General features: G+C 40.8%; 2 protein-coding genes across 2 annotated transcripts; one reads left to right on the plus strand and one right to left on the minus strand.

Moving 5' to 3' along the window:
* The first annotated feature begins 3,950 nt into the window (after nt 1–3,950).
* On the plus strand, nt 3,951–78,923 carry LOC136874400 (general odorant-binding protein 19d). The gene is made up of 5 exons (XM_067148033.2): nt 3,951–4,010; nt 22,753–22,831; nt 52,272–52,324; nt 72,435–72,591; nt 78,374–78,923. Exons 1-5 carry the CDS (start codon nt 3,951–3,953, stop codon nt 78,439–78,441), a joined length of 417 nt encoding a protein of 138 aa, XP_067004134.2. The 3' UTR covers nt 78,442–78,923.
* A 6,853-nt stretch (nt 78,924–85,776) lies between these two features.
* On the minus strand, nt 85,777–137,005 carry LOC136874686 (general odorant-binding protein 19d). Its single transcript, XM_067148326.2, has 5 exons — nt 136,918–137,005; nt 111,521–111,599; nt 104,952–105,004; nt 100,581–100,743; nt 85,777–85,938 (listed from the first exon to the last, which is right to left on the minus strand). The coding sequence occupies exons 1-5, from the start codon at nt 136,975–136,977 to the stop codon at nt 85,859–85,861; spliced, it is 435 nt and encodes a 144-aa protein (XP_067004427.2). The 5' UTR covers nt 136,978–137,005; the 3' UTR covers nt 85,777–85,858.
* Nucleotides 137,006–144,179: the final 7,174 nt, after the last annotated feature.

Genomic DNA, 144,179 nt, shown 5'->3' on the forward strand with positions numbered 1-144,179 from the left:
GAGGTGTCCGCAATCCAGACTATTAATATGATGTCGGAAATCCAGACTATTAATGAGGTGTCCGCAATCCAGATTATTAATGTGGTGTCCACATACCAGACTATTAATGAGGTGTCCGCAATCCAGATTATTAATGAGGTGTCCACAAACCAGACTATTAATCAAGTGTCCTAAATCCAGACTATTAATGAGGTGTCTACAAACGAGACTATTAATGAAGTGTCCTAAATCCAGACTATTAATGAAGTGTCAGCAATCCAGACTATTAATGAGGTGTCCGCAATCCAGACTATTAATGAAGTGTCAGCAATCCAGACTATTAATGAGGTGTCCGCAATCCAGACTATTAATGAAGTGTCCGAAATCCAGACTATTAATGAGGTGTCCGCAGTACAGACTATTAATGAGGTGTCCGCAATCCAGACTATTAATATGATGTCGGAAATCCAGACTGTTAATGAGGTGTCCGCAATCCAGATCATTAATGAGGTGTCCGCAATCCAGACTATTAATGAGGTTGCGCAATCCAGATAATTAATGTGGTGTCCGCAATCCATACCATTAATATGATGTACGCAATACGGACTATTTTGAGATGTACGGCTGTTAGTGAGGTGTCCGTACTTCGGGCTATTAATGAGGTGTCCGCAGTACAGACTATTAATGAGGTGTCCGCAGTCCAGACTATTAATATGATGTCGGAAATCCAGACTGTTAATGAGGTGTCCGCAATCCAGATCATTAATGAGGTGTCCGCAATCCAGATAATTAATGTGGTGTCCGCAATCCATACCATTAATATGATGTACGCAATACGGACTATTTTGAGATGTACGGCTGTTAGTGAGGTGTCCGTACTTCGGGCTATTAATGAGGTGTCCGCAGTACAGACTATTAATGAGGTGTCCGCAGTCCAGACTATTAATATGATGTCGGAAATCTAGACTATTAATGAGGTGTCCGCAATCCAGATCATTAATGAGGTGTCCGCAATCCAGATCATTAATGAGGTGTCCGCAATCCAGACTATTAATGAGGTGTCCGCAATCCAGATCATTAATGAGGTGTCCGCAATCCAGATCATTAATGAGGTGTCCGCAATCCAGATCATTAGTGAGGTGTCCGCAATCCATACCATTAATGAGATGTACGCAATACGGACTATTTTGAGATGTACAGCTGTTAATGAGGTGTCCGCAATCCAGACTATTAATGAGGTGTCCGCAATCCAGACTATTAATGAGGTGTCCGCATTCCAGACTATTAATATGATGTCGGAAATCCAGACTGTTAATGAGGTGTCCGCAATCCAGATCATTAATGAGGTGTCCGCAATCCAGATCATTAATGAGGTGTCCGCAATCCAGACTATTAAAGAGGTGTCCGCAATCCTTACCATTAATGAGATGTACGCAATACGGACTATTTTGAGATGTACAGCTGTTAATGAGGTGTCCGTACTTCGGGCTATTAATGAGGTGTCCGCAATTGACACTGTTTGCATGCAACACACAACCGCAGGCATTGGTGGTTGATGGAGCAAGCTGGAGAAATTTCGCCGAGGCCCTGTGCTCCACCTAGGAATTAAATCAAGTAAGTTGACTAAAAGGTCATGATCACGTAGCTGGGTGCTTGCATTCGGGAGATGGTGGATTGAATCTCACCGTCAGCAGCCCTGAAGATGGTTTTCCATTTTTACTCCCGGTGCAGCAAATCTGTACCTTAATTAAGGCAGCGGCCACTTCCTCCCTTTCCCGTCCCTGCATAGCGAAAAACCATCGACAACAAACCACTATTAAAAGATAAAATAATCTTCAGTTGTCCGGCAACATGAGTTAGTGGTTGGCATCTTGGTATTTGGAGCACCGACCTGGTCGAGTAATTTCAGTTTTAAACGGTTAATTGCCTTGACTCGGGAAGTGGTTGTTTGTGCTGTCCCCAACATTTCAGTATCTCACACAGCACTGCCTTCTAGCAGAGTAAAGCCCCGTTCACAAATCAACCGTAACCGTAAACTTAACGCAAAATTTGTGAAAGAGTACACAACAGTCAAGCAAAACACTGCCATATTATTTAGCACGAAAGTCAGGTTTTAGGCTATCTCGCAGTTTTATATTTTAGTACCTCGATAGAATCAAACAACGTGGTAGCGGAATTCATATTACTCCAAACATGTCTTGTTTCGCTCCTGGGAGCTGTGTACCTGTAAAGACTAACTAAATAACGGTGCAGAAAATGGGTTCATCTCTTAAATCAAAGAAGGTTACCTCACGCTGATTTCGGCAATCTTCTTCTTAATCTATTTACCCTCCACGGTAGTCTTTTCCCTCAGACTCGGCGAGGGATCCCACCTCTACCGCCCCAAGGGCAGTTTCCTGGTGTGTGAGACTCTCGATCGGCGAAACAACTGGAAAGGATGACCAGTACCTCGCCCGGGCGGCCTCACCTGCTATGCTGAACAGGGGCCTTGTGGGAGGATGGAAAGTTTGGAAGGGATAGGCAAGGAAGAGGGAAGAAAGTGGCCGTGGCCATAAGTTAGGTACCACCCCGGCATTTGGCCGGAGGAGAAGTAGGAAACCACGGAAAACCACCTCGAAGATGGCTGAGGAGGGAATCGAACCCCCCTCTACTCAGTTGACCTCACGAGGCTGACTGAACTCCGTTCCAGCCCTCGTACTACTATTTTAATTTCGTGGCAGAGCCGGGAATCGAACCCGGGCCTCTGGGGTTGGCAGCTAATCACACTAACCACTACACCACAGAGGCGGACGATTTAGGCAATCTACTGTAAGAAATGACCATCAGTTCGTTTTGTACAATTTGCGTCCCCTTTTCTGATAAAAAGAAGTGTAAGGTCTCCTTTGCTGGCATCTATGCGCCTAGCTATTCACTCCGTTGAGATGTCTTGGTACAATATCGTCATCGTAAACTAGCAATCTGTCATAATGTTAAGAAATATTCACTGTTTTATTTATGGCGGAGATTATCACTCGCCCTGTCGCCAGCGCTGCGCCATTTACCGTCAGATTTCATTGCTCCAGGTTATTTATTTCCATGTATTCTCTTTCGGTACAGCGACTTTGTAATTCCTATTCCTTTTATCATACATACAAACAAGGATTGTTTTGAAAGAGAATTATAAGTATTTCGTGGAAAGAGATCATTATATCGCGCACAAAATGCGATGTTTACGTCTGCTCTGATTGGCTTAAACCGAACGTGAAATTAACCGCAAGAGCTTGGAGTTCGTAGTCCCTTAATGTTATGGACTCGCAGTTAAGTTTACATCGGCGCATTGTGAATGGTTCCATCAGATAACATGGATAAAACTTCTAAGTTAACGGTAATGTTAAGTTTTACATTGTACGGCCCCGCGGTGTAGTGGGCAACGCGTCCGCCTGTCACCCGGCTGCGCCAGGTTGCATTCCCGGCCGGGTCAGGGGTTTTTAATTGTAAATGATTAATATCCCTGACCTGGGGAATGGGTTTTTGTGTCGTCCTTAACGTTCCTTTCATCATATTCAACACTTTACACTTCCGCCATTTACAGAATACACACAGGTGCAAGTAGGGGCAAAAGGTCGACGCCCCGAAGAAAAAGCATTTTTAAATTAAGAAAATAAGTTGATGTTACGTTACGTTTGCCTTGTGAATGGGCTTACACTCGCAGTTCCCTGTACATGGCAGTCGTTGCCCACCTGCATCAGCGATTCTCCTTAGAAGAGCTGCACCTCATTAGCAGTAATCAAAATAAATAATTATTCTTACCTTGAGTTTTGTGACCGTATATTTTTATTTTGCTTTCGTGGCATGTAGAGAACCTTGAGTCAACAAACAGGTAGGTGAGTTGTATTTTCAGTCTCATAAATTAATACAAAATGGGACTTAGGATATCTACCCACTTACTATAAATAGAAGGTTCCAGATTGTCGCTGTAACAGAACGCCGCTATGAAGTACCTAGCGCTCTTCGTTCTTGTTGTGGTCGTTGGGACTTTCCCCTCTGTTTTGGTAAGTTAAATTATTTTCTAGATTAGACTTGGATTGTCTCGTTTTCAGACTAAAATCCGTATAATAAAGTTAAACATCCTTAAGCCGATCCAATGTAAATAACGTAAAACTGTCTTTTGGAGGTTTTTATATGGTATGATGTATGTATATATATATATAGCTATAGGATGAATGTGCATAGCCACAAGTCCGTACAATGCTATATTCAATCAATCAGTCACTACTGATCTGCATTTAGGGCAGTCGCCCAGGTGGCAGATTCCCTATCTGTTGTTTGCCTAGCCTTTTCTTAAATTATTTCAAACGAATTTGAAACTTATTGAACATCCCCTTTGCTATTTCAATCCCTGACTCCACTTCCTAAAAATGAATATTTGCCGCAATTTGTCCTCTTAAATTCCAGCTTTATCTTCATATTGTGGTCTGTCCTACTATTAAAGACACAACTCAAACTTACTCGTCGACTGATGTCATTCCTCGCCATCACTCCGCTGACAGTTCAGAACGTACCACTTAGTCGAGCAGCTCGTCTCCTTTTCCCCAAGTCTCCTCAGCCCAAACTCTTTTATCGGAAATCACCCAGAACAAATCGAGCTGCTTTTCTTTGGATTTTTTCCGGTTCTTGAATCAAGTAATCCTGGTTAGGCTCACATACAGTGAAACCATACTCTAGTTGGTGTCTTACCAGAGAGTTATATGCCCTATCCTTTACATCCTTACTACAACCCCCAAATAACCTCGCAACCATGTACAGACACCTGTACCCTTTATTTAGAATCATATTTATGTGATTATCCCAATGAAGACCTTTCCTTATAGCCTATTAACACGTAGGTACTTAAATCGATCCCCAAGAGGAACTTTCACCCCATCAGTGCAGTAATTAAAACTGAGACGACTTTCCCTATTTGCTGACTTTTAACCCCGTTTATCATCATACCATGGCCTACTGCCCATCTCACAGCATTATCGAAGTCATTTTGTAGTTGCTCACAATCTTGCAACTTATTTATTACTCTGTGCAGAATGTCATCATCTGCAAAAAGCCTTATCTCTGATTCCACTTCTTTACACATACCTTAGGTCTAGTTTTTTGACCCAATCAACAGCTTCATCCGATGTGCGGTGAAGGTCCATTAGCTTTCCTTTGAAAGCTCGAATTGGGCAGTCAGCGATAATGCGGTGTGTTGACTGAGAAGGGGCACCTCAATCACAATTTGCAGAGCTAGTCCAACTACATTTGCACAATAGATAACCACATCTGCCCTGTCTAATTTCGTATCTGATTGATAATTCTCCACTGTCGCCTTGGAAAATCAAATCCTTGTGCACGTTTAGAAGGGTTCTCAGCTAGATGTTTGTTGACTGCTGCATTATACATCACAATATCCAGCACGACCTACTCTCAAGACGATATTGTGTCGGGGATGAAATCCATTCAACTAAGAGTTATTTGCAGAGAAATTAACTACACCTACGTAAAAAAACAATTTTAAGCTCTTTAGGCGTTCAATCGTGAAATTACCGGCGTTTTGCCCCAGTGTAGCAGTGGGATCTTCAGTAGGATTGCTACACCTTAGCAAGACGCAGGCGGCTAGTGCGCCATTGAGACACCACTACAAGCCTCCTATGACGGACAGTGCAGTGACAGTGCACTAGGGGAAGCATGTGCCTCCACTTGTACAAATACCTGCCTTTGGCCTATATCTAAAATATTTATACACATACCTTTCTTCTTAATGACATTCAGATCTTCCCTTACCAAGCGAGATGGCCGCGCGGTTAGGGTTAGCTTGCATTCGGGAGACAGTCGCTCCAAATCTTACTGTCGGTAGCCCTGAAGATGGTTTTCCATTATTTCCTCATTTTAACACCACTTAAATGATAGGGCTGTACCTTAATTAAGGCCACGGCCGATTCCTTCCCACTCCTAGCCCTTTCCTATCCCGTCGTCACTATACGATCTGAATCGGTGCAGCGTAAAGCAAATTTAGAAAAAAAAAACCCACCTTTATTTCCTTTATTACGAAAATTCGTTCTTACGGTGAAAGAACACTTACTTTGTCATACGCACACTCGTCATAGCTACACTCACTGCTCCCTATTAATAATCTGAATTAGACATTCCCAAGAGCAGTGGAATTAGGTGTTTACAGGGATCTACAATACCTCATTGTAAATATTACCTCAGGTTACTGGTCGTATGGCAGGGGATGCGTTGTTGATATATGACCAAAATTCATGATCGCTGGTCGGGTAAACGGGTGGCAATCTTGAAGGGAATGAATGAACATTGATTTTATCATTCCGTGTCGGATAAAAGAGGTCGGGAATGGGATAGTCATCTGGAGAAGTTTCGCTGTATAAGTTAGTAATAACAATTTCGTGTGGCTATTTCTTGCTAGTGGCTTTACTTCGCACCGACACAGATAGCTCTTATGGCGACGATGGGGTAGGAAAGGCCTAGGACTTGGAAGGAAGCGGCCGTGGTCTTAATTAAAGTACAGCCCCAGCATTTGACTGGTTAGAAAATGGGAAACCACTGTGGCTATTTCTAGTCGGATGCAGTCCTTGTGGCAGACCCTCCGATAAGGGTGGGCGACATCTGCCATGTGTAAGTAACTGCGTGTTATTGTGGTGGAGGATAGTGTTATGTGTGGTGTGTGAATTGCAGGGATGTTGGGGACAGCACAAACTCCCGGTCCCCGAGCCAAGGGAATTAACCATTTAAGGTTAAAATCTCCGACCCGGCCGGCAATCGAACCCGGGGCCCTTTGAACTGAAGAGCACTGCGCTGATCATTCAGCCAAGGAGCCGTGCGCTGTATGCGGTGATAAGCCGTGGGAATAAAAGGAGGAGGCTGAAATAAATATTACTCTGTCACCAAGATGACAATCTAAATAAACTTCAACACATTCTCGTTACAATCTGTAAAAAAATAAGCCCCATTTAGTAGCTGAGATGGTTGAGTACTGGCCGTCTGTGCTCACGTTGGCGTGTTTGATCCCAGCTCAGTCTAGTGGTATTTAAAGGTGCACAAATACACGAGCTTCGTGTTGCTAGATTTAGAAGCACGTAAAAGAGGTCCTGTAGGACAAAATTCCGGCACCTTGACGTCTCCAGGAAGCGTAAAAGTCGTTATGGGTAGTTGTAATTATTCGGTTTAGAATTTAGTAGGAGCGGTCATGGGCTCCATGTAAGGAATCATCCAGCTATATACCTGAATTTGAGTGCCAAATCACGGAGAGCCACTTATAGGATAACCAAGAATTGGATTTTATCCTATTTCTCCTCCCCATGCTGATGTAGTAAGAATGTAGTCCGCCTCTGTGGTGTAATGGTTAGTGCGATTAACTGCCACCCCCGGAGGCCCGGTTCGATTCTCGGCTCTGCCACGAAATTTGAAACGTGGTATGAGGGCTGGAAGAGGGTCCATTCAGCCTCGAGAGGTCATCTGGGTAGAGGGGATTTCGATTCTTACCTCAGCCATCTTCGAAGTGGTTTTCTGTGGTTTCCCAATTCTCCTCCAGGCGAATGCCGGGATGGTACCAAACTTAAGGCCACGGTCGCTTCCTCTCTTCTTCCTTCTCTGTCCCTTCCAACATTAACACCACTTCTCAAGGCAACTGTTCAGAATAGCATGTTAGGCCGCCCGGGCGAGGTACTGGTACTTTTCCCTATTTATACCCCCGACCCAAAGTCTCACGATCCAGGACACTGCCCTTGAGACGGAAGAGGTGGAATCCTTCACTGTGTTCGAAGGCAAAACCAACACTGGAGGGTAAACAGATTAAGAAAGAAAGAAGAATAAGAACGTAGCGCATGTCGGTAGATAAATTTGTCTTGTCACCGTTCTGAGAGGCTTGATAGCCGCTTATCCCCACAAGTACAACTACAGTAGTTACTTAATTTTATTTGTGTGTTCGGTGGATATTATTGTACTTTTGAATTAGAAACTGAATTAGATATGATTTAACTAAGAAGAACGGATGATTGTAGTAGAAGAGTGGGAAGAATTCAAAATTTACCATTCGAAGTACACTCTAATGGAGATAACAGCGAAGGAGAAGAAGAAGACAATGAATTAAATTCAGCCAGGCTGAATAGGTCGGACGGTAGAGCGCTGGACTCCTGACCCCAACTTGTCAGGTTCAGTCCTGGATCAGTCCGGTGGTATCTGAAGGTGCTCAAATACGTCAGCCTCTTGTTGGTAGATTTATAGGCCCGTAAAAGAACTCCTGCTGGACTAAACTCCGACACTTCAGCGTCTCCGAATACCGAAAGAGTAATTAGTGGTACGTAAAGGATCAACTGACAAATATTCGATTGCATTCCAAGAGTTTTCTTTGTCACCGCCTGATAAAATATTATCACGTCATTATTATACTTGCTTGTAATTCTTGTGCATTCTCAAATGTTACTTTAAGTATGTAAATGCATTATTTTAAGCTAATTTTTTGAATTCGAGTATATTAACAAAGATTGTGCTCTAGGATTACTCTGTGAAAACATATCCGCACGTACGAAATACTCGTACGACTAATTCAGGGTTAAACTAGAATAACCGAAATTTCCGTACACTTGATTGTAGCTTTATCTCAATACGCTAAGTAGAAGGTGTGACCTAACATTTTTTAACCTCAAGAATAACCCCTTCTTACGCAATGAAAGACGAACATTGAGTTCAGCATCTTCCCTCCCGGGTCACCGGTAATGACAAGTTACTAAACAAGTCTTCTGATATTATGCAGCAGTTGGAAGATAACCATTTTTACAAACTGAAGTTGCTCATATTTAAAGGTATTTATGACCGTAAATTTTAATTTTGTAATTTCAAAAGCAGACGAAATTTAACATTAAAGGATTGAGCAAAAGGTTGTTCTATTTGAGGGTACGATGTTTCATCGATCTAATTCAAATACCTTTCCAGTAAAGATACTTAGAGTGTTACAGTTTCTGAGATAAAACTAGGAAATTTTACAAGCTACCTGTTTTGCAAATCTAATGCATATTTTTAGGACTTGAGGGAATTTTATTTAAAATGATGTAAATGTTTCAGAGTAAATATTCTTCTTCTTCTTCTTTCTGGCCTCTTCCCACTTTATTGGGGGTGGAAATTTAATATTACGAATTTGTCTCAGTTTTATGACTTGATTCCCTTCCTAACGCCGATGCTACATGGAGAGATATATTTACCATTGTGTGTTTCTGTGATGGCTGGTAGTGCGGAGCGTTGTATTCACATGAAGAGAAGAGAAATAAGACGAACATAAACGCCCACTCCCAAAGCCAGCGGAATTAACCATATGCCGTTAAAATCCCTGATCAGGCCGGGAATCAAACTGAAGACCAGTATTCTGACCATTCAATCAAGAAATGGACAGCAAATAATAATGATAATAATAATAATAATAATAATAATAATAATAATAATAATAATAATAATAATAATAATAATAATAATAATAATAATAATAATAATAATAATACTTTGATAGATAAGACCAAATCAAATTTCAGATAGTTAAATTATTTTATTCAGCATTAAGCTGTTGAAATAAAATTTGTCCATGTGACTAAGGAAAACTTCCAAACTTGCATTTTGAAACCCAGTTTACCCAGACTGTGGAGTCACATAACGCGACTAGTATCCGTGCACCATGATAGATGGATATGATCTAGGTTATTCTGAAGTACGATACTTTAATCTAGTGCAATAGGATTCGTACGGTGATTTTATTCTCTGTAGGTAGAACTGCATGATGTTCTCTAAATGTATGCTCAATTTCCATTTTCAGTGCACCGTTTGATTGCTTCTGTTATAGTAAGTAGTTCAATGAGCAATCTGGAGATAGCAGAGCTGTAACAATTTCAAAGGAAATATTTTGCGCCGTAGCTACACATCTTGTTTTAATTTCCCTACATAAATGATCTGACAACAACGATCTATCTGTGAATGCCGAGTACATATGTATACTAGAGGCACTGGATTATTATTATTATTGTTTCGAGGTATCTGTGGAACAGCAGAGGTGAAAGAAGGTGCGGGGGTGAACAGGTCTCAGGCTACGAAATTAAAGTTAATTTAAAATTTAACAAGGTTATATTTTCTTTTCAAAATAAAGAAATAACAAGCATGGCAGGTACAGAGTAGCAAGGCAACAAGGTACAATTACAGTATTTACAGGATTTGGGCTTCGAGCCCCGAACTCACAATTCTTGAGCAATTAGCCCAGTTTTACCCCAAAACAAGTTTCAACAGAGGGGCAGAAAACCCCATTCATGCCCAGGAGCACTTGCTCCAAATTACACAGCAAAGCCTCCTTGAGACGCGCAGAAAACAAAATTTTCGAGAAAGAGCAACTCGCTCTCAAAATTTAAGCCTGTCAAAGGCCACACCACACTCCACCTTCAAGTTGTCCTCTAAGGACATAAACACAGGGGTAAAAATACCCAACCTACTGAGGCCTATAAAGTAAGGAAAGGTTAATTACGTGGCCTCTAAAATACCAACTTGAGAGGAGGCGATCTGCACTCCTAATACATTTGTTTAAAACCTAATCTGGCTCTAGGCCGCTAATGCAAGGGCTTATCCCATACTAAAGAGGTGATTTTAGAAATAAACAATTTACATTACGTTAAGAAAGAAACGGTTGTGTACCGCCCTTTACAATTATTATTATTATTATTTCATAGAGATGAACAACACTTCAGCGCTCATACCCGGATGTCTTCACCCGACAGTGAACCTCCTAGCAAGTAGGCAGATCTGCATTACACCTTTGGATCTCCAATGCAAAAGCTGTTCTGGCGTCACGCACGGGAGATCAATATCTGCATAGACTCCGACTGCTTGGAACATGAAGAAGAATTAAAATAATAAATAATAAATAGAATTAAAATATAGGCCCAGGGCAGGCATTTATACAAGTGGAGGCATGCTACCCCTGGTGCAGCGTCACTGCACTGTCCTACATAGGAGGCTTGCAGTGGTGTCTCAACGGCGCACTAGCCGCCTGCGTCTTGAAAAGGTGTAGCAACCCAACTAATGAGCCCACTGCTACACTGGGGCGAAACGCTGGTCATTTCACGATTGAAAAAACCTAGACTCAAGGAGTTTAAATGTTTTAAAGAAGAGAATTGTGCATCAATTGGTACACTACCTTCCCCACGAAAATTCATTTCATTGTGGAGTCAATATATTTGCTGTCCGCTGAAGGAGATCTGCAAGGGGTTGAAGAATACCCAGTTATTAGGCCTGTAATGTGAGGAAAGCAATGGAATACTTCTTGTTGTAACCAAGGTTGAAGTTTACAGAACACAACTTTTATTGCTTCACTTTATGATATTTACACAAATAACTGAAATTTATTTTGAAGCAAAAAGGAATATTGAATCTTGAGAAAAGTCTGTCTTTATACAATATGTACAGGTTTGCAGTCTTTATATACACTTCTATCTTGAAAAGATAGTCTTTGTGAATTGACACTTTGATAGTCGAGAACTATCTGGCACACTAACATAAATGTTTATGAAAGTCCTTGTTTGTTGAAGTGCCTGAATTCCTAAAAAGCAAGTTCAATTGATTGAAGAAATTCCACCTAGCGAAACTAAGGGAGCTTGCATATATTAGGGAATGAAAATGGCTTGTAAAAGAATTACGGAACATAGGCAGCGGAAACAGGTAAGGGAGCGGTGACCAGAGGTGAGACCTCGTACTGCCAGAAATTCAGTCCACCTGGTCGAAGCACATTTTCAAGAGGAGTAGCCTCCGTGCTCGACGTAGGGTGTATTCTGGAGCTGGACACCGGGGCGAGTGGGCAAGTGAGCTGGCAGGGAGCTCCTATTTATAGTACACTCGATGGTCAGGCACGCGCACTGAGGGCTGCGCGTCGAAGCTAGCAGAATGATACACAGGCGCGCGTGCAGCTGGCTGGCGGAGCGAGAAGGGAGCGCCGGACATACAACACTTCTCATTATGCCTTGCACGCCACATTGTGGTTCAACCATAGTTTTTAGTGATTTCTCTATAACCACATAAACATTGTTGATACCATTTGAAAATGCAAGTAGCTTCCGTGCTGAAAGGCTTATCACACTGGCGTGTTATATAGGGCTCCTTCAATACTTATGTGTAACCATCAATACCCGTACATTTTTCTGTAGTGTCTAAGTTTATTGGGCGCAGTCGTCGATTACATTAAAGACAGAACCACGATGTACTGGCTAACTTCGAAATTAGTGAAGAAAAGAAGTAGCAACGCAGAAAGGAGTGAGGCAAGGTTGCAGTTTGTCCCCTCTCATTTTCAGTGATTATATACAACGGGCAGTAAAGGCAATGAAAGAGGAATTTGGAAAGGGAATCACAATCCAAGCAGAGGAAATCAAAACTCTGAGATTTGTCGATGAAGGGATACTGAGTCGAATAAATGAGAGGAAAACGGTTTGGTAAAATTTGGCCAGAAGTGAGAGAGAATGATAAAACACATAAGACGCTCAGGATTCGTTCACTACCGGGTGAGTTGGCCGTGCGCGTAGAGGCGCGCGGCTGTGAGCTTGCATCCGGGAGATAGTAGGTTCGAATCCCACTATCGGCAGCCCTGAAAATGGTTTTCCGTGGTTTCCCATTTTCACACCAGGCAAATGCTGGGGCTGTACCTTAATTAACGCCACGGCCGCTTCCTTCCAACTCCTAGGCCTTTCCTATCCCATCGTCGCCATAAGACCTATCTGTGTCAGCGCGACGTAAAGCCCCTAGCAAAAAAAAAGATTCGTTCACTTCGATTATATTAAAGACAACTCGCTAAGTAGCAACACAGAAAGGAGTGCGGCAAGGTTGCAGTTTGTTCCCTCTCGTTTTTAATGATTATATACTGTAGAACAACCAGAAGTATAGGTGGTAAGAATGGTAGGGGTCGACCAAGCCATGGAAATGACAAACATATCAGAGCATATGTAGGGTGTAGTAGTTACGTAAAAATGAAAAGAATAGCAGAAAATAGGGTGTAATGGAGCGCTGCATCAACCCACTGTATGGAATGATGACTCAAACAACAACAACAACAACAACAACAACAAGTTGTCTAAGAAGTTATTGCCATACTCCTTGTTTCCTGTTTGAAACGATGCTACTGGGCGAGTTGGCCGTGCGGTTAGTGTCGCGCGGCTGTGAGCTTGCATCCGGGAGATATTGGGTTCGAATCCCACTGTCGGCAGCCCTGAAGATGGTTTTCCGTGGTTTCCCATTTTCACACCAGGCAAATGCTGGGGCTGTACCTTAATTAAGGCCACGGCCGCTTCCTTCCAACTCCTAGGCCTTTCCTATCCCATAAGACCTGCCTGTGTCGGTGCGACGTAAAGCCACCAGAGAAAAAAAAACACCTAGCAGAAGCCGGCACAATTCCTAATCCTCGCAGCAAGATAGGGGCTTCATTCATTCCATCCCTGACTCGGTCACTAACTGCAAACAGGTTGTAGGTTTTCATTTTCACTATTATATATTTACTACCCTGCATCATATGAATTGTTATTCTCCACTTTGACTCTCCCACGGTACAAAAGAGAGATTTTGGGATGCCTCTGAATCGCAGTATTGCGATGCGAGGGGGAGCTGAACCAAGCGGTAACATTACGTTAGCCAATAGCACACGCGCTTGCAGTCACTTACATCATGGATGACGGTGTCTGGCACCATGGATAAATGGTTACCGTGGATCCAAATCCCCCAGAACGATTCCAACACATTGTAGAGTCGATGGCTCGCCGTATTCCTGCCGTTCTGAGGAGCAACTCGTTATTAACAGTCTTCCTATGACGTTTGGGCACTCAGAGTATTTTGTCTTTATTGCATGAAACTGAGCACATTAACAGTCACCTGACCGACTCGTTGGCTGAATGCTCAGCGTACTGGCCTTCGGTTCAGAGGGTCCCAGGTTCGATTCCCAGCCGGATCGGGGATTTTAACCTTCACTTGTTAATTCCAATGGCTCGGGGGCTGGGTGTTTGTGCTGTCCCCAACATCCCTGCAACTCACACACCACACACAACACTATCCTCCCCCACAATAACACGCAGTTACCTACACATGGCTGATGCCGCCCACCCTCATCGGAGGGTCTGCCTTACAAGGGCTGCACCCGGCTAGAATTAGAAACACGAAATTAAATTAAAACAGTCACCTTTTTTGCTTCATAAACAATTATTTACAGTTCAAATTTTGGGGGAACATTAAAAATCGTCTTCTTATATCCGTTATTTATCTGAAAAATGTCCGACACTGTAGCGTAAGAGTTAGCCCTATTAGTTGCCGTCTGCGGAGGCCCGGGTTCGATTCCCGGTACTGCCAGAGATTTAAGTATTGCAGGAGGGCTGGTATGTGGTTAAAAGGGCTGCACCACCTCGGGATGAGGACACGAGGTTACTTTTCTTTATATGAGAAATATCAGTTCCATATTGCCAAATCTGAAAAATGAAATTTGATGATGATGATGCTTGTTTAATGGGGCCTAACATCTAGGTCATCCGCCCAAAATGAAATTTAAAAACTGGGTTACTTTTACAACAGTCCAATTTTTATCAGTTACTTGTTTTAAAATGTAGTTAGGCTCAGATTTACTTCAACATGAATTTCTTGTTACATTTTAGTTTCAAGTCACAATGACTCTAAGCAGGCGTGTGTATCGAAAGCTATACTTATTTTAAGATGTCTGGCTCCTCGTTGTTCAGCTTGAGTGTCTGGCTGAAGAGCACAGTACACAGTATGATGGTTTTCAGGGATGTAAGGGAGCAGGGACATCAAGTCCTTGTGTTTTTCAGCAGCAATCTTTCTGCCAACAGGATACAAGCACTCCACATTCTGTAAGCGTGAATACGCTGTGATGGGGTTGAAATCTATTGCAGTTCTATGTTTTCAAGGTCATCCTGAACTTTTGTTCAAAACAGGGGTCCCAGGTTCGATTCCCAGCCGGGTGGGGGACTTTAATCGTGTCTGATTAATTCTTCTGACCCGGGGACTGGGTGTTTATGTTTGTCCCGACAGTTTCCTTTTCATATTCAGATAACACACTACACTGCCAACCACCACACAAACACGCAATAGTGATTACATCACTCCATATAGGTTTGGCGTCAGGAAGGGCATTCGGCCGTAAAACAGGGCCAAATCCACTTGTTCGACACAGTTCGCACCCGCGACCTCATCGATGTTGGAAAAGTGGTAGGAGAAAATAATAAGAAGAGTATTTATTTCGAAGTATGTTTGTTTGTTTGTTTGTTTGTTTGTTTGTTTGTTTGTTTGTTTGTTTTGGCTCTAATAGGTATACAAATAAACTAAATGATCTCTCCCCAGTTTCTTGTGATCAGGAACTGGGGGAGGGGAGAATTCTCTTCTAGTAAGCTTGAACCTTCTCTAAATTAAGATATCAGATATTTCGAAAATGTTCATTACATTTCCAAATATTTCACAATGTTTCAAGTACCTAGTCACATTTTATGACAGATACGGTAACATGGTAATGCGTCGCGGTTACTAATTTCACCTTACACTTCTTCTTATTCTTTTCCTACCGCTTTCCACACATATGTGGAGTCGCGGGTGCGAACTGCGTCGCACATGTGGATTTGGCCCTGTTTTACGGCAGAATGCCCTTCCTGACGCCAGCCCTATACGGAGGGATGTAATCACTATTGCGTGTTTCTGTGGTGGTTGGTAGTGTAGTGTGTCGTCTGAATATGAAGAGGAGAGTGTTGAGACGGACACGAACACCCAGTCCCCGAGCCAGAAGTATTAATCTGAAGCGATTAATATCCCCGACCCGTACGGGAATCGATCCCGGCATCCTCTGAACCAAAGGACAGTACGCTGTCCATTCAGCCAACGAGTCGGACTACTCCGAGCTCCAACAGCGGAAGCGCACGCCACTCCATTTGATCTCGAACGAGACTCTCTGGAACTCCTTTTTTTACACGACGGTTTTTAAATTTTTCTATTTTATAACATTTTAAATTTGTTGAAGGAATTCTGGTGTGTTTTTCTTTGGGAAACATACATTTCCACCAAGGGACCCAGCACGGGAACGAAACGGTACACGTACTCTAAGTCAAAAATGGCCAATCGAAGTTCGGTGAGTTACAGACACACAAGCTTAGGATTTCGGGTCCGATGTTCTCCCAGTTGAACAGCATTAACGTAGGTAATTCTTGTTCTGTTGGCTGGAATCTGAGCTACAGTTCGAGCACTGTTCACGGCACATCTGTCAACACTACTGTAGAGTGTGCTAGTCACCTGCTGTGAGCCATTCCAATTGAATATTGATATTGTACTTGAGATACACAGACAAGCGTGCACTCTACAAGGTTCGCAGCCAGTAGTTGTGACATCACCAAGCATAGGCGTGTCACTTGTTTTTATTGCACTACTTATGCCCGGTTGGAGGAAAGCCAATAATAGTTTGATTGGAGTTTGATTGGCAATCATTGTGGGTTTGATTGGCAATCATCTTATGTGAGTTGCAGAAACAGCAATCAGTGTTTGATCGACGATCAATCTCCCATCAATTTTGATGAGCAAATTCATGCTGATCAAGCACTGATTCTCCAATTATTATTGCAGTCTTTAAACTCAAAGATACTTTTCTTTCATTCAAAACATCTGATTAAAGGTTTCAATGATAAATAAATAAGTTCATGCAGCAAGTGCGATTTGAGTGCCGTACTATTTTGTTTTCCGTAGTCATTATTCTCACATATAACCTCACATGGAACGAGTTAATTTAGATTAATCAAATCTTGAAATAATAATTGATAATATTAATATCAATGTAAGCCCAGACTTTTTAGAATTAATAAGCCAACGTGACAAAACTTCAACCTATCCGCAGCATGCTTATTTACTCTTTTGTAATTTTGCCCACACAGCATCTGTTTTTTAATATTTTTAATTACATGCAACTATCCCTCAACTATATTAAGTAAGAGGGCTCTATCATTCAATGAAAAATTAGGCCCTCTCACATTCTTAATGGGGATATCACTCATATTGTCGAAAATTAATTAAATTAAACGAAAGCCTCAAAATCCGTTCTTTTTTCACCTTGCTCAAACACGATCAGGATCAGCTGTTCCTTGATTCACTGTCACTTTCATGTCTTTGCTCGACACCAAAGAGGATAGAATGGACACCATCCTTACCAAATCAACACGGCAGTGCTCACTAATTGCCCAGTTGCGATATTGATTTCCTTCTCGGATCTTCAATCACTAAATTGGAGAAAGTTGATCGGTGTTTAGGTTTTCCGCAACGCACTCTGGAATTTAAGTTAATTGGCAATTTGCTGATCTGCCATTAAGGACTGATTTGATGGACCTTTCTGCAACCGGGCATTAGCCTTGTATAACACAGCATTCTCCACCGGGGTTTAGAGGACAATCCATATCAATATTAAAGATAGATGTTGACACCAAAATTAGGAATGATTGAATATTATTCCCTCAATTTACTCTCTGCTACGTTCTTAACTACTTCTCCATTCTTGCTAGTCTACAGAACATTTGTAAACAATACGTAACCAAGTAGAGGGAACATAGAGCGCAATTGCAGCAATCAGACTGAAGGTCATTTGGAACAAATGAGGTTCTTAATTGTCTGTCAGTAATAATTGCTAATAAACACAGTAATGCAATACGATGAAACTGTCGATAGTAAATGGAGAAGTATTGCGTAAGAAACACGAACATTAATTACTACCTTTCGAATTTAGAGTCAAGTATGGAATACATCCGCCTCCTCCCTTTCGTCTTTTATGATTTCCTTTTTCCTTGCTCTCCGTAATTTAAGTTCTGTCAGTGATATTTGTAAGAAACTGCGGCTACGATTAGAAAGTAAGCAGCCTTCTTCTATATTTGCCAGAACAATCCTTTTTGATTTCAACAGTCATCTTCATTATCTTATCCAGCTCCTTCGCTTAATAGTCAGGGTAGTGACCGTCGGTTCAGAGGGCCCCGGCTTCAGTTCCCAGCCGCCTCGCGGATTTTAATCTTAATTCCCTTGGCTCTGGGAATGGGTACCTATCCAACATTCTTGCAACTCATACACCTCACTCAATACTAACCTCCACCACCATAACGCGCAGATGCCACCCGCCTTCTTCTGGGGTTCTGCATTACAATAGCCTCAAGAAATAATAATAATAATAATAATAATAATAATAATAATAATAATAATAATAATAATAATAATAATAATAATAATAATAATAATAATAATAGCTGATGAGTTAACGATCCTTTCTAGAAACACAGATAACCGAGCTCGATAACTGCAGTGGCTTAAGTGCGGCCAGTATCCAGTATTCGGGTGATAGTAGGTTCGAACCCCACTGTCGGCAGCCCTGAAAATGGTTTTCCGTGGTTTCCAATTTTCACACCAGGCCAATGCTGGGGCTGTACCTTAATTAAGGCCACGGCCGCTTCCTTCCTACTCCTAACCCTTTCCTGTCCCACCGTCGCCATAAGACGTATCTGTGTCGGTGCGACGTAAACACAGACACAGCTGTAGAAGAGATAAATCTTTTGAAACAACAAGCTGAAAAGGCTGGACATAGGATATCCTTTGAAAAACAAAAAGAAAAACAAAGTACTTGACAAATATCCCCACAGATTCCGAACAACTAAAGACAAGGTGTGGTAAGATTGAAGAGTTAATAGCTTCAAATATCTCGGTGAGATTGTGCAGATGGGATCTAATGAAAGAGAGGCTAACAACAGTACACGACGTAGCATGGCGCCTCGCAGAACGCACGACCTGTACAAGGAAAAGGCAATTTCAATGCAAGCTAATCTCAGACATTACAACACGGTGATTAAACCTGAATGTCTCTATGGAAGTGAATACCTCCGAGTTACCGGAAAGGTTGGTCTGAGAGAATCTGAGAAGTTTGAGAGGAAGATCCTTCGAAAAAGAACGGGCCCAAAGTTCGCGGCTGGACAATACAGGTTGCAAGGACGAGAGGAACTTTATCAGAAAACCGAAGGATTGATGGAATCCATGAGTGGTGACGACTCAAGTTCTATGACCACCTATTTAGAATGGAAGGCAATCGGTTGACTAAGAAAATATTTATCGTGCTCGATAGTAGAGCAAGTCCACCTGTGTGGTGTAATTAGCTGCCACCCCCGGAGGCCCAGGTTCGATTCCCGGCTCTGCCACGAAATTTAAAAAGTGGTACGAGGGCTGGAACGGGGTCCACTCAGTGTCGAGAGGCCAACTGAGTAGAGGGGGTTCGATTCCCACCTCAGCCATCCTGGAAGTTGTTTTCCGTGGTTTCTCCACTTCTCCTGCAGGCAAATGCTGGGATCGTACATAACTTAAGTCCACGGCCGCTTCCTTCCCTCTTCCTTGTCTATCCCTTCCAATATTCTCATCCCCACCAAGGCCCCTGTTCAGCATGGCAGGTGAGGCCGCCTGGGCGAGTTACTGGTCATCCTCCCCAGTTGTATCCCGACCCAGAGTCTGAAGCTCCAGGACACTGCCCTTGAGGCGGTAGAGGTGGGATCCCTCGCTGAGTACGAGGGAAAAACCAGCCCTGGAGGGTAAACGCATAAAGAAGAAGAAGATAGTAGACCAAAAACATGTGATAAATGGTTCAGAGAGATCAGGAAGGATCTGAAAAAACTGGACTATGTCATGAAGACATTGTTAACACAACCAAGTATTTATATCAACATCAGATCAATAACTTCAAGGGCTTCCGTGAAGAAGAACAGAAGAACAGCAGGTGGGAAGCAAAACGGAGACAGGCTGTCAAAGAATGCAACGATACTGGGCTGAAAAGAAAGCTTCTAAAAATGTATAAATGTTGCTTATTGTGGTCTCTAATGGCCGTAAACATCTAAAAATAATAATATTATTATTAGTGGTGTGCCCATTGCATTTTCTGACGTGTTCTTTTTTTTTTGCTAGGGGCTTTACGTCGCACCGACACGGATAGGTCTTATGGCGACGATGGGATAGGAAAGGGGTAGGACTTGGAAGGAAACGGCCGTGGCCTTAATTAAGGTACAGCCCCAGCATTTGCCTGGTGTGAAAATGGGAAACCACGGAAAACCATCTTCAGGACTGCCGATAGTGGGGTTCGAACCTACTATTTCCCGGATGCAAGCTCACAGCCGCGCGCCTCTACGCGCACGGCCAACTCGCCCGGGGACGTGTTCTAAAATGGCGTCAGAGTGGAGGTATAGCCCACACAAGTTAGAATTATATAAAGTGAGCTATAATTTAAAAGTTCACAGGAGGCTAAGATCGAGTAAAGAGCGCACAATTTCAAAGGCTGGGAATAGAGAATATAAAAATATCAAGTGGATTGTTTGAAAAGTAACAAGTGAATATTAATATATTATTACACTAACTAATTTACCAAGATACTGGACGGACACGGAAGATTTCAGCTGCGTCAAAAGAGAAAGGTATTAGCCAATTTAAAACGAAATACTCAAATATTACTTGTTTTAAGAAGAAGATACGGCGTAATACACAGTATTCGGCGCAGAAGAAAGGAATTGCGGCGTGAAATAAGGAGATTTGAATTAAATACCCTCATCAACTGGTCAGTCAAGGATCGCAACGAAACGTCGAAGCTTATTTGTGGATAGAGCTCGGAAAACGAAAAATAGCCAAGAGTCATTACCAAGAAAGCAGAATTAAGAGAATATTGTACCTAAAAGAGCGAAATTATTATATAAAATTCTATATAAAAATTAAGACAACGATAAGATTGGAAATACACTGAACCCAGTGTTAAATATTTTGGGAAACGTCAGCTCAATAAGCAAATAAGAGAAGAAGCATTAACACGAACTCGTACTGTTGGGATTATTTTATGTTGACATTGGCGCAAGAGAGAAGATGATTATGACTTGCTTAATTCGTGTTGGACCGACCTGGATGTGAATATGTAACCAACCTGATGAAGGAGAGGACTCCATCTGACCTATAGTATCCAGCCGGCCAAGGACAATAGACGTAACGCTGAGAGCTACAAAGTCGCCATAGCCAGAGAACGACAAGCTAAGTTTACTAAATTATAGTTCTTAATTAAGTTAGAATGTAGAAACCTCAAGAAATTTATAGTAATTTTGAAGTATTTAAGATAACAAGTGACTCAGTGAAGTGCAATGATTGTATTATATATTACAAGGTTAAGTTGTGATAAAATCGATATATCTCGAAGAAGTGATTATACATGTACTGAGTGTATTACGATAACTGATGAATTTATGATTATTTGCGAGAATTAGTGTATATTTCACACATAAAAATGAGAGTATATGCACGTATTGGATTTCTTAAATGGGTTTGGAAACCAAACATGCTTATTAAGCGTCATAATGAAATGGTATGGAAAGGTAGTGTAGGTTATATGAGTTATTCCTTGTCGATATACGTCATGACATGGTATTATGGAATGCTAGATATTGTTCTGCGAGATGAATTATGATCCAACGAAGTGAATATACGTCGTGGGAATTGTGTTATATGTGAAGAGGTTATGATATGAAGGAAAATGGTTATGTAGATATTTATAATTGAATGAATTGAGCGATATGTAGAAGTTAATGGAGTAATGAGAAGGAATTGAAATGAAGTGTTATGAAAATAGATGCAGTTACAATTAACTTTAGTGTTGATGAACTTGTCCTCGGACACTCCCGGCACTAAAAGCCATACGCCATTTCCATTTCATTTTTAGTGTTGATGTTGTGTACAGCCAATTCTTTAATTCGTTCCTTGTACCTGTTATTAAAACAATTCTAAACTTTGTGTTTTTAATGTTTAAAAACAATTAATTATTTTCTAACCAACTTTTTACTTTACGCAGTTGATCGCTGTCTGACGAGAACCAGCTATTTCCTTCAACATAAGTGACTATATCATCTGCAAATATTACAATGTCTGCAGGTTTGTCGTTTGCTAGAGTTGTCTCTAAATCATTAATACATAATAACGCACCTAATAATTCGCCCTGTGGGGCACCATTTATTATATTCATCGGTGCACTTTCAGGTTGGTTAATTTTAATTCTTTATAAACCGGCTTGTGTCCCCATAAAATAAATATTGGATAGATTGTAATGTTATGATACATTAACAGTATAAAATAATCCATATTTTTCCCAGGCCACCTTCTTGGCTGAATTATCAGCGTAGTGACCTTCCGTTCAGAGAGTCTCGGGTACGATATCCGGTTGGACCGTGGATTGCCACTGTGCGTGGCTCGCAAACTGCGTGTTAGTGATTGTCTTGGTATACTTCTCCTCATGTACACGCAACACACCACAGAAACACGCAATAGTGAGTAAATCCATGTTCATAAGGTTGGCGTCAGGGATGGCATTAAGCCGTAAAACTGGACCAAATCCACACCAAGTGCTGGCTCCAATAAACTAGGAAAAGTGTAGGAAGAAGAAGGATATTCCATATATTTCCGCTATATATACTTCATTGCATAGATCTAAAAATATTTTGATTCTCCTCCAATCAAAGCCCGAAACGATCACAGATTCACATACCAGCACAGATATCACAGCCAATACGGACGAAACACACACACAGAGAGAGAGAGAGAGAGAGAGAGAGAGAGAGAGAGAGAGAGAGAGAGAGAGAGAGAGAGGGAGAGAGAGAGAGGGAGAGTTGCAAATCTTCTACATCAAACAAGAGCTGTAACCGACATTTGTTTCTTCATTTCCAGGCTGATTCTGATGCTGAGTTCAAGCAAAGGATCGGCCCAGTGGCGAAAGCGTGTCGAGCTGTTGTTGGAGCAACTGACGGTAAGATGGTAATACCCCTGATCCGTTCAACTGGAGCTATATTTTATGAATGAGTAGGTAGGACTCACAATCTTGAAACTATGACGTGAAGCGACCTTTACGTAGAGCGAAGAGTACCAACTACACATTCTGCCTCTGAGTTGGAACATACTTGTAAATTTACATAATGACTCAGTTTCATAACAAAACGTGGAAAGGATCCGGGTGATATTTAATGAAGTGTGTCTTCTTGATTTTAAAGGATACAACTTCACGTCGTAGTTTCATGGCTATGAACCCGTTACGGACAATCTGAGAAAGAACGTAACGGATTTAGCAGGCTGAATAAAAACCACAGTTCCTGCCCTTCAGGCAATAAATCAATGTTGGAAACACCCTATAAAGTATGAAATATATCCTTCATTTATTCCTAAAATTTACGATACTTTTCTTAGTTATCGTGATCCGGTCAATTAGATTAGCAGTTTGCCTTTTTCTACCACTACGAGCGCTAATGTGAGTCAATGCAGTGTTTCATTTAAGCACCACTACGAGCGCTAATGTGAGTCAATGCAGTGTTTAACTTAAGCCCTTATAACTACATTCGGTGTGGGCATTGTTCAAAAAATCAAAACCGGCCTAGAGTATTGATCCAAGGAACATATTACAGAAAAAATATGTAAATAGGTTAATTTGGCTAAGATCTGAAACATATTACAGAAAAAATATGTAAATAGGTTAATTTGGCTAAGATCTGAATCAAGAAGACGACGAGTAAAGAAACAAGCGAGTTTAGACTGTTTCTCCGGAACTGCATTTAGGCCGGAAGTGATTTTTGAAATTTGCTTTTTAGTTTGATACAACTGTCCAAGACTCACAATTTGAAACCTTTCCTGGCCATTTTTCTCTTCAACTTTCGGCACAATTTAGGAAATTGCTTAATTTTAAGCTTTTCTTAGTGTGGATAATGGCCGCCACCTTGGTTCCAATCAATCAATCAATCAATCAATCAATCAATCAATCAATCAATCAATCAATCAATCAATCAATCAATCAATCAATCAATCAATCAATCAATCAATCAATCAATCAATCAATCAATCAATCAATCAATCAATCAATCAATCAATCAATCAATCAATCAATCAATCAATCAATCAATCAATCAATCAATCAATCAATCAATCAATCAATCAATCAATCAATCAATCAATCAATCAATCAATCAATCAATCAATCAATCAATCAATCAATCAATCAATCAATCAATCAATCAATCAATCAATCAATATTGATTTTCATTTAGGACTGTCGCCCAGGTGGTAGATTCTCTATTAATTGTTTTCCCAGACTCTTCTCAAATTATTTCAAAGATATTGAAAATTTGTCGAACATTTCCCTTGTTAATCTCCGTTTATATGAATACTAGCAATTGTACCCGTGCTTCGCTACGGTATTCCAGATTGTATACGGATATCGAAGTAAATTACTGTACATGAAGTGAATAATAATTTTTTAAATTGCATGTAAATTGGCGTTATCCGAGAAAAAGCATAAAGAGTTCCGCAGACTATGTTTCCAATGTAAAGTGCGAGTTGTGGAGTTGTGATGATAACGACAGGTGCACTTGTCTACCACAATTCATTATGTTTTAGAAACGTTGAATAGGGTGAAATTTGTGTAAGATTTTCACACAGTGCATTACTTTTCAGATACTTATGCGACAGCTTCAAACATAGAATTTGGCTCACATATGGCTACTGGGTGGGCCAATATTCGTGTAGAATTTGATGATCCCATGTTTCCTATAAGTGAATCAAGCCATCAATTGTACGTGTACAAAGTGCAAAATTTAGGTAAATCCAGAAATAGAGAAAAATTTAATGTATAAGAGATGGAGATACGACAAAAGGTCCTAGAACCGAAGTAGTAGTTCACTCTAAATTGAACGGAGATTGTGCCATCCGTTTTGTGATACGACTTACCGTTTAGCCACGAAATACATCGAAAGGAAGGACTGCACCGTCATTAAAATTGCCTCCATATTTCGATATTTTTTCGGGGGTAAAAAATAAAATTTTTAAACATCTCGTAAATTTTCCATCGGTTACATGCTAAAAGCTATAATTTTGCCAAATTTCAATTTTCTAAATTGTCTGGGAGATTGTGCTGCTATCTTGATATGGGTTAAAAATCAGGACCTTAAGGAAGCTTTTAAGCCCATAAAACCTGTAGGTTCTGGATAAATATCACCGACTGTGTTCTTATGCAGGTTTGAAACTCCCAGCATGTACCCCTCAGAGAATTATGAGAATTTGAGATTTTTCTTAGGGATCCTGTAGTCATCAGGTTGTCAGGTACAAAGTTTTAAATTTCTAAGATGCCTAGAATGGTCTCACTAATTTACATCTGGTTTCATTTTTATGCCTTAATTTATGTATAAGTTACATATAGTACAGTATATATAGATCGCGCCAAACAGACTTCCATTTATTAGTGTGGATAATATTTTACCCGCTTCCCTAGTGGTTCTAGGGGCGTCTTACTCCCACAGTACGTTTTCCAGGTAGTAAGTCATACTTGAAAGTCATACTGGAACATACACACGTCCATTATCTCGGTCATTTCTAACAATTTATTTTTTCGCCCTTTCTCACCCGCTATGCCAATGGGGGCTGAAGTTATACTTTAAACATCCGGAATGTTACTATTCATCTCAGCGACTATGTATTTGACACTATTATTTCTATATATCATCATTATTCCTATATATAACTCTCCCAACGCCCCCCACCACGAAGGGGGCTGAACTTGGACTTTAAAAAATTCCGGAGTGTCACTGTTCATCTCAGCGACCCCGAAAAGTATGGATTCGAGACTATTTTCGATGATTTTTATATCTCAGCCCCTCGCCCCCCCCCCTGCCCCTAAGGGTTCCTGGGCTGTCTTACCCCCACGTGGTTTGTCTCCTAATACTAAAAATCCGGAGTGTACAATTCACCTCGGCGACCCCGAAAACTATGTATTCGACACTATTTTCGTTTAATTTTATATATCACTCCCCCTCGCCCCCACCCCAAAGGGGGTTGACCTTGAACTTAAAAAAATTCCGGAGTGTCAATATTCATCTCAGCGACCCCAAAAAGTATGGATTCGACAGTATTTTCGTTAATTTGTTTATCTGACCCCCCTCGCCCCCCCGCCCCTAAGGGTTCCTGGGCTTTCATACCCCCACGTTGTTTGTCTCCTGATACTAAAAATCCAGAGTATACAATTCACTTCGGCGACGCCCGAAAACTATGTATTCGACACTATTTTCGTTTAATTTTATATATCACCCTCCCCCCGCCCCCATGCGAAAGGGAGCTGAACTTCGACATTTGAAAAATGGGGAGTGTCACTGTTCATCTCAGCGACCCCGAAAACTGTGGATTCGGCACTTTTTTCGATTATTTTTATACCTTTTATTTTTATACCTTTTATACCTCGTCTCCAGATAAAAAGTCATAAGTGTACCAAGTTTGGATGAAATTGCTCCAGTGGTTTAGGAGATGCGTCATTTACACACACACACACACACACACACACACACACACACACACACACACACACACACACACACACACACACTCTCTGTACATGCATACATCCATTTTTATATTTAGTAAGAAGAAGAAGAAGATTATGCTTGCTTTATTATTACACAGAGATATTTTATTTTGAACACTGCAGAGATATAAACTTAAACTGCATTTCCTAAGAAATTATTCGAATCCGAGGAATGAATATTACTTCGCTCGCGGCATGCCCAATCATGAGAATGGCTTCAATAATATCAGTCATCAGTTTCAGAGTCGTGTTCATTGCAGAGGGCAGGATTCTTATTCTTAAAAAGGATAATTGGTGCCACAATCGTCCGCTCTAAGATGTTCTAGGGTACTCCAGGTGACTCCAAGTCTTTCGAAGCTCTGCCGTGTAGTCGATAGACTTGTAACTGTGTAGAACATCGGGTAATTCTTATAAAAGTTGCTTGTTGAAAGAAATGAATGGCATGATAGCAAGAATGAAGAGGATGAAACCCGGCGCCGGCACATATGCCCACTCCTCTCGAATAGCTCAAGACTTAACGTCCCGATCCGACGGACGAATCATCATCAACACCGTCATATGCCCTCACACCATATAAGACCAAAAACAGCTTCCTACGTCCTGGACGTAAAATGGCTCCTTGAATATTGTGTTCTCTACCTATCTCTATGTACGTTGCCTAGCGACAGCGACTCGATGCATTTAATCTTGGTGACACCACGTTGGATTGTCATATCCCAATGCACGTTTTCCGATGGTTTTTCGTTCATAACTCACCAACGAAAGCGAAAATGAAAATTCCGGCTTCGAGGTGCATTCGGACCCCTTTCCATCTACCTATGTTCAAAATTTCAGATCTCTACGTGCTGTAGATTTTGCTGGGCATCGCGCACAGACAGACAGACAAACACTTCCTTTTATAATTATAGAGATTTGCCGCAGTTTATCATCTTAAAGTCCAACTTTACCTTCATATCCGTTTTTTTTAAATTGTCAACATAGTATATTACAATACATATAATTCAATACAATATACTTCAAACGAGAAGATTGGTATACAACGAACACACACCTTTTGTGAGTCAATGACTAACTGGAGTATTCTATGCCAGCGAACACAATATACTGCAATAAGTGAATAAAGGAGCGAGAATTTACATCACATACACATTCCCTGCCGACAATCACACACACCAAACCAGCGTCACAGTAATAGGAGCTAACCCATAGCACTCGTGCACCACTGTGTACGTTCGCGTAGGAAAATGACACTCTTGTGACAGAGAGAGAAGTTTTAGTAGTTACACTATTCACACAGTTGCACTGTTAGATGACTGCTACCAGTTTATTAATAAAGTCCCCAATATAGAGCTTCTACTGGGGGGACGCGAGGGCTTTGTATACACTAACACTGATGTCTGCGAAGAGCTCGTGTTTGGCGTAGGGTCTTTTGGCTTGTAACACACAATGTACATAAGTGCCTAAGAGGAGCACTACAGTATTATTTAGCTGAGCCGGTCGCAAGCTAAAGGTAGGTCGAATTGTCCACTCAGAGGCAATATAGATCTTGGACTGATTTATGATATAATGTAGTTTCACTTTAAATTCACTCCACACTTGTTGGGTGACGTCACATTCCGTCAGTCTATGTTGGATTGTATCCCTAGGAGCTCGGCAAAATCCACAGGCGGCGTTGTCCTGCATATGGATGCGATGGAGGTTGCTATTTGTAGGAATGATATCATGAACTATCTTATACCACGTATCACATATTATTTCAGGGAGAATGCGATTTGAGATGTTCCACCAGACTCGGTACCAGTTTATTAACATCGCTGTCCGAACTATTTTCGGGGCTTGATACTGCTGTGTATGCACATACGTATAAAGTTTCTTCGTTGTTATGTCTGGAGATAGGAGGAGACCACGGGGAACGTAGCTCATCTCACATCGCATATACCGTGCATGTGGCGCGTGGTGGTGGATATCGTAAAATGCTGGCGGGTTCTTAATCTCTTCCGGGTTACACATTCCCAATAAAAAATTGCCGGATCTGCGGTTGTCTGCTGCTTGCATCATTCTGAGATTCCGTAACAAGAAGAGCACTTTACTTTTAAGCTGTGTATCAATAAGACCAAGACCTCCTTCAGATTTAGCTAGCATGAATGTAGGTCGTGCGACGCGGAAAAGTGATCCTTGCCAGATATACCAGCCTACTGCTGAAACTATACGGATGCCAACTACTCTTCGCATTGGTAAAATTTGGCTTAAATACCAGATTTTGTTTAGACCATACATATTGACATATTGCACTCGTTGTTGTAACACCACGAATTTATATTTAACTTGGTGCAGTATACTTTTCACCGATGCAAGGGCAAGGGACCAATTTTTTTGAATCATCTGATGTATGCTATTACAGAACCGGATGCCGAGTATCTTAATCTCATCAGTTATCTGCATCCATGGGGGAACATTTTCGGAAGACCTGCTTCGATACCCTATCCGCATAGTTTTATTTTTTTGGAAGTTGAGATGTGACCCGGAATATTGTCCATAAGTGTCGAGCTCGGTGAAAAGACGCTGGTAGTCAGCATTGCGATCCATAATTAATGTGACATCGTCAGCGTAGACAAAGACGTCGATCATACCAGGGGGGAAGGTACGTAATACATTGACAATAAAGGGTTCCAAGGATAACACAAAAAGCATCATCGATAAGGGACAACCTTGCCGTACTCCTCGTGTAATTTTGATAGGGTTTGAAAGGTAACCGTTCACAGTTATTTTAGAAGAGCCGCCAGTCAGCATCTTAGCCATCAGAGTGGTAAAAGGCATAGTGAAACCTAATGCTTTAATCACTTCGATCAAATAACCATGGCTAACTCTATCAAATGCGTGATCAAAGTCCAAGGAGAGCAGCTGTCGCCGTTGCTTCTCTACGAGTGACCTACTAATCATATCGCGAATGGCACAGACAGTGTTCAAAATACTTCTTCCCTGAACAGCTCCTGACTGTTGGCTGGAGGTTACGTCTGCTAAGAAATGGTTGAGCCGTTGTTTCAAGCAGCGAGTAAGTAACTTGTAATCAAAGTTGAGGAGTGTGATAGGTTTAAAGTCGGCTGGGGTCATTGGTTTCACTTTATTTGGAATTAGAACTATTTGACCTTCCTTCATATTTGTAATGTTCCTGTCAAGTTGTAGGGCGTTATTTAGTATCAGCACAAGTTCGGCTTTGATGATTGACCATAGCTGTACATAGAATTCCTTCCCCAGTCCATCTATTCCTGGTGATTTATGGGATACGCTCTGCTTGATTGCTTGATATATTTCGTCTTCCGTTAACTCAGCCGTCAGACTGTCTTGTTCACGGTGCTGAATCCTTCCATGAATTCCATCGAAAAACGTGTGTCGGTGATCAAGATGGGTTACCTCACCTTCTCCATACAAGTCTTGAAAGAAGTTTTCAAGTGTTGCTTGTATCCGTGGGTGGTCTTGAACAATTTGGCCGTCCTGGGTAGTAAGCTGATGAATATATTTCTGTGGCCCCCTTCAACATTCTCGAAGGAAGTGATATATGGAAGGAGCCTCTTCGCTGTTATAATGGTTGTCTCGAGCGAGAATTTTCAAACCTTCTTGGTATCTCCTGTGCAGTGTCAAGAGCTGGGCTCGTACCTGCTTAATGCGCTGGTACGTTCGCGGATTGGTAGGATCTGCAGTATAGAGCTGCCGTAAACATCTGTAATAAAAGTCCGTAGTCTGGTTGAGTAGCCGTCGACGTTGGGAACTGTAGGCCTTCAATAACCGTATTGTTCGAGGTTTAGCATATAACAACCACCAATCTAATATATCTCGATAGTGGTGTATATGTCGTTTCCATCTTTCCCATTCAGTGGAGAAGCGGTCCTGTAACTCCTCTTCACGCAAAATATTGCAGTTTAATTTCCATGTACCCCTTTCACGTGCCGGTCCCATAGCCGGCTGTCTGATCTTACAAATATAAGCACAGTGATTCGAAAATTCCACCGGGCATAAATCAACTTCACGTAGTTGGTCTTGTAAATGGGTACTAATGTAAATGCGGTCCAAGCGAGATGCTCCCGTGTTGTAAAAATATGTGTAGCCAGGGCTGTGGGGTTTCTTCAGTTCCCACGTATCTTTCAATTGTAAACCTTGTATCAGCGCAGCTAATGCAGGGCAGCCCTGAAAGTGACCTGTTTGGTCCTTAGGCGAAAGTACTGCATTAAAATCGCCTCCAAGGATCATGTTACCGTTAAATTGTTGAAGAAGGGGTAAGATTTCTGTCGTAAAAAGGTCCTTCGTTCGAGTCTTGCGTTCGAGTCCGATGGTGCATAAATATTCACTATTAATAGATCGTTAATACGAATACTAATTCCGCGAGAGTTTAGGAGCAGAACTGGATCGGTGTATTGAATGTGGTCTTTGATGTACTGTATATAGCAGTACCACGTTTGTCTTCGTTAACATTTAAGATTTTCTCATATCCAGGTATTGATTGCCAGTCCTCCGTAGCTACTTCTTGAAGAAGGGCAATATCAACATCCTGGTCATGCAGAAGTTGCCGGAACAGAAGTTGCTTATTAGGAGCCTGGATACAGTTTATGGTAAGAGATAATATCGTGTAAGTCAGCAGCTTGATCCTAAGAGGGACCATTGTATGACGTCTTCCTATTAATTATGGGAGAGGAAAGTGGCGAGTATTCGTCGCAGTCTTGTACCGTTGTGTTTATTGTTTACTAGCTGGCGTTCCATTCAATAGTGTTGTCTTCATTGTATAGGTTGACAGCCTCATCATTCGAGGTGACATTTCTGATGGGGCAAAAGAACAGATGGGTGAGCGGGGGGGGGGGATGCGGGTCAGTGGGGGAGGGGGAAACTATCTTCTTTCTGCAACTCTACTCCCGTATAGACGCGGGTCTCTTGTCGTGTAGGGCTTATGGGTTTCTTCCCGCGAGTGTCGTTGTGTTTTTTAATTTTGGTTTGATTTTCGCCGTGGCGGCGTCTTTTAGTGGTGGTTCATCGACCTGTATGCCTGCTGGGGTCCCTGACCCCGTGTCTTGAGTTTCCATAAGCGTAGAGGTATCGTCTTCTATTTCTGCAACCCACTGCATGCTAGTGGTCACTGGATCGGGAGTGGAGTTCTGACTCAGGGGTTGGACATTTATGTCCCCCTCCCCAGCTGTCTCTAGTACCGTAGCAGGTAATGTGGTAGGTGCGCTGCTAGTTCCCTGTTGAATGTTGTTTATAATCGAGCAGTCTGTTCCTACAAGGCTGTCTACCTGTGGCTGAGTAGTGGCAGATGTTTGGTGTTGCTCATGTGTGTCCAGCTTTGAGTGTTGTGTTTGTGGCTGTGTACATATTGCAGTTGGGGAGTCGACCCGGCTGACTGGTGTCTGCGAGACGTGAGGTGAGTCATCCGTGTGTTGTTGTTCTGCAACTTGTGGTTGGACCGGGTTTTCTACGTGTGTGATACTTTAGGCGTTGTATAGGAGTTCGAAGTAATCACGACCGTTGTGTAGCACTAGTTCCCACCGATGTGGAAACCGTTCGATGCCGTTGAGAGCGCCCGCACGGAGCGAGAGACACGCGTGCAAGGTGCGACGGGGCCGCGCACATTTACTTGATAAGACAACGCACAAACAAGACTATCTCAATGCAGAGATTACCAATTCATGAATAAATCCTATAAAGTAAGTACAAAAAGTAAACGAAGTGAATATGCAGAATTAAAACACGTACAGAAAAGCTATGAAAATGTGTGTGTACTTTTTCTGTTCGTATCTTCAGTACGTTAGAAGATAATGTTACGTGCGTGTGCTATATAATGTGTTGAACATCTGAGATTATTATTCATACCGTAAATAGGAGCAAATCCATCTCCTTAACACAATACAATGCAGATTTTTTTGCATACTACCGTGTTTGAGTCAACACAGAATAGGCATACAAAGCCCGTTATTTACTTCAAGATTCTGTGATTGAAATTTTTTTCAAGCTCAGTAGCTATGTGATTGTGTAGTCGAAAGAGATAGGTCCCTTATCTTTTACAGACGAACCTCCGTAGCATTTGCATAGTAACATTGCTAATCATTTTACTGAGGAGACGAATCAATATTGTTGGGTGATCTGTCATACAGTCCTAGTATTTGCTTTTCATTTTGCACCTCGGTATCCGCCAAAATCTGTAAAAGTAGATAGTGGGATACAAAGCTAATAACATTATTGTTATTGAGACGGAACAATACTGTCGGGTGTTGTAACATAGTCCTGGAGCGGTCGGTGGCCTGTGCGAAAGTGGACCCCTCGAAGGGGCTCAGATCAGCCCCAGCGCTTGAACAACTCAGTCACAGCTGCTGCTGCTGCATGCGGCCTTGCATTGTCATGCAGAATGATGGGTGAGTTATTCAGGAAGTGCACAGCAATACTCCGCATTAATAGTGCGTCCTCGGGGAACGGTATGCTTTATTATAACACCATTCTAATAGTAGGCAACGATCACATTGGCTCCGGTGGGTTGACCGTGATGACTCCACCTGTTTGATTGGTGTTTCGGTTGCAGGTCATAAGTTCTGGCCCGGTCTCGCCAGTAATGAAGGCCTCACCGTTCATAGCGCTCCAAGTGTGTACAAGCTGTATCATATCGCAGCCATTTCTCATGTTCAGTCAAACGATGTGGAACCCATTTGGAGGCTATTTTTCGCATTCCCAGCCGCTTCTTCCGGATTTTCAGCACAGTCGAAGGCGCCAGCCCTGTATCGTTCGCCAATTCATGAATTGTGGTGTTCCAATCCTCCAGCACTAACACGTTCACATTCTGCACATCGCCAGGCCGCGGGATGTCTATCTCATTTGAAGGCCTTGACCCACCGTGCTATAGTACAGTAAGGTAATGCACGTTCACCAAGCCTCTTGCAATCCTGCGTAACATCGCCTTGCATTGCATTCAACCAGCTCCTTTGATATTTCTTCGAAGTCATTACAGCTTTACTCCACGAGCGCACGCTCCAAACTGAATTCTTGTAGTAGTCGCTGCACACGTGCGTGGCGTATGGAGGACGCTGGTGGACGGTACCTCAGGTATACATTATATTGTCTCGCTACGTTTCACGACATTATTACAGCATAGTTGCCACTATTAAAAGATCAACCCATATATGTTTATGTACTTCCATATCAACATGGTTGCTTGAAGAGATGCCGCTTTTATCATAGCCTATTTTCTTTTGTAGACGTTTATAAAAAGGTATGTTTTGGTAGAGAAGCGATATGGTAGCGTCATAGTATTCGGTACTGGGATTCATGATCTTTCATGGGAGAGCTCACCGTGAAAAACTCCTAAAATATACATATCTTATTTTGTACTTCATTACTTATGGCAACCTTTAAAGTAATTATTCATTTTCGTGGTCCACGATCATTACAATACACGACGTTCGGCACATTATACGTAAGCGCCGTCTTGAACACATTTAATTATGTATTTCCTTATATGAAAGAATGTATACATGTATTGTAAACAGTACCGTAGTTATGAACTGGTAATATACACCCACTCCAGGCTTGCACTGCCTGATAACGTCCTGGGCTAGCATTCGTAACAGCTGTTCCTCGTGCATGCAGAGTTGTCAGTCAACTCATGACATTGACACGCCTGCACTTGAGTGATATACAACTCGCTCCATACTCGGTTCATATTTTTCGAGCTTGGCAATGACCGAAGTTTGTTTCTCAAAGGCGAGGCAAGCTATGTTCATTCCACCTTGCCCCTTCACAATCGCTCCTTTACGCGCTATCTCAGTCACAGGTAGATGTGTTTGTCACCCTCCGTTCTTGTTTCTACTAGTGCTGAAAGGATGTGTTAGCACATCAACAATTGCCAAAATTAGCACCGATATTAATCAATTCTTGACCTAATTACGTCCCATGTACGCCATCCGACACCTAATTTAACTCTTGTAAAACCTTCAATTTTGATGTTAGTACATTTTAATTATTCTTTATTGAATGCTAATTACGACTATACCTTGTACATATGTATTGTAAATTCGTATAACCTTAACTACATATTATGAATACATCTAATCTAAAAATCTGTGTAGTCGGGAACTTTAGAAAATTCTAATACATATGGAGGTTTCTGGAAACTTACTGTAATGTTTTATTATTTAAATACGTGTGCAAGCTTGAGAAATGTTAGAGATTTATCCGTGAGTTTTTAAAAACTGAAAATCAATCATTCGAGTTTTATCTGCTTCACTCGACTGGCCAGTCGACAGTTGTTCGAACATATCCCATTGTAAAAAAAAATCCAGAAGTCGATATTTCTGGACTGTTTGTAGAGCGGTATATACAGAGTATCCCAATGAAACACTGACAACGCTTAGCATGTTGTGCGGGAAGGAAAATTGATCCGTTTTCAAGAAGGAACCCATATCTAGAAATGCACGGCTTGCATCTTATAGCGCTTCGAAATGTGAGATGGCTGCGCATTCCACATGTCGTCAATAAACCCAACATGAGTAGCACATCGGGATCATTACAGACGGGGCTCGAACTGTGTACCATCTACGTCATTGCAGAGCCTACATCGGCGGTGCTGAGCCTCACGCACATGACCCAATACGTGCGGTTGTCTTTGAAGAATTTCAGTCGCTCCGTGGACTCGAGCAATAAGGTCCTCCACTGACTTTACGGGAGTGTCATAAACCACATTATTGATACTACCTACGTGGAACTGTCAGGCTTTTCTTAGTCGTCTCTCGATGGCCACGAACGTGGAATGATATGGGGTACGTCTGTTTGGAAAACGTTCCGCATACAATCTTGCAGCAGCTCTATCACTGCAATCCGCTTTGTCTTATGCAGGCATCATGTCGGCAGCTGTGTAGTGGTTCATGTCGCACTGCTGTTAACAACGTTACTACAGTACACAAGTAACACAATAGGATGCACATCAAGGACTGTGTGGAGGAATGTAGCGCTTGCTCAGGAATGTTATTAGGCTGAAGTCGTCCATCCGCAGTACATAGGTGACTAAAGGATTGCATACCTAAGGACACTAAATCGGAACAAACTGTCACAACCGCCCTCAGATCTCGACGCTCTCCAGCGCCTAGCCGTGCATTTTCGGACAGAGGCTCCTGCAGTCCGACATCCCACACTACATACTAAGCCTTGTAGGTGTTTTTTCCGGGACATTCTGCATATCGAGCTGACAGGCCGAGAGACCGGAGTGAGGGTTACAGTGAGTTGAGGAGTTGGTAGATATCTGTACTTGTCAGAATCGGCAGTAAATTACTTCAGTGTGTTTCGCTTACTAGTGTTGTTGTAGAGTGTATAATTATGTATCATTGTGTATTCATCAAGCAAACCGCGTGTTGTGAGGAATAGACTCAGTGACAATAAGGATGTTTTACAATAAAGAAGTGGACGTATCTCGTGTGATGTTTATTTACACAAATAAATTCGCATTGAGGACGAAAAATGAAATGGCGTATGGCTTTTAGTGCCTGGAGGGTCCAAGGACATACTTGGCTCGCCAGGTGCAGGTGCTTCGATTTGACTTCCGTAGGCGACCTGCGCGTCTTGGTGAAAGCGAAATTAACCAATAATGATTAAAATTCCAGACCCTGCCGGGAATGAACCCGGGACCCCTGTGAAAAACGGCCAGGACGCTAACCATTTAGCCATGAAGCCGGACATTGAGAACGGTAATTAACATGGATATGCTTCTAGACTGGGATCTATCCACAATTAGCGAGGACAGTTTGTGCGTCGACAATATTCCGACACCTTGGTAAGCATAGCAATCAGTATGCGTCATCTATGTATACTAGGAGAGGAAAAAACATACCGTGTTTCTGTGCTTCTCCGAGTGGCGGAGGAACATAGCAACATTTTTTAATCAGACGCTTGAGTCGCTGGCCTTCTGACCCCAACTTTGCAGGTTCGATCCTGGCTTAGTCCGGTGGTATTTGAAGGTGCTCAAATACGTCAGTCTCCGTGTTGGTAGATTTACTGGCACGTAAAAACTACTGCGGGACTAAATTCCGGCACCTCGACGTCTCCGAAACAGTTAAAGAGTAGTTATTGGGATGAACCACATTGCTTGCAACGTTAGTAAGGCTAGCAAGATCATCCCTCCCTAGTCAGTAACTTTGTTTTGAACATGGCCTTCGAACGAAGTGAAGCAAACTCAGGTATTTTAGGTTCCACGCTACACTCATGCGTAATGGTGGTTGCATATGCAGCAAGGCACTGAAGTATGTAAACCTATGTATTCACTGCTATGCAGCGGGAAGTCACCTTCTGAGGCTGAGTATTCCTGCTGTATGGATTACAGTGCGAACGGACTTACGTCTCCACCTACCTTTAAAAGCTCCACCTAAGCTTATTCTTCCCGCTTAGGCGAGCAGTTCATCTCCTTACTTCATGCCTTCACACACCAACGGTTGCACATTTTGTCGAAAATCATCCAGAACAAATTGACCTGCGTTCCTTTGAATCTTTTCTATTTCTCGAAATAAGTAACCCTGGTATTAACACATAAGTACTTTCAGTGATCACCGTGAGGTATTTTCACCCCCATCAATAGAGTAATTAAAACTGCGAGGCCTTTTCTCTTGGTGAAACTCGGCTCTTTTTAGTGGTAGTAGTAGTGTTTATGATATAGATGTTAATTCCCATAGGGAACCTTAAATATTTGTCTCGAATGAGTATGTTTATAATACCAATATAAAAGGTCCGTTATTGGACATTATACATTTTCCAGCTAACTCATTCCTGGCTGCCAGCGTTTCGCCCCAGTGTGCTAATTTGGGCTCATCAGTTGGTAAATAGCACACCAACCGATGAGTCCAACTTAGCACACCGGGGAGAAACGCTGGCAGCCAGGAATTAGTTAGCTGGAAAATTTACAATGTCAAAAAACGGACGTTTTATATTGGTATTATTAGTAGTATTTATTCACTCATTATGTTGTTTACATATTCACAGGTGTCTTATTCCTATCTACATTACTCTTCTAACAACATTAATACTTGAAACAATAATCTGGTAACTAACTCTTACATATGTTCCAGTAGTAGTAGTATTACCTTATTACTTAAAATAAATTCAACTTGTAATTATACATTTCACACATTATATTATTAATATTGTGACCGTTTGTGGACGCGTATGGTTTGGAAAATGATAATTTTCTTCTGTTGGGCCTCGGCTAGAATTCAGCGGTTCGCGTGAAAATCCACTCAAGGGCATGGCCCTTCGAAGAGTACCGGTCACATCTCACCAAATGTTAATTGAATGTTAATGATTCAACATCCTACCTAGGCTCTTAAATTATCATTCAAGAATAACAACCAATAAGAGTTTGGAAGGATACTAAATTTAATGAAACAATTCTAGGAAAATATAACAATAATAATTTGGATAAGCAACATCACAGATAGATATCTTTATACAAGCCCTATCACACTCTGTTAGTTCTGGAAATCCATCTTGGGAGCATTATTTAATATTATATTCAAATATTTAAATGATTCATAACAGTCTTTCAGTTACTTTCATTATGAAGAAAAAATTATTCACACAAGAAAATCAATTGAAAGTCTTTCGCTTTTCTGTTTGTTTGTTCATTCATTTTTAAAAATCACTTTACCCGTAGCTTGCCTTCCCTGTTCTATCTATGTCATCATTCAAACACTTATCTAGCTAATGAACAACTTGAATTCCCTTAACGGTCATTGCTCTAACATGACACGAAATCATATCTATTGATCAACCAAGACACAAATAATTCCATAAATAAGTATCACGGTGCCGTTACTTCATTTGGATATTCAGCATTGTCTTACCTGGAAAATAACATTTTCTAACAACTGACATAATCAAATAATACAAATGTTGGGAGGTCTGCGCTGTTCCGGCTTCCTCTCCACATTTGCTGAAAATAATTCTAATGCGCAAGCAACTACATAAATCAACATGTCGAATGCAACACATAATATCAGGTGGCGTTGATCCTAAAATACATCTATCTAATGTTCGGGTGTGTCACGAGGATCCTATCTACTCGTCCGCTCGTCCGTTTATTTTATTTGTGCTGTGCCATAATTCACATCATAATAAATCCCATGCGTTCGATACTAATTCTCCGAAATACCTTCAATTCTAGCATCATATACATCGTTTGTCTATCCAATACTCAAAATACGCGGCGAACATTTCATTCAGTAACATCATCCTAACTCACTGACCATCTCGAAAATTTAAATATACTACTATAGCATGCAGTTCAATAAATCTCGCTTACTATCATTACCGCATCAAATCATAACATCTGACTACTCTACGCTCGCCACACTTCATCAAAATGCGCACCACCTCAACATTAACACTCGAATAAACAAGCATAGGCATCGAAGAGCCTTAATTGCACGCATATGAACATCACACAATTCCTACTGAATAACACTTCATCAACGCTCTGCGGAATAAGTCATGTAAGAGGATCGCAACATTAACAATATTACACACACACATTCAGAGAACTTACCTGCGGACACTCGACATTATCTTACCACAATTAACTTCCACAATTAGTCCACCAGTATATGAGCAACGAATGGATTGTAATCGCGCCTAACCCTATTAAACGCTGACGGTAAGCTGAAATCCTACCTTATAAACGGTTAGACCAACAATTCACAAATAATCACAACTGACCCGTTAGGTTATTCAAGCCGTTTCTTAAATGTCACCTGTATGTGACGAAAAAAAAATCTAGCTCTACATTAAGTTGCTACAAATAGGACAAGGAAAGACAATATAGGGGTACTTATCGTTGAAGATACGGTCGTTCATCCCATCCTTCAGGTTATCAGCTTTCTGGACATATGTTTTATGTTATTCCGGTCATTCCAGCAGAGCTCGGATCCATCAGGGATCCAGTTGGCTTTTAGGCACACATCTCCATATTATTGGTATTCTGGATCATAATAAACAGTGATCTTGCTGGCTTCCAACCCTGAAACTCGAACAAGTGTATTAGATAGAGTTCAATTGAATTTTTATATCCACACTTTCATTTATTAACACTCCCCTGCAATATATCGGTGTCGTATATTCAATTGTAAATCTTATTTTAACGATATGCTCACTCAATATCCTATGGATCGGCTCAGTTTTTAGTATACACCAGAGCTATTTCCAATGTCGACCTACTATCTGCTTCTTTTTCATAAAATGTACACGAAAAAACAAAAATCTACTTTAATTATCTTACAATAATAATCGGTTCGCATTTCATGATTCATAGAGCTACCATATTACGATCTCCATTACACATGTTTCTGACATTTGGGGAACTTTGACATTACAGTCACTCTCTTCACTCACAGATCTTCACAAAGGAAAACATTCTACCATTTGTTTACTCTTGCAACACATATGATACGTCACTTCGCACACGCCTTCTTGATGGTTAACCGTGCATGATTTTAAGTCATTCCATGGCCTCCGCTATGATGTTTCCCAGACTAAATATTATGTATGACCTTTTCTCTTCACAGCTGTTTACATAGTTTTCATTACTGATCTCTTCTTGTATTTCAATCATGCTTTTGTATACCACGGGGTTCTGAGCATGACTTTCTACTTTATTCCGTAAGATTCCGTAACTATACGAGTTGTATCGGTTTTCATACGTGATGGAACGCATAAGTTGGACGTATTTCGGCGATTCACGTACTTCTGTGCCGTTCTCTTTAATCTGTTTATTTTATGACTTTCAATGAATCCTTCGCTCTCGACTTTGACATCATTGAAAGGTCATAATATGATTACTATTATTATTATTATTATTATTATTATTATTATTATACATAACAAAATCACACCAACCTCAAAAGAGTCGAGTCAGGATATCAGTAAAATACCTCGTAAGGTGAAACCTTGTGTGTGGTAATTCCGAATGTTAATTATATAGAATGAAATATGCTTAACAATGATACCTGAAATACGAGTATGGGTATGAGTGAATGATACGTATGATCAACAGCGCAAGGTAGATCATCGAACAGAAACTAAATATGACGTGATATTTTCATTTAGTTATTTCTTCAATAACAGTTTTATTATCCATGACGAAGGATTTAATACGCTTCAGACTCACTTCCTGGCTTAATGAAGTAGTTTGTAAAGAATATGAAAGGTCATTTTAAAAAATTGGAATTATGGCGACACTCCGGAGATAAAAAGTTATTTTTACCTAATGCATGGATTTTCACGAATTTTTGGGAATGTCACCTACATAAAAGTAGAGATATCACAAACATTTCTTTCATATACAATTAATAGTTTTTACGAATTAAAAAAATTAATTCCAGTTTTTCCTGAAATTTAATTAACAGTTAATGTAAATTCGTAATTAGGTAGATAATACTTCCTTTAAAATAACTACGTATAGACTTTTCGGTACATAATTTATCTCAGAAGATATACCGTACTAAAATTCGTGTAATTTTTACGTTCTAAAATTTTGGACTTACAAATCCCTATTACTTGAAAGACTCTGCAATCAAAACTTCCATACGCAGGTTTCTTAATAGAGCTGTGATACATATACCACACAAATTTTGTTGCATTGGGCAGAATATTATGGGAGAAAAGTGGGATTTAAGTGTAAAATTACAATTAGCAAACAAAGCATTATTACAATGATAAATAGTTTGATTTAGCGGAATAACTTCGTGACAAGAAACCAGAAACTCAATCCTTTCAACTTCAGTCATTAAAAAATTCACCAAAGTGACCAAAATATCGATTTTTATCACCGGAATGTCGCCTTCAGTAGAGGAAATTGCTGTTTGTTATGCTAAGTTTGGGTTTTTATAAAATACAATGGTGGTACATCTTACTGCGTGTTGAATATTCCTATTTCATTTTCTCAATTATATTTTTGTTTTCGTTAATGTATTCGTATACTTGGAGGGCGTAGAACTGCTTTACATTAAATATATTTGCTTCAGCTTATAATTGTCTATTTGGGTATAATCCTTCGTTTGGGTAACAGAGTTGCTATTGTGCACCTCTGATATCACTTGGAGGATTCGTAGTTGCAGTGTTACTATTTGTTACAATAAGAATGGTACTGGATTAGTAATTACTGTCTGTTTGGAAGGAAATTCCTACTGTTGCTGGTCTTATATTACTATTTCAATAATCTTATTTAGAGTGCGTTGGAGGGCTGACTGTTAATGTTGTATATTCCTGTGTTCCGTAGTACGTGTTAAAGTTTAGATACGAAACGTCGTTCATACTGTGATTGTAGATCTCTAGGAAAATATCTACCTGATGCTTAGGTTCCTCAGTCTGTTGGATCTAATTTATGATCAAGTATATTTTTAGAAAATTTACTGCACTTCATTTGTGTGACTTACTGTGTCCGATATAATATGGAAATTAATTTAGAAATATAACACCATTTATGTTTACATTCTCTTAGTACCCTGTAATACTTAAAATTTATAACTAATCTTACGGTGCCTCAGCTCTCTCTACTAATAAGCAGAGAAAGCAATGTGTTTTTGGCGGTAGGCCAGCTGGCTAATTTTCTTTTTAACTTTACGTTACGTCATCCTCCGGTGATGTCAACGACCACGTTAACCGTAGTTTTAGCTTTTATTAGTGTTATTATTATTGTTACAATTAGTTATTATTGTCATATTTTGTTTTGGAAATTATTTAGGTATTGCTTAATGAGCATTTAATGGGCCGGCTACGTGACCGGTAACTTTCGTTACGTCATTCTCGGTGATGTCTACGCCTGTCGCGGAGCTGAAATTGTATTATTATTATTATTATTATTATTATTATTATTATTATTATTATTATTATTATTATTATTATTATTATTATTATTATTATTATGTGTTTGTGGATGTGCAGAGGTGAAAGAAGGTGCGGGGGTGAACAGGTCTCAAAATACGAAATTAAAGTTAAGATAAAATGTAACAAGGTTATATTTTCTTATCAAGATCAAGAAATAAGAAGAATAACAGAAACACAGTTGAATATCAACAATTTAAGAATGTACAATTACAGTTTTTACAGAATTTGGGCTTCGAGCCCCGGACTCACAATTCTTGAGCAATTAGCCCAACTTGACCCAAATACAAGATTCGACAAAGGGGCAGAAAACCCCAATCATGCCCAGAAGCACTTGCTCCCAACTACACAGTAAAGCCTCCTCGAGACACGCAGAAACAAATTTTAAGAAAGAGCAACCCGCTCTTAAGTTTCAAGCCTATCAAAGGCCACACCAAATTCTACTTTCAAGCTGTCCTCCAAGTACATGAAAACAGGGGTAAAAATACCCAACCTACTGAGGCCTATTAAGTAAAGAAACAGGTCAATTACATGGCCTCTAAAATACCAACTTCAGAGGAGGCGTTCTTGCACTCCTAATACACTTTATTTAAAACCTACTTGGCACTAGGCCGTTACTGCAAGGGCTAATCCCATACTAAAGAGGTGACTTATATAAGAAAACAATTTACATTACATTAGAAGGGAAGAAACGGTTGTGAAAATAAGTTCACCTCAAAGCAATATGAGTGGGAGCTCGAGAGGGTTAAGCACTCTCTATCCCAATATGTAGTTTAAAAAGATAGAATTGATACCAAGTGTCTTTACATTTTAGTGGAAAATTACATGGTAAAAAGGCTTCGGACCTGCCCCGAGAGTTAAACTGCTGAGCTAGCAAGAAAAGAAGTTATTAAAAGGCCATTACCTGGTGGTTGAACTGCTGCCCGAAGAAAGAGGCGCTTCCCGCCCCCTGCTACGTAATGTACACAAGATAGATGTTACTGAAGTGGCCCGGAGACCCGAAAATCAGCAGTTTATATACCCTCGTGGAAAGTTCGAGGCGTTTCAGGAATGAGAACACCCGCTCACAAGCATTTTATTGGCTAACAACGAAAACCCCTACACTAGATGAAGAAGAAACACATTATTTGTGGAAAATTAATTACAGACATTCCTTATTGGTCGAATTCAAAACTGGCGGAAAGAAAGGGTTAATATTGCCAACTTAAACAATGACTGAAAGAAATTTAACAAAGAACAAACTTATGAACGCAAAATTTCTCCAAAAACCCAGTTCTTTCACTTCGCACTAGGGTGCATAATTGTAGTCCTTCAGTAGTGCCATCTTACTACAGGCAAAACAAAAATACATCGAAAACGACCCAGTTCAGAAACTTCAAAATTTACAAGTAGGGACATCTTCTGAGAAACTTGAGAATTAACACTGTAGATAAAGTTCAGACTTCCTCCAGTAGAGGAGTTTCAACTGGCGCAAAGTTTGAATTAGCGGCGTGGAGGTGTACCACCCGGTACAGACCTCCGCCCCCAAAAGTCCCTCCAAGGGGTAACACAGAAGAACATAAACTTTTGTTTTAAAATAAGGACCAAGTTATGATGTTGATATAGAAGTTAATTGCAGAAGTATTTACAACCAAATTTTCTTAAAATGATTGGATCCAGTTTCAAAATTCTTTGGTTACTATTGATGTAATGTCTTTGTGCTTGTAGAAGTTGAATTCAGAAGGAAAAACCTTTAATTCTTGAAAGTCGAGAAAAATTTTCTAAGTCCATCAGATATTGTCGTTGAATTCAAAAATAGTAGTAATGTTGATATTAAATGTCCATGTAGCTGATTAAATATATATTCAAGGTTGATTAAGTTAGACGGGCAGACCGGCCGCTGCTGCTTGTGTCCAGAGGAGGCCGCTCGGACCCCTCAAGTACCCTGAGATACCGCTCGCCCGCACTATGAGAGGAGTAGTGGAGTTGAAGCACGCCGCGCCCGCGGCGAACATACAGGTCGCGGGCGACTTGCAGGTTGTGCGCCGCACATCAGCCTTGGCCGGGAGGAGGACTCCGGCTCGCCGTACACTGGTTGGCCTCACTTTAGAGGGGCGGGCCCTTACCCCACCTCAGTGGCGGTACGGCGCCGCGCTGCTGCGGGAGCACTGAAACATTAAAGCTCGGCGGCCGAATTTTGTTGGACCATAATTATTTTAGGGTACATTCTTTGTGGCGAGGTTGAGGGGCCAGCGGCGAGGAAATATTTATTTCATTTAAAAGTCACTGTGTGTTGTTGAGCAGGAGACGGGAGCGTGGTAATGGCTATGGTAAGGACAGGATGGCAGTTTAACTGGTCGGGGAAGGTTTACAAAAATGCTTACATACAGGGAAACAGATTCCAAGGGCGGAAGGCCTTAAGAGTGAAACCCCTCAAACAAAAATATAACCTTCATATTTCTTGCAAAATTACATGAAGCAAGTTAGCACAGAAATTACACCGGTTTCACCTGTGACAGGTGAACCCTAAATATCCTCTCGGTGGCTGGATTGGTTAGCAATAAGGTAACGGGTGTAAGGAAATCGAGAATAATACACGGCCCATCTGGGGGCAAGCTTGCCCGCGGGAACAAAATTTTTGACCATCACCTGGTCACCTACCTTCAAATTGGTGGGTCTCCGTCCACGATCATATCTTTCCCTAACTTTTTCATGAGACACTTTAAGATTGGCTTTAGCCTTCTTCCAAAGATCTTTAATATTATCTGGATCTATTGTCTCGGGTAAAATGTCACTCAGAGACCAGAGGTTAGAGAGCGGCGTGTTGGGAACAAACTTGAACATCAGCGAAGCTGGAGTAAATTTATGTGATTCATGAACAGCCGAGTTCAAAGCAAAAGCTAACCAATGCAGGGATGTGTCCCACCTGGAATGATCTTCATGATGATAGGCAATAAGTGCGGACCTGAGATTACGGTTAACTCGTTCAGCCAGAGATGGTTGGGGATAATAAGCAGAAGTTGTCACATGAGATATGGACAGATCAAAACAGAATTTACGAAATAGATTAGATGTGAAAGCCTTAGCATTATCAGACACAATATATTGACACGGACCAAAAGAAGCAAAGATTGAATTTAGACAAGTAATGGTGGACTGAGCGGTAGCCAGCTTAGTCGGAAATAACCAGGAAAATCTAGTAAAACCAACTACACATACAAAGATGAACTTGTTGGCATTTCCCTTTGACTGGGGGAAGGGTCCTACATAATCAATATACAGGCGTTCCATTGGGCGCGACGCTTGATGAGAAGACAAAAGGCCTACCTTGGTAGATATGGTGGGTTTACTAAGCAAGCAGGATTTACAAGCCTTTACTAGTTCACGAATTTCACCGTCCATACCCTTCCAGATGAACCTTTCACGAATCTTTTCACGAGTTTTAATGATGCCTAGATGTCCCCCTAATGGGGTCTCATGATAGTACTTAAAGATCATAGGTACAAGAACAGCTGGAACGACAACCTTCATCATCTTATCATGCCTCGAAGGGCAACATAAAACACCATTCCTCACTACATAAGGGACGACATTTTCCCCAGAAGAAAGGGTTTCCATTATCGGAGCCAGCGTCGGATCTTCACGTTGATATTTCTCAATGTCCCTAAAGACCATGGGAGCATCTGTTAAGATGGCATTAACCTCAGATAGTATGGACTCGGGAGGTGATGAACTATCGACCGGTTCATGGGTCTCGACGTCGTTGTAAAACATACGGCTGAGTCCGTCTGCGACAACATTTTCAGTACCTCTGATATGCCTAACGTCAAATTGGAGTGCCGAAATTCGGTTAGCCCACCGGGCTATACGACCAGTACGACGCGGCCTACCTAAGACCCAGCTTAAGGCTTGATTATCCGTCTCCAGGTCGAATTTGACATGTTCCAGATAGAGACGGAACTTTTCTAAGGCAAATAAGACTGCCAAACCTTCGAGCTCGTAGATGGAATACTTGGCTTCTTGAGCCGATAGAGTCCTAGATGCATAGGCGATGGGTCGCCTCCCTAGTTCATTCTCTTGAAAAAGGACTGCAGCTACCGCCGACGACGACGCGTAGGTTTGGACGATGAATTTTTTGGAGAAATCTGGCATAGCCAGAACAGGGGCATTACACAGAGCTAATTTAAGATCTTCAAAAGCGGCTTGTTGAGAAGGTCCCCACTTAAATTTGATGCCTTTCCTGCGGAGAAGGTTCAAGGGCGCCGCTCTATTAGCGAAGTTAGGGATAAACTTCCTGAAGAAATTCACCATACCAATGAACCTGGCGATCCCTTTGATGTCCTTGGGAGGTTTAAAATCACGGATGGCCTGTGTTCTAGAATGATCGACAGCAACACCATCGGGCGAGACAATATGCCCTAGGAATGACATTGAAGGCTTAGCGAAGGCGACCTTGGACAACTTCACAGTTAACCCAGCCTTACGAAGGCGATTGAGAACTTCTCGCAGATGATCTAGATGTTCTTCAAAAGTCTCCGAAAATACGACATCATCAAGATGGTGATACAAGTACTCGAATTTGATGTCGGAGAAGACCCTATCTAGCAGTCTAGTGAGTACAGCTGCCCCCGTGGGGAGCCCGAAAGGCACGCGGTTGTATTCATACAAATTCCAATCCGTGGCAAACGCTGTAAGGTGTTTAGACTCTTCAGCTACGGGAATTTGATTATAGGCCTGATTCAGGTCCAGGATGGTAAAGAATTTAGCTTTACGAAACCATGAAAAACAAGAATGAAGGTCAGGAAGGGGCACAGATTGCAACACCACCTTCCGATTGAGAGCCCTATAATCAATGACCGGCCTGAAGCCACCTTGGGGTTTCGGGACTAGAAAAATAGGTGAAGAATACGCTGACTTAGAGGGCCGAATAATACCATCCTTTAACATTTGATCAATGATTTCTTTCAGAGCCTTCATTTTGGGTGGAGATAGCCTATATGGTGGAAAACGGACTGGAATCGAATCCGTGACCTCAATTTTGTATTCGATCAGGTCAGTAACACCAAGAGTATCAGAGAACACCTCTGAAAACGACTGACACAGCTTACGAATACTATCAGCCTGCTCCTCAGGTAGATGTCTAAGATCTAACAACATCTCATCCTGGGTAGTCGAAATAGATGAACATGATGCAGAATTACATTTCAATAAGGGGATTTTACAATTAGACGCAAATTTGAAAGTACACGACCTACTCTGAAGATCGAGCACAAGACCAGTGCGAGAAATGATATCAGCTCCCAATATAATGGGGCAAGACAAGTGCTTGGCCACAAACAATTTAACTTTCCAAGTAAATTTAAAAATACGAATTTTGGCTTTTAAGGAACCTAAAATTTCTAATGGAGAAGAAGTAGCCGAAACATATTGAACAGAAGATGAACAATAGTCAGGAAGTTTACAAATAGATATCAATTTCGAATACCATTGAGCCGAAATAATTGAACAAACACTGCCTGAATCTAAAAGAGCTGTTACAGGTTCATTATTTAAGTCAATTTTGAGAAAAGGTACGCGTGCGGGGGGAGTCCGCCGCAATCCTAAGACTTTCTTTGGGGCATTCAAAAGATAAATTTGAAGACTGAATTTTCCCTGAATTTTCGACCTGTTTACCAGGGGCTGAGCCTCGGGAAGATGGATTAGTCGACTCAGCCGAAGCCACTAGTCACTTTTGATTGTTGTTGGAAGTTGCACCCGAAGTTGAGCAGGAGGGGGTGCTGTTGGTATTAGGGCAGTTGTTGGCGATATGTGTGAAAGCCCCATATTTAAAACAGCCTTGTGATGAACTTGCTCCATTATTTGTCCTACTCGATTTGATCAATGGACATTTATTGCGAAGATGGTCAGGCGACCAGCAAGCATAACATTTACGGGGTGTGACTGGTCGGCGAGGTGGAGGCCGAGGATTACTAAAAGAAGGAGGGAGTTCTTTCGCGACACGCAAGGAATCGGCGTATCTAACTCCTTCAGCCGATACAGCCATAGCTTCTAGCTCAGCGAAAGTTTGTGGACGCGACGCAAAACACAAGTATGATCGGTAAGGTGGTGAAATACCTTCTACAATAGCCTGTACAATCTGATCTTCAGGAAAATGAAGAGCAAACACCCTGGTATAGAACTTAATATCTTGGATGAAATCTGCCAAGTTTTCAACCAACCGCTGTACACGATAATAGTACTTCTGAATCAGGGATGACCTCGCACGAGCAGGAATGAAATTTGCAAGAAGGTGTGCATGAAAGTCTTCAATGGATGACTGTTCCGCTATTGCTCTAACAATTTTGTCCGAGAGAACACCAATTGCATAGGGATAAATTATCTGCAAAATTTTATACGGAGAAAGAGAAAAAACAAGAGCATGGTCCTGAAACTCAACTAAGAACCGTAACAATGCAATTACGTCACTGGTAGAGTTAACCGAAAACTTAGAGATACCTCTAAGCAACATTGCTAATGGATGCGGCAAACTGCTGAAACCCGGAGACGTAGTAGGAAGTGGCCTAAGTGGCGGAGAAGCAGATTCGGAAGAAGCATTATTTAACACAAAGGGTGGAATGGACTTGCGACGATCTGACATATTTTCTGATGGGGCAGATGTAAGTTGGGTTGTCGCCTCAGTACTACTTCCTTCCTCTTTCGAGGAATCCTCCCCACTAACAATATTTACTAGCATAGGTTGGTCGACTTTAGGGATGGCAGGTCCAGATAACAACTGACTAACTTTACTAGACATTTGGGACAAGTTTTCGGCAAGGGCACTAGCTTCCTTACCCTGAACGTCATTTAACTTCAGAGACAATAGATCACATACCCTATTATAAAAGTGGTACAACCTAGCATGTACTCTTTTCAGTTGATTAGGAGATGGATCACTTACTTCAAAAAAACTAACTACAGATGCTAGCTCAGTAGTATTGTCATTGATCGTGGAGGGAGCATCGTCAATCTCTTTTTCTCCCAAAGTTGGAATGGTAATTGGTAAATCAAGGGAATATTTTAGCTTATTGGAGTCGACTGCAACCGTGCCTACAGATTGAACGTTTCTGAGAGATAATTCATAAATTAATTCCTCTTTACGCAAATAGAAAGGATGGAGAACCTCGCGAGGGCCGGACATGATGAGAGAAAATTTTTGAGAAAGGCAAATAAACAAAAATTCCAGCAACTGAGAAAATTGTTAGAGTTCAAATCAAAGCAATGTTTAACCGTCAAAAGGGGCTAAATTGAGACCCATTCAAACCACGCTTTGCTACCACTTGTTACGGTGTTTGTGGATGTGCAGAGGTGAAAGAAGGTGCGGGGGTGAACAGGTCTCAAAATACGAAATTAAAGTTAAGATAAAATTTAACAAGGTTATATTTTCTTATCAAGATCAAGAAATAACAAGAATAACAGAAACACAGTTGAATATCAACAATTTAAGAATGTACAATTACAGTTTTTACAGAATTTGGGCTTCGAGCCCCGGACTCACAATTCTTGAGCAATTAGCCCAACTTGACCCAAATACAAGATTCGACAAAGGGGCAGAAAACCCCAATCATGCCCAGAAGCACTTGCTCCCAACTACACAGTAAAGCCTCCTCGAGGCACGCAGAAACAAATTTTAAGAATGAGCAACCCGCTCTTAAGTTTCAAGCCTATCAAAGGCCACACCAAATTCTACTTTCAAGCTGTCCTCCAAGTACATGAAAACAGGGGTAAAAATACCCAACCTACTGAGGCCTATTAAGTAAAGATACAGGTCAATTACATGGCCTCTTAAATACCAACTTGAGAGGAGGCGTTCTTGCACTCCTAATACACTTTATTTAAAACCTACTTGGCACTAGGCCGTTACTGCAAGGGCTAATCCCATACTAAAGAGGTGACTTATATAAGAAAACAATTTACATTACATTAGAAGGGAAGAAACGGTTGTGAAAATAAGTTCACCTCAAAGCAATATGAGAGGGAGCTCGAGAGGGTTAAGCACTCTCTATCCCAATATGTAGTTTAAAAAGATAGAATTGATACCAAGTGTCTTTACATTTTAGTGGAAAATTACATGGTAAAAAGGCTTCGGACCTGCCCCGAGAGTTAAACTGCTGAGCTAGCAAGAAAAGAAGTTATTAAAAGGCCATTACCTGGTGGTTGAACTGATGCCCGAAGAAAGAGGCGCTTCCCGCCCCCTGCTACGTAATTTACACAAGATAGATGTCACTGAAGTGGCCCGGAGACCCGAAAATCAGCAGTTTATATACCCTCGTGGAAAGTTCGAGGCGTTTCAGGAATGAGAACACCCGCTCACAAGCATTTTATTGGCCAACAACGAAAACCCCTACACTAGATGAAGAAGAAACACATTATTGGTGGAAAATTAATTACAGAAATTCCTTATTGGTCGAATTCAAAACTGGCGGAAAGAAAGGGTTAATATTGCCAACTTAAACAATGACTGAAAGAAATTTAACAAAGAACAAACTTATGAACGCAAAATTTCTCCAAAAACCCAGTTCTTTCACTTCGCACTAGGGTGCATAATTGTAGTCCTTCAATAGTGCCATCTGGAAGAGAATGTCCACACTTCTTACTACAGGCAAAACAAGAATACATCGAAAACGACCCAGTTCAGAAACTTCAAAATTTACAAGTAGGGACATCTTCTGAGAAACTTGAGAATTTACACAGATAAAGTTCAGACTTCCTCCAGTAGAGGAGTTTCAACTGGCGCAAAGTTTGAATTAGCGGCGTGGAGGTGTACCACCCGGTACAATTATTATTATTATTATTATTATTATTATTATTATTATTATTATTATTATTATTATTACTATTATTATTATTATTATTATTATTATTATTATTATTATTATGTGTTAGGGAGTAAATTTTAGTCAGTGACTTGGTCGAAACAAATGTATGCATTTGAATTCAAGAGTAACTTGTAAGACCTTATATTTAGTGATACTCAATAACATACTAAAAGATCATTAGCGGGAAGGACGTTGCGTGAATTCAGAGAATTTACAAGAGATGAGAATATACTAATCCACATTACAAATGATTAAGGTCAGACTAACCTGCTGTGGGATTCATTAAGCGCTAATGCAACATTTTTAAGTATTAATTTTTTCAGAAATTAATTTAGTAGGAAGAGTGGGGAATTTTTAAATGCGCGTAGTCATTGAGTTTGGCTTGGTTAACTTTCTTTGCAATGCAGATTCTATGGCTTCTGTAATGCTCAAAGATTTTCTTTTATTTTCGATGTTTTTTTAAATATTTTATTTTAGTCTTGATGTCTGTGAATAGACCTTATATGGACGTTTCCGGCTTCTGCCGAGGATGTTATATTTTAAGAAGTTTTTGACTCTGAGAGAAACTGCGGTAACTGAACCGCATTTCATTGTGCAACAATCTCCTGCTATTCAATCTGATATTTTTAATGCCATCTCCTGCCCCTACGCTGGATCCCGTCATTATTTCACGGTACTTCACTGAACTACATTTCTCTGACGGACTCTGCCGCGATAGCGTCGTAGTCGTGACATTCTTGATTGATTGCTCATCACTTGTTGGTCCCTTGACCCCCTTTCCCCCGCCTCTTTCCCACCGCCGGCTTTATACATATTCGTCAAATTTCATAGTTAAGTTCAACTCGTGCGTATACCCCAAAGAGCCCGTTATAACTAAACGTTGTAGCCAAATACATTATTCTGTTATGTTTATCACTTGAAATCAGATGAAAGAAAGAGACGTTTCTAGTCCACAGCGTATAATCGCGATTTTATTACAGCAATACCAATTATTTACGGAACTACTGGTTTTAAATTTCTAAGAGATCTTAGCATATATCCAATCCTCATTTCTACTGAATTTCCTTCACTTACTGTTAATGAACGTCTGATTGCAAGTCTAACAATATTGTCTGTGTTTCTTCTTCCAGAGGACTTGAATTCCTATATGGCCTGGGAAGATCCGACAACGCAGGGTGCTAAGGTACGTTGTACAATCTGTCTCTTTTAAACGAAGGTATTTGCTTTAAGATCAAACGATTTCATTGTTCTATTGTATTTTTATCAAGGGGCGAACGGCAATAAAAAATGACTAGTCATGCTGTTGAGGAAGAAAACACGTTGCTTCAAGAAATCGCTTCAAATATAGACGATCATGCCTATTTTCGCTCATGATTTTAAGACTGCATCAGTCATCGTCTGTGAAGAATGGCCATATAGTCTCAATAAATAACACTGGTGGATCAAGCTGCGAGAAGAGCAGTACTTCTAATTGCATCTACCATCTAGACCAGAGGTGCTCACGTTGGGCATTTCATCCCGCAGGCGCCCAGCACTGTAAGTGGTCGGACTGGCAGGCGATGAGCGCAGCGTATGTTACGTCACAGGCCGTGAAGGGTGGGCAAAGTTCTCCCAGTCACTCTCGATCATTTCGGCGATACATGAGTCTGAAACGGAGGCGGAAAGTAATGATAGAAAGAGGGCAGAACTCCACGAAATTTTCAGTTTACGTATTTTAATCGGATAAAATAAAGAGGCTTACAATCTCAAATATTTTGTGATATACGGAATCATTTACAATTTTCACCATTACATTTTTAGCGGTACTTTAGAAGCATTTCTAATATGATACATAGTAAAGGTGGATAAGGTGTGGCTTGTAGTTGCTTGGGTTTAAATTATCTGGTAAACTCACCAACAGTCCAGTCATGCTTACCGGCAATAACATCAGTTAGGTTATTTATTTGAAGACGTACTGTACATCTATCTGTTAGATATATTTACATAGTTGTTGTACTTTAATCTTGGATGGTAAATATCTATGTCCCCACTCGATATAAAACTCCCTCGCCATTAAGAGGCTAGCTATTATCATCGGATGTCTGATAAGTTTTAAATACTATTTTCAAATTCAGTGAACGGCAAATTTCAAACAACACAACAACACTGTGCCAAAATTAAGCAGTAATCTTGTTGACTTATGTATATATATATATATATATATTACTTTTTCCTGAATTAATAACAGGAATTTTACTTTCCAGACTCACGGAGAAAGATGTTGACGAGTTAATTTTGGAGGGTAGCCATGATCTACTCACTATATAGCCGTCACCTTTGTTGAAATTATTCGGGCGTTTAGCAATTTCTATCGCCCTGGAATGAACTATGTTTCTAACAGTGTCTCTCTATCTTGAGTCTGGTTACTATGGAGTGACAGTTGCCATTTTGCTTTGTTATTGCTCTGAAGACGATCCTGGTCGCACGATCGAAACGCGTCACGACCTAATATCCCCAAATAATTATCATAATGTCATTTAGTGGTCGTGAAAGTCTACGTATTAAGATAGCGTTTTTTGTTAAATTCTCTACCCCATTCAGCATTTCGCTGACTGGTGGAGCAGAGCTTCGTAATGAGAATCGAACGTCACCGTTCCCTCCTTGCAAAGTGCGTTCACTCTCTCGCTTCACTGTGACGTATGCTGCTCGCATTGACGTCACGCCAGCACGGCCGCACTGGGCTAGCCTCAACGGGCCGCCAGCTGAGCTATGAACGTATGTGTGTCCTCAGCTACGTCGAACCATAATTATAACATGCAGGAAAACTCAATCATAAAAATGAGTAGTATTTCGCCCCAGTGTGACATGGGCTCATCAGATACCTCAAGATATTGGCTAGCTAGTACGCCGGTAGCGACATCATTGCAAGGTACCATGTGATAAGTACAAATGCAGTGCCGACGTACTAGGGGAGAAATATATTTGCCCTTCCCAGGTAGCATGATCAGATATATGGCTTCCGATTGAGGTAACTAAATACAATTCAGGTTAGCAATAACTACACAAAATTATTATACAGCGTATATCAGAACTATGCCGACAAAAATTAGGGGCATTTTTCGAGTTATGTTTAGAAGGATGGAGCAATCGGATTGGCGGAGAAAATGAGGTTACTTTGTTACTTGCGGGCGCGCGATACAGATTTGTGAACTTACCGTGTTTGATATGTCAGTAGCTGCCTGGAGGAGGGAAGGGAAGGGAGGGGAAGTGGGAAGTTGGAGTGCGAATGTACTAATTTCGCGTTCGTTTCGCATAGTCGCTTCCTAGCCCCAGTAGGCAGTGTACAGTTTGTTCTGCTCAAATTCACTACTACGCGAACCCCTTAGAAAGAGAAGATGAACTTGAATCTAGAAGATGTGCAGCTTTCCAGGTCCTTCGCCACACACCACACATCTTGTCACTACTACACTGCTGTGAACTGTGCATCGACGTAGGACGGGGGCATATTGAACATCTACTGTAATCAAACCATCGGGCGTATTGTTTCATTCGTTCAGTATTTACAATGTTGTGAGTGAAGGAATACACAATCCTCGGGCGCCAGTGTTGCAACTCTACTACTCCTCTCCTGAAGTTAGACGGGGTCGGTAGATGCAGAGTGGGTCTCGGCACATAAGTGTGACCATGGCTGGTCCCTGGTCCAACAGCTCTGCACTCTGACCGGCCAACCGAGCAGGGGAGGGGTGGCCACGGCTCTATACCTCTGCATTCGGGAGACGGGACAGGGGTCGACCTCACGGCTGGTCCCAACCATCGGCTGTCCTGAGAATGGTTTTCCGTAATTTTCCATTCTCCTGCACTAAGTCGAATGCCGTGAAAGTTCCTAGTATAGACCACCTCATCTTCTCCGCGCATCTGCTTCACCGTAATAAGTCTCCCGGCATCACCGTGTAGGACTACTACTAAAATGTTTTATTCCTCTCCTGAAGGAGCAGATTTGTTACGTTGAAGGAGATGCTCGGAGAAGGTGAGGGCTATACTCGGAACTTCTGACATTCGGCTTAGTGCAGGAGAATGGGAAACCACGGAAAACCATTCTCAGGACAGCCAACGGTTGGGGCTAGCCATGAGTTCCAGCCCTGTACCGTCTCCCGAATGCAGAGGTATAGAGCCGTGGTCACTTATGGGCCGAGATCCACTGTGCATCGACCCGCTGCATCTGCAAGCATGTTAAATGATAAAGAACGTCACTGCGACCAACAGACGAGAGGAGAAACGTTCTGATGCATTCCTTGACCAACAAGTGTGTCTTAATTATCGCGTGTTCTTTTACTGTCTGTTTAATAAGCGAACTGTGGATATTGCCTGTAAGAGAAAAAATCATCCTGTGCGAGTCGAACGAGGAAACGTGTGCATACGCGCGGAGCGTTATCTCTGTCTCCATCATACACACCACTTCCCCCTCTCTCCTTCTCTGTCCTGAAAAGCGGTAGCGGCTTGTGCTCTGGCATACCAAATACTGTGAGTTCGTCAATTTGAATCGCGCACCTAGAAGTAACAAGAAACCTCATTTTCTCGGAAAGGAAAGAGCTCTCTCTGCCAATTCGATTGCGCCATTATTCTTAACATAACATGAAGAGGATCCCAATTTTTGTGTCCTATAGTTTTGATACAAGCTGTATACTGACTTCTCACCAAGACAACCACTGTTCGAATCTCTGTCAATAAATGTATGATTATTTGAAATTGTGATGAGAATGATTCAAATTTCACGGATATCATCACAAGCATCATCATAGGTTGTTGTGCCATCTGGCAGGTCCAATCATGGTTGTGACCTCCGTATCTCTCGACCTTGTGCCCTTTTCTCCACTTCATCATAATATTTTCTTTTTCTAATCCTGCCTAATAACTGATATCGTCTCCTTCTCCTCTTAGCATCCCTTCCATTGTTAGTTGTAGTAAAGGATTATCCAATTTTTCTTCCTTGTTTGGATTACGGTCAGAATGCTCGTCACGTCTCCCACTCTCTTCAGAACTTCCTCACTTTATATTCTACCTTCCCAGCTTACTCCTTCAATTCTTCTCCAAATCCACATCTCTTAATGTCCGTGTTTCAGCGCCGTACAGAACTATACTCCATAATGTACCAGGAAAAGTTCTTGGGTAAAGGGCATGAGTAGGACCTCAGGGAGTGGAACTTAGTTTTGAAGCCGATACAGAGTAGGATGGAGTCGCAGAGCGAATAATAGATGGTTATAATTTTTTTTAAACAATTTATTGATTCTTCACCCTGAAATCTGATTATTGGACTCAAATCTGGCATTGAAATTAAAAATTTTAACGTAATCTTCTTGAATTCTGTTCATGAAAATTAAATGAATGTCACTGATTCCAAAGTCTTTCATATGTGAGAATACGAGGTATTAGATTTCCACCTAAAGTCTTTCTAAATATGAGCACACACTTGTAATTGCAAATTGACATGAGAATTTAAATTTCTGTTGAAAGTTTTTCAGTTTTTCAGTTTGTAAACGTTGATATATAGTACACTTGAAAAGCCTAAATTTCTTCTATGAGATATGAAAATTAAATTTGAAAATTAAATTAATCACAAAAGATGAACTTCTGAGAAATTATGAGAACTCTGAAATATTTGTTCACACGCGGCACTGAACTTTCCACTGTTCAAAATTAATGAGAAGATTTTAGTCAGTTTGTTACTACTCACTTAATGAAAGAAATGTTACTACAAATGTTGAAGGACGGATGTCTGGAATGTTCCGTGGAGAATCAGGATCGGTGATGTTCCATTAACACACCATGTTGACGTCCCTCGATGAGGTGATGATTCTTGGAACTGGATCGTGTAGAATTGCAGCTCGTTAAGGTGACTTTTCCCACACGGAAAATTCACTTAGTGCGAGTAGTTATCACTGACACTGTCATTAACTGTTGAACACAGTTTATGGCGTAATTGACCTTTAAGACGTTAAATGAATAATCACAGTCCTTTCTGTATGAAATACTATTTAAAGTCGTTACTAAGAACGTCCATAATTACACAGTTCACACTTGAAAAAGGCAAATCACAGTCTATAATCACAGTCTTTGAACACGGTCATTAAGTCACTAAGGATTATTTTCTGATTATCTGGTTATTATAACGTCATATTACCTCAGAAAAAGTTCTAAGTATTCACCCAGTTTACTACTGTAAGTCGTATACTAATATGGCATGAACACTACGTGAATAAAGAAACACAGTTCGATGCTCGAAAAGAAATGAGTCCTGGTAATTCTACACATTAGTTTCTGTTCATTGCAGAAGTTCAATATTATGTGAGGTAAACTAAGTCCACATGTAATGATATACTCTGTGAACGTTAAATATTTGGTATTTGCACTTCAATAAGTTCACTCGTATTATATTCTCAAATGTCTTTAGAATTAGACCGCAGTCGCGACACGATATACTAAATACAGTGCGACGTATTTTATAATTTTGTCGACGATATAACTTCGTATTCCGGAAACGCAACGCCAAGTACTTTCACCGTGACTGCGCGAACATACTGTACGAGGGTCGGTCTCCTCTCTGTCTCACTCACACACACACATCTGTGTACTCGTCCTTGTACTGCTCTGCTCTGCTTGTTAGCCTTGACATATACCGGCGCTGGGAAGGGTGGTTCTCTTGGTCATGTGACCGTGAGTGCATAATCTTCTTAGACTTTAAATTATTATAACTCAACAACCATGGGATGGATTAATTCGAAATTCACAGGGATTAACTTTTATGACGTCCGCTACAATTCAGCGTTTGTCCCGTTGAAATTGGTTAAAGCGTTGAGAAGCTTGCGAACAGAAAATTATTTTCGAGAAATATTTCTAGGGGAGGTGAGCTTCGAGCGACAGGTGACGTCACTTGACTTCGCCTAGTGCACTCGTGGAGTCTGGCACATGCTGGAACATTCCTTTGCTCAGTTGTTCGTACGTCGGACGGATATTTTATGCTGGAATAACGTTTCTTTCGATTGATATGGGCCAGGACCTAGGCTTTCCTGGTACAATACGTAACACCTTGCAAGTCTCTTCCTCAGATCTGCCTCTAGCGCCCCACAAACCAGTTTTTTCTTCTTGTTGATGCTTTCCTTTGCCAATGAACAGTAAATAAATGAACTTGTTACCATTTTTGTCTTTGTTTCTCATGAGGCTGCTCATGGACGTCCAACCTATTCACTTCAAACAATACATCCGTTCTGTCAGTTTTAAAACGTCCAAACGAGTTGTAAGCGAGGTCCGAGCCATGTGGCTAATAACTTCCACTCGGGAGATGGTGGATTCGAACCCCTGAAGATAACTTTCCATTTTCACACCAGGAAAGTGCTGTACCTCACTTTCTAGTTCCCGACAAAATACGTGAGTGAAATTACTAAACATCTGAGATAGTCATTACACTAAGTGATCTAAAAGACCATTCTTGTTAGATACATGTTTCGATGGGACTAATCTTGATGGAGAAAATTGAGAATCTTGAACTAAAGTAATGGAGCTGCTGAGTAGTGGCACTCTTGTCATGAAGAGTGTAACTGAGTTATGAAAGCTGTTGACTTGTGCTGCAATAGAACTTTCTGGTTCAATGAGTAAAGCAATGGCAAAATACGTCACTGCTCGTCATGGCTTGTACGTTTCACTTTTACTTTCGATGGTGCTATTTGAACCACTATGCGACACGAAAATTACTTCGGGAATAAAACTAACAAATTTCCTCTCATTTTAACCCGCTGAATATGAAAATGATAAAGAGTTTTTAATTTGTTCTGGTTCTTCAAGTACATCTGGTTGAATTTGCTAACATTTCAATGGGATTTAAATACGAGAGGTACAATAGCCGTACTTTTACCACCTCTGTTTTTAGTAGGATGGGTTTCATAACACCAAGGAATGCAGCCGCTTGTGTGGGAAGAATGCTGATGACGTTCGAGTGCAGCTGTTGACTTGTAAGGAAGTATTGTGTTATTTCATTTATTTTAAAGTATAGTTTTCTTAGCCACAAGAAAGCTGCAGCGTTTTTAAAAGTGATTATATCGACATAACAGATACTGATTAATATTTCCATAATCATGCCTTGTAAATATGTGAACAGTGTAACAAGTTATTGTTATGTGTGTGAGGAAGTAAAATTTTCTTCTCAAAAGCGTAACATTACACCGGTAATAAAGTCGGTGACGCTGACAAATCGTGGGCACCAAAAAGTGTTGTAATACTTGTATTACTAATATACGGGACAGGTTAAATGGAAAAAGTCAGCTATGTCCTTTGAATTACCAATAATATCGCGAGAACCAAGTAATCATGACGATAATTGTTATTTTTCCATGGTACCCTAACAATTCATCTGCCATTCGACTTTCATGAACAGCTTCCTCCTGATTCCTACTCCATCCATTCTGACGAAGAACAAGAAAAAAGTCAGTTACGACTATGCCCTCCATACCAGGTCCATCCACATCACGAGATCCTGATTTCACAACTACTGCACTTTCCTCGGATTCTCACAAAATTACTCAGGCTAAGCTAGACGATCTAGTAACAGATCTGGAAGTGTCCAAGGCTAAAGCTGAACTTCTTGGATCCAGACCTCAAGAGTGAAAGCTTTATGCAGAAGGTGTTGAATTGACAGTATTTCGTGTTCATCTAAAACCACTGGAAGAATTTTTTCAAGTAAAGACGTTGTTATATTTTGCAGTGACATTGACGGTCTCATGAATTGTTTAAACCTCCCACACCAAAGAGAGAGCAGACGCTTGTTTATAGATGCGTCCAAGTTAAGCTTAAAAGCAGTTTTACTGCATAATTGAAATTCGTCACCTTCAGTTCCTGTAGCATATGCAGCGCATATGAAGGAAAGATATAAGAACATGCAAAAACTTATCAGGTGTTTAAATTATGAAAATATTTGTGGCATATTTGTGGTGACCTGAAGGTAATTGCATTGTTACTTGATTTGCAGCTAGGTTGCACCATGGGACAGCCGGGACAAGGCTTCCCATTACGTAAAGAAGGACTGGTCACAATGAACAATTGCAGAACCAGTTAAAAAAGAATGTCACCCATGCCTCTCTTGTAAATTATAGTACTGTGCTGCTTCCTCCATTACACATAAAGCTGGGTCTAATAAAGAACTTTGTCAAAACAATGAATAAACTAGTGCGGCTTTCCAATACCATCTTAATAAATTTCTACGCATAACTGAATCCAAAATCAAGGAAGGAATTTTTATCGACCGAAATTCAAAAATTCTTAATGATCAAGAGTTTCAAAATCTGTTGACTGTGATGAACTCGTGGCTGGGAATGCCTTCCGACAGGTTGTGCCAAACAACTTGGGAAACAAGCTATCTGCTAACAAAAAGGAACTCGTGAGGAACTTACTGGCTGTTTATAAACAAACAAACAAACAAAGCTAATATTATATACTTTTTGTGACTTTTTGAAATTTATATTTAAATTGAAATTTAAATTTCAAAATGTCATGGTTTAAGAAGCCTTTCTCATGGACAGTCGAGATTTTCTTCTGATGACACAGAGCACAGTTCTCTGCGAAACGTAAAGAATTTCACATTATTTTCTTGACACGGCATAAGCCCAAAAGCCTATACAGCATCATGTCTATAAGTACGGGCCGTGAAAGCATCAGTGGCAAAGCTAATTTTGTTGATTAAGTAGAGATAATTATTTTACAAATTTTACTTTAAACACTGAAGTAGCAAATAACTGTAGGTAAAATATAGCCGATGTGGTGTTATAGAGTAATCCACTAACGTAAGGATCTTCGTAATCGGACCAAAAAATGCTATCTAAAATTGAACGGTTGATTCCAAAAATAAGACTAGTCCAAAATTGTTTTCAATGAAACTGCTAAAACAATGGAATTTGTGTGTATCATAGAAATTACACAAATTTATTTATTATTCTGATTCACGTATGTCAATCCATATTGCACCTAAATTACCTTAGGCGATATGGTGTAATATTTAATTAATTAATTTCTGAGTAGAATCGAAGTAGCTTTCGACAATTCTAACAAGAACTGCAGAGTTATCACAATCCACCGACGTAGAAGATTTAAGTTACCGTAACAGAGGTAAGGCACGTTCTTTTGGGTGTTGTTAAGCAATTATACCCTAAATGCACTTAACACGAATCTACACCCAGGCTATTACCTGGGAACATTCGCTTGCCGCCCCATGAAATTATAAACTTCTTAAATTTTCCCCGCATCTGTGTTAGACAGAGAAACCTGAGACATGTGGAAAGGACAGAGGATAGGTGAAATCCTTGGATTTAGACGAGTAATCCCCGTAGAAAAGTGGCTGAGCCAATCAAATTGCTCCATTATTAAGTGCTGAAATATTTTAGTCTATCTCGCGAGATTGTGTAAAATTACACATCAGCTAGGCTTCTGATGACTCTATCAGAGAGAATATAATTTTTGGTGGACTCAGTTAAATTAGTTACAACGTAGGTGGAATACAATCGCTGTGTGTGACTGATCACGTGTTGATGGCGTGGATGCAAAAGAAAGTAAATATAGTGCTGCCATGAAGCAAAAGGCCGACGTTCGTTTAATCGAACACAAGCCAAGTGATTTATAAAAAATGGTTCGATCGTGCACATACTTTTCGCTCCGTAACGTGACAAAAAATTTAGAAACAACCGACACCTCTTAATAATTTATCAAAACCACTGGATAAGTTTGTGGCGCTCCGTAATGCCACCGGAAGCTGTGTTAGAATCACGTAGTCGGACCGACGGATTATAACAGAGACGCGAACCGAACCGTCATTCAGTCAGGGAGCAGTCAGTCAGTCAGTCTACTTCAGTCTCAGTACGATCAACTGTGTACGTGTCCAACCGATTTCGAGTGAACGCCAAGAGGCCGAGTATTCAGAGCTTGCATCAATATAATTCGGAAATGTGAGTGAATATTCATAAACTATACTGATTCACTTTCAGTGGAGAGAATAGGCTGTAAGTAGGTGCATTTCTTAGCATAATAACTTGACATTGCCTAGGACAATGTACGATTTCATGAAGCACGGAGCAAGTACAACGTCGAGATAAAATTAGCCGGTTTGTTTTAAAAACAGTGGAGTTGGGCAGGCTAAATTTAGCAGAGACTAACAGAACATTCTTAGCAGGTAGAGAAGGAAACATTGTGGTAAATGACAATCTCTTGTGCAGTCACCAGTCTCCAAGTTCGATAGCCTGTACTTGAGCTCATTACGGACATTCCTTTGACCCAACAGGCAGAGGACATGAACGTGAAAGGGAAGAGTGTAAACAAAAACTAGCCAGCCGTCTAGAGCATGTATTCCATTGACCGAGACTTTAAGAGGGCCATTTCTTCTCCCGCAGATCAGAGCAGCTGGCAGGAAATTATGTTACTGTAGGACAGCGTCACACCACTAAGATAAAGTGAGAGTATCGTCGGAAGTGTGTTAGATAACAATTAGTATTGAGCATAGAATTAAGTTGAAGAAGAGTGTTATGGGTGTTCATAAAATAAGGCGTGTGTTATCAGTGTTCAAATGCTCCAATTTGGATATACACCAATCTTCACCATGATAACGCTAGTATTTAACATGGCGTAAATCCAAGGAAGGTGCCGAGGGAAGCCATGGGGGTAGCCCGATAGCGCAACTTGGATGATGTAAGTACCAGAACATTGAATAAAAATTAATATGTAAATAATTAACTATATCTGTTACCACGCTGCCATCTAACAAGTATAATTTAGGCAACTTTTCTTTATTTTATGTTTTAGAAAGGACAGCTAATATCGCTTTAACTGTAAAATATTAGATCACGTACCATAAATTAAGGTCATATCGTGAATTAATGTTGAGGGCCCGACATAAAATCATTATCTACTGAACGTGTATGATTTCATTATGTTCAAGATTTTGGGATATCTACTTTATCACTTAATAATATAAAACTATGTCTACCATGTCCCTAATTTCTAAGTCATATGGGAATAATAGTTAAACTAACGTTAATAATAATATGTTGTATTGCGAATGAAAATTTCGTAGTAAAAAATGAAATGGCGTATGGCTTTTAGTGCCGGGAGATCCCAAGGCGTGTTCGGCTCGCCAGGTGCAGGTCTTTTGATTTGACTCCCGTAGGCGACCTGCGCGTCGTGATGAGGATGAAATGATGATGAAGGCAACACATACTCCCAGCTCCTGAGCCAGGGAAATTAACCAATGATGGTTAAAATTCCCGACCCTGCCGGCAATCGAACCCGAGACCTCTGTGACCAAAGGCCAGAACGCTAACCATTTAGCCATGGAGAAATGGGTCGCAACGATAATAATAATAATTCTCATGATGTTTTGATGACGTGACTAGAAATAACTATTTATGAAATGCTATGAAATCAGATAAGAGGAATAATAATACTGTTGCGATTTGCATGAGTTATTTAACTAACTCTAAGTTATGAATTTTACACAAAGTTTTCAACATAATGTCAGAATATTTGGATATTGATATCCATAGAAGGATGTGCCATTTATTAGCCATTCAGTAATAAAATAATATTGGGAACTTCTAAGAAATAAATGATAAATGTTTTGCATTATCTATGTAACAGTGAGTTAATTGATACAGTGCTGACCGGATGTGTAGAAGTGAGTTAGGGTCTGATATAGATGAAAATATCGAGCAACGAGCAATATGAGAAAGAAAGAAATACTCGTAAGAGGAGGAAAATATTATGTTGAGGTGCCAGTGAAAACAATCCTGGATTAACAAGTGACGAGCTACGCGCGGTCCACGTGGAAGGATAAGAAATGTAAATATAGCTCCGAGGAAATAACAAGGGAGAGAGAGAGAGCGAGAGAGAGAGAGAGATAGAGGGAGAAATAAGAAAACTACGTTGAAAATACGAAATGAAATAAAGGGGGACTAACCGCTTTATAATAGATAAAGGTAGGTGTCTGCTTATAAATGCTCAAACACAGGATATAATGACCGCCATAAATACAGCATCCAGACGCACTGGGAATAATTAGTTGATATTGAATTGATTCCGGATTGTGTCTCCTAATATGAAGTATAGTTAAATTGATACCCAGTTGTTTTATAGTTTAAATTTACACCTGTGAATAATAATAATTGTACCGGGCGGTACACCTCCACGGCGCTAATTCAAACTTTGCGCCAGTTGAAACTCCCCTACTGGAGGAAGTCTGAACTTTATCTAATGTGTTAATTTTCAAGTTTCTCAGAAGATGTCACTACTTGGAAATTTTGAAGTTTCTGAACTGGGTCGTTTTCGATGTATTTTTGTTTTGCCTGTAGTAAGAAGTGTGAACTTTCTCTTCTAGAGGACACTACTGAAGAACTACAATGGTGCACCCTAGTGCGAAGTGAAAGAACTGTTTTTTGGAGAAAATTTGAATTCATAAGTTTGTTCTTTGTTAAATTTCTTGCAGTCATAGTTTAAGTTGGCAATATTAACCCTTTCTTTCCCCTTGTTTTGAATTTAGCCAATCCCGAATTTCTTTAGTTAATTTATGACCAATCAGGTGTATCTCCCTCCCCGGGGATATGTTGCTTAACCCTAGCCAATAAAATGATTGTGGGCGGGTGTTCTCATTCCTGAAACGCCTCGAACATTCCGCGAGAGTATATAAACTGCTGATTTTCGGGTCTCCGCGCCACTCCAGTAACATCTTTTGGTGTGTAAAGTACATAGCAGGGGCGGGAAGCGCCTCTTTCTTCGGGCAGCAGTTCAACAACAAGGTAATGGCCGTTTAATAACTTCTTTTCTTGCTAGCTCAGCAGTTTAACTCTCGGGGCAGGTCCGATGCTTTTCCACCATGTAACCTTTCCCTAAAATGTAAAGACTCTTAGTTTCTATTCTCTCTTAAAGCTGCATATTGGGATAGAGAGTGCTTAACCCTCTCGAGCTCCCACTCATATTGCATTGAGGTGAACTTATTTTCACAACCTTTCTTCCTTAACATAAAGTAAATTGTTTCCTTCTATAAGTCACCTATTTAGTATGGGATTAGCCCTTGCATTAGCGGCCTAGAGCCAGATTAGGTTTTAAACAAATGTATTAGGAGTGCAGATCGCCTCCTCTCAAATTGGTATTTTAGAGGCCATGTAATTAACCCTTTCTCACTTAATAGGCCTCAGTAGGTTGGGTATTTTACCCCTGTGTTTATGTCCTTAGAGGACAACTTGAAGGTGGAGTTTGGTGTGGCCTTTTATAGGCTTGAACGTTGAGAGCGGTTTGCTCTTTTTGAAATTTGGTTCTGCGTGCCTCGAGGAGGCTTTACTGTGTAATTTGGAGCAAGTGCGCCTGGGCATGAATGGGGTTTTCTGCCCCTCTGTTGAAACTTGTTTTGGGGTAAAGCTGGGCTAATTGCTCAAGAATTGCGAGTTCGGGGCTCGAAGCCCAAATCCTGTAAATACTGTAATTGTACTTTTGTTGCCTTGCTACTCTGTACCTGCCATGCTTGTTATTTCTTGATTTTGCAAAGAAAATATAACCTTGTTAAATTTTAAATTAACTTTAATTTCGTAGCCTGAGACCTGTTCAACCCCGCACCTTCTTTCACCTCTGCTGTTCCACAGATACCTCGGAACAATAATAATAATAATAATAATAATAATAATAATAATAATAATAATAATAATAATAATAATAATAATCAAATGATAGATACCTGAAACGGTAACATTTTGCCACGGAAGTTAAATAATAATATTTATGTCCATAACTTTTTGTTTGATCTTTCATTCCTAATTTTATCATGAAAGGATGATTTATTGGATATTTTTCGAGGATCTTACAGCGTGATGTATTTTCATGCCCATTTGTTTTTTGATCTGACTCTTTCGATGCTGAACTTTAGCGACATTTCAGACTTGTTTACATTATTATAGTGACCACGATATGAGATAATTGGACTTGCTCACACACACACACACACACACACACACACACACACACACACACACACACACACACACACACACACACACACACACACACACCGTCCACAGTGAGACATTACCTTAGCCACTGTGACGAGTGAAATCAGCAGAACATTCAGTCATTTTAATGACAGGTGCGGTAAGCGTCTTAGATGTAAATAACTGTCAAATCGGTACGTGATTTTATTGATCTCTGTACAAACTATAGATTAGATATGATAGTGTGTCTTCTCTTTCAGGAATGTATTTAGATGGTAGAATCAGGATAACATAGGCTTAGCTGATTCTTTCTCTTGTCATTTAGTTTTTTATGGTCAGCTAGGGAGAATTCACCCACACTGTAATGTAAATGAGGTCAGTTAGCTCAGAGGAGGAAGGCAGCTCGATTATGTCTTTTAATACAACATTTCGCTTACAGTATCCAAGCAAATTGCAACCGAATAATTAAATCATTGAACAGGCCTGTAGAAACGTAAATAAATAGGCCTTTAAGTGTAAATCTGTAGACTTTAAGACACTTCTTTAATAACAGGGTAAAATATACACGAATCATGCAAACCCGATCGGGTTAAATATTTGAGTGTGTAAAATGCTCATTTGTAGATGTTAGGTCTGTTCAGCTGATTTATTTATAATATTTCTGTCTTAGAGAATCCATGTTGACAACACAGTGATCATGACATGCTCTTAGGTAAATTTGTCTGAGTATCCGATACCAGGTCACGAAAGGCTAGTTGAGGCCATATCTAATTGTATGCTAATTTAGATAATAATAATAATATGACATAGAGCACTAAACTGTCACACTGAGGTATGTTCTCAGGATATTCCTGTGATTTATTGGAGCAGTGACAGTTCATATAATTCAATGTAATTTTTTATGATAATTTGGGTAACTGTCAATTAATTAAATGTAACTTAACACTGCTGAGAGTTACTTTATGTAACAATCATTGTATTTTACATTTTATATGAAAGATAACGAAGGTTACGTCAGTAACTTAATCAGTATTGCACACCTGTGGTGTCAGCAATTAATTCCAATTTAATTAATCAGTTTTGGAGAATTGTTTCTTATGGCGTATCCTAACTATTGATTGTTATTTTACATTTTGAGTAAAAGTTAATGATTTTATTGTTTATTTTTATTGTTTTATTGTTTCGAGGTATCTGTGGAACAGCAGAGGTGAAAGAAGGTGCGGGCGGGAATAGGTCTCAACTACAAAATTAAAGTTAATTTAAAACTTTAACAAAGGTTATATTTTCAAAACTTCACAATGATGACATAGAATTTGTAAACTTAACAAGTCAACAACAAGCCAAAATTAGATACAAAGAAATCACAAGATTTAGGGGGTAATTACAAGATCTGGGCTTCGAGCCCCAAAAATAATTTCTGAGCTCTCAGCTCACAATAACAAGATACCAAAGGGCAGAACACCCTTAATTACATGGAGCTTTAGCTCCCAATTTTACATCTTAAGCCTCTCTAAGGCACTATTACCACAACACTATAAAGAGCTGTCCCGCTCTCGATTTTACAAGCCTATCAAAGGCTACCACAAACTTCATTTCTATCTGCCCTTAAGGCACACAAGGAAACAGGGGTAATTAATACCCAACCTACGGGGCCTTCGCATGAAGAAAACAAACAGGTTAAGAAAAATTGCCCAAAATACAAAATGAATGGAGGCGATAACTTGCACTCCTACACCAAGATTTTGTCTAAAAAACTATGTGGCGCTTGGCCGATGATACAGGGGCTAATCCCAATCTATGGAGGTGACTAGTCGGCAAAATAAGTTTAAGACTTTAAGAAGGAAGAGAAAAACGGTTACGAAAACATAGTCACCTCAAATTCAAAATGAAGGGGAGTTCGAGAGGGTGAAGTACTCTCTATCCCCGCTTTACAGATTTGTAATTTGTAGATAGACAGAAAAGAATTTACATTTTAAAAGGATAGGTTACATACTAAAGGTTTCGAACCCTCCCCGAGAGTTAAACTGCTGAGCTAGCAAGAGATGAAGATGTTAACAGGCCATTACCTTGTAGATGAACTGCTGTCTTGGAGAAAGAGGCGCTTCCCGCCCCCTGCTACCTATCCACACACTAAGAAAGATGTTACTGAAGTGGTCCCTAGACAAGGAAATCAGCAGTTTTTATACCCTCGTGGAGAATTCGAGACCTTTCAAGAATGAGTAGACACACCCCCTCAATTTTATTGGGTCGCTAAAAGTTACACATCAACATCGAGATGTAAAGACACTATTGGTCAAAAATTAATTACAAAAATTAGTTATTGGTTAAATTCAAAACAGGCGGAAAGAAGGATAACTGTTGCCAACCCCCAAACCACAGAACCAAATTTAGTAAAAACAAAACTTATGAATGCTAAATTTCTTCAAGAAAGTTCATTCCTTTACACCAGAGTGCTTTATCAAAGTTTTGGTAGAGACATCTGTTAGAGAATGTCCAAACTTCTTGATACGGAGCAAACAAACACAAATCAAAATAGACACAGTTCAGAACACTTCAAAATTACCAAATTTACAGTAGTGACATCTTCCGAAAAACCGTTGAGTTAATTCAGTTTGTTAAAGTTCAGGCTTTCTCCTGTAGAGGAGTTTCCACTGGCGCAATATTTGAATTAGCGGCGTGGAGGTGTACCACCCGGTACAGTATTTTACATTTTATATGAAAGATAACTAAGGTCACGTCAGTAACTTAATCAGTATTGCACACCTGTGGTGTCAGCAATTAATTCCAATTTAATTAATCAGTTGTGGAGAATTGTTTCTTATGGCGTATCCTAACTATTGATTGTTATTTTACATTTTGAGTAAAAGTTAATGATTTTATTGTCCACTTAAAATTTTGTAATTTAATTAATATCGATTAGAATAAATTAATTAGTAAAATTTTAATCCGGTCCATTCTCATTTAGTAGCGATAGTACCCGTCGTATTTAATTTTCTTATGTACCAACAATAGGAGAAGAATGCCGAACCGATCGAGCCCCAAGCAAATTAGAGTCTCCGAGCGGTAATTATATTTTATTACAGAGCGCCGTGGCAGAGCCCAAGGGCAGATTACTGCGAATTCAATGTTTCAAAAGCTACAATATGTAGCAAAATATCTGATTTGAAAAGGTATATTTTCGTAAAAATATTTTTAACATATAAACGTGTTTAGTGTTTGTAGTATTTTAAAATTTAAATGGTATGTAATCCTCAAATCTTTAATAATAATAATAATAATAATAATAATAATAATAATAATAATAATAATAATAATAATAATAATAATAATAATAACTACTTCGTGTGGCTATCCCTAGCCTGGTTCAGCTCTTGAAAGTCAAACTTCCGACGAGGGTGCGAGCTGCAGGAATGTATGGTACGACACGAGCATCCAGTCCCCAAGCTAAGGGAATTAACCATTTTAAAATTAGATTCCCTGGGTCCTATGAACAGAAGGTTACTCTGCTGGTCATTTAGATGAGTAGCCGACGTTTTTATTATGAAAATAAAAGAATTAAACCTAACAGTATGAACTTTGATTGCCCCTTCTAATCGTCATCACAAGCATCAAAATTTATAACTGTTTGGTCCTTCAGTTTGTCGAAAGTAATTTAAGAAAATACTGAAAAGGAAATATATGACATAAAAATTATACCTGAAATGGAAACCACTTAATTAATATGTTATTATTTGTTTTGTTCTTGAATATTCTCAATTTTATTTATTTACAAATTAATTTAGACAGAATGAAAAACTTGACAGTTATAAGCTAACTGAGACGAAACTGAAAATAAGTGGCTACCGCTATAAAAAAAGCCATCAGAATTGTCATCATTCTCTACACCAACATTTTCCTCTTCTGCTGGACCTTGTTAAGTGGATGCCAGGTTCCCCATTAACAGCTCGCGTGATGTGCTGGGTTTTCAATATAAGATTTAACTATATAATGTTTAGCAAGTTTCTTTTCTTAGCAGGCTAGAATCCAGGAGGTTTCTGGCAGAGATATGGCGAAAAAAGTCTGCTAATACCTCCTCAGACGGCCTTGTTTTTCACAATACTACTACAGTCAATACGTTCATGCACTGGCACCTACAGTGTAGGCAACATAGTGTGCACTCATGTATTACATACAACAAGCTCGTGGACTGGCACCTACAGTGTAGGCAACGCGGCCTGCACTCGTGTATTACAGTCAACAAGTTCGTGGACTGGCGCCTACAGCGTGGGCAACACTGCTTACACTCGTGTACTACAGTCAATAAGTTCGTGGACTGGCGCCTACAGTGCAGGCAACACGGCGTGCACTCATGTATTACAGTCAATAAGTTCGTGGACTGGAACCTACAGTGCAGGCAACACAGTGTGCCCCTATGTAATATAGTTTCTTCATTTGCCTCTTCGCAACATTTTTAAAGAAGTTACAAGATTGTGAGCAACTACAAAATGAACTCGATAATGTTCTGAGATGGACAGTAGTCAATGGTATGATGATAAACGGGGTTAAATGTCAGGTTGTGAGTTTCAGAAATAGGAAAAGTCCTCTCAGTTTTAATTACTGCGTTGATGGGGTGAATGTTCCCTTGGGGAACACCTAGGTGTTAATATAGGGAAATATCTTCATTGGGGTAATCAAATAAATATGATTGTAAATAAAGGGTACAGATCTCTGCACATGGTTATGAGGGTATTTAGGGATTGTAGTAAGGATGTAAAGGAGAGGGCATATACGTCTCTGGTAAGACCCCAACTTGAGTATGGTTCCAGTGTATGAGACCCTCACCAGGATTACTTGGTTCAAGAACTGGAAAAAATCCTAAGAAAAGCAGCTCGAATTGTTCTAGGTGATTACCGACAAAAGAGTAGCGTAACAAAAATGTTGCAAAGTTTGGGCTGGGAAGACTTGGGAGAAAGAAGACGAGCTGCTCGACTAAGTAGTATATTCCAAGCTGTCAGTGGAGATATGGCGTGGAATGACATCAGTAGACGAATAAGTTTGAGTGGTGTCTTTAAAGGTAGGACAGATCACAATATGAAGATAAAGTTGGAATTCAAGAGGACAAATTGGGGCAAATATTCGTTTTTACGAAGGGGAGTTAGGGATTGAAATAACTTACCAATGTTAACTTCCAATCTCTTTGCAATCATTTAAGAAAAGGCTAGGAAAACAACAGATAGGGAATCTGCCACCTGGGCGACTGCCTAAACGCAGATCAGTATTGATTGATTGAACCAAGCAATGCGTACCATTACTGGGAGCATTCGACCATTTAACACACATTGGCTTCTCACACTAAGCCACATACCACCTCCATCACTAGGAAGATCACAGTGCTGCTTACCTTATGGAAGAAAATAGAAAACACTCCTCACCATCCTATTCATTCCAACATAGCAGCTTCTCCAGCTAAACGACTGAAATCCAGACACCCTACTTGGAGCACTGCAATGAATCTACAGGACACCTCCTTTAATGTGTCGGTCGTCTGGAAAGAACAATGGCAACAGCAGTCCTCGTAGCCACATCATCACATCATTAAGAACCCCTGCAAGTGCCAAGATGGATTTTTCCTTCCCAGATGGCAGTGGAAGACGCTAAACCGAATTAGGACCCGACCAAGGTAGATGTGGAGCAACTCTCTTCAAATGGGGATGGAAGACATCACCGCAATGTGACTGCGGGGAAGAGGATCACAAAGTTGTTCACATTGCATTTTAGTGTATTTGCATGCTTATAGAGGTTCTATAAGGGACTTACACCGTGTCTCAAGCAAAGCTCTTTTCTGGCTCTGAACTTTTGATGTGGAACTTTAGTTATGAACTTGAGATGGTTGTTGTACATGTTGTATATAATATTGCATTCATCATACGCTAAATAATAGTCTGTTAATATATGTTAATAACAACTGGTCTATGACTAACAATGACTAATTCATGCTATATGAATACCTTGAAATTCAATTTTTCATTCTCCATGAGATACAGTATAATTCTTTATAAGCATATTTTTTGATATGTGTTACAAAGTAAAATAATGAAATTATAACTCCTATTTTAAATTCTTGGTTAGGCATTAAATGTGAAGTGACACTAAATTCTCCGTCCTATGTATATTATATACAGGCTGTATTTAAGAAATACATTGGAAAATCATTCTTAGCTGAGGCCCATTTTCAGAACGTGTCTGTATATGGGCCATATTAAAAAACAGCGGTATTTCACATTACATAAATTAAGCAGTGCTCAGTTCGTTGTTCTTTTTATTTTGTTACAGTGCCTTGTAAAATGCGTTTACGAGAAGACGGGAATAATTAAGGGCGGCAAGTTCGTCCCAGATGAAGACATCCTCAAAGTATATCGCCTGGTATACGCTGGGAATGAAAAGAAACTGGCGAAGGCGGAGAATTTGGTCGCCAAATGTGTCCCCCTAGGTGAGTACAGTTAAATATTTAAGCTCCGTCGAACTTTGATATAAAAAGTGAACGTTTCTCATGAAGACATGTAATTTACGAACTAATTGAAGGCAGTTAATAAGCGCACATTTTAAGAATTCCTGAAGGGCGTGTAGTGAATCAAACTGTGAAAGAATTTGCGAAATAAAAGGCATGCGAATTACAAATTGACGAACACAAGTTCAAGGCTAGTTCATCCTGGCTGCATCTATTATACAGGGTGGTTAACCAGCTCCTTATTCTTTTCTGAGGTAGGTAACCGAACTTACGCGTATATCATAGTGATCCGAAAAGTGTTAGTACCTGCTTATTAATGGCCTTATTACAAGATTCCTGTTTATATAATGCTCAAGAATATGGTACAAATCATTAGCGGCAGGGTTATTTCTATTACATAAACTATAATGAATGTGTAAAGTGATCACAGGTGCGAATTACACTCTGTCACGTGTGGACAGGAAGTGTCTGTAAGGATACTCTTGCCTCAGCCTAGCTGTCTGGTAGCAGGCTCGATTCACAGGCTGGAACACGTTTTCTTAAATTAACGCCGTTTACAGCGAAAGCAATATTGCTATATATCATCCTATTACGAAGAGTGAATTTGTATTTGGCTCTGGAAAGGACAGATTTTATCCAATGTCACGCAGCCAGATTGGATTCCGAAACGATAGCCTGTAGGTAGGAAGTAGGTAACCTGCATATTCAGTGTAACAAGTGTTCGAAATGGTGACCACACCTTGGATTATGCAGATATTGGCATAACGTTGTTAAGACATTCTTGCACGTTGTAACGTATTGTAAGAGCTTGGGATGCCTCGGTGATCAGTTGCCGAAGGTGACCTGCATCTTCAGGCTCCTGTGGGTACGCTGCCTTATTTGATTGAATCCACAGGAAGAAGTTAGGTGGCGTTAGATCGGGTGATCTGGTGAGCCAGTGAATGGGTCCTCCCCTTCCCATCCATTTATTTAGATATGAAGCATGCAGATGGTTCCGGACGACTACTAATCCGTGAGGTGGGGCTCCGTCCTGTTGAAATCACATTCGTAATCGCTTGTGTATTGGAACATTCTCCAGAAACTTTGGGAGTTCATTTTGAAGAAAATAAACGTAGCGTGCTCCCATTAGATGTCCGTCAAAGAAATATGGTCCGATGAGATAGTGACCCAAGATTCCACACCAGACATTTACTCCCTACCACATTTGAAATGGGTCTCGTCTTACCCAATGGGGATTCTCCGCACTCTGGTAGTGCATAATTTGCCGGTTCACTATGCCATTATTGTGAAATCGTGATTCGTCTGAAAACGGGACCCTTGACAAAAAATGTCTGCGTAATTCCCATTGACAAAACGTTACTCTATCATCGAAATCACGTCCGTGGAGTTGCTGGTGTAACTGCAAATGGTATGGGTGAAATTTATTGTTATGCAGTATACGCATGACTGATGACCGGCTGATGTTGGTCTGTCATGCAAGTGTCCGTATACTATTATGAGGGTTATTATGGACATCGTCCAAAACATCTTCTTCTTTTCGATCAGATGTTATAGGAGCATCTTTAACGGTAGGTTCCCCTCCAAGTGTCTCAGTTGACTACAATCTTCGTTCAAAGTATTGGAAAGTATTGGAAGTAGGCAGTCTTCTGTCAGGGAAACACTCGTGATAGAGACGTTACGACTGAACTACGTTCTGCTTTGTCTCCCCATAAATGAACAACATATCAACGCACTCGTCACTGGAATACATTGTGAGTAAATGAATACGTACCGAGCTTGATAGCTGCAGTAGCTTAAGTGCGACCAGTATCCAGTATTCGGGAAATAGAGGGTTCGAACCCCACTGTCAGCAGCTCTCAAAATGGTTTTCCGTGGTTTCCCATTTTCACACCAGGCAAATGCCGGGGCTGTACCTTAATTAAGGCCATGACTGCTTCCTTCCCACTCCTAGTCCTTCCCTGTCCCTTCGTTGTCATAAGACCTATCTGTGTCGATGCGACGTAAAGAAACTAGCAAAAAAATGAATACGTGCTGTGATGTGACCTGATAGGTGTGCATAAGCATTGTATGTCCCTTAAAGTGCAATACGATCTGTCGCTGAAAAACAATACAAAAACACGCATACGGTTGAAATCGATCCTCTATATTTCCGGTGTTCAGATACCTTGTGTCACCGACACTTAAACGAATTAGTCACAAAACATCAAACAAGAGGCTCGTTAAAGAATTACTACTGAGGTATGGCCTGACCAAATGGAAAGTTAATATGCCTCTCAAGGTCTTAAATGAACACTGCAAAGCATTATTTAACTTTTTACCATTACGGATTACGTGGTACACATATTAAATGGACCGTACTTTCCCCATAAATTAGCAACAATTCAAGGTGCTCTTCATGTGACCTGGTGGGTGTGAATTATTATTTGTGTGCGTTGGACTCGGGGGTGGGGGTGGATTCGAATCCCATACTAGCCTTCCTGAAAATAATTTTCCTCGGTTTCCCATTTTCACCACCGGGCAAATACCGAGACGGTAACTTAATAAAACATCAAGGCCGATTTCCCTGCCAATCCTTCCCCCACTCACCCTTAGGGGAAAGACGCCAAATCAGAACGCACCCCTTAAACCAACTTCTAAAGATATTGATTACAATAGTATCCCTAGTAAAAAGGAAACACTTCTTCAAGAAATTTACCTGATGCTGGATTCGAAACACTACGCTGCCGATACTCACAGACTTTGTGCTCCACCCCTTAACCGATTCAGCCACGAAACCAACATACATGACGCTTGCTAGCAGTTTAGTACTTAAGTATGGCCGTTCCACCTCGAAAGTCAATAGGCGTGTCAAAATCTTCAGTGATGGTTTACAGTATTAATTTAACTTATTTACATTAAAGAGCACGTGTCATAACTTAGTAATTCGACCATATTACGGGTACCCGTGTTTTTTCAAGGTGCAATAAATTATATGTTTGCAGAATGGTCCCTAGTATTTCTGGGGAATTGTGCAAAGTAGTTTTCCCTTTGCTAGGGCCATGGATCAATTTATTGTGGTGACGCACTGGTAGTGGAGAGCCTTATCGACTATAAAGAGAAATTTAAAATTATTTTTTGTTCATGAAACTAAATTATAAGGATCTTTAGGTTGTACGCATTATTTGAGTTGCCTATCTCTGCAAAAACAAGGGGCTGGTGAACCACCCAGTGTAGCAAGCCGTAAAATAACATCATTTGTAACAGTGCACAGGTTAGAGAAAAGTTACAACATGAACAGGTAACACAGGCATTTAAAAATAATTGCTAATTACGATAACCAGATTTACAATGCCGACGAATGTGGTTTTAATAAATAAATACCTATCGGAAGAACTTCGAAGGTTAAAGGTATCTCTAACATACTGTTAACGGAGTAGTTCTATGAAAAGGTGAGGCCACACATGCCTACAGTGTCTTTATCAGTAAAGCTAATGCCGAAATTATTCGTGATTTCATACGAACCGACTGGCATAAGTAACGAAGTTCATTAAAAATGTTAAATTTTGAAATGGAGTTCATCAGGAAAATCGACAAAGTAGTTGTTCATTACGTTTTAAAAAGGAGCCTTCCTACGGTTTTCAAGTGAAATAAATCTGCTTCTTTTGGACTCGCACGGAATCCACAATAACACTGTAAAAATAAAAATAAAACATTCTCGAAGAATGTAATCATGACTCCGACACACTATCAACAAAAATAGTACCGGCCATCACAACTACGAAATTCATCCTCTAGGTCGCTTCTTCTTCGGAATGTATGAATACAGCAGTGCCTTGATTTCGACGGATCACAGTCACTTGCTACCTTGCAGGAGCGGGGTAATATCATAAAAATTCAGTCCCAAGCATGCAGTTTCTTTCTCCTCACTTCGTGCGCGCTCATTAATATGGATGGCTGATAGCTGGATTAACTGCAAGAAATCCACTCCATTTTTATAATACTACATATTATTGAGAGGACTTCGTGAAAAATAATGTGACGCAGCAGTAATAATTAGATGTGGTTGGTTCACAGAGAAGTTATGTTTTAGGCACTATTTTAGAGACTTCATCAGAGGAATTGTTGTTTCCTCTACAAACACAACTCACAACTTACAAACACTCATAACTTCCCTCTTCATTTACTGTCATGTATATCCCAAAGTAATTACATTCCTGTAGCCAAAATGTTTGAGAGCACATATTTCGACGTAATAAGCTCGACGAGAGAAAAAAAAATGTTCCAAGGGAAGCTTTGCTTATCGGATGGCTTTCACTTGAACTGCAATGGTTCGTACAACGTAGGAGAATTATTTAGAAGAGTGATAGAGAGGTACATTCATTGAAACGGGGCGGATTAGAAAGCAGTGATGGCAGTAAAAGGAGCTGTAAGTTAAATAGGGATGACATAAGGTTCTCAGTGTTAAATTGTAGAAGTATTGTAAAGAATGGTATGGAATATACCGTGTTAGTCATTAAAGAACTGAAAATTATTAAGCTTGGGTGAAAGACCAAACATTTGCCGAGTTGTGGAAAAATGTAGAGGAATCAATAAGATAAACACTTCATCAATGCTTGATAACAATTTGGAATGATGAAAACTTACTGGGCCATTGGACAACTGCAGTAATCCACCCATTACACAGAAAAGGGGATAGAACAAATCCTGATAACTATAGAAGAATATTACTCATGGACTGTACTTATAAAATATTCTCGGCAATAATTTACAATCGGTGCAAATGTCAACTGGAGAAAGAATTAGTGAGTACGAGGGAGGATTTCGAACATGGCGTAGTTGTCCAGGTCAAACCATAACACTAAAATTATTAATGGACATCTACAAAAGACTTCGTAGACTTTCAGAAAGCTTATGATTGCATTCACCGACCTTCAGTATTTAAAATATTACGAAATTTTGGATTACATCGTAAATAACTTAAAATGAGAAGCTTAACGTTAACAAACACTGAATCAAAGGCGAGTTTTAGAGGAGAATTATTCAAAGCATTCGCAGTCAGGACTAAGACAAGGTGATGTATTACCATCACTTTTGTTTAATTGTACTCTGGAATACTTGGTGAAAGAATGGTATAAAGAGAATAGCAAATATATAAAAACTGGATGCACTAAAGATGAAATTAGACTAAATTGCTTAGGATTTGCAGATTATCTGGCATTACTAGCTAATAACCTTAATAAATCTGGGAATCAAATCGCAAGTCTCCAAACTATTGCTGAAAAAATAGGATTAATAATTTCTTTTGAAGAACTAAAATAATGGCAATAGGTCCCCATTTAATAAGCATTGTTTTGATATGTTGGAATGAAATAGAAATTGTAAAACAATTTAAATACCCTGGAGAAACTAAAACATACAATTTAAAAGAAATATTTCATGGACAGAGAGAACGAATAAATTATCCAGACCCATAAAGGAACCAAAAATACAACAAGAAATGTTTGTCAATAAATACAAAATTGAAACTTTATAAGACTGTAGTTCAACGTGAAATAACTTTTGGAAGTGAAACATTATATAAACTAAGGCAAAATAATAACATAGAAAATGTTGAATATAGGAAGAACAATAGTAAGAACATGAATTAATAAGAAGTACCAGCTGGACTGAGTCCCGAAGAAAGTTTTATATGGAAAGTTCCCTTAATTTACTAGTTTTGTATGTATTAGTTTCTAGTAACAATTTTATCAGACAGCTACTGTATTTTGCATGGTATTGTTCACAGGACGGAGTGAAGCGGACGGCGTCTGTGAGATGGCTGCCAAGGTCCACACATGCACAATTCACTACTAAATTAAATAACCGTAATCAGAATTATGGCCTCTAATTTTTTCAACCCCGTGTTTGCCTATCACTTTATCATTTCTATCATAAATAAAATCTCTAATTAGCCCTTAAACTAGTATTTCGTAGACAATTAATATTATAACCATTAATATTAAGAACCTAACAGTTCTAGGATTAAACCAATTTAAGCTTCAATGACCCTTTTATATGCATAGAGGTTCTTCGTGACCTACCTTGATCAGAGTTATTCCTGCAAGGTGCTCCTAAGATAAACTTGAAAAATAATCTTTATTTGCACGGTTTTGGTCATTGAACAATTCAGATAAGTATTTATTTTCTAAAGATTTTCTGTATCCCATTCTGTTGCTTTTTTATTCTGCTAGGATGAAATTTGTATTCTTAAAAGGACGAAAAATGTATAAGAAAATGTGTCAAACTATTGTAATTGTCGCACGAGTGAAAGCCATAAAAGTAAACTACTAAATGCATTTATTGATTCATTAATATTCCCTTTCTTTTCCTACATCCCTTATTCCTTTCTAAAATTTCTCCATACTTTGTTACGAATAGTGAAAAAGTAGTCTTCTGAGTATTGCTGAAGAACTAAGTTATAACTGGTCTTCTTATATTCAATATGGGTTCGCTCCTAGTTCAGATTTTTGACGGTAGTGCTGTTTTGTTCCGACAGGTTGGTCTGTCCATTAACTTGAATGTAACAGAACATCTGTCAAACGATAGCTGTTACTGGATTATAAAGGAGTAATAAAGTAATGTATCAATATATTAAAAACGTTTGCTTAAAGCAGCTTGTCCAGCCCGTCCAGGATTCTAGTGGACCTACTTACTTCATTATTTTTTAATTCTCTCCGCAATTACCTGCAGGTGAGTTATCAGACAATGATAGGTCTCTAAGTTCAGCCAAATTTGAGTAATCCTAAAATCAAATCACTAAATGACCACTCCAATAATTGCAGGCGAAGGCTTACCCTATCCCGCAATATATTAGCGGGTTGTTAAGCAATTAATACTTTGATTAACATTCTGATAAATGTCAGTTTCATCTTTAGTATTGTAATTGCATGCAGCCATGATTCATTACTACCTGCCAAGCCAGAGAGTATTCACTTCATGTGATCACTGAAGAATACTATTCTCTGTTAGATACTCTTTGATTCTCTGACCTTCCCCAGGTTCTGAATATACTGGAACAGATGACATATCGTCCCTAATCACATTCTGCGCAGTTGACGTGCGCACATACGGGAAGGTGTCAAGTCCACTAGCCTTCTGTATGACCATTAATAAGGCGCAGGAACATTCTCTTGAAAATGTGGGTGTCTACTTACCTGAACCAGTGTTCAGCCACGACGAACTGTATGTTGCACTGTCTCGGGCAAGATCGTTTGAAAATGTTAAGATCCACATACGGCCGAATGGTCGCAGCACAATGAGTATTGTATGGAAAGAATGAATTGGTTATTATGTATCGGTATTAAATGTTCATGAAACTATTGAAAAGTGTAGGAAAAACAATATGACTAACGAATGATGCGGAGCAGCACAAGCGTCCAATAATAATAATAATAATAATAATAATAATAATAATAATAATAATAATAATAATAATAATAATAATAATAATAATAATAATAATATTTGTTACCGTGATTTCGTGGCTCACAGAGGAATAGGAAGCACCTGGATTGAATGGTTGGACAGGGATAATTTTGAACAGAGATTTACTTTAACAACATTTGTACATTGTATTTCTTTCCTTTCTTAAAATTCAGAGAGAGTAACTGAAAGACATAACAAGAAACAGCTGAAATATTACTTGAGGATATCCACATTAGCAAAAATCTCGTCAGCTTCAACAATGCATTGAACTTAGAAATTCGTAATCGGTTACAAGATTCACTGGGAGTATTACATGTGATAGGTACAACATTGTGAAAGATCATTGTTGCTTCGAACATGTACAATGTTTTAGGAATCTCAGCTCCAAGGTGTGATAGAGGCTAGCTTCAATCAAGCAATCAGTTGCTATTCACAATCTCATTTAAACTCGTTAACCCCTAGGGTGATCCCACTTCATAGTGTTCATACGGAGTTATCTATTACAAAGTTTATACAAAGTTATACAATCGAGTTAAGTATTGTTCCTCAAGGGAACCTGCACGTAGACACGATTACCCGAAGAACCGTAAAGAATGTACAGATGCATAAATACCCATACTACCAGGCCTTAAGGATAAAAGTAAAAGTTTACACAAAACAGGCCATTGAGGCGAAACACTAGCGCTCCTTAACGAACATTCGGGAATAGACAAGAACCTAAGTGGGCTTAAGACCCAATGACTCAGAGGCTAATCCCATACTGAAAGGGTACTAAAGTCGGGAATTTAAAGGCCGAAGCAAGATATCCAATATTTGTAGGTTAATAACTTTAGTCATCCAACTCAAAAGTAGAAGAGGGAGAGTACCGAGGGTCGCCAATCGTGCTCTCTTACATGAAATATTTCCCAGTAGGAAATATAAATAGAGTCAGAACACTGCGCAGAAGGTCCTACATTTCAGCCCCAAAATAAAATATTACATGCTAGATATTAAGGAAACTGCTGAAATTTTCCACTAGGAACACATGCCGGCACAATCACATGTTTAGGTATATTCAGCCATTACCGTTTAGAGCTGGATCTTCTTCAAGCCGGCCGCGGCCTGCCTCCTGGCCCTTTCTAACTTCCGTAAATTCGCACTCTCAATAACTGGAACAAATCACACAAGGCTACCTGAAGTGCTCTCCTTAAATATCTCCGTAGGGGTAAGTATCAGATTAAATTAAAATCTAGGGCACTAATAGGCTACATTTCCATACTTTCCCCCGGGTTTGACTGGCTAGATAACTTAGTTACAGGGATCCGATAGGCAGATTACATTAGAGGAGGAACCAGGTGAAGTGTTAACAACTTCGGCACATAAAAGCCAATAACCAGAAAAAGGTTTACAACTACAACGGATGAAATATCTTCAGAAATTAATTTGTGTTTAGTCCACTAGAGATCGCTATAAAATAGACGGCAGAGCCATGTAACCATCGGAGAAGAAAGTTTAGAAAGTCTTAAAAGTTGTTGGTCACTGTCATAGATGGTAATAGAGAAGGCACGCAGTACAACAACAACAATAATAATAATAATAATAATAATAATAATAATAATAATAATAATAATAATAATAATAATAATAATAATAATATCAAATGGTCTACGTAGTGCCATTATCCAAAGTCTCATGTTTACCACTGCCAGTTCTGAGGGCACCAGGTTTGATCCCCATTCATGTATGGGACTGTAATTGCGTATAGCTAATTCCTTTAGCTTAAGGCCCAGTAGTATGGGTAATTATGCTCCTGTTTATTCTTTAGGAACTCTGTTTTAAATCTGGTTCCTTTTTGGGACAGTACTTGAACTTATTGTGGAGCATTGCAATTGATAAGTCGACCAACGGGAACTGTGTATGAACATTTTGAAGTGGGGTCACCCGATGGGTTACCTAGTGTAATTTAAGTGTGTCAAAGGAAACTTATTGCATGTTCGAGGCTAGACTCTTGTTTTTTGGAGCAGAGACCCTTATGAACTGTATCTGTTCAGAGCAAATTTTGCTCTTTCACAATATTTTACCTCTCAGGAGCAATTATGCTCTTTGACATGTAATTCAGCGACAGGGTGTTTATCCCAAGTTACTTTGTACCTGATTTAGAACTTCTAAGTCCAAACCATTGTGAGATTTGATGAGCTCGTTGTTAAACTTCTCAATTGTTCTTTGTTCATCTACAAGTATTAAATTTTCTATCTCCTAATTTTAAGAAAGGAAAGAAATAAAATTTCCAAATTTGTTATACTAAAAGTTGCTCTAAGTAATCCTTTCTCCAACCATTCAACCCAGGCGTTTTCTATTCCTCTGTGAACCACGGAAGCCTCGGAATAATAATAATAATAATAATAATAATAATAATAATAATAATAATAGTAATAATAATAATAATAATAACTTTGCAATACTTTCTGAAAATTTGACATCTGCTATAACCCAAGTAAATGTCTTGGAAAGAATCGCCAGCAGAACTGGCTTAATAATTTCTGCAGAAAAAACAAAATGTTTAACAAATATTTGGGATGCACCAAAATTTCTGAAAACAGATATTGGCCAAACAGAGAGGGTAAAAAATTCAAATATCTAGGGGAAATAATCCAAGAAAATGGTTTAGAAAAATCTGCAGTAGAGGAGAGCGTACACAAAATGGAGAGAGCTTATGGTGTCACCAAAGATATCTACAATAAAAGATGCCTATCCAAAAATGCAAAAATAAGGCATTACAACACAGTAGTGAAGCCAGAATGCCTATATGCAAGCGAATGTCTGGCATTAAACTATAATTTAGATAAACTAGAAATACTAGAAAGGCGAATCACGAGGAAAATATTAGGCCCACAAAACACAGCAGAAGGTTGGAAATTACGAAGTAATGCTGAAATATATCAAAAAATAGAAAATATATCAGATGTAATGAGGAAAAGGAGACTTATGTTTTTTGGACATTTATATCGAATGCAAGATAGTAGATTAACCAGTAAGATTTTCAGGTATTTGTGGGGTAAGAAATCAACGACAAGCTGGGTCAATGAAGTAAGAAAGGATTTAGAAAAAACAATATAACAACAGAAGAAATAAATAATAGAGAAGGCTTTCGGGAAAAAGTATTGAAAATAGAAGGATTCCAAGGTAGGAAAGTTAAAAAGACTGGTTCAAAGTGGTCTGAAGACAGAAAGAAGAAATATAGTGAACAGATGAAAGCGTACTGGAAGAAAAGGAAAGAACAAAGAAGAAGGAATTGAAAATGGCACGTGGTCCTCTGGTGGCCCATTCGAAAGAATAATAATAATAATAATAATAATAATAATAATAATAATAATAATAATAATAATAATAATAATAATAATAATAATAATAATAATAATAATAATTATTATTATTATTATAATTAATATAATATAATATAATATAATATAATAATAATAATTATTATTATTATTATATTATATTATTATATTATATTATTATATTATTATATTATTATATTATATTATATTATATTATATTATATTATATTATTATTATAATATATAATATATAATTATATTATTATAATTATTATAATAATTATTATAATAATAATATAATTATTATTATTATTATTATTATTATTATTATTATTATTATTATTATTATTATTATTATTATTATTAATTTATATTATTATATTTTTGTATCATGAATAAGGCTCCTACGTGAAATTAAAGTTGTTCCTTCTATGACTTTGCATCCATCTCTACTAAAACTTGGGAACTTTGTTCCCTTCGAGGAGTAGATGTCTCTGATATCAATATTTTAGCGCAATCTGGAGTTCAGATCCCGTTACTAGTCATGGAGAATATTCGTATTTGGATGTTGTACTAACTGCCTAAAGGAAGTTATCAAAGATGCAATTAAATTAAACCGCCCATCCAGAGGCGTGATATCAAGTCTCTCAATCTATCATAAACGTTGATACCAAATCCTTTATCCGAATGAAAATGGTGCTTATTTAAAACACCTTCATTATTCTGACGAACCACTATGTAAGAAGCGAAATTTTGAGCATTAGCCGTCTCATCTTGCAGCAGCTTTATTGCATGTTCTATGGACCGAGGGTAGAGGAGATCTCCTCCAGGAGGTAAGAAGCAGCAGTTTCGGCATCATAACATCTTTTTAAACAAGGTATGGCAGTCAATTCTATTAAGTGAAACTACTGCGTTTGAAACTGGGGAAGATTTGTACGTTCCCCTTAGAATGTAATTGCTAGGTCGTCGGCTCTTCCCTCAAATAAAATGTAGCGTTTCCTCAATTCCTGAATTGAATGTATCTTTCAGTCTTCGGGCTTTCATATTTTCATTTCCTCATGGGAAATAGTTGGAATATAAGGAAGGACGAGTGGTTATCCTCGTGAACATTTCTCTAAATTAATGCGGAGTGATTAATTTTTCTAACCTTCTAAACTGCTACTCGTTTTCGACTTTAGATTTGTTTTGTCTTACTTAGACCCCCCTTAACATGGTATTAGCATCTGTGCCATAGGGCCTTACGTCCATTTAGGTCTCCTGTTTTGAAATTAAGACGGAGTGCTTGTGTTTGCGCCTCCATTTCATTATTTATTTTCGGCCTTGTAAATGTTACCTCGAGAGTAGCACATGTAATGAGATATTTATGGGTAATCGTACAGTAATGTACCTACTGCTTTAACTGTGATTTCAAACGATGTGGTCATTTTAAATTCCATAACCCACAAAAGGCAATTTCTACTCTAATGTAAAGAGGACTCCCGGCGTTCTAAACCCTGTACGTTGTAAAACAAACCAGGTGTATGCATAAGTTTCTGCCGGGTTTCGTGGTAAAGAAAGTACGTAATTTTTAAGGGAAATTCATTTTTGGTTAATCAAAATATTGGCCATCGTCTTCTACACATTTCATCCATCTTTCAGGTAAGTTATGAATACCATGCCAAGAAAACTGCTTGCCTTTTGCGGCAAAACATTCCTTGAGCCATTTTCCAACTTCCTCGAAATTGCTGAACTGCTGCTCTGCGAGTGCGTGTCCCATCGATGCGAAGAGGTGATAGTCGTTTAGCGCCATGTAAGGGAAGTACGGCGGGTGCGGAAGGATATCCCACCCAAGCGATTTCAAGGTGTCTTTCACTGGTTTTGCTGTGTGAGACGGCGCATTGTCGCGTAACAAAACAACTTTTTGACGTACCGACAATCGAACAGAAGTACAACGAAACAACTGACAGCACAACACCGCAAACACACAGTTTCCAACGTCAGTACTACCACATGGGATACTAGAGGCCGTCCCAACGCGAAATCACGCCAACTACTTAGTGTAGGCCTCGATCAAAACACAAGACACGGGACAGGGAAGCGATGGAATATGAGCAAAACCAAAGGTTAAGAGAACCTCAACAGAGGGTGGATCCAGGGGAATAGGATAGAGCAGTTTATGAGAAATACCATGAAACACCATAAATAGTTTAAACGACATAAAATTTAATAAATGAAGAACAATAAAAAGGCGAGTAACACCCATAAAATTAATCCAACGATACGAGCTGTTACCTTGGAAAACCCAGAAAGTTGACTTCATTTCATTATAACAGCGATCTTTGGAACGACTCCCATTAAGATCGGCTGTTAATACTGTAAAAGGCAAAGACTAAAGCAAGGAAATGCAAGAAGGAATGTGCAAACTAAACTTGCATGAATTTTATTTACTACTTATTTTATAGACGTTATACATAATAATAATAATATAACTACATAAACATATTAAACTATGCCTTTAGATTCTCCGTCACGCAGTGCTGAATTTGTGCAGCCGCATCGCAGCCATCCGCAGCTTTGTTGGCGAGAACTGTGGGTCAGACAGGAAGTGATTAGCGTACATACTTACATACATACATACATACATACATACATACAATAGTATTCAGTGTCAACATTTAATATTTACTCTTCACCTCCACATTGCACTTGAAATAAACTTTTAGTATATTAGGTAGTTTCGTACATATAGTACATGCCGGAGAGTTGTTAAGTCATCATCATCATCAATGTCTAAGCAACAAACGTTCTCTGTCCTCAAATCCCGTTTCATTTCATAGCAGAAACCATAATGAAGATTCTGAAGCCAAGTCTTGAAGGAATTCCTTCCTCGGTCGTCCGCGGTATTTCTTCCTCGTGAATTTCCCTTCCAGCATATTGGTAAGAAATGTATTAAGTCACAAGATGTAGCCAGTGAATTTAGCTCGTTTTCTCTGTATCGTTAACATCAATTCTCCCTTCCCTTTAGTTTGTTCTCTTTTCAATTCATTTCATCCGTAGCATTCGTCTGAAGACCCAGGTCTCAGATGCTTTAAGTTTTTTTCCAATCTTGATCTCTGATTGTCCAAGATTCTCCCAAGATTCACACAATGGCACACTCCAATCAAGATCACAAATGTTCTGCTGATTGTAAAATCTAAATTTGCAGTAAACAAAATTTTCTCTTATTACTAATCGCCTGTTTGGGAAGCGTTATTCGCCTTTTGATCTCTTGGTGCACCTGCAGTCATTGGTGATTAGACTTCCTAGGTAAGAAGAACTGGTGATTTGTTCCACTACATTGTCAGTAATCTTGATGTTGGTACGAATTCGTTCAGGATGTTTACTGACAACTAACGCCTTGGTCTTCTTAACATTAATGTTTAAGGGTGAATCTGACAATGCTGATAAAAATATATTTATCATCTTCAACAACTCTTTCTTAGAGTCTGCTACAATTGCTATGACATCTGCAGATCGAATGAACTGGATATAGCGCACATTTATTTTAACTTATTTTTTATTTGCGTTAAACTTCTTTATGGCTTCTTCTTGCTATTTAAGCAGTGACAATGTTCTCAAAACCGAAATATTCTTCAAGTTTCAAATCAGGAGAGAAACGTAAGCACGTAACTCTGACCAGCAACCAGAAACTGGAAATCATCAAACGCCTGGAGAAAGGTGAGAATAGAAATATTTTGTTGAATGAATTTAATACTGGCTCGTCAAACATTTATGACAAAAAAATATTTTACTGAAAAACGCCGTGTTACAGCTGTTTTCGCTGTACGCCTTAACCTATATCGTAGTAAGAGGTACCGCCCGATAGTCCAGCATTTTCGGTAATCCGGCACCGGGCCGGTCCCGAACGTGCCGGACTATCGGACTTCTACTGTAGCTAAATATTCCCTACAACTAGCTAAACGTGCCCTACCAACTAGCTAAATAAGCCCTAACAATTAGCTAAATATACCCTAAAACTAGCTTAATTATGCTCTAACAACTACTTCGTAGCTAAATATGCCCTCAGATAAAGGCAAAATATGACTTTAATCTTTTAATGACAGCTAGTTAGTATTACGGTATTACTAGAATTGAAAGTGTCAAAAAGCGATACGTGATAATACAGCAGACACAAACTGACAGAGCTGCAGTAGGTACGTTAAAACGTTATACATTCATTCAGTATAGTAGCACTGGGGTGCAGTTCTCATGTTTTACTAAGAAAAGAAAAGAAAAGAAAAGAAAAGAAAATCACCGAGCTCAATAGCTGCAGTCGCTTAAGTGCGGCCAGTATCCAGTATTCGGGAGACAGTAGGTTCGAACTCCATTGTCGGCACCCCTGAAGATGGTTTTCCGTGGTCTCCCATTTTCACACCAGGAAAATGCTGGGGCTGTACCTTAATTAAGGCTACGGCCAGTTCCTTCGCACTCCTAGCCCTTTCCTGTCCCATCGTCGCCGTAAAACCTATCTGTGTCGGTGCGACGTAAAGCAAGTAGCCAAAAAGAAAAAAAATAACCTCAACCTGTTTCCAGTCATTCGAGCGGTCAGGAATGGAATGAATGAAGCCGCATCTTGAGGCAAGGATAGAAATTGTGCCGGCTGCCGTAGCCTGTCGCACTCCTCTGGGGCAATAATTAATGACTCACAGATGAAATGAAATTATATTGGAGAGTGTTGCTGGAACGAAATATGACAGGGAAAACCCATTCCGCATTCGCTTTGTCCAGTACAAATCTCACATGGAGTGACTGGGATTTGAACCACCGAATCCAGCGGTCACAGCCCAGCGCGCTGCCGCCTGAGCCACGGAGGATCTATGTTTTACTAAAACTTAACCAAATATGAAGTCTTAGCATGCTTTTGGTATCTGTCGGCGTACGTCCGTACAGCATCTATTTCTCGAAATCATGTCCTCTATACATGCTACCTATCTCTTCGGGAAAAGAAAGGAAACACATCTACTATAGTATTTTGAAATCCTCGACGCAGATAATATGCACGTTCTTAAAAGCGATGCCTCGTTTTAAACAAAGATGCTCAAAATTTAACCAAATATCACTAATGACCAAATATGACCAATGCAAAAAAGAAAAGGCCGAAATATGCATTTATAATAAAATACACAACCTGTTTGCAGTCATTCGACCGGTCAGGAATGGAATGAATGAAGCCCCATCTAGTGGCAAGGAACTGTATCGTCTGCCGTAGCCTGCCGCACTCCACTGGGGCAATGATTAATGATTGACAAATGAAATGAATTTCTATTAGAGAGTGTTGCTGGAATGAAATATGACAGCGAAAACCGGAGTACAAGGAGAAAAACCTGCTCCACCTCCGCTTTGTCCAGTACAAGTCTCACGTGGAGTGACCGGGATTTGAACCACGGAACCCAGCGGTGAGAGGCCGGCGAACTGCCGTCTGAGCCACGCAGGCTTGCTGAAATATGCATTTATATGCAACATAAAATTGCTTTAAACGGGGTGAGCTGCCCATCATTCACAGTTATATTTTAGGTTTCGGGTAAAATGACTTCAGGAACAAAACTTTTCCTTAATATCCGAATCTTAACATGTTGAAGGTGAGCAAGTGTTTGACAAAGACAGAATACGATAAATGTATCTTAGAATTTGTATTTATACTCACAATAGTGCCAATGGCTTCTTGTCTGAATGGTCAGCGTATTGACCATCGATTCGGAGGGCCCTGAGTTCAATGCCCGCCGAGGACAGGATTTTAATCGCGGGTGTTTAATTCCTCTATTCTGAAGACTGGGTGTTTCTGTTAGCCTTAATGCACTTATCTTCATATACACACACGAAACACCACACTACTAACCACCACAGAAATGAGCAATAGTGAATACGTCCTTCTAGTGGGGTTGACGTCAGGAAGGGTATCCGACAGTAAAACTGGGCTAAACCATTATCAAGTGTTGACCCCAATAAAGTGAGAAAAAGGCCAGCAAGGAGAAGTTACAGTGGCACAATGTTCTATTCTGTATAAATATTTAATCTATAAACGTAGTGAAATTGTATAGCATATCCCAAGCACATCAACGCAAGCATAGATGAGTATCAAAGTGAAGGCAATATAACATCACGCATAAGACAGAGGTGGGTCCAGGAGAGTGACATACGGAGATATGACGATCAGACTGTGGCTCTCACATCTCTTGTCAAAACACACACACTCTCACTGCAATGACCTTTGGCTCAAATGGCGCGAGTTTGATTCCGGGCCAAGACGGAGATTTTAAACTTAATTGGTTAATTCCTATGGCTCGATGAATAGGTGTATGTGTATGTGTGCCATCTTTAACATTAGAATTGTGTTCACCTCAAGTATGTACCCTAAGGTCGTTCCGTCATATTCATTAACAATTAGTAATAAATTCATATAAAATGGCTCATTAAGATGTATAAGAAAATACAGATAGAAGCTGACTGAGACGAACATACACGAGACATATACTTAAAAAAACAGGCCTCTTTTTCCCTTTAGCCTTTTCGATACCCATTCTTTCCTCTCCTCCCATCCCTCACACCCTAACTCCCCTAACCCTAAATTTTGTAGTCTTTTTTGCACTTATTCACCCAGTATCCTTTGTTCTCCCTACTTTTCTGAAATCTATACACGTCTTGTATTAATTCCCGTCCCGTCCCTTCTAATCATATTCAATACTTCATCACCATCTTAGCTATTGTAACTTCCATCGATTCTTTACATATTAATCTAGCTCCTACATTCGCAGTACAGTCTTAAACACCCATCATAATCTTACTAAATTTCGCCACCACTTGGTTTAATTCCTTTCTGCCCTCCTCCAATCCCTATATTTTTACCCCAAATAACATTGTACCTTTTACCAGTGATTAGAATACCATTTTCTGAATTTTGTACTTTATACCCGATAATTTATTTTCTAATACCCCCACCATTCACACAACCTGCTACATTTGTTCTTGCTTTGCTTAACTACCTAATTACTTCCTGGGTTGTTATCTCCTCATCCAGTATCTGTATTCCTTCTTCTACACTACTACTTGTAGAAAGTGAAACACCAAGACCGTAAGCTGTGACACAATGCAATTTATTCCACACATTAGGGACATGACAAGACACAAATGAGTACAATTACAGAACTCTACATGCACGGTGACCGTGGAAATTCAGTACGGCGTAGTGCCACCACGCGCTGCAATCAGAGCCAATACACGTCGTGGCATGGAATCAAAGAGCGCCTGAATATGCTGCTGGGGAATACTCTGCCACGCGGTTTGTAGGCGCGTCCATAAATCATCAACAGTGGCTGCAGGAGGACCTGAAAGAACAAGGTGCCGACCGACCATATCCCAGACATGTTCAAGGGGTGACATATCCGGCGAACGGGAAGGCCAGGGAAGCAGTGGTATCCGTCGTTCTTCGCAGAAGGTTTGCACATTCCTCGCCACATGCGGCCGGGCATTGTCCTGCTGGAATATGGCATCTGGAACGGCCTGCAGGAGAGGCAGTGCTTCGGGCTGTAAAACCTCCCTGATGTAGCGGTAGCTGTTCAGATTGCCCTCAAGACGTAGGAGGCGAGATCACATGTTATAGGCAATTGCGCCCCAAACCATCACACTTGACTTGCCGCTTAACAATACAGTCTGCCCGATTGCGCTCACAACGGTGGCGTCTAACGCGTATGCGACCTTCACTGTAGGACAAGTTGAAGTGGGACTCGTCCGAAAACACTTCATTTTGCCACTCAGCACGCCAGTGTCGGTGTTCACGTGCCCATTGCAGTCTAAGGCGTTGGTGGTTGCTGGTCAATGGAAGTCGGCACAATGGCATGCGTGCCACCAGTCGGGCCCTCAGAAGACGGCGTCGAACCGTCGATGCAGACATCCCCACACCCGTTGCATTGCTCCAACGTCGAGCCAACACCCTGGACGAAGCTGTTCTGTCCGTTACGGCCAAGCGGACAAGATGGCGGTCATCTCGCGCTGTGGTCACACTGTGTCGTCCAGTACCCTGTCGGCGTGGTGTACGGTCCTCTTCTCTCCACTGGTTCCACATACGCCTCACTGTTGAAGCAGCGTATCCTTTACGAGCCGCAATGTCACGGAACAACAGACCCATCTCCCGGAGCCCTATCATTCTGCCCCGTTCGAACGCATCACTTGCTGATATTCCCTCCTGTGATGTCGGCGAGGCATAGTGGCACTGAAGTACACGTTTCCACTTCGTATGACGGCTCCGCACTGACTGAGCGTTGCGTAACACTGCCCTGGTCGGTCACACACAGAAGGGCACTGCTGGGCCTATGTGCACGCCATCTCTCTGCAAGTTAAATCACTTATTATGGTTCCACTGTTCTATACGTCCTCTGATTTTGGCGTGTTTCAGACCATTGGTTCTGAGTGTTTCACTTTCTACAAACAGCAGTGTAGTTCTCTTACGATAAATGTCTTGCCCATTTCCCCATGCCAGTTTTCTCCTCCTCCCAAAAAACCTCCCTTTAATTTGGCCCTCCTACATTGATCTTTCCATGATCCGTTATTACTAATTATTACACCTAAATACTCAATTTTTTCCCAGGTCTGATTTCTTCCTGCATTTTCCTGCGTCTTCCTTACATTTACTCTAACCGAACATCTTCTAATGTATTCAACAACCTCATCTAACCGTTTTGCAACCCACTTGCTGTTAGTGCCAAGATCAATAGATCGTCTGCAAATAGCAGGCCCGGTACCTCCAGCTTCCCTATGCAAGGACATTGTCACCTCTCTCCTCTTTGTGTCTCTAAAATATCAATTGTGAACAATAAAATTATTATCGGTGACAGCTTACAACCTTGTCTCACTCCCCTCTTCGACTCAATACACTTACTCATCCCTCACCCCCCCCTGTAATTTAATCATCACCAGTACTTTGTCCGACTCGTTGGCTGAACGGTCAGCGTACTGGCCTTCGGTTCAGAGGGTCCCGGGTTCGATTCCCGGCCGGGTCGGGGATTTTAACCTTAATTGGTTAATTCCAATGGCACGGGGGCTGTGTGTGTGTGTTGTCTTCATCATCATTTCATCGTCATCATGACACGCAGGTCACCTACGGGAGTCAAATAGAAAGACCTGCACCTGGCGAGCCGAACCTGTTCTGGGATATCCCGGCACTAAAAGCCATACGACATTTCATTTCACCAGTACTTTCTCATATATTCCTTCTATTGCCGCCCTCATTTCCTTCGACAGCCCTATCTCCCTTGGTCTTGTAAATAACGCCTCCCGACTCACTGCATCAAAGGCTTTCCCTTAATCAATCGCTGCTACATATAATCTCATCCCTGCTATCCTCACATACTTCAGCAATCAGGGTATCCAAAATCCACACATTGTCCACCGTGTTCCTTCATTTCCTAAACCTATTCTGATACTCCGATATCCTCCCATATTGCTCTGACCAATTTATAATCCTATTGGCTAAGATCCCTGTATACACCTTCGATAACGAGCCAAGGACTGTTATTCCTCTATAAATATTAGGATCACGTCTAACCCCTTTATTCTTATAAACTGGACATACTACCCCTTTTCTCCACTCACTAGGAAATTTCGCCGTTGCAAACAATTTAACTATCACCTTCAACATCGGTTCATTTGGTCCCACTTCCTTCTATACCCTGTTCGTAATAGCATTTACACCACCTGCTACATTTGTTCTTGCTTTGCTTAACACCCTAATTACTTCCTGGGTTGTTATCTCCTCATCCAGTATCTGTATTCCTTCTTCTAGTTTTCTTACGATATATGTATTGCCCATTTTCCCATGCCAGTTTTCTCCTGCTCCCAAAAGACCTCTGGAATATCCTACCCACTCATTTTCCCCTATATTGGTTTCCCTCTCCATTGGTCCCGTTCTCTTTATCTTATATATATAGATTCCCAAATACTCTCAAATCTCTTCTCTTTGCAATATCCGTTTAACCTTTCCGCTTCCACCTCTTTCCAGCCTTTTGTTCTCATTCAGTAACTTCCTGTAATGTCTTCTTAATTCACAATATTCCTCCCTCTTTTCTTCTTTTCCTCTCTTCTTAAACTCCGCTAGAGCTGTCATCACAATCCCTCGTTTTCTCCTACAGTCTACATCAAACCACCCCGTAACTCTGTTATTATTTCTCCCTTCTCTTTTCTTTACCACCCTCCATACTGGGAGTTCTATTAATTTTAAAACCTTATTCATGTCATTTCCTTCCAACGCCCTTTCAGTTTCTACCTTTAAAATATATCCCTTCTCTTTTAGCTCTAATCTCATTTTCTCTATTGTCGTATCATTCCAGATATACTTCCCTCCATCCTTCTTATACCTCACCGTTTTTCCTACCCCTCTCTTCTCTCATCGTCCCGCCTCTTAGTTTCATCTTAATGGGCATGTGTTCTGTTGCCTCACATTCTGCCACCTCAAAACTTGTCATTCTCCTTAACGCTGTCCCCATGCTTACCCCTATATCTACTATTTGATGTGATGTACGTCAGTTCTCCCTTACTATCTACCTTCGTCCACACGTTTAAAATATATACATTTTTTATAGAACATAACTCTAACAACCTTACTCCATAACTATTTATACCTTTGTCTTTACTCCTTCTGTACCCTCTCACTTCGTTATCATATATGCCATAATCTGGTACTCTATTGCTCACTCTTGCATTCGAATCCCCAATTAAAATCATTCCATCTTACACATACAACCCCTTAATTTTGTTTATTTCTTCAATCAGTTCCTCAAAAAAATTTCTTCGCATAAACAGAATCCTTAGGATGGTTATATAACAGATGTCTCCTTTGCATCACTTCCCATTTCATTTTAAACCACACCACCCCCTCTACCTCACTCTGTATCCTCTCTATCCTCCCCGATATCTCATTTTTATTGAAACTACTGTCCCGCCTGGTTTTCTTCCAATCTTCATCATTTTTTTCCTAATCACGTTCCTTATCACGTTCAATTTCTACCCCATTCCCTAGCCACGACTCCACTAAATCAGTTATCTCAAACTCCTTTACTAATTCCTCAATTTCTTTGTTCTCTAGCTTCCCCATCAACCCCTCAATTTTCCACAACCCTAACGTCATATCTAGTTATGTATTCCCTCAACCTCTCCCTCTCTGCTTCTGTGTTTCTCCACTTCCACCCCTACTTCTTGTCACTCTTCCTTGCAAGCCTTCCCCATCTCTCTCCTGTTCCTTTTCTTTCTTCTCTTCCTCCTCTCCTTTCTCCGTACCTGGGCATTTTTCACACCCCATAAATCTTTCAAACTTAAAGATCTTTCCTTATTTAGCGCCTGTGTGGTTTGGATCGTTACCCTGTCTCCTATTGTCTTCGTTCGCCCCATTCACTTCACTCTGTACCATTCGTGACCTACTTCTTCCTTCACTAACCTCTGCACTGTCCTGGTTAACCAAGGTATCTGCATTAACGACCACCACTGTTCAGCATTTCTCCACTTCCCAATTTTGGTGTGCTGTGGACTTCGCTCACTTCCGTAGTATCACTGTCCCCTATGTCATTGCTACTTCTCCTTGTGCCCTTTTTCACTTCTCCCTCTGCCGTCTGCTGTTGATGTTCTTCATCTAATTTCTTTAGCCGGCCCACCACCCATATATGTGACCACCTGCCGTCCCCAAAGACCAACTGCTGCCCTCTAATATATGCTTTAGGCCTTGCTTTTTGGCCTCCCTTAAATGCCTGTTCAAGATTCCGTTTTCCTTGATAGCTTCCCTGCTCATCTCCCTTCTTATCCACACTTTCTCGCCTTTTAAATTACTCGCGTTCCTAATCACATTGTCATCCATCAAAGTAGAAAATAATTTCACTCTGATGGGTCTCCTTCCCTTAACTTTCCCACACGGTGTACATCGTCAATATCAACTTCATTAAAGTTGATCTTCATCCTATTCTGAAATACTTCCACCACTTTATACACTAGTTCCACTTTAGTCTCCTTTTCCTCTTCTTGCTCACCTCTGTCACTAATCTCTTCGTCTCTCTCAGTTCTTGCTACAAACTTCTTACCTTCTGCTTCAATAGATCCAGCTCATATTTATTACACACTACCCCCTCCATTATCTTCCTCACATCTTCCTTAATGCTCAACTTTAGGTCCATAAACTCCTTAGATAACCCCAGAAACATTCCTCTTATTTGCTCCGTCTGACATGCCTCTCTTATCATTTCTCTTATCGCTTTGAACTCTTCCCATCCCACGGAACCGACTGGGCCTGGGCCAGGATTTACTTCCACTCCTCCTGTTATCAATAGCACAGCCACCACCGCCGCCACCATTAGGGTAGCCAAACCCCCCCCCCCCCCTTTTTTTCACCATTTACCTTCACTCTTCTCTCCTTTCTATTTTCCGTGTCACAGTGCCAACTCCAAATCGCTATCCTGTATTGTGCCAACGTATTGCCCATTGCTCCGCACTCAATTCAGCACATCCGCACTCCTTGTTGACTCAAAGACGGCTGTGTGGTCATCCATCCGTAACTTACGTCACTACCTGCGCGGTTCCTAGGTAACATTATCTGACCATCCATCCATACCTTACATCACTGCCTGCACGGTTCCTAGGTAACATTGTCTGGCCATCCATCCATACGTTACACGGTTCCTAGGTAACATTATCTGACCATCCATCCATACCTTACATCACTGCCTGCACGGTTCCTAGGTAACATTGTCTGGCCATCCATCCATACGTTACACGGTTCCTAGGTAACATTATCTGACCATCCATCCATACCTTACATCACTGCCTGCACGGCTGCTAGGTAACAATGTCTGACCATCCATCCATACCTTACATCACTGCCTGCACGGTTCCTAGGTAACATTGTCTGACCATCCATCCATACGTTACACGGTTCCTAGGTAATATTATCTGACCATCCATCCAAACCTTACATCACTGCCTGCACGGTTATTAGGTAACATTGTCTGACCATCCATCCACACCTTACATCACTGCCTGCACGGTTCCTAGGTAACATTGTCTGGCCATCCATCCATACTTTACACGGTACCTAGGTAACATTGTCTGACCATCCATCCATACCTTACACGGTTGCTAGGTAACATTGTCTGACCATCCATCCACACCTTACATCACTGCCTGCACGGTTCCTAGGTAACGTTGTCTGGCCATCCATCCATACTTTACACGGTTCCTAGGTAACATTGTCTGACCATCCATCCATACCTTACATCACTGCATGCACGGCTGCTAGGTAACATTGTCTAACCATCCATCCATACCTTACACGGTTCCTAGGTAACATTATCTGACCATCCATCCATACCTTACATCACTGCCTGCATGGCTGCTAGGTAACATTGTCTGACCATCCATCCATACCTTACACGGTTCCTAGGTAACATTGTCTGGCCATCCATCCATACCTTAGATCACTGCCTGCACGGTTCCTAGGTAACATTGTCTGACCATCCATCCATACCTTACACGGTTCCTAGGTAATATTATCTGGCCATCAATCCATACCTTACATCACTGCCTGCACGGTTGCTAGGTAACATTGTCTGGCCATCCATCCATACCTTACATCACTGCCTGCACGTTTGCTAGGTAACATTGTCTGGCCATCCATCCATACCTTACATCACTGCCTGCACGGTTCCTAGGTAACATTGTCTGGCCATCCATCCATACCTTACATCACTTCCTGCACGGTCCCTAGGTAACATTGTCTGCCCATCCAACCATACCTTACATGACAGCCTGCACGGCTGCTAGGTAACATTGTCTGACCATCCATCCATACCTTACACGGTTCATAGGTAACATTGTCCGGCCATACATCCATACCTTACATCACTGCCTGCACGGTTCCTAGGTAACATTGTCTGGCCATACATCCATACCTTACATCACTGCCTGCACGATTGCTAGGTAACATTGTCTGGCCATCCATCCATACCTTACATCACTGCCTGCACCGTTCCAAGGTAACATTGTCTGGCCATCCATCCATACCTACATCACTGTCTGCACGGTTGCTAGGTAACATTGTCTGGTCATCCATCCATACCTTACATCACTGCCTGCACGGTTGCTAGGTAACATTGTCTGGCCATCCATCCATACCTTACATCGCTGCCTGCACGGTAGCTAGGTAACATTGTCTGGCCATCCATCCATACCTTACATCACTGTCTGCACGGTTGCTAGGTAACATTGTCTGGCTATCCATCCATACCTTACATCACTGTCTGCACGGTTGCTAGGTAACATTGTCTGGCCATCCATCCATACCTTACATCGCTGCCTGCACGGAGCTAGGTAACATTGTCTGGCTATCCATCCATACCTTACATCACTGCCAGCACGGTTCCTAGTAACATTGTCTGGCTATCCATCCATACCTTACATCACTGTCTGCACGGTTGCTAGGTAACATTGTCTGGCCATCCATCCATACCTTACATCACTGCCTGCACGGTTGCTAGGTAACATTGTCTGGCCATCCATCCATACCTTACATCGCTGCCTGCACGGTAGCTAGGTAACATTGTCTGGCCATCCATCCATACCTTACATCACTGCCTGCACGGTTGCTAGGTAACATTGTCTGGCCATCCATCCATACCTTACATCACTGCCTGCACGGTTCCTAGGTAACATTGTCTGACCATCCATCCATACCTTACATCACTGCCTGCACGGTTGCTAGGTAACATTGTCTGGCCATCCATCCATACCTTACACGGTTCCTAGGTACCATTGTCTGACCATCCATCCATACCTTACATCACTGCCTGCACGGTTGCTAGGTAACATTGTCTGGCCATCCATCCATACCTTACATCACTGCCTGCACGGTTGCTAGGTAACATTGTCTGACCATCCATCCATACCTTACACGGTTCCTAGGTACCATTGTCTGACCATCCATCCACACCTTACATCACTGCCTGCACGGTTGCTAGGTAACATTGTCTGGCCATCCATCCATACTTTACACGGTACCTAGGTAACATTGTCTGACCATCCATCCATACCTTACACGGTTCCTAGGTACCATTGTCTGACCATCCATCCATACCTTACATCACTGCCTGCACGGTTGCTAGGTAACATTTTCTGGCCATCTATCCATACCTTACATCACTGCCTGCACGGTTCCTAGGTAACATTGTCTGGCCATCCATCCATACCTTACATCACTGCCTGCACGCTTGCTAGGTAACATTGTCTGGCCATCCATCCATACCTTACATCACAGCCTGCACAGTTGCTAGTGTTACATACATTGTGTGACGCTGACTTTCGTAACCACAAATTTTCAGGTGAATCCCAGCCATAAGACAAATTTATGTTAAAATTCTGGACCGTTCTTTGCTCTGAGTGCGCACTTGGAATTTCGTGACTCCGTTGTCTGAGTCTACCAAGCAATATTATCACTCTTCCGAGCAGAAGGTGAATTAATTTTATTTTCCGATGCTACAAATTCCATGTTAATGTCAGCTGCTCACACACCGCTTTCTTATGTGGAATGCGTCGTGTGTTTCTTAACGTCCCCATGCTGGAAATACGCACAATTTGTAATCACCAACTTAATTGTTTTAATTCTATGTATAACCTTACGAAATGTCAACGTCAGAATCATGTACAAATTTAACCCTAAATGTTTTATATTCTTAAATGTACAATATATTTAAATTCTTAAGACAAACTTTGCCATTCTGAAACCTAGTTTACACGATACTCCCACGTGGCGCGTCCCAGGTGGTGGATAGGGGGGTCCTAACCGGCTTGCCGGCGGACTTGAGGGAAATAAAATACCTCTCGCGGACCAAACACACACCCGCTGTGGGTGGGGGAGGCAGACGAATAATACACCCACGGCATCCCCTGCCTGTCGTGAGAGGCGACTAAAAGGGGCGACCAAGGAATGATTGAATTAGAACCATGAAAATATTTTTGATTCGTACCATCACGGGGGGAACACCATGGGTCGCCTTTACTTGCGAGTAGTACCACTCTGTTAGGTACTGAATCGTTTTGTGATTCGTAGCAGTCAAGCGGGGTTCAGTCTGGGTTTCCAGTACCCGTGAGTCGTGCCCATGTGAGCAACAACACGGGTCTGGGCGTTGCCTGTGAGTTGTACCACTATATGAGCGGCACCGTGGGTCTGCGTTGTCGGTGATTAGTACCCACTATGTGAGGAACACCACGGGAATGCCGGCGTCCGTGATTAGTACACCTAGGTGAGGAACCTCATCGGTTTGCGTTGGCTGTGAGTGGCGCCATTTTGTGAGAAACACCATAGGTCAGCGTTACCTGTACGATGTACAATACTTGTGATTAGTACCGCAGCTGGAGAAATACCATGGTTCTACTTTACTCGCGACATGTACCATTCTGAGAGGCCTTAGACATGGATTTGGGATCCCTTTAGACATCAAGCATCCTCGATTCAGGATTGTGCTTCATGAGTGGGCCCTTGGTCAGTAATGAATTATCAATGATTTTTTAAAAATTGGATCCACTCCTTTTTTGTTTGCTCGGTTTTTTTTTTTTTTGGTTCATGTCCATCCATTCCTTCTTCATGGCGATTTTTTTAATTTTGGTCAGTGGATGATTTTGAATGTTTTGTTGTCATTTCATTTCGTACTATTAGGGGCCGATGACCTCGATGTTAGGCCCCTCTAAACAACAAGCATCATCATAATCAACAAAATCTAGTTCACCTGTTCCGAGATGGTATCCGACTGGTGTATTTCACCATTTAGAGCCGTATTTCTTATTGCTTGACATTTTTAGTCAAATTTTACCTAAGAGGTGGATGGAATAAGGGTGTCATAAAGAAGGAAGGAAGAATGAATACATGAAAAGAGATTGGTAAAAGTAATCCAGGTCACATTATGTGATAATCACCCTATGAAGCTTTTGCATTTTCCTTCCGTGAAGTATGAATCTAAGCAGTTCTTTATTTGTGCGTTTGAATAATTTATTTTTCCAAACTGTAACATTACGACTTCTAGCCTTTTTGTAAATTTCAGGATCCTTGAGTCACATAAAGTACTCGCGCGGGTGTTCTTTTGTAAATATATATATGGTCGTGAACAACGTCCTAATAGCTTTGAGATCGAGTCTGACAGGGGAGAAGATCACCTTTATGTATTTACTTACCGTGTGTTAGGCACTTTTCCACAATAGGCTCGCCTTTCATAAGTATGGACTCATTGCCCTCATATACACGTCCCCATATCTTCATAAGTTCCTCCTTGGAAGCAAGATCGTCCTTGTCTCCTTTAAGGACTCCTACCTTCTTGTAAATGCATCTCTGAAGACACTGCAACACACAAAATAACCTGGCTGATACTGCTGCAAGTGTAATGGACTAGTATAACTAGGAAACAATTCTCTAAACCCATGGGTAAATAGTGAAAATATCGAGCTAGATTACTGGGTGTTATTATTATTATTATTATTATTATTATTATTATTATTATTATTATTATTATTATTATTATTATTATTATTATTATTATTATTATTATTATTATTTCTTATGAAGTTATTTACATACATTCTTCTTCTTCTCCCTCTTATTATTATCTATGTAGCTATGTACGACAGGTTGTCAGTACGGACTTTATTTGGTATAAATCATAGTCGTATCATTTATTATTTGTGTGTTGTACGTTCTGTCTTGTGTAACGAAACATGTGAGGTTATGTCACGATACTTCTGCTATATGTATATTAACACGACTTTAAGTAATGTAAGAACACGTAATTAATAGTATATATTTATCATTACCTGCAAATATGATGTAGAAATTCAATGTAATGTTGTTCAACACAGGGTAATAGTTTAGGACAACGCACCTTCGTCACTCGAAGTTTTACAGAATGTTCTATTCATTTGTATATAGTTATTGGAGACTCGAGAAGATACGAGAAAGCATGTTATTTCATACTTTTCTAGAAGCCTGGCCAGGCAAGGTATATAGACAGTCTAGAGTTGAGTAGAGTTGAGTTGTTAGTGAAAGTCGTTAGTCGAGTCGTGTGTGTGAACTCATGTTGTGATTTTGTTGTGTTGTAGTTGGTTGACATGCTGTGGCAGTCAAGTGTTTTGTTCAAGATGGTGGTTCGTTAATGTGTGTGTATAATTTGTAGGCCTATATGATTTGTAAATTAAACAGTGAGCACAATTGACAGCAACTCGTGTGTGCGTCTTTGTGAATAGATATTATTATTATTATTATTATTATTATTATTATTATTATTATTATTATTGTTATTGTTGTTGTTGTTGTTGTTGTTGTTGTTGTTGGTGGTGGTGGTGGTGGTGGTGGTGGTGTTCTGATGGCCTTGTTTTATGGCCGGATGCCCTTCGTGATCCAACCCTATGTAGAAGGACGAATTCACTCTTCCGTGTGTATTTGGAAGTTGGTTGTGTGATGTGTGTATTGGGATGGACACAAACAAAACAGTTCCAAAGTCAGAGGACTTAATGTGAAGCGGTGAAAATCCTCGACGCAGCCAGGCATCGAACCCACGGCCCTCTGTATCAAAGGCTTCAACGCTGTCCACTAAGCTAAGGAGCCAGACACGGTGGGACATGAATTATTATTATTATTATTATTATTATTATTATTATTATTATTATTATTATTATTATTATTATTATTATTATTATCATCTGGCTCTTTGGCTAAATGATCAGCATGTTGGCTTTCGGTACAGAGGGATCCGAGTTCGATTCCCGGTTGGGTCGGGGATTGTAATTTTGTCTGCTTAATTGCTCAAGCTTGGGAAGTTTTCGTCTTAACACACGTCTTAATGTTCATACAATATATTGCACTTGATACCAGCACAGAAACACACAGTAGTGAACTCCCATTCACATATGGCTGGCGTCAGGAGAGGCACCCGGCCGTAAACCTGGGTTAAATCCTTACAATGTGTCGACCGGTGGAAACTGGGAGAAGGCCAGGAAGTATATTATTATTATTATTATTATTATTATTATTATTATTATTATTATTATTATTATTATTATTATTATTATTATTATTATTATTATTATTATTATTATTATTATTATTATTATTATTATGCCAAACGTGGACATATTTCACGAGGAGAGTGTCTTGCTAAGGTCAGTCAGAGGGGAATTCACACAGAGAGAAGACATAAAATAAATAGAGTAGCATACTTGTGTGCCAAGAATAACTTAGCCCTTAGATTGAAATAGGTTAACAATGTATATTTTAGGAGAAATTAATAATTTGAAACACACACTTACTACTGTCCATAGTTCATAAGTTTAGTATTAGGTTCCATATTTTAATCTTTATTGTAAATTATTTATAAAATAAGGAATAAGAAATGGAAATGTTCTGTAAGTGGGCAGAAATACCTGTTGAACAATAACTAAAATAAATAAATAAATAAATAAATAAATAAATAAATAAATAAATAAATAAATAAATAAATAAATAAATAAATAAATAAATAAATAAATAAATAAATAAATAAATAAATAAATAAATAAATAAATAAATGTGGTGGCAAGAATGAGTCTACATACTGTAATGTGCCCTGTAAGTCAGGTAGCGAATGGAACATTCTTCTCTAATGTTTCATTTTGTATACCTCACTGTTCAGTCAAACGTCGGTCTTCTGTGAACCATTAGGAATTTGTTGGAAATTATGAGCTACCCATTCTCATCTAACATGCCAGCAGTTTATACACGGATACTTTTTCCTTTTCCCTGTGATGGGGGGTCTTCTAAACGTCTTCCAGATAACAACCAAGCTTCACATTTGGTACAGGACCAAACACCTGGAGTGTGGGTCCCATAAAGTATTCTAAATAGGAGTCAAAATCTCATTCTTTGCGCTGAAGACTCGTTCACACCTTTCTGTAGAAGCTGCAATTACGTTTACTACTGGAAAAAGTAGGGAGGAAATCATCTGTTCCTTTCTCTTCATTTCTGTCGTCCTTGTACCAAACATTTATCAATGGAATATTCATGAGTACCGGAGAGTACCACTACTTTGTACTTTCTAACATGTACAGATATTTCCAGTTTCATTTAGAAATTTTCCCGAAGAGCTAGTACTGAGTAGTAGTTCCACCCCAACTAAACCTCTATTAAGTTCGATTCGATAACGGCCTCCTACTCTTCCGTATTGGAAGCCCACCACCCAACGAGCAACACTTCGATATGGCAACTGAACTTTTGTATACGATAGTCATCACAACCGTCAACACAAGGCTCATTGCTAGCACCATAATATAGTGTGAACTTCTGACGAGTTACCGGTAATTCCCTGTGCCGTATGTGGGCGAGTGGATATTGCAAAAGCCATAGCCAGTAACATCATGGGCTCAGATAGTCTGCGATAAGCTTCCGTACAGCGCACAGCGTGATTGGTTCTTATACAGCAGTAATTGATCGAATTTTAGTACATGTCATGTCTTCTGGATTAAATGTTGAACAGTGTATTTTCATGTGCTGTAGATTTTTAAATCGACATTTTGAACATTCATAAGGCTAAATTGTCGAGAGTGAACCGGTAGGTCACACGCTACAACGCTTGTCTACAGGCTGACGGAGAGCATTTTCAACACTCGCTGTAATAGGGTAAGTTTTACAGTCTTTCTCTCTATGTTTTAATTTGATTATCCATTCATCGAAGTTGATGGGTTTTCTACGACCGTACGAGAACGGTGTGACGGCGAGCGCGCTCTCGTTTACCGACACACGGCATGAGGGAAGTACGGCAACCACTGAAGGACTCACCCTGTAGGTCCTGTCCCGATTTACATAACATGTGCGGTTACTTCAATGACGAAAGTTAGTCAAACGTTTAAGAAATGCTTGTATGCCCTCCACCACTATCCCCCACAGGGCTCAACCGATGGAGTTCATGGAGCAAGTAACAAAATATTTTATGTGAATAAAATATATCATAGTGCTTTTCTTCATGCTGCTATACTTGTACAAACTAAGTACACGTCTTTCTTAACTCCCAATGTAACGAATCTTGTAGAAACTCATCAAAGTTTCAATGATCGTTCCATACGGTCAAAAATTTGGTCAAGGTCATTTATAAAACATTCGAAAATTATTTATGTCTAGTGTTCATGAGAAATTCGTATATTTTTCTATTTTTGAAACATTTAACCAAACAAGATCTGCCAATCAAGGCAGAGGAAGGTCAGATCCTCATTACACATGAACATGAATGGGAGGTTGGTCCCTCTTTACTGACATAGAAATGCAAAAGTAGAGATAGAACTCGAGTATTAGGCAACTTAAGGTCAAATAAGAAAACATATGAAGTCTTTTATAAGATCAGCCAACAGATCACAGCACAACATTCATACTGTTAAGAGCAAATGTTTTACCATGTACAATTCCATTCGGTTCGAATTACAGTATGTTTGATCGAACTTTTGTCCAAACTTAAAACATATATGTATATTTGATAGGAATATCTAAAAGTGAGCACGGGGATTTGAGTTAAATAGGTGACAACTTACCTTGGCTGATTTTGTAGTTAGTTCATTCCTGTTGAGCAAATTCTTCACGTCATCTGAGGACAGAAGGAAACCATTGTTAGTAGGTATATTAAGAGTGGGCGTTTAGTGCTGGCTTTCCATTTATGACGCTCACTGAACCTATCAAAGTTCATAGCAGGCATTGCTTCATGTCTATTGGAACAATGGAAAATGCTGGCGATGTACATATATTCCTTGAGGTTCTGAGAAAGGTAGAAAAGAGAAAATCCTCGAGAGATAGCTGTCCTTAGCTAAAGGTACTATGAGGTACAGTCCAATAATTAATTCGAAGATAAAATAATTATTCCTCATTCTCTATCCCTAGGAAGTGAAGTGTTTGAGAAAAGGGTGAAAATAACAGCTGCTAGTTTGTGGTCTTTACGAAGCCCCGAGTTTTCACTGTGTAACTTCTAGTAGAGGGAAGATCTCAAAAGCAAGGTGTAAAAATTGAACTCTCTCGCTTTAACAGAAATGAAACAAAACTTTCTACCCGAGATTGGAACAATTCTTGCAGGAATGTTCAAATGTGTCTTCCAGAACGTGTATGTAAGAATCGTGAGCGCTGTGTAGAAGAACAAGTCCAACATCCCTAATATCTGAAGTCAGGTAGAGTTCACCTTACAAGGGAACTGTCCATACTGTCATATCGAAATCGACAATAAAATTTAGTAGAGAGGATGAAGGGTCCATAAGAAAGAAATCTACAAAAATTCAGCTGACATTTCGATCTGTAAGATCCTGAAATCGATACGGAAATGTCTAATAGAATTGCACGCGTTAGCGTATAGCTCGACGTGGACAGCCCTGGTGACCAGGTGAAGCGACCCGATTACCTTGAGCTTTCTGCGCTAGCCAGTTGACACATGTTCCTTTGAAAGAGCAGGCATGAATCTGGTTAATGTTCTACAGTATGCTTTACGTTATTTCGGTGAAAATGGTGTCTCCTCTTCCCGTGAAACACCTTTGGAAGAAAGGGAGATGGGTCGATATGTGATCGAACTAATTGAAAATCATCCCATGGGTTCCAGCATCGTCTCGGAGTCGTGTCGGAGAGAAATAGTGACAGTGACCTCTTCTGCGTTATTTGAAAGAGAAGGCAGTACACCATTGCCAGGAACAAGATGTATTCCGGATCCGATTTTGAGCCCCGAGTCTGATTCCCGTTAATCCAGTGAAGAGACACTGCAGTCACCTAACAAATCTACTAGTTCAAGCTATGCTTCCAGCCCACAGAAGAAAGCGAAAAAAACTGTAGATCTTGTGCACAAGAGAAAAGCTTTAAATTTATGGTTAAATAAAGGGGGTAAGAAGCGGCTTTCATTAACCACTGTCCGCAAAAATTGTCGTAAGTTGACGTCACTACGACGACTGTAGAGGTAGAAGAACCAATTAGAATATACATCAGTAAGCCCCATTGAACTCAGGAAATCGACGCGTACAAAATTATGTTCTCGCTTTACAGAAGCAAGAAGACTGAAGCAAAATATATGCGACTATGGGCCTTGGAAGTTTCAAGAGAGGTTTCAATGGGACGTACTAATTTCAGCACATATGCTAGTTGGTTGAGTCGTACAGAATAAAAAGTAGAAAAATTACGTATATGTAAGAAGAAGACATGAAACAGCGTATGACTTTTAGTGCCGGGATGTGTCCGAGAACTTCGGCTCGCCAGGTGCAGGTCTTTCGATATGACAGTACGGACAGTTCTCTTGTTAGGAACCAGCACGACCTTGCAACAAAGTTCGAGTCCAGCTTACTCCTATACCATTAACCTCAATGTACTGAAACTTCGCACCTGCATTTAGTGATATTTCCCCAACCCAGAAAAAAATATGATTATGACTGTAATGTCCAGTTTATACAAGTCTGCTTTTTCTGTGGCATTTCCCATAACTTTTTTTTTTTACATTCAAGTACACTTTTCTCAGAAACCACTGAACTTCTCATCACGAATTTTTATGGGTATGCATGGGGTCGTCCGCCTCTGTGGTGTAGTGGTTAGTGTGATTAACTGCCAGCCCCGCAGGCCTGGGTTCGATTCCCGGCTCTGCCACGAAATTAGAAAAGTGGTACGAGGGCTGGAACGGCGTCTACTCAGCCTTGGGAGGTCAACTGAGTAGAGGTGGGTTCAGTTCCCACTCAGCCATCCTGGAAGTGGTTTTCCGTGGTTTCCCACTTCTCCTCCAGGCAAATGCCCGGATGATACCTAACTTAAGGCCACGGCCGCTTCCTTCCCTCTTCCTTGTCTATCCCTTCCAATCTTCCCATCCCCCCGCAAAGCCCCTGTTCACCATAGCAGGTGAGACCGCCTGGGCGAGGTACTGGTCATCCTTCCGAGTTGTATCCCCCGACCCAGAGTCTGAAGCTCCAGGACACTGCCCTTCAGGCGGTAGAGGTAGAATCCCTTGCTGAGTCCGACGGAAAAAGCGACTCTGGAGGGCAAACAGATAAAGAAGAAAAATGCATGGGGTCATTATATATTGAATAGGTGAAATATAACCGGAAATAAAATGATATCATGCCCTACAACAAAAAATAAATATTATAAAAATTTACCAAAATTTTGTACATCAAGTACAAAAACTTTTTATTGGCCAAATAATAAAACAATGAATAAAAACCTTTCACATACTGTGTAAATCTAAGCCTATACAACATATGTGGACAGTTTAGTTGCTCTCTGTCTTCTATTTTCTGAGACTTGTTGGATCACTGAGGTGGTGGTGATCACTGTTTTAAGGGGAAGTACAACTGAGCAACCTTCCTCTATTAACGCTAACCCGCTAACCGACCTAATACCATCGGGGTGGGAAAAGAACAAGAGTTGAGAGGTCGTACTAGTGAGGAGCATGGCACAAGTAAGTGGAAATAATTACAGTACTCAGCTAAGGGCCTCTTGGTCTCCAACTTATGCTCCGTAGTTAAGAGCCCCTGGGGCTCTTCTTAGTCGCCTCTTAATACAGGCAGGGGATACCGTGTTCCACAGCCCCCATCCTTAGGAGGATCAGCATAGAGTTCAGTAGTTATAAGTATGGTCGAAATCAAATTTCTTACTAGGAAAGTTTCACTTATGATCAAGTATTCCGTAAACTAATGGCAAGAAGCTATCCTTCTGACTGACGCCGTAGCAGGAAATTAATAGGTCTACTGGTTTCTAAATACTCTGATCGAATAAAAAACACCCTCACCAATATCTGTTACGACCTTATTAGGTAACATGTCTATTATACACGAATATATTTAGCCATCTCATATTTTATCCAACGTCCACAACGCTATGAATTTATCATCTTTGATCATAAATTTTCCACACCCACCCCTCAAAATATGGCACGACAGGCTTTAAGGTGAGAAGACGAAGTGAACCTGCCATCCCGCAGTTGAATCGATCCGTGGATAAAGAAACTAAGTCAAGTTTAGATTATTGCTTTCTAGATATATTAAACTACCCAAGTGATACCTTGCTGTGATAAAACAAATCATGCCCGCCTATTCTTTATACGGGAAACGTAAGGAAGCTTACTCCTTAACCTGAGGATAAAGGAATGAAGTTGACAAGAAACTCTCGAATGGTAATTTTAATTGCTACGACATGGTATTAGTTTACTAGTCTTGCTCAAAACAGTCCTTAAATTCAGTGATACAGGCCTGTAAATAGAACATATTTGTGATTTGTCTGCCATTTGACTCATTATTTGGAGTACATCCTCTTAAAACGGAGTAGGGACCTGCTGTATCTTCCTCTGAAGACACTGTGTTATGGCTTGAAAATGGCTACCGAATGGAGAAAGGAATTAAGAACATTATTTCAGAAAGGTGTTTCACAATATTCCATTTCAAACTGTTGGTCGTCTTGACAGAGGATGTGCACGAAGACACAAGGATTACACGTTCTCGAAAAGAATTCTTTTATATGTGAGAAAAATTGTTTAAGTTCCTTTCTCCGCCGACTGATTCAATTACACTATAGATCTAGCTGTATGTTTATTCATATCGAGGGCCAACTTTATGAAATTCCACAAAGCATCAAACGTCGGACTGACTGTTTATAATAATGTTATTGGCTTTACGTTCTTTTTCGGATTTTAGAGACGCCGAGGTGCTGGAATTTAGTCCCGCAGGAGTTCTTTTACGTCCCAGTAAATCTACCGACACGAGGCTGTTGCATTTCAGCATATTCATATATTGAGCCGGGATCGAACCTGCCAAGTTGGTGTCTCGGAATGAGTAGCTCAGACACTACAGCACTGGCTTACTGAGTCCAAATAGGGGATTTAATCCTAGCCCAGTCCAATGGTATTTGAAGGTGCTGAAATTAGCGAGTCTCATGCCGATAGATTTACCGTCACGTAAAGAAAATCCAACAGCTTGGTGTCTCCAAAAAGAAGAAGTGAACGTAGTTATTGGGACGTAACACCAATAACATCGTTATTCTTAACACGTCAAGTATCACTTACGCTAAAGAAAATACGGTTCCTCGCAATAATGTAAAAAGAAAACGACAGCTCGAGAATACATCAATACGAGAACAAAAGTGTATATTTTACTACTTGTTCCGTTGTTGTAATCAGTTTGAATACAAAAATAAAACTATAATTGAGAACATTAACCATGAATGTTTAACGCGCAGTAAGATGTACCACCATTGTACATTGTACAAACCAAAACCTAGCATAACAAAATGAAATTTCTTGTACTTCACTTCAAAATTATTTAATGTCCTTACCAGTTCTTTACAAACAAATTCATTAAGCCATAAAATCATTCTGAAGCGTCTTAAATTATTTGTCATGGATAAATAACTAAATGAAAACAACATGCCATCATGTTCAGTTTCTGTTCTAAGTTCCACCATACACTGTTTATATTACCCCCATACCCATACTTGAGGAATCATTGTTAAATATACACTGAGTGGCCAAAACTCACGGGAAGGGGTGTCCCATCAGAAAATGCACCGTGTATGACCCCTGTACACTGAGGCCAGCTGCGGTGTAGCTGAGCAGTCTGTCGCAGATGCCAGTGTCGTGAAAATGGGATGATCATCAGCGCACAGCGCATAGGTCATAGCGTTGCGGAGATTACACGCGAATTCGGGTTTCCGAGGTCAACAGTGTCGAGGGTGGATCTTCAATGTCGCTGAGAGACACCTGTTACCACCCGCATAGACCACCGCACGGGACCAAAGATGTTTAACCTACGGACATCACGTCACCTCCGCAGAACCATACTGGGCGCTCGACGGGCTACTATGAGTCAGATCACCGCCTAGATAAATGTTGGGTGTCAGGAACCCATTTCTACCAGGACTGTAAGGAGGCAACTGCACCGCATAGGCTTCACCAGCCGACAACCAACTTGTGTCCCTTTGCCGACACCTCGACACAGAGCTCAAGGACGTGCATGGGCCAACGAACATCGGCAATGGATCATGGAACAGTGGCGGCGTGTGGTATGGTCCGATGAATCCCGATTACAATTGTGTCGAGCTGAAGGGCGCGTGAGAGTGTGGCATGTGGCGCACGAAGCTATGGATCCTGCGTGTCAACAAGGTTGTGTCCAGGCAGGAGGTGGTTCACTTCTAGTCTGGGCGGCGCTTTCATGGTCTCAATTAGGCCCCACTGTTCGCCTGCAGGGAGCGCTGACAGGTGCACTTTATGTGGACATTCTTTCAGACCATGTGCATCCCTTTCTGGCTCTAAATATCCCGATAGAGATGCCATCTTCGAACAGGACAATGAGCCATGTCACCGCTCTGTGGTGGCACCCAGATGGTTGCAGAAGCACTCCAGTGAAGTTACGACCATGGATTGGCCCTCTAGATCCCCCTATCTTAATCCATTGGGGCATTTATGGGATGCTCTCGATGCTGGTGTACGCCCCATGAACACCGCACCAACTACATAAGACTAATAATTGTGGGTAGCAGTGCAAGATGCGTTGGTCCAGGTCCCTCCAGAACGATTCTAACACCTTGTAGAGTCGATGCTTCGCCGTATTGCTGCTCGCGGAGGAGCAACTCGTTATGAACATCACATTCAGCGTCTTCCCATAACTTTTGATCACTCAATGTATATTTTTTATAATTAACATTTTAAATTACCACACGCAACGCTTCACCTTGCATGGTATTGCTGATATCGTGACTCTACTCTATTGAGGTTGGTAATAATAATAATAATAATAATAATAATAATAATAATAATAATAATAATAATAATAATAATAATAATAATAATAATAATAATATTTAATAGATACCTAGTTATGAGATTGATTTCTTTAAGTATTCATTGTTAATGTTATTAGAAGGGCTATGTATATAAGAAACAGAATCCTTTAAATATGTAAAGTACGTAATGAATGAATAACTACTACTACTACTACTACTACTACTACTACTACTACTACTACGTTTGACTTTTCTGCTTCGTATGATTGACTTCAAACGGTCGAAGTCACTTCATTATGTGAGTTAAGCATAATTTCGAGGGGGAAATCTCCTAAAGGTATATTTTTTTATGCTATACAGTGCTTAACGAGATACTCACCGTCTGTAGCCTTCACTTCTGTTTGACAGGTTTTAGCTATGGGACCAATCCTCTCCTTGAACTCTTTGGACGATTCAGCCTGTAAATAAAATGTTGAGAATGTCACCTTTGCAGAATGTGGATTTTCATAAACATAACATCATCCATCTCGATGTGCAGAAACTCAACTGTGTACGATAATAATAATAATAATAATAATAATAATAATAATAATAATAATAATAATAATAATAATAATAATAATAATAAGTCGTGATATTTGACACAAAAGGAATTTTTTTTTCAAGTGGCAGTAACAAAACGAACAAGATTACTCTTCACTGGATTAAAGGACATACAGGACTTCGGGCGAACGAGAGAGCTGACTATCTTGCCAAGATCGCTGCCAGCTATAAATCTACAATAGACTACAAATCACCGCCTCTAATTGATGCCAAACAAGTATTAACTGAATACTATACAACAATTTGGAACTCCATATATACCAGCTCCGAAGATTCCTTCCATACAAAAATTAATTCCTAATATACCACACAGACTGTCATCATCTTTCTGGTCCAACTTCATAACCACCCAGTTTATTACAAATCATGGTCGCTTTAAATCCTATCTGCATAAAATAATAAAATAATAATAATAATAATAATAATCGTATGTCCTCAGCTAAGGTGTGCAGACATTTCGATTTGACGCCATCTGGCTGTCTGCTCGTCAATTTCGACGTTCCGTTTTACTCTAGGCCCCCACTAGATGGTAGACCGAGTAAACCGAAACTCTCTTGGGCGTCTATGGCTGAGATTTAATGAATTTTGTCGGGTAAACACCAAGTGTGTCACCAGAGATCTTTTACATGCCGACATCGTACGACATGGAGTGTCGAATGGACTTTTTTCCGCCCTTCAAAAATCCGACTACCTCTGCCGGGTTTGAACCCGCTATCTTGGAATCGGGAGGCCGACACTCTACCACTGATCCACAGAGGCAGCTATCTGCATAAAATAAACATAATGGATTCACCACTGCCGGGCTGAGTGGCTCAGACGGTTAAGGCGCTGGCCTTCTGACCCCAACTTGGCAGGTTCGATCCTGGCTCAGTCCGGTGGTATTTGAAGGTGCTCAAATACGTCAGCCTCGTGTCGGTAGATTTCATCATCATCATCATCTGTTTACCCTCCAGGTTCGGTTTTTCCCTCGGACTTTGCGAGGGATCCCACCTCTACCGCCTCAAGGGCAGTGTCCTGGAGCTTCAGACTCTTGCTCGGGGGATACAACTGGGGAGTATGACCAGTACCTCGCCCAGGCGGCCTCACCTGCTATGCTGAACAGGGGCCTTGTGGAGGGATGGGGAGATTGGAAGGGATAGGCAAGGAAGAGGGAAGGAAGCGGCCGTGGCCTTAAGTTAGGTACCATCCCGGCATTCGCCTGGAGGAGAAGTGGGAAACCACGGAAAACCACTTCCAGGATGGCTGAGGTGGGAATCGAACCCACCTCTACTCAGTTGACCTCCCGAGGCTGAGTGGACCCCGTTCCAGCCCTCGTACCACTTTTCAAATTTCGTGGCAGAGCCGGGAATCGAACCCGGGCCTCCGGGGGTGGCAGCTAATCACGCTAACCACTACACCACAGAGGCGGACGTCGGTAGATTTACTGGCACATAAAAGAACTCCTGCGGGACTAAATTCCGGCACCTCGCCGTCTCCGAAAACCGTAAAAGAGTAGTTAGTGGGACGTAAAACAAATAACATTATTATTATTATTATTATTATTATTATTATTATTATTATTATTATCATCATCATCTGTTTACCCTCCAGGTTCGGTTTTTCCCTCGGACTTAGCGAGGGATCCCACCTCTACCGCCTCAAGGGCAGTGTCCTGGAGCTTCAGACTCTTGGTCGGGGGATACAACTGGGGAGTATGACCAGTACCTCTCCCAGGCGGCCTCACCTGCTATGCTGAACAGGGGCCTTGTGGAGGGATGGGAAGATTGGAAGGGATAGGCAAGGAAGAGGGAAGGAAGCGGCCGTGGCCTTAAGTTAGGTACCATCCCGGCATTCGCCTGGAGGAGAAGTGGGAAACCACGGAAAACCACTTCCAGGATGGCTGAGGTGGGAATCGAACCCACCTCTACTCAGTTGACCTCCCGAGGCTGAATGGACCCCGTTCCAGCCCTCGTACCACTTTTCAAATTTCGTGGCAGAGCCGGGAATCGAACTCGGGCCTCCGGGGGTGGCAGCTAATCACGCTAACCACTACACCACAGAGGCGGACATTATTATTATTATTATTATTATTATTATTATTATTATTATTATTATTATTATTCACCACTCTGCAGACTGCTGGACACCTGTTGACTGAATGCACCACGTACTCAAGACAACGACCAGCTGTGATACGAACAACTCCCCCGCCAACGATTGTGAAATACCACTGGAACACTGTCGAAGTAAAAGAATTCCTCAAGAAAATCTTCCGCTCACTTCAATAATTTATCTATATGTTGTTATCATAACTGTAAATATCCCGTGATATACCTGTAGGTGAAACAAGAGTTGTAAATGTGTTAACTAAATATAAAATAAAATAAAAATGTCAGCGAAAGGAAAGCCCAATATCCACAACTAAGTAGATAATCGATTGCGAGGCTTTGATTACGAGTAACGTACAAATACTGCAAACGATAATATACTGAAGGACCATTCAAGTTGGAAAAGTAAAGGAACCTCTAAGCTTCGTGAACTAATCTCCTAGAGGCGGGAGAAAGAAGAATTACATGCGAGCAGTCGGGGGAAAAGATGCCGAGCACAAGCAATCGGAAACATAGCAATAACTCGATGGTCTCCATATAACGTTGGATAAGTTTGGACTAGAGTAGAGATGGCTGAAAAATAACGTAGCAGTTACTTTGTCACAGTTACATGCCTGTCACTGTTACAAATGTAACGAGGACAAAAAATAACAGGTTACCGAGTAACGACAATAGAATAACGTACTAATGAAAACAGTAATTGGGAAGTGGGAACCGTCACTAGTAGCAGCTTACAGACACAGAATGTGACCTTCAGAGTTCAAACAGTACGCATGTCTTCCAAGTGAGAGCGCTTTCGTAGGAGATTGCTTTTTAATTCAAATACACTATAGAGTATATTATACATATTCACATATTGACATATTCAACTGCTCAGGGGTAATCGTTGACTCAGACATCGCGCAGGGCTACCTACACTATAATATTATTATAAGTTTCACTGTATAATTTTTCTTGTACTATAAATAAATTAGTATGCTAACTTTCCATATTGTTATTATAGATAACATAACATTACTTCATTTTACTTAATCGATCCTCTTGTACCGGTTTGTGTCGAGGTTTGCCAGACAGATCATCATGTTTTCTTATCTTCTATCCTTGACCGGGGCAGTGTCAAACTCACTCCTCTAGATTTCAGAAAAGGCGCTATGTTGTCTTCTCATTTCATCCGTTGTCTGCCTCTCGTTAACTTTATAGCAAATAGTCATGCGTGTTTTGCTGCACCGACTTTCAACAGTGTAGTGATGCGTGCGCGCATGTGCGAATGAATGAATGGGGCTTCGCAACACAGGTGGAAAGAGACAAGCTTGAAGCCATGACCAGCCTGTGACCAATAAAAGGTGAGTAACATTGGACGTTATTTTTAACTGTTACTTTTCACTGTTACTTTATTGTAGCAGTGACAGATGTAGCAGTTACACAAAAATAACAGTTTGTCACACCTCTAGATTAGAGTCTGAAAAGAGCAAGTGTTGAACAATGGAATATTATAATACATGTATTATAATGAAAATAGCTGGTATTGAATAACGACCAAAGTTCAAACGCCCATTCGAATATTTTTGTTCTTCTAGATTAGGTTCATATCTGAGTTCCAACACTGTTTTGAGGGTCATCGTTGTAAACATGCACGGTATCCGTGCGTGGAGTTGATTCGCCGCCCTCGGGATAGGCATCCGTCTCTTAGGAGGTGAAAACTTGTCTAGAAATGAGAGAGAGAGAGAGAGAGAGAGGGAGAGAGAGACAGCCGTGGACTCTCAGTTCGGGGTGCGGGTGGGCGGGCAGCCACAGTACTTTTTCCCACGCATCTTTCTTTGCTACTGACCACTCATTCAAGTCTTCCGTGCGAAAACAAACTAATTCACTGCTGCCAACCCTGAAAAAACGCGGGATGGAAGCCAGAGGCCCAATCTGAGTCAAAATTCCTGGTCTCAAATGTTACTTTTCAATATTATTATTTATTATTTTCTTCTTAAAATATAAATAATATGCTAAACAAGGTCATTAATTATTATTTAATTTTATTGTATGCAACTATGGAGATTTGGCTGGCGCATGCTGGTATCGGGGTTTGTGAGGACATCTTGGCTGCTACGGACTTCGCCCACGTGAAAGCCTCTTCCCACACCCTTCTACCCCACGAAACTGCCCTCCAGCACGCTTCCCCCTTTCATCTCAACCCCTTCACCAGCACTATATCCTCGGACGGAAGCTCGATATTCCGCGCCTTATCTTCAACCTGAAGACATTTACCAGTGAACTGCGCGCTGAAAGTCAGTCACCTAAGTTTGATATTGCCGAACATTCTTCCTTACTGATGGGAATTTACAGTTTTACAATGAAGTGTAATTACTTTAGCATTATTCGAGTACAATATTTGACTTCAAATGTCGATAGAAGTGTATAAAAGAACCTTTCCGTTCTCTACGGAGGACAGCGTCCGGGAGTTCTTGAGGGCCGGCCGCTGCTGGGGAGAGAGGTGGAGACAGGCGTATGTAATAAGAGAATGCCTGTTAAGTTCAACACAAGTCGTTGTTATTCCAGCTTTTGATGTACGAGGAGAATACGTGTTTCTGCAAGCAGAATGGTATGAAAGACATGTAACGCCAGGACTGACCATATCAAGAGAGAAAATGAGAGGATAAGGTAGTTAAGAGAGTATGGACATGTGAAGAAAAGGATGATGGGGCTAGAAGGTGATGGTCATTTAACATCAAGTGCAATTATGTAACCAATTTCCCTTAGTCTAGATCAGAGGAAACGTCTGAGAAGTCCGATCCTCCGAAGATTGTAGGCATCAGCAAGAGAGAAGGAAGTTCCACGAAAGGGCTCCATTAGCCTCGCACATCTAACAACGTCGGGGTCGGAAAAGAACAAGAGTTGGCCAAGTAAGGTCGCGTAGGAAAGACGAAGGTGGGGATCATGGCATAAGTGGGAGCAATGCAAGACCCAGCTAGGAGAACCGTGGTCGCCAACCCACGCTCCCAAATTCAGATCCCCTGGTCTCCTTACGGAGGGAAGGTGACACGTGAATGTATTCTACCACCCCCATGGAGTAATAATAATAATAATAATAATAATGATAATAATAATAATAATAATAATAATAATAATAATAATAATAATAATAATATGGTCTCGACCAAGTTTAGTGTGCCACAACGTCTAATTAGTAGCTCCATTTCCTGCCATTTCACTTTCCATACTTAAAGAGAATCGAAAGGGATTTCGCCGATGGCAAACCGGGCCACGCTGTCTCTCTCACATCACTGGTGAACTGTGTCAGCGTTACAGAGCTTGCTTTAGCAAAAAGCAGTGTTTCTTGTTCATAACCCCTCAAGCACTGAATTCATTACATAAATTTGTTTATCTGGGACAGCATATTTGCATTCAAACTAGCAATGCAAGTCTGTAACCTCACTTGAAACTTGTTTATTTTTTAATTAAAATGCGGGGCCGATGACCTAGATGTTAGGCCCCTTTAAACAACAAGCATCATCATCGCCTTGCTCGTGCGCAGTGGTATTGAAGTATGACTACTGGTACACTAGGAGTCTATAATCTTTCTTTCTAAATCCGTGTAACCTCGATGGTTGGTTTTTTCCCTCGGACTCAGCGAGGGATCCCTTCTCTACCACCTCAAGGGCAGTGTCCTGGAGCGTGAGACTTTCGGTCAGGGATACAACTGGGGAGGAGGACCAGTCGCCTAGGCGGCCCCTCACCTGCTATGCCGAACAGGGGCCTTGTGGAGGGTGGGTGGGAAGATCGGAAGGGATACACAATGAAGAGGGAAAGAAGCTGCCGTGGACTTAAGTTAGGTACCATCCCGGCATTTGCCTGGAGGAGAAGTGGGAAAACACGGAAAACCACTTCGAGGATGGCTGAGGTGGGAATCGAACCCATCTCTACTCAGTTGTGTAATGTGGAAACTTGTATGATTCGGGAAAAAAAATGTGGTCCCTTGAGAGTCCGCTTTGAGCAAGTTTTACTGTACTATGGATTTTGTAGACGATCACAAACAGGCCTGAGCTAAAGGAATAAACCAAATATGGCTAAAATTCGCTCCCGGCCAGGATTCGAAAACTGGGCCCTTTGAATATAAGGCGGCTAAGAAATTCTCACGGAATTAGTTCTTAATCAGGCTAAAATTATAATCAAAGACAGAAATTTCACTAGGGTCCCTATTTGAACATTCGTCAGCTATACGGAGTTGAATCTCACCAGAGCCGGTTAATATCTAGGATCGCTTAAATATGAGACATCAAAGTCTTTGATCTCTTGTCATGGACCAAATTCCAGCGTATAATAAGACTGGTCGCATCAGCACTATTAGTATTTCGTTCCCAGTAACAAATATCCAGATAACATTGGATAGAATGCACTAAACGCACACAATACGTAAATTGGTAAAGTTATTATTGTTGAAGTACGGTTCTTGGAACACCCATAGTTATCAGACTCCTATATTTTTGTGCATACCGAACGAGTGTGCAACGCGGTACGCGTCGTGTATCTAGCTTGCAATCGGGCGGTGATGGATTTAAGCCCTGCCGTTGGCAACCCCCAAAATAATATGTTGTTTCCCAACTTCACATCGGACAAATCCTGGCGATGTGCCTTTATTTAGATCGTAGCTGCCACGTTTCGAGTCACAGTTCTCTTTTCCTAGCATCACGGAAAACTGGTCGTCTTAGTGTGACGTTAACCAGTTACCAGTGTAAAAATATATGTTTTACAGACATTGTTCCAAGCTTGACGTGACACAAGCGTAATCAGCTCATTTCCTTCATTCCACTAGCGCGCTACGTCATTCTGTACAGAAAACTCATTTGACCTAATGCTAAGAAAGTTTCATACAGTATCTCCTTATTCCTGGTATGTTCCTCTATATATTGGGCTCGGTACCTGCTCCTTGCCACCGAGCTCGATAGGTGCAGTCACTTAAGTGCGGCCAGTGTTCAGCATTCGGGAGATAGTGGGTTAGAACATCACTGCCGGCAGCCCTGAAGATGGTTTTCCGTGGTTTCCCATTTTCACACCAGGCAAATGCTGTGGTTGTACCTTAAGGCCACGGACGCTTCCTTCCTACTTCTAGCCCTTTCGTGTCCCATCGTCGCCATAAGACCTATCTCTGTCGGTGCGACGTAAAGCAACTTGCAAAAAAAAAAAAAAAAAAAATACTCCTTGCCTGAATGGTCAGCGTTGAGGCCTTCGATTCAGAGGATCGCGGGTTCGATTCTCGGTTGGTTCGGGGGTTTTAATAGCGTGTGATTAATTCTTCTGGCTCGGGGACTGGTTTTTTGTGTTTGTGCTAACACTCTCCTCTTCATATTCACACAACAGACCATACTGCCAACCACCAGAGAAACACACAATAGTAATTATATCCCTCCAAATAGGGTTAGCGTCAAGGAGGGCATCCGTCCGTAAAACAGGGCCAAATCCACATGTGCGACACATTCCGCACTTGCGGCCTCACAAGGTGTGAGAAAAGAAGAAGATTGGGGGCGGTACTAGATGGGGGTTTGGCCAAATTTAACGGCCTTCCTGACACCAACCTCATGTGATTGGTAGTGTGGTGTATTGTGTGCAGATGAAGAAACGTGAGACAAATAATTATTAACCATTTGCAATTAAAATCCCCAGTCCATCCAGGAACCGAGGCTGGGGCCCTCTGAATCGAATGCCAGTACACTAGTCATTCAACCAAGCAACCGACTGCTAAGAAAGTTGTAAATTATTTTTATAAAATAATAATAATAATAATAATAATAAACTGAGGCACTACTGTACCGTTATTCCGTTATTCGACCGGAGGCGCTAAATGCATCAGAATGGCTTGCGATGAATAAGAAAGGCCTGGCAGAACAACTGGAAGCCAAAGAGAGGAAGATTTTAAAAAATATCTTGGGCCTGGTCAAAGAACAAGGAGAGTACAGAAGATGAACTGTATCTACACGTGCAGAAGGTAACGGACACCATACGCAAAAGGAGAATCTCTTTTTATGGCCGCTTGCCACGAAAGAGCTCCGGAAGATTGTCCAATCAAATCTGCACCTACATTGAGGGAAAGAAAACCAAAGGGATCTGGTTTATAGAGGTGGAAAAAGACCTACAAGATCTCACATGAGGACATCTTGGAACGTGAATCTTTGAAGAAGAAACTTGGGGAAGTACAGAGTTTTCAGTCAAAACCCAAAATAAAATTAAAAATGGCGTATGGCTTTTAGTACCGGGATATGTCTGAGGACTTCGGCTCGCCAGGTGCAGGTCTTTTGATTTGACCCCCGTAGGTGCCCTGCGCGTCATGATGAGGATAAAATGATGATGAATACGACACATAAACCCAGTCCCCGTGCCAAGGGGATTAACCACTTATGGTTAAAATTCCCGACCCTGCCGGAAATCGAATCCGGGACTCCTGTGACCAAAGGCCAGCACGCTATTTAGCCATGGAGCCGGACGCCCAAAATGAAAAGCGGCAAGAAGTGGACTGAAGAAGAGAGGGGTGCTCACCGGAGAAGAATGCGGGAATACTGGACAAATGTGAAAGATAGACGGAGAAAGCAGTTGAAATAGCGTGGTCCATACAAGACCGAAACGAGGAGAAGAAGTAAAAGTAATCATGTTGTGGTTGGTTTTGCGTCCACTAACTACTTTTACGGTCTTCGGAGACGCCGAGGGTGCCAGAATTTAGTCCCCCAGGTCTTCTTTTACTGCTAGTAAGTCTACCGACACAAGGCTGACGTATTTGAACACCTTTAAATACCACCGGCCTGAGCAAGGATCGAACCTGCCAAGGTACAGTCAGAAGGCCAGCGCCTCATCCGTCTGAGACATTCAGCCCGGTTAATTATAATTGTTACCGTGTTTTAGCGGTAGGTAGAGGCGTAAGAAGGTGCGGGCGTGAATGGGTTTCAAACTACGGAATCAAAGTTAATGTAAAATTAATTTAAAATTTAACTAGGTTATATTTTCTTTTCAAAAACCAAGCAATAACAGACATGGCAGGTACAATGTAGCAAAACAAGGGGAGATACAATATTTACAGGTTTTGGGCTTCACGCCCTGACTTCAGCGATCAGCTCAGTTTTACCACAAACACAAGTTTTAACAGAGGGGCAGAAAACCCCATTCATCCCTAGGAGCCCCTGGCTCCGAATTACACAGAAAAGCCTCCACGAGGCATATGACACTCCATTATCAAAAGAGCGATCCGCTCTTAAAATTTAAGCCTCTCAAAGGCCACACCAAACTCTACCTTCAAGCTGTCCTCTAAGGACGTATTCACAGGGGTAAAATACCCAACCTACAGAGGTCTATTACATGAAAGGAAGGTTGATTACATGACCTCTAAAATAACAATTTGAGAGGAGGCGATCTTGCACTCCTAATACACTTTGTTTTTTTAAAACCTAATCTGGCTCTGGGCCGCTAACGCAAGGGCTAATCCCATACTACAGAGGTGACTTAGAGAAGAACACTTTACATTACATAAACGAAGAGTAGTTTGAGAAAATAAGTTCACCTCAAAACAAATGTGAGTGGGAGCTCGAGAGGGTTAGCACTCTCTATCCCAATATGTAGCTTTACAAGAAAAAGATGAAAAGAGTAATTACATTTTAGGAAAAGGTTACATGATGGAAATGCTTCGAACCCGCCGCGAGTGTTAAACTGCCGACCTAGCAAGAAAAGAAGTTATTAATAGGCCATTACCTGGTGTTGAACGGCTGAAGAAGAAAGAGGCGCTTCCCGCCTCCTGCTATGTACTTAATACACTGAAAGATGGAACAGAAGTGGCCCGGAGACCCCAAAATCAGCAGTTTATATCCTCTCGCGGAAGATTCTAGGCGTTAGGGGAAATAAAACACCCTCCCTCAAAGTTTTTATTGGCTAGGGAAAAGAAACCCCTACATAGAGGAAGAAGAAACACATTATTGGTGGAAAATTAATTAAAGAAATTCGGGATTGGCTAGATCCAAAATAAGGGGAAAAAGAGGGGTATACAGCCAACTTAAACCATGACAGAAAGAAATTTAACAAAGAACAAACTCTTGAAATAAAAATTTCTCCAACAAAATAGTTCTTTGATTTCGCACTAGGTTGCACTATTGTAATTCTTCAGTAGTGTCCTCTAGAAGAGAAAGTTCACACTTCTTACTTCAAGCGAAACAAAAACACATCAAAAGTGACACAGTTCAAAAACTCAAAATTTTCCACGTGGTGACATCTTCTGAGAAAGTAGAGAATTAATAGAATAGATAAAGTTCAACCTTCCTCCAGAAGAGGAGTTTCAACAGGCGCAACTTTTAAATAAACGGTGTAGAGGTGTACCGCCCGGTACAGACCTCCCCCCCCAAAAGTTCCTCCAGGGGTGACACATGAAATCAGTTTGAAACAAAGTCCAAGTAATGATGTTGATACGAAGATAGATAGCAGAAGCATTTACAAGATTTCTTAATTCAGTTTCAAAATGTTGTTGTTGCAGGTGAATGAAAGTCTTTATGTTTGTAGAATTTGAATTTCTGAAGATAAACTTTTAATACTTAGAAGTGAAGAAAAATTTTTTGCACGGTCCACCAAATATTGCTGTTGAATTCCCAAATGTAGTTATCGCTTATGGTGACTGTCCATGTAGTTGATGTAGATTGAGTCGAATGGCCGGACCGGCCGTTGCAGCTTGCGTCCAAAGGAGGCCGCTCGGACCCCTCAAGTACCCTGAGATACCGCTCGCCCGCACTATGAGGGGAGCAGAGGTGTTGAAGTACGCCGCGCCCGCGGTGAACAGATACAGGCTGCGGGCATGTAGCAGGTCGTGCGCCGCACATCAGCCTTGGCCGGGAGGTGAGCTCCGGCTCGCCGTGCACATGTCGTCCTCGCTGGAGAGGAGGGGGCCCATCCCCCTCCCCAGTCGCTGCACGGCGCTGCGCGGCTGCGGGGGCGCTGAAACATTAAAGCTAGGCGGCAGAATTGTGTTGGACAATCATTTCCTTTGAGGGTACAGGCTTGTAGAGAGAGTGAGGGGCCAGCGGCGTGCAGATATTCATGGTATTCATTAAGCCACTGTGTAGAGTGGAGCAGGAGACGGGAGCGTGGTAATGGCCGTGGCAAAGACAGGATGGCAGTTTAATGGGTCGGGGCAGGTTTCACAAACATGCTTACATAAGAAACAAAATCCTATAGAAGGGGCAGAATGCCGTAAAAGTGAAACTCAAAAAAAAAATATAACCTTCATATCCTTTCAAAATAATATGAAGCAAGTTAACACAGAAATTACACCGGTTTCACCTGAGACAGGTGAACCCTAAATATCCTCTCGGTGGCTGGATTACTTAGCAATAAGGTAACCGGCGTAAGAAAATCGAGAATGATACAAGGCCCATGAAATCTGGGGGCAAGTTTGCCCGCGGGAACAAAATTTTTGACCATAACCTGGTCACCTACCTTCAAGGTGGTGGGTCTCCGTCCACGATCATACCTTTCCCTAACCTTTTCATGAGATACTTTAAGATTGGCTTTAGCCTTCTTCCAAAGATCTTTAATGTTATCCGGATCTATTGTCTCGGGGAGAATGTCATTCAAAGACCAGAGGTTAGAGAGCGGCGAGTTGGGAACAAACTTGAACATCAAAGAAGTTGGAGTAAATTTGTGAGCTTCATGAACCGCCGAATTCAAAGCAAAAGCTAACCAATGCAGGGACGTGTCCCACCTAGAATGATCTTCATGATGATAGGCAATAAGTGCGGACCTGAGATTACGGTTAACCCGTTCAGCCAGAGATGGTTGAGGGTAATAAGCAGAAGTAGTTACATGAGAGATGGACAAGTCAAAGCAGAATTTACGAAATAAATTTGATGTGAACGCCTTAGCATTATCAGATACAATATATTGGCACGGACCAAAAGAAGCAAAAATAGAATTTAGGCAAGTAATGGTGGACTGAGCGGTAGCCAGCTTAGTCGGAAATAACCAAGAAAATCTAGTAAAGCCATCTACGCACACAAAGATGAACTTGTTAGCATTACCCTTTGACTGGGGGAAGGGTCCTACATAATCGATATACAGGCGTTCCATGGGGCGCGACGCTTGATGCGAAGACAAAAGGCCTACCTTGGTGGACATGGTGGGTTTACTAAGCAAACAAGATTTACAAGCTTTTACAAGTTCACGGATTTCACCGTCCATACCTTTCCAAATGAACATTTCACGAATTTTTTCCCGGGTTTTAAAGATTCCAAGATGCCCTCCTAATGGGGTCTCATGATAATACTTGAAGATCATAGGCACAAGAACCGCTGGCACGACAACCTTCATCATCTTATCATGCCTCGATGGGCAACATAAAACACCATTCCTCAGAACATAAGGGACGACATGTTCCCCAGAAGAAAGGGTTTCCATTATCGGACCCAGCGTCGGATCTTCACGTTGGTATTTCTCGATATCCCTAAAGAGCATGGGAGCATCTGTTAGGATGGCATTAACCTCAGATAGTATGGACTCGGAAGGTGATGAACTGTCGACCGGTTCATGGGTCTCGACCTCGTTTGAAAACATACGGCTGAGTCCATCAGCCACAACATTTTCGGTACCTCTGATATGCCTGACATCGAATTGGAAGGCGGAAATACGGATGGCCCAACGGGCTATACGACCAGTACGACGCGGCCTACCTAAGACCCAGCTTAAGGCTTGATTATCTGTCTCCAAGTCGAATTTGACATGTTCCAGATAGAGACGGAACTTTTCTAAGGCAAATAAAACTGCCAAACCTTCAAGCTCATATATGGAGTACTTTGCTTCTTGAGCCGAGAGAGACCTAGATGCATAGGCGATGGGGCGCCTCCCTAGTTCAGTCTCTTGAAGAAGGACTGCAGCTACCGCCGACGACGACGCGTCGGTTTGGACGATGAATTTCTTCGAGAAATCCGGCATAGCAAGTACAGGGGCATTACAGAGAGCTAATTTAAGATCTTCGAAAGCGGCTTGTTGAGAAGGTCCCCACTCGAATTTGATGCCTTTCCTACGAAGAAGGTTTAAGGGCGCCGCTCTATTAGCGAAGTTAGGAATAAACTTCCTGAAGAAATTCACCATACCAATGAATCTAGCGATACCTTTAATGTCCTTGGGAGGTTTAAAATCACGGATGGCCTGTGTTCTAGAATGATCGACTGCTACACCATCAGGTGACACAATATGCCCTAGGAATGACATAGAGGGCTTAGCAAAGGCAACCTTGGACAACTTAACAGTTAACCCAGCCTTACGAAGGCGATTGAGAACTTCTCGCAGATGATCTAGATGTTCTTCAAAGGTTTCGGAAAATACGACGACATCATCCAAGTAGTGATATAAGTACTCAAATTTGATGTCAGAAAAGACCCTATCTAGTAGCCTAGTGAGCACAGCTGCCCCCGTGGGGAGCCCGAAAGGCACGCGGTTGTATTCGTATAAGTTCCAGTCCGTGGCAAACGCTGTAAGATGTTTAGACTCTTCGGCAAGGGGAATTTGATTATAGGCCTGATTCAAGTCCAAGATGGTGAAGAACTTGGCCTTACGAAACCATGAAAAGCAAGAATGAAGGTCGGGAAGGGGCACAGATTGCAACACCACCTTCCGATTGAGAGCCCTGTAATCAATGACAGGCCTGAAGCCTCCTTGGGGTTTCGGGACTAGAAAAATAGGCGAAGAATACGCTGACTTAGAGGGCCTAATAATACCATCCTTCAACATCTGATCGATGATTTCTTTCAGAGCCTTCATTTTAGGTGGAGATAGCCTATACGGTGGAAAACGGACAGGAATCGAATCCGTAACCTCAATTTTGTATTCAATAAGGTCAGTAACACCAAGAGTATCAGAGAACACCTCGGGAAACGACTGACACAGTTTCCGAATACTATCAGCCTGCTCCTCAGGTAGATGTCTAAGGTCTAACAACATCTCATCCTGGGTAGGCGAAATAGATGAACATGATACAGAATTACACTTTAACAAGGGAATTCTACAATTGGACGCAAATTTGAATGTGCACGACCTACTCTGGAGATCGAGCACAAGACCAGTGTGAGAAATGAAGTCCGCTCCCAATATGATGGGGCAAGACAAACGCTTGGCCACAAACAATTTGATCTTCCATGTAAATTTAAAAACCCGAATTTTGACATGTAAGGAACCTAGAATTTCTAATGGAGATGAATTAGCCGAAAGATATTTAACAGGAGATGAGTCATAGTCAGGGAGTTTACAAACAGATTTCAATTTAGAATGCCAATCAGCCGAAATAATGGAACAAACACTGCCTGAATCTAAGAGAGCTGTTATAGGCTCGTTATTTAACTCAATCTTAAGAAAAGGAATAGGTGCGGGGGTATCCGCCGCAATCCTAAGACACTCTTTAGGGCATTCAAAAGATGAATTTGAAGGCTGGTCGTTCTCTGCATTTACAACCTGTTTACTAGGGGCTAAGTCTCGGGAAGATGGATTAGTCGGCTCAGCCGACGCCACTAGTCACTTTTTATTATTGGAATAGCTGGAATTTGCACCAGAAGTTGAGCAGGAGGGGGTGCTATTTGAGTTTGGGCAATTCTTGGCGATATGTGAGAAGGCCCCACACTTAAAACAGCCTTGTGATGACCCTGCTCCATTCCTTGTCCCACTTGACTTGATCAGAGGACACTTATTCCGCAGATGGTCAGGCGACCCGCAAGCATAACATTTACGGGGATTGACTGGTCGGCGAGGTGGAGGCCGAGTGTTACTAAAGGAAGGCGGGGGTTCTTTCGCGACACGCAAAGAATCGGCGTATCTAACTCCTTCCGCTGAGACGGCCAATGCTTCAAGTTCAGAGAAGGTTTGCGGACACGCCGCGAAACACAAATATGACCTGTAGGATGGCGAAATACCTTCTACAATAGCCTGCACTATCTGATCTTCAGGAAAGTGCAGAGCAAACACCCTAGTATAGAATTTGATATCTTGAATGAAATCAGCCAAGTTTTCATCCAAGCGCTGTACACGGTAATAGTACTTCTGAATCAGGGAGGACCTGGCCCTAGCCGGGATGAAGTTAGCTAGCAAATGGGCATGGAAATCCTCAATAGATGATTGCTCGGCAATGGCTCTTACGATTTTATCAGAGAGAATACCAATAGCATACGGATAGATAATTTGCAAAATTTGACATGGCGAAAGAGAAAAAACCAGAGCATGATCCTGAAATTCCACTAGAAATCTTAAAAATGAAATTACATCACTGGTGGTGTTGACGGAAAACTTAGAGATACCTCTAAGCAACATTGCCAATGGATGAGGCAAGCTGCTGAACCCAGGTGACATAGTCGTTAAAGGTTTCAATGGCAAAGAAGTTAATTCAGCACGTACATTGTTCAACGATGTGCGGCGTTCAGACTCGTTGTCCAATGGGGCAGAGATAGTTTGAGCAGCAACGGTTATCCTATTGCCTTCTCCCTTAGCAGGTTCTTCCTCACTACTTACATTCACTATGGTGGGCTGATCAGATTTGGGAGGAACTTCCCCAGTTAGCAATTGAGTGACCTTATTAGACAATTCAGAAATAGTTTCAAAGAGCGTATTAGCTTGCTTCCTCTGAACGTCATTCACTTTCAGAGACAACAGATCATTAACTCTATTTGAAAAGTGATATAATCTGCCTTGCACACGCTTAATTTGGTTAGGAGACGGATCATTTTCATCAAAAAAACTAACTACGGAAGCTAGCCCAGTAATATTCTCCGTGATCGTGGAAAGAGAGTCGTAAATTTCTTTCTCTCCCAAATTGGGGATGGAAATGGGCAAATCAAGGGACTCTCTAAGCTTGTTGGTGTCGATTGCAACCGTGCCTCCAGATTGCACATTTCTGATAGTTAACTCGTATATCAACTCCTCTTTGCGCAAGTAGTTAAGGAGGAGAACATCGCGAGGGCCGGGCATGATGACAGAACAATTTTGAAAAACTCAAAAAATTCCAGCAACTGAGAAAATTGTTAGAGTTCGAATCAAAGCAATGTTTAGCCGTCAAAAGGGGCTAAATTGAGACCCATTCAACCACGCTCTGCTACCACTTGTTACCGTGTTTTAGCGGTAGGTAGAGGCGTAAGAAGGTGCGGGCGTGAATGGGTTTCAAACTACGGAATCAAAGTTAATGTAAAATTAATTTAAAATTTAACTAGGTTATATTTTCTTTTCAAAAACCAAGCAATAACAGACATGGCAGGTACAATGTAGCAAAACAAGGGGAGATACAATATTTACAGGTTTTGGGCTTCACGCCCTGACTTCAGCGATCAGCTCAGTTTTACCACAAACACAAGTTTTAACAGAGGGGCAGAAAACCCCATTCATCCCTAGGAGCCCCTGGCTCCGAATTACACAGAAAAGCCTCCACGAGGCATATGACACTCCATTATCAAAAGAGCGATCCGCTCTTAAAATTTAAGCCTCTCAAAGGCCACACCAAACTCTACCTTCAAGCTGTCCTCTAAGGACGTATTCACAGGGGTAAAATACCCAACCTACAGAGGTCTATTACATGAAAGGAAGGTTGATTACATGACCTCTAAAATAACAATTTGAGAGGAGGCGATCTTGCACTCCTAATACACTTTGTTTTTTTAAAACCTAATCTGGCTCTGGGCCGCTAACGCAAGGGCTAATCCCATACTACAGAGGTGACTTAGAGAAGAACACTTTACATTACATAAACGAAGAGTAGTTTGAGAAAATAAGTTCACCTCAAAACAAATGTGAGTGGGAGCTCGAGAGGGTTAGCACTCTCTATCCCAATATGTAGCTTTACAAGAAAAAGATGAAAAGAGTAATTACATTTTAGGAAAAGGTTACATGATGGAAATGCTTCGAACCCGCCGCGAGTGTTAAACTGCCGACCTAGCAAGAAAAGAAGTTATTAATAGGCCATTACCTGGTGTTGAACGGCTGAAGAAGAAAGAGGCGCTTCCCGCCTCCTGCTATGTACTTAATACACTGAAAGATGGAACAGAAGTGGCCCGGAGACCCCAAAATCAGCAGTTTATATCCTCTCGCGGAAGATTCTAGGCGTTAGGGGAAATAAAACACCCTCCCTCAAAGTTTTTATTGGCTAGGGAAAAGAAACCCCTACATAGAGGAAGAAGAAACACATTATTGGTGGAAAATTAATTAAAGAAATTCGGGATTGGCTAGATCCAAAATAAGGGGAAAAAGAGGGGTATACAGCCAACTTAAACCATGACAGAAAGAAATTTAACAAAGAACAAACTCTTGAAATAAAAATTTCTCCAACAAAATAGTTCTTTGATTTCGCACTAGGTTGCACTATTGTAATTCTTCAGTAGTGTCCTCTAGAAGAGAAAGTTCACACTTCTTACTTCAAGCGAAACAAAAACACATCAAAAGTGACACAGTTCAAAAACTCAAAATTTTCCACGTGGTGACATCTTCTGAGAAAGTAGAGAATTAATAGAATAGATAAAGTTCAACCTTCCTCCAGAAGAGGAGTTTCAACAGGCGCAACTTTTAAATAAACGGTGTAGAGGTGTACCGCCCGGTACAATAATATACATAATTCACTAGCTAGTATGAATCGATACGTCACACACTTTCGAAAATTGAACCCCAATTGTACTGCTGGGGTGATACCGTTCGTTCAGATGATGGTGGTGGGTATTCTTGTTGAAAGAGACGAGTGCGGTTAACAGCCTCTAAACCTATGATATGGTGGAGGTATGTTGATGATGCATCTGTGGTCTGGCAGAAGGTCCTGAGAAACTTAATCTATTTCTAAACCACCTAAATCAGCAACATCCTTCAATAAAATTCACTATGCAGATGGAGTCGGACGGATGCCTTCCTTTCTTGGATGTTCTAGTAAGAAAGAAACCGGACAGCTCCTTAGGACATACCGTCTATCGCAAGCCTACCCACACAAATCGCTATCTTCATGCAGATTCTCACCATCATCCAGCATAAAAACAAGGCATTCTCACGACACTCGCCAAGAGAGCGAGACGAATCTGTGAGCCAGCAAATATCCAGGTGGAGATGGACACGCTTGAAGTCGCGTTACAGCGATTTGCAGATTCATAGAGCCCTGCATCCCAGAGAAACGACCAAGCAAAACTCACAGAAGGAAGAAGTGAAGGGAACTGCCTATTTGCCTTACATTCACAACACCACAGATCGAATTGCCAAGGTCCTCCGTAAACACAATATAAAACCGTGTTTGGCACCGCCACTAAAATTGCTCATAGTCTGAGTAAAACCAAGGACAAATTGTCCCCTCTTTTACATCCTGGGGTATACGAAATTCCCTGTATTTGCGGTAAGGTATACATCGGCCAAACATGCCGGTCCATTGGTACTCGTATCAAAGAACACGAATGTAATATTCGGCTCAACCAACCAGACAAATCGGCAATAGCTGAGCACGCTCTATCGTCGGGTCATGATGTCATGTTCCAAGATGCTCGAGATCTTACCCACACTAGACACTACAGGTCCAGGATTATACGGGAAGCTGTGGAAATACGTAGAAATCATAACAATTTCAACAGGGACACCGGCTATCAATTAAGAAATACCTCGTTACCAGCCATTAAGAATCTACGTAGGTAGTTCCCTTCTCTGTCCTTTCACTATTGTTATTTCGTCTCGGTGTTTGCCAAATTCGTACGTTCCTCGGCGCCAGAAGTCTCATTCCAGGCTTGTGTCTATATCATACACCTGTCAAGTTCATATGTTACGTACACACTTTATGTGAATCGCTTAGACTGATGGTTCGGTCAACTTCCGCTTCGAAAGTTAGCGTTCTTACCACGTCATGGGAGACATCTGGTGGCGACTGAACGTACTATTTCCACTTCTATTTTATACGTCTAAATTTTAAAGCATCATTGTTTAGGAAGCCTTTCTCGTGGACAGTCGAGATTTCTTCTGAAGACGCAGGACACAGTTTCCTGCGAAACATAAAGAATTTCACCTAATTTTCTTGACACGGCATAAGCCCAAAAGCCTATACAGCATCATGTCTACAGGAAAATAAGAGTTTTGGTGATGGTGTCTATTGTTTTTAAGGAAGTACAACTGGGCAATCATCCCAGGAAAAGCATGCTGGGCTGAGTAACTCAAATGGTAGAGTGCTGACCATCTGAGTTTAACTTGGCAGGTTCGACCTTGATTCAGTCCGATGGTATTCGAAGGTGCTCAAACATGTGAGCCTCGCGTCGGTAGATTTACTGGCACGTAAAAGAAGGCCTACGGGACAAACTCCTGGTACTCGGCGTCTCCAGGAACCGTAAAAGTAATTAGTTAAAAGCAAAGCAATCTCCGTACAGGCCATGAAGGCCCTTGGAGGGGTGGAAGGTAAAGGCTTCCACTATACGTAACCTCGGCACTTGATGGGGTAGAGTGGTCAGCTCTACGCCCGGCCGCCTTTGCCCCAAGAAATTAACCTGGTACTCATTTTTGGTGTAGGCTGAGTGAACCTCCGGTAGTGGAAATCTCGTTTCTTAAATTTTACGACTTCCTGACGGGGATTCCAACCCACGTCCTTCCGGGCGAACCGAGCACGCCTTAACCGCCACGGCCAGGGAGCCCCTAAAAGTAAGTAGTGGGACATAAAATCAATAACATTACTACACTGAATGGCGAAAAGTCATGGGAAGACACTGAATGTGATGTTAATAACGAGTTGCTCCTTCGCGAGCACCAGTACGGCGAGACATCGACTCTACAAAGTGTTGGAACTGTTCTAAGGAATCTGGAGCCACGCATCTTGCACTGCTACCCACAATTGGTCTTGTGTAGTTGGTGAGGGGTTCATGGAGCGTACACCGGCATCCACAGCATCACTCTTGGATAGTACTTATAAAACATTCTCGAGAATAATTAACAATCGGTTCAAATGTCAACTGGAGAAAGAATTAGGGGAATACCAGGGAGGATTTCAACAATGGAAAAACTATAAAATACAATTTAAATGAAACAATTTATTGGACAGAGAGAACGAATAAATTATCCAGAGCCCAAAAAGTAACCAGAAATACATACAACAAGAAATGTGTGTCAAGAAATACAAAATTGAAACATTATAAGACTGTAGTCCAACCTGAAATAACTTGTGGAGGTGAAACATTATTCAAACTAAAGCAAAAGAATAACACAGACACAATTTTAAAAATATAAAGAAGAATAGTAAGAACATGCATTAATAAGAAGTACCCAATAAAAGGAGAATGGGTTATCATCCCAAATGCAGCAGTATATCAGGAAATAGAGCCCATAACGGATTTCACAAGAAGTAAATATCATTCTTTGGTCATCTGTTGAGAACACCTCAAGACAGATTAATACGCAGAATTTTGGAGAAGCTTTGGAAACAGAAACAACAACCTGTCTGGATAAAAGATATAAAAGAAGACATGAAAGATTTAGGCATGACACTGGAGGATTTAAAGAATAAATCAAACAAAGTAAATGAATTGAAGAATAGTAAAATTAGATTCCTACCAAAAATTGATAAAAGAGAAACAAGTGACAGGGTATTTTCCGAAGAAGAACGAAAGCGAAGATGAGATAGAATGAAGAAATACTGGAAGAAGAGAAAGGAAGAAACCATAAAACATCATAGAAAACCGGACAGAAATTGACTACAGTCGTCCAATGCGGCCGTTAGCGCAATAATAATAATAATAATAATAATAATAATAATAATAATAATAATAATAATAATAATAATAATAATAATAATAATAATAATAATGTTTTTACGTCTCACTGACTAACTTTTACGGTTTTGGGAGACGCCTAGGGGCTGAAATTTTGTTCCGTAGAAGTTATTTTACATGCCAGAATGAGCTCGGATCGAACCTGACAAGTTGGGTTCAGAAGGCCAGCGCATATGACACCATGATACTAGCTGACAAGTTAGAAGTTATTCAATTCTTTTTTGAAGAGTATCAACGAAGAAAGCAAGGAGTTTGGTGAAACATGTAGTAAAATAAATATGATAAGCAGCAAGGAGAAAATTGCCAACGCTGTTATCAATCATCCTGGATGAAAACAAAGCTGAAAGAGTGTACCTTTTCTAGTACCGGGAATGCTCACTAACTCAAGAATGGGAACCAGGTGTAGAAATTGAAATCAGATTCGGCACTGCAAGAGTGTGTTTCTAAAGGTAAGACCTTGTGTAGAGCCATGGCCTGCGAGGCGTGCCTTACCAGTGCTGTCAAGGGATTTATCGTCAGGCCCTTGAAATGTGCATGCATGGCAGTGTTCAAGATACCATGGGTAGACTACATCACCGACGAAGAGGTACTGTGTCGTGCAAGGAATCTTGTCGAGTACCAATCTCCACAAAACTCAGGGAGGTAATACGACCTATCTGAGAAGGCAAGACACAATGGAAAGGAGGACGTGGACGAAGAATGTTATCCTGGACACAGTACCTCGAATGGTGGCTCTACCTCCATGATATGGTTAATCTCACATGGAAAACAGAAAATGGTAAACTTACTTCATGATGGCGACCAACCTTCTGTTAAGAGACAGTGCCAGACTAAGAATAAGAAGAAGAAGACGTTTGTGCACACATAAACAAAGTGTAACGTAACTTCTGTGAGTTGCTTCACAACGAATAATAATAATGTTATTGGTTTTACATTCCACAAACTACTTGTTGTAGTTTATGGGGACGCCGAAGTGTCGGGATTTTGACCCACAGAAGTTCTTTCTCGTGGCAGTACATCGAGTGAGACAAGACTGACGTATTTGGACAAGTTCAAATACCACCGGACTGAGTGTCAGGATTGAATCTGCCAACTCGGGCTCAGAAAGCCAATGCTCTAAATGTCTGAGTGCCTTTGCTGGTAGGACCTAGTGTTTACAGTGCACTATGTCTTCTGGTATAGGCTAGAGCAATTTTGTTACTTTCATTGATCTATCTCAGCTTTATCCTTGGCTTTGACAAAATGAAAGTGACTGAGATATGAGTGATGCTAGTAATGCCATTCCTTCTGCAGCCAGTCCCCTGCTATGAATGGTGTGAAAATATTGCTCATAGGGTCGGTTGGTGCATGCATTTCAGTGGGCTTGGCAGACTGATATGTAATAGCAAGTTCTGGCTCGGTGAGGAAAGCAACAGGAAACTACCTCACTCCTCATTTCCCTAGTACGCCTCTTCAGTGGTGTCTAGGCCATCTATGACAGCTGATGGCGGAGCTGTTGAGGATCCAACCAGCCTTCGGGCTAAGGACTAAACATACATACATAAATGTCTGATTCACTCAGTCCGATAATGTTAAATGCATGTGTTATATTAACATTGTCTTGGGATATTCTGTGTCTATCTTAACTGTAAGAAGCAGATCTGTTCAGCACTGGTACAAGATGTCGTTTAACACCGAATGTGGAAGTGTGTTGGGAAAGAATTCGAGAATATTACACACCTGAGACGCTTTATACAGCGAACTAAGCAAGGTTGAACCTCGGTGATGTTTCCGCAGGACTCTTCTGGTCATTCAGGACTACATAGCATCTTCTCAATACCGATACAGTATCCTCCAAATAGGGCGTGAATTTTCTGGCTACCAGGTCGTTACTGGTCACTAGGAATTTGAAACAGGCAATCAAGTTTCCATATTATTAGAAGCCTCAGCTGCTGACTTCTCATTTGAAAGCCTGTGGTTCCAATCCTGGTCAATCCTGGGTCGAGGTATTAATCTCATGTATCATGTAGTATTAGGAAGGGCATCCGGTCTTAAAAACTCCAGCAACCCCAAAAATAACTGGGAGAAGCTGGAGAAAGAATTTTATTGGCTCTTCACGGAAGACAAAACCGGATGATTTCCTACAGGTTTAGGTTTCTCATGCTATATTTTGATATTAGAAATCTTGTTTTTTTTGTTGTTTTCTTTTGCTACGGACTTTACGTCGCACCGACATAGATCGACACAGATAGGTCTTATGGCGACGATGGGACAGGAAAGGCCTAGGAGTTGGAAGGAAGCGGCCGTGGTCTTAATTAATGTACAGCCCCAGCATTTGCCTGGTGTGAAAATGAGAAACCACAGAAAACCATTTTCAGGGCTGCCGACAGTGGGATTCGACCCCACGATCTCCCGAATGCAAGCTCACAGCCGCGCGCCTCTACGCACACGGCTAACTCGCCCAGTAAATCTTGTTTCCGTTTCCAAGATTTATAAATACTTTACTAGCGGTACTTTGTGCGAGTTCAGTGTTATTCCGACTTGTGTATTACGGAAAGAAGTAACTGATACAGTTTACTGAATTAAATATGTATCAAACTCATTTAATCCAAAACTGGTTTTATGAGCTTATATTCCATCTTCAGGGGATCCAATTAAAATATTTATAATATGCTAAAATAATATGCCGTCAAAGTTTTAAAGCGTTGCTGAGGAGAAATTTACTCTTGTTGTGACAGGACTGATTGGGCATACCGCCTCAGCTGTTGCTCAGGTATTGTGTGTCAAAGAGGAGTGGGAAACTAATTTCCTTTTTAATTACTACTTCCAAGTGTTGTATCATACAATTATTCGGATTCTGCTGTATGAAGTGATGTATAATTTATTAAGATACGTTACGCATAAATATTTTTTAAAAAATATATTGAAATATTAACGCACAAGTGAGAAATTTTACAACTTCGGGAATGCTTCTCTTTGAGGTTACCTATTTCTGTAACCGTTTGATCTAGAATGGTGCGGTTTACACTAATCTGTTCCAGAATTATGTGTGAGAAGGTTTGTCATAACAAACGCTTATATAATGCTGACTATGGACCAGGCTGTTTTTGGTTGAGGGAACAATGTGTCCTACTTTGAACTCAGTTCTTTTCACGTGTCTGACCAGTTATCTCATGAAGTATACAAACTAAGGGGATAGTCTGTTTGGAGAGAGTTGGTTTATGCCTTGGTGTAGCTACTAAACTAGAAAAAGTATTGCCCTTGATTGATTTCTAATTTAGAGCAATTTTAATGACTTTTTTTACTAAAATATGGAACATTAACAATTAATAAATGTACAGCTATTCTCACAATCCACTTCATTCTAGTCGTGCGGTTAGGAGCGCGCACCTATGAGCTCGCATCCGGGAGATAGTGGGTTCGAACCCCACTGTCGGCAGCCCTGATGATGGTTTTCCGTGGTTTCCCATTTTCACACCAAGCAAATGCTGGGGCTGTACCTTAATTAAGACCACGGCCGCTTCCTTCCCATGCCTAGGCTTTCCAGTCCCATCGTCACAATAAGACCTATTAATTAATTATTCCCGCTACAGCCGGTTAGTACTTGGCCTTCGGTTCTCAAAATAATGATGTCCTTCCCGACTGAGATACGTTTGAGGGTATTTAAATGTATCGTAGACTTTCTATGTGTTAAAGAACGCCTTAGGAACAACATCTGGATACCCTGGGATCTGTTAATACCACTATCAGTTAAACTGGGCATGAAAAAAATTATAGTATTAAAATACATTTTACCGAGCTCGATAGCTGCAGTCGCTTAAGTGCGGCCAGTATCCAGTATTCGGGAGATAGTGGGTTCGAGCCCTACTGTCGGCAGCCTTGAAAATTGTTTTCCAGGGTTTCCCATTTTCACACCAGGCTAACAATAATAAATAATATTATTAGCTCTACGTCCAGCTACTTCTGTATAGTTTTTGGAGACGCCGAGGTGCCAGAATGTTGTCCTGCAAGAGTTCTTTTACGTGCCAGTAAATCTACCGACACGAGGCTGACGTATTTGTGCACCTTCAGATACCACCGGACTGACCGAGGGTCGAACCTGCTAAGTTGGAGTCAGAAGACCAGCGCCTCAACCGTGTGAGCCACTTAGCCCGGCCACACACCAGGAAAATGCTGGGGCTGTACCTAAATTAAGGCCACGGCCAATTCCTTCCTACTCCTAGCCATAAGACCTATCTGTGTCCGTGCGACGTAAAGCAACTTGTCAAAAATATGCTCTTTATAAAAACGTGTGACCATTAAGTCATTTATCCTAATTTCAACAGTTTTCGAGCCTAAAGAAAAGTACAGGTTATCCTTACCTCTGCTGTAGAGAAGATCCCCAGAAGAAGGAGGGAGGCTAAGAGTATAAAGCACTTCATGGTTGTGGTCCTGATCTGTTCTGTAAGGTGAAACTGCTCCGGCTTATTATTTATTCCATAGCTACTTGTGACGTCACTGGACTGGTTTACGAGAGGCTGTTGTAGCCTTCAGGGCGCGATCCCGGTACTCACGTGACAATAAAACTCCAAGGTAATCAACGAGATCAATTTTTTTAACTAATGTCAGTTGGTTAAGTATAAGGTGCTAGTTACCTGGTTAATATCACACAGATCTGTCTTCATAGCCGTGCGCACTATAACGAGAACTTGTGTGTAAGTGGGTCACGGAGACAACATCTTCTGATTAATACTTTCGGTGTATTTTATGAAAAGGACTCGGATGTTTATGATGTCATATTCTTTCTGTATATTTTTTCCAAGGAAAATAAGTTAAGCATGATTTTATGTACGGTGACTAAAATTATTCAAGTTTTACGGGTCATATAAAGTCTTATTTTGGCTTTTTTAACGTTTTTTTGTCATTTTCCGGTAATTATTCATACCGGTGAAATTTCGTGTTTTTGTCAAATTTTTATCTTTTTATTCCATTTTCACATACCTGCTGTCAGTCGTCTCAAAGGCAGATTATTCACATCTCGTAATTGTTGACTGTAATTTTTACAATTATCTTTCTTAGAAATATATATGTCCGCCTCTATGTAGGGGTTAGTGTGATTAGCTGCCCCCCCTGAAGGCCTGGGTTCGATTCGCGGCTCTGCCACAAAATTTGAAAAGTGGTACGAGGGCTGGAACGTGTAATATTTTGATGACTACTGATAAATAAAATCATAAAATCATGAATAAAAATATATAAATAAAATTGCTCAAAAACTTAATAAAATTAATAAGCATAATTAACCAAAATGTCCGTAGTATGGGCGCCAGAGTTCACCAGAATGGATCCCTCGAATTTAGATAAGAGCATGATAAACTTTATGTCCCAGGGCGTGTACATAATGCTGCGTACTGGTACATCTGCTGCAGGCCTTACCCAACCTCCTGAAAACGACTAATTAGGTAGGAACTGCACCTAGGTTTATCAATAACACTGATTCTAAAATAGCTAACTATATTCTGAACAAATTCCGTGCATGAGCACCTCATCAACATACAAGATTATACATATAATATACACATAAAATATTGCTGGAAGACCCCATATTTACAACAACAACAATAATGAAAACCGTGGGAAAACGAAAGCGAGAACTAAGTTACCATTTGTAAATAGTCCGATGAACAATGTACATGTATGAAGATAAATACCCTTCACTGTCTATCAATTCGACTTACCGATTCTCATAATCGGCAGTTATCACATCACACAGATACTGTACCTTGTACTACTGTGTTCACATACTTTAACACTTGTTGTAAAGATATATACACACGTCTGTCGATCCTCAACATAAATTTATGGAAAGTCTGAGATAGCTTTCACCAACATATAATGCTAGGCCGCCACAAGTGCTACAATACTTAATGCGCAAGCACTCTCCACAATCAGCCGCTTTCCACGAACATAACACGACTACGCTCCACGAACGTTTGAAGTCCAGTTCATTGCTGCCGTGTCACTCCAGTACCGTGTATCAGCACCACTTCCTTCCCGTACAGTGCGTCAGTTGTAGTTGTAGTTATCTTCCTTCTCGTTCCTTTACCTCTACAATCACCTTTACAATGTCTCCTTACAATGTCCTAATCTCCTCTGGTTGCCGCCGTATCATCAACCTTTATAGACATCAACATCCCCCTCCTCTCAGATGATACGTCTGGATTGGTGCTTACCAGCCAATCATGAGTGATCTCAAATCAAGACCTTGCTCTGAACTACTTCTTCCTCCCAAGACAACAACAAACTCTGGGGAGTTTTCATGAATCACCAAACTTCCCTGGTACAACAACAAGCTTATCTCATCAGGCTGGGATATATACACGAGTAATGGAATTTCCTGACACAAGTACATCACAACAGACACTGGGGTAGCCAGATGACTCATTCAAATTACCAGAGTTATTACAGCAATGTTTTCCCACTCGTGCAAAACAAATTACTCATACCTACATATGTGGATATCTTCCAGCTTACCAATATAAATGGCAAAATATACAAATGAAATAATAATAATAATAATAATAATAATAATAATAATAATAATAATAATAATAATAATAATAAAAATCGAATACTGACAATAATATCTAAAACTTCTACATATAATTCGGGGGTGTGATATATGTTCTATCACAAACGGGGCCCACTCAGCCTCGGGAGGTCAACTGAGTAGAGGTGGGTTCGATTCCCACCTCACCCATCCTGGAAGTGGTTTTCCTTGGTTTCCCCACTTCTCCTCCAGGCAAATGCCGGGATGGTACCTAACTTAAGGCCACGGCCGCTTCCTTCCCTCTTCCTTATCTATCCCCTCCCCCGCCATGCCCCTGTTCAGCATAGCAGGTGAGACCGCCTGGACGAGGTACTGGTCATCCTCCCCAGTTGTATCTCCCGACCCAGAGTCTGAAGTTCCAGGACACTGCCCATGAGGCGGTAGAGGTGGGATCCCCCGCTACGTCCGAGGGAAAAACCAACCCTGGAGGGTAAACAGATTAAGAAAGAAAGAAAGAAAGAAAGAAAGAAAGAAAGAAAGAAAGAAAGAAGAAATATATATGCATGTGAATTAGGAGGGTGAGAAAGAGTCAGATGCGTAGAAAGCGACAGAATGATGAGAACTCTAATGATTTCACGTATTTCAAGTATGCTCCAATAACATGCTGCGAGGTTGAGCGATCTTCTGCTCGTTACACGTCAATGTTCTGTGAAAATAGAAGGTCGTTCCTAATTGAAAACTTTAAAAAACGTATGTAATTTGCTATTGTACTTCTTTCTGATTGCCTCATGCCATAACAGGCATCAATGCTGACCTTAAGCGACTTAATACTTACTCCTTGAAAGTTTCCCTCATTCTTAACCCCTCCAAGACCCAAGCAATCATTACTGGCTCTCAAAAATTGTTGACCACACTACGATACGAAACAATTCCTCCTGTTATACTGAATGGTAGAGTTATTCCATTCAGCCAAACTGTGACAAATCTTGGAGTGACAATGAACGAAACTTTAAATTGATCTGAATATATTAAGAATATATGTAAAAAAGTATTTTCGATACTTCATTCGGTTAAATCTAACCGCGATATTTTACCTTGTAATGTGAGAGTCAAACTCATACAAACACTAGTGCTTCCCGTCCTCGACTACTGTGACTTCATTCTGGTAGACGCAACAAAAGATCAGATTTGGAAACTTCTGCGAGCGCTTAATTGTTGCCTTAGATTTATTTACAGTCTGAGTTATGATACACATGTCACCCCATACTATCACACTTTTCATGGTTGAAACCTGACAAACGACGAACGTATCGCATACTGATACAGATACACAGACTGCTCTCTGAAGACAGACCACTATACATTTCATCCCAGCAATTTGTCCTCCTTTCACAGCAGTAATACCCGCTCTGGTTCCTCCCTTTCTATTCCTGTTCACTGATCCTCTATGTAAAACAAGTATTTTGTTGTGACTTTGGAATTCCCTGCCTGTAAGAGACAGAAATTCCACCTCATTACTTAAATTTAAGACTGCTTGCCGAGACTACCTGCTGATTGCAGCTGACTAAAGGCCCGTTCCCACTTAGTGGAATCGAACGAACCGAACAGCCGAAATTTCCACTCGTCCGCTCACATCTAGCGGAACAGAATCGAACGGGATTCTACGAAAAACTTCAGGCTTGTAATGGACGGTCTGATCGAAGGTGTGAGGAGACAGAAAATTATGGGAGATCGGAGAAGTTTCTAATTGCATGAAATTAACAAGAGAGCCAAACTGAGAATATTCAAACTTATTTGAATGTTTATTGCGCGTTGAAGCTAAGTCCCGACGATAGGTTTACTTCAGAGTTACTGTATTGTAATTTCAACAACTATTTCAGATATTAGAATTTAACAGAAAATTTAAATTTTATAGCAGGATGCAAATGCAATGGGAGTCCGAGTTCATTCTGAAAACTACTTCAGTGCTGGAGATTGCGTCCCGTGGCAGGATGAAATCATCAATCGAGGTAGTCTCAATATTCTGAGAAAACCACGGAAAATCATCTTCAGAGCTGCTGACGTGGGTTTCGAATCCACTATCTCCGAAATAAAACTCACACCTACGCGACCCTAACTGCACAGCCAACTCTCTAACATTAATTAAACACCGTGAAGTGCATTTATGGACACATATAAGTTACGACAGTTTGAAACCTAGGGAATGCCACTTACGAAATCGTTCACTGTAAATATAATAAACCCTTAAAGATGCATCCCATGTAAGATGTGATGTCAATTATTGTACTGATATACTGTATGTGGACTCCAACAGAACATAATTTTGTGATGAAGTCAACACAAATTATGAAATAAATTGTATAGTAACCTACCACAAAATTTAATATTCTGATAGCCTAAGTTTGGTTTTTCATAGCCTTGCTTATTTCCTCCCTGGCATTATTTTCTACATTGTTACAGTAATGGTCGTGGATCTTGTAGTAGAAGAAATTATATTTTTGAAATAAACTAAAGTTTTCCGTGTCTAGTATTAATAAATTAAATAAACTATCACAAAACAGAAACGTTCCGAACTGTATCCAAGAAACAGCTGACTTTCCAGCTGAAGCTGATACACATTTTCCGCCAAATGGTCGTCCGAAAGATCTCGATCCGACCGTCTACGAAGTTGCACGAATCTTGATAATTGGGAACATGCATAATTTTCAAAAATATTTTTTTTGAAAAGTACACCAATGAAATAGTACGTAAACGTATTACATTGTGGTATGTTGCCTTGTTTTCTACCATTAAAAAAATGTTTAATAGTGCCTTTCCGCAAGGCGAGTGAAACGGCCTCTGACGTAAGCGGCGCGCTGTGACGTCACGATCCAGTACCGCATGGAGCTCTACCAGCCGTTGTGCATCAGCCGTTGCTAAAAGCCGATTGTTTATTATTCATGATCGCGAGTAACTTCGAAATGACAGAAGAAAGGTTCGAAACAGCACAGTCAGACAATCTACCCTGTGTAGACGTCATCATTCTTGAAAAATGTGACTTTTGTGGCCGCAGAAATTCGCGGATAACAAGCAAGTTTGTAAGTGGCGTCTTTTATATACGTGCAATGTACTGTAACCCATAGTATTAGGATAACAACGAACCTGGATGGATATCACATCACTTTCAACATTTCCTTCTAGACTGATTCCCCTATTAAAGAATAACATTAGATTTTCGGGCTTTCAGCATTAGTAAAGTAAGAAATCGGATTTCAGCACTAACATAAACATATATAGGTAGCATTATAGTACTAGTCCGCTTCTGTGGTGTAGTGGTTAATGTGTGCCAATCCCGGAGGCCCGGTTTCGATTCCCGGCTCTGCCATGAAAGTTGAAAACAAATAGTACGAGGACTGAAACGGGGTCTACTCAGCCTCGGGAGGTCAACTGAGTAGAAGGGTTTCGAATCCCACCTCAGCCATCCTCGAAGTGGTTTTTCGTATTTTCCTACTTCTCCTCCAGGCACCTAAGGCCACGGCCGTTTCCTTCCCTCTTCCTTGTCTATCCCTTCCGATCCTCCCATCCTCTAACAAGGCCCCTGTTGAGCATAACAGGTGAGGCCGCCTGGGCGAGGTAATGGCCCTCCTCACCAGTTTCATCACCATACTCAAAGTCTCAACGTTTCAGGACACTGCCCTTGAAGTGGTAGAGGTGAAATCGCTCGCTGAGTCCGAGAGAAAACCAACCCTGAATGATAAACTGATTAAGAAAGAAAGAAAGAAAGAAAGAAAGAAAGAAAGAAAGAAAGAAAGAAGGAAAGAAAGAAAGATCATAGTACTATAGGGCTATAATCTATCATTCCCAAAAATATATATATATATATGGTTGGGACACCTGGCCTACCCACTTCCAGGGCCCATGAAAGAGAATTACATATCTTTGTGGAGGGAAAAAAGTTAAACATGATAAAGATAAATATGACTTCACAAGTCGGGCTGAGTGGTTCAGACTGTTGAGGTGCTGGCCTTCTGACCCCAACTTGGTTCAGTCCGGTGGTAGTTGAAGGTGCTCAAATACGTCAGCCTCGTGTCCAAGATGTAATTGAAGCATTTAAATAAAGCATCATACATTACAATTTAAAGTTTTACCACTAAAACAGATGACATGGAAAAGTGATTTGAAAATTCAAACAAATTCATCTTACGTTAAAATATTTTTAAAAATATATATATAAACTGTAAACTTTTCCGATATATCACCAGCATTTCTCCGGCTCGCCAAAATCCATTTCTTCCTAGTTTTAGCGTCTTTGGAACATTTATAAACAATTTGTTTGGTATGGTATGCGATGTGCTATTGCACATCGGAACTCTACACCATTTATAAGTTTTCTGCCTCACTGTCTGCGCAGGATTCATTTTAAGTCTAAAATATACCACTCAGATTATCATCCAATGTATAGACTTCGAATTTAACCATACTAGACACTAACGTAAAGTAGAAATACGCGAAGTGTATCCTGCTTCTCACAGCACACTGTGTTATTTCGTCTGCTAATTCAGTCAACCTGTACGATGACGTCAGACCAATGAGATCGCGTGCTTGCGTGACGTGACATTTTCGTAGATTTTTATCACGTTTGGAGTTATTATTTGTACATTCTGATCACATTTTTGAATTCTGCATGAAATTTTGAATCAGATTAGCATATTTTTAATTAAAACCCCGGATCATGCATGTTCCCTATTGTGTTCGATTCCACTCCGCTAGTCGAAAAATATTCTTGGCAGAGAATCCTGTTCTGTTCGATTCGATTCCATTCCACTAGTTGGGAGCGGGCCTTAACTTGTATGACTGGATGATCCCAATGCTCCCAATGAAATGAAAATGAAATGGCGTATGGCTTTTAGTGCCGGGAGTATCCGAAGACATGTTCGGCTCGCCATGTGCAGGTCTTTCGGTTTGACATCCGTAGGCGACCTGCGCGTCGTGATGAGGATGAAATGGTGATGAAGACGACATATACACCGAGTCCCCGTGCCAGAGAAATTAACCAATGCTGGTTAAAATTCCGGACCCTGCCGGGAGTCGAACCCGAGACCCCTGTGACCAAAGGCC

Source organism: Anabrus simplex, chromosome 5 (assembly GCF_040414725.1).
Source record: "Anabrus simplex isolate iqAnaSimp1 chromosome 5, ASM4041472v1, whole genome shotgun sequence".
Lineage (NCBI taxonomy): Eukaryota > Metazoa > Arthropoda > Insecta > Orthoptera > Tettigoniidae > Anabrus > Anabrus simplex.

What these genes read in the sequence shown, in the direction of transcription:
- LOC136874400 (XM_067148033.2), top strand. Translation starts at nt 3,951, where the DNA reads ATGAAGTACCTAGCGCTCTTCGTTCTTGTTGTGGTCGTTGGGACTTTC. An exon ending in GGACTTTCCCCTCTGTTTTG is followed by an intron (nt 4,011 to 22,752) that starts GTAAGTTAAATT and finishes CTTCATTTCCAG; the next exon opens with GCTGATTCTGATGCTGAGTT. An exon ending in CGACAACGCAGGGTGCTAAG is followed by an intron (nt 52,325 to 72,434) that starts GTACGTTGTACA and finishes ATTTTGTTACAG; the next exon opens with TGCCTTGTAAAATGCGTTTA.
- LOC136874686 (XM_067148326.2), bottom strand. Translation starts at nt 136,977, where the DNA reads ATGAAGTGCTTTATACTCTTAGCCTCCCTCCTTCTTCTGGGGATCTTC. An exon ending in GGATCTTCTCTACAGCAGAG is followed by an intron (nt 111,600 to 136,917) that starts GTAAGGATAACC and finishes TTTTATTTACAG; the next exon opens with GCTGAATCGTCCAAAGAGTT. An exon ending in GGAAAAGTGCCTAACACACG is followed by an intron (nt 85,939 to 100,580) that starts GTAAGTAAATAC and finishes TCTGACCCACAG; the next exon opens with TTCTCGCCAACAAAGCTGCG.